The sequence below is a fragment of the Dermacentor variabilis genome, chromosome 1, assembly GCF_050947875.1.
Source record: "Dermacentor variabilis isolate Ectoservices chromosome 1, ASM5094787v1, whole genome shotgun sequence".
Classification (NCBI taxonomy): domain Eukaryota; kingdom Metazoa; phylum Arthropoda; class Arachnida; order Ixodida; family Ixodidae; genus Dermacentor; species Dermacentor variabilis.
In genome coordinates this window covers 40,332,639-40,454,534 of record NC_134568.1, presented here as the reverse complement: position 1 = coordinate 40,454,534, position 121,896 = coordinate 40,332,639, and the positions used below count along the sequence as shown (strand labels likewise).

Sequence of the window (121,896 nt, the reverse complement as noted above, 5' to 3'; positions counted from 1 at the left end):
TAAAACGCTTTAAAAATGCTGCAGACGGGAATTGCTTTCTTGAACTGGCGGTTCCTTTGTTTTCCAGTATGCTTATGAGGGTTACGGAGAACCACGAATGTTTTTGGCTGGAAATGCGGAGGAGGTTCGGATGTTTGCTGCAAGGCTGCGTAGGAAAAAAAAAAAAGGCGCGCGAGAAGAAAGAACTAGTAAACGATGCGGGCAGGTACCGGTCGATGTTCAAATAAATCCGTGCAGCTGGGCCACGTGACTTGCCTCTCTTCGCAGTCGGCCGCTGTTTTTCCAATCGTCGTCAGGAGTCGTCGTCATCACCTGCGTCATGATCTCCGCGCTACGTTAACGGAGGGGGGGGGGGCTCGGGGGGGGGGGGAGCCGCGTTCGCACCGGCGCTCCCTTTCCCCCCGCGCACCCTCTCCCCGCCGCGTTGCTCGCGTGCGCTCGTCGCTGTGGGCGATGTCGGCGTTCCTTCTGGCACATTGCGTCCACCGTGCGGCCGATATGAACGGCGGTCCGACGACGCCGGCGCGCTACGCCGCGTCCGGCGCACCGGTGGCGGCCGCTCTGCCCGCGGCCTGCGCCCTGCGTTCCCCGACCGGCCGGCAGCCCAAGTGCGCCCGCTGCCGGAACCACGGCCGCCGCCGATTGGTGCGCGGTCACAAGCGCCACTGTCCCTTTCGGGAGTGCACCTGCGAGAAGTGCGAGCTCATTGCCGAACGCCAGCGGGTCATGGCCAAGCAAGTGGCCCTGAGGAGGTGATCGCGCAGCCTCTACTCGCGCTTCTTGTTCTCTCTCGCCCGCGGACCGTGCCTATAGGCGCACGTGCCTGCAGCTGCCCTGTTTAATGGGCTGAACGGAGCACGTGTAGTGCGCGACGGAAGGAAGGAGGCCGCAGATCTTCAACTTTGCGTACAATATTGCGCCACTACGGGAGGTTGTTGCAGCAGCTGCTGCGTAAGTCGGGGCTGTGCTTTTGTGGCGACGAAATTATAGCCCGTGCCATAGCGTAAATACCGCGTACTTGCTGTGCTTGAGCGTCATTGTATTTAGAGGATCGAGGAGGCGGCGGTAAAGTTGCTTAGCTTTGACGTTCTTCGTAAGGAAACCGATATCCGATATTTGTCTATGCGGAAAGCGTGACAAAACCAACAAGGCCGAAAGCAGTCTTTGCCCGGTATGCACTCTCTACAGTGGTCCTTATATTTTCGCTGTTATAATGTTCGCATTTGCTTTGTAATTTCTTGCGTTAATTATTTCTCACGAACAATCCGGAATTATCTAAAAAAATCAGCCACGTATAATGATCGTGAAGGAACGCTTGCCCATTGTTGCAGCGGCTTCTGAATCGCAACACATTCGGGCCAGTTGGCGCATCGCTATTATAAGAGGGGTATTATATGAAATATTCACGTGGTATTACAAAGAAGGCTTCAGGAGAATGCTCCAATTCCCTTAGAATGTCTTTCGGTCGGCACGACATCATGGTCATTTCGTTTTTCCGCACGCCCCGTCTATTGATAGTTACACGGGCAGAGTTGAATTCTTGCAAACATAGCAGTTCGCTCTAACAAGTTGCAAGAAAACTGGGTTGTCCTCCATAGCTGTCTGTTCTAGCCGCCGTGTGTTGTGGCCACCGTTACTGCGACCTCGCACTAGCCGTTGTTTATATTTATTTTATCTTCTTTCTTTCATTTACACAGCATTTGCGGGACCTTTGTGCTTGAGCGTAAATGCAAATAACACATATGTTCTCCCGCACCATATTTCTTTTACGTGACGGCCAGGCCTATGCCGGTCACGGTATATGAACTGAAAATTTGTACGTTTTCACAAAAAGCACCTACACATATTGGCTAAAATTCCTGAATCAGCGAGTCACGTTGCACGCAGGTGGCCTTCAATTTCGCGCGATTGAATACTCTCAGGCTCAGAGATCGGTCGCATGAAAAAGAACGCCACATTACAAAGTTTGCTCGAAAACTTGCGAGGATGTAACCCTTAGGAGTACTTAAGTAATAGCGCTGAGCTAGTTGGAACTTAGACATTTAGGACGTTTCCAGCCACATAGCGAAAAAAAAAAAAAAAGAGATACACGCCATTAGAAGGAGACAGAAATGATGGAAAAGATTGTTCTGTCGTCGTTTCTGTGTCCATTCTAGTCGTCTGACTGTCCCGTAGCCCCTTTTGCCTCATCCTACAGTGTTTTCTCCTCCTCCGCCTGAGCGCATTGGAAGTATCTCAGAAGTGCAACCCCTGGTATATGCGCGCGCGTCCGCCCGTCTGTATATCAACGGTGCGTGTGCTTGTGCCAACAGGGCGCAAGCAGCCGCCGAATCCACGGGCCACCAGCTGATGACTGATGACGAGAACGACGCCGATCCTGCCAGCCCTGTGCTCGGCTTGCACGTTGCTCCTCCGTCGCAGTGGAATTCGGGCGACGCCGTGGCGCCTGACCCGACGTCCGCGCTCGCACAGGGAACGTCGGCCTTTGCTGCCGCAGGTGAGGGATTTGTTTGTTCGTTTCAATACCACGAATTATAGAAAATGAAAAGATAATTCTGAGGTTTTGCTTGCCAAACTCACGGTCAAATTATGAGGCACGCCGTAGTAAGGGGCTCCGAATTAATTTTGACCCCCCTGAGGTGCCTTACCGTGCACGCAAATCTAAGTGAACGAACGTGTTTGCACTTCGTTTCCTATCGAAATGCACCTGCTGCAGCCGGGATCGAACAAGTGCTGTCGACTTCGAGCTCAGAATCGCAACGCCATAGCCGCTAAGCTACCACTGTGGGTATTATGAATTATCACTGTCATTATACCACCTGCTATAGAAAAAAAAATTTAGCGCTATAAATGAAAGTGCATGTGGCAATTGAATAGTCTATTAATGACCTACCTTCTAACATTTCCTCTTGCATGGGACTACTGGCTGACGACTGCATCGTATACCGCACTATTGAAAGTCATGATGACAATTTCATCCTCTAAAAGGACCTTAACCTCGTTTATGCCTAGTGTGATAAGTGGCTTATGGCGTTGAACTTGAATAAGTACAAAGCAATTTCCTTTACTCGTAAACAGTCACTTTCTAACTTCACGTATTCTATAAACAACGTTTCACTGCCCCATGCGCTGTCATATAAGTACTTCGGCTTGCATCTTACATCTCACCTTTCATGAAAATTGCTTATCACCAACATATGTGCTAAAGCGTCACAAACGCTGGGTAACTTACGTCGAAATTTGCGTCATTGCTCTGCTCATACGCGCAAATTGGCATATTTAACCTTCGTCCGCCCACAGCTTGAATTTGCTTCGTCCATGTGGTCGCCTCATCAAGAGTACTTAATTTCAATGCTGGAAGCCGTACAAAATAGAGCCGCTCGATTAATTTCATGTACCTATAACCGCCATTCCGGTATAACAAATAAATAAATAGGTGTTCCACTCCAGACGTTAAGTATCCGTCGTTCTGTTGCTCTTTTATGCTTAATACGCAGATATATTCACAGCGTAACGCCATCCCCACTGCCACTTGAAAAACCATTACGCACATCCAGGCGCCTTCATAATCACCACAGCATCAAACCCATATTTAGTAAAACTAAAGCTTTCAATTCTTCGGCTTTGCCACAAGCCATCGCACTTTGGAACGATCTTTCAGATGACATTGTTTCAAACACTAACCGCGAACATTTGCGTGAGCGCTTATATGCACATTTTACGAACTGAGACTGTATAATGATGCATTCTTTTGGTTCTGCTTACTGTTACTTTTCTTTGTTCTTGTTCATGCTCATCATGTATTTTATTGTATAATCCCCCATCACTCAATGCTCCGACTGGAGCCTGTGATGTACCTTTAAATAAATAAATAAGAACAAGGGTGGCGATGTGGGCCTGTTGGCACATTTTGACTGAAGGTGGTTGATCGCTGGGAAACACAAGAACAAAGAAGGCACATTGGACGCTCAGGTGCTTCTCTTGTTTTCGGGTGTCCCTGCGCTCAACCCCATTTATGAAATAGCGTTTTTTTTTTTGCCTTCTCAGGTAGACTTTTCCAAGAGGCGGAAATTTCGAATGTCACTTCTCAGGTTCACTAAACAACTTATTTAATTCTTAATTATAGGGCACAGTTGCCATCTTGTGAATTCATGTCTACTTCGCAAAATGTCTAAGACACACGTACGCTGGTTTCGAGTTATCCATCCTCAATATTTCCTTAAAAAATGTCTTGGCATTTTCGATAAGATTGTCCTACATTGTTAGACAGATGCTTTTGAGAAACTGCTAACTGAAATGCCAGTGAATTTTGCAGCAACTTTTAAGGCCGGGTATATCTGGAAAGCATTCGCTAAACGCGCACATGCGGGGAATCAGACATGGGCCGAATCCTTTTCGCGCATCTTAAGTGGTCACACAGGCGGCTCCGCACGCGCTAACAACGGCATCAGGTAGCCGTGAACAATGGATGACGACATTAGCATAGAATCGGAACGAATAGCTACATTATACCGGCCATCACTTTATTACGGCGGGGCTTCAATTTTGCGATCACAGCCAGTACACTGAAGTCTTTGAATACAGCGATAGTTATTGGATCTCTCAACTTAGCTGCCTGGGCATAAAGCTTTATCGTTCAAGTGATTTCCGCTTCCTCTCTTCAGATAAGTCACCTGACGAGGACGAATGGCACTATGTGTCTTATGCGACTGCTGTTGCAACCAGGGTGTCGAACCGGAAAAAAAAAATACCGGTTCGGTTCAGGTTCGCGGGTGCAGCGCACCTCGATTTCGTTACAATTCAGTTCCGCTTTGGAGAAATACACATTTATAACGGGTCGCGAGCCGGTTCAGCAGAGTGAACTTTATCCTGGCCTATATGGCGAAATGCTGCAGAGTGTTATCGACTTGGCCGCATGGTGCATGCGTGGGCTATGTTGCCAGGATACCGAAGAAGGGGGCTTCCTGGCCCGTGGGAAAAATTTTTTTTTTATTTTTCGCAAATATCAACGGAGTGTAATCTTGCAAAGCTGCAGCAGGCACGCAGAAAAAGACAGTCGTCTTAGTGTCATCGCAAGGGTGTGCCGAGCGCGATATCAACGCGTGCTGCATCGTTCTCGCGATTCCTTTTATTGTCATCATTACTGAGTGCGGGGAAAACATAGGAAATATGTAACTGTGTTCGATTAGCGAAATCGAATACTATACTATTTGCGAGCGAGAAAAAAAAACCTACCGCTCAATATCGAATAGAATATTGAATATTTCCAATTTCTAGAAAAAGTGAGACGAAAAATTTTGTAGATCCTGTTAGGCTCCAAAGGCCAGTCTGCATCATTTGATACATGTACACAGTGATGCGGTACGACCACATCTCTTGCACGATGACATTAAAAGAAAAAGCGGGAGGGGGGGGGGGTTAGAAGAATCCCAAGTGCATGCAATGGAGTGCACAGACGCTAACTGAAAGGGAACAAAGGGCAACATTACAGCGCCGTGCATTGTTTTGAAGGAATGCACACATGAGATTGGTCAAATAACGTATTTATTTGTCTAAAGTGAAACAACGAATTCATAGGCTACCTGAGACGATACCTGCTTATGAAACGGCTCGCAACTATTGTGCATATTTAAACTCCTCCGTGTGTGTTCCATATACACAAGGACGGGCGCCACACTCCCCAGGCTACACAACACCGTGGCACAGCTTACTCATCTGATACGACGGGTGGCCAATCGCCGCAATGGCCTCAAAGAGCACGACACTTTGCAAATGGTACAAGCCCTCCTTTACAACCGCATTACATACGGAACTCCTTACCTCAACCTGAAGCCAGCCGAGAAACAAAAGCTAAACCTTCTAATAAGAAAGGCCACGAAGCTCGCCCTAGGACTACTGACAACCGCCTCCACTGACCGATTGCTTCGCATGGGAGTTCACAACTCCTGGGAAGAACACGCGGAAGCGCACCTCATCAACCAGATCGAGAGACTCAAGCTCACAACCACAGGCCGAGCAATCCTCCGACGCACAGGATACGCAACCAATCTAGAACACGATGGAGAACGCAAGGAAAAGATCACATCGAAGCTGCGAGAATGTCTACAAGTTCTTCAGATCCTTCGGAACACGCATCCAGAACACCATCAAGGCAGACGGCTTGCCAGGGTAAACGCCATCAGACACAAGCACCGTAACGACCCGCAGGCGCGCTACGTGGATGCAGCCAAGTATCCGGGCTGAAACGCCTTCGCCAGCAGCGTCACAGACTACAGGAGGACGACACTGGCGTTGGCGACAACTCTCGCCAAACGCGCGGAGACAGCTGAGGAGGCCGCTATAGCACTCGCCACCCATACAAGCGAGGATGCCATAGTGGTCTTCACCGACTCTCAAACAGCGGCACGCAACTACATGAAGGGCAGGATCTCCATCAAAGCGATCAACATACAGAAACGTGGCGATACTCCTCCCCCCTACACCTGCATCATGTGGCTTCCGGGACACGAGGGACTCGAGGGGAATGAAGCGGCACACACCGCGGCCCGCGCAAGCATCAACCGGGCTTCCCCGCACGACATTCTACACAGGTCCCACCCACCCAAATCAGAGGAGGAAAGGGAAACAATACCGTTAACTTACCAATCACTGCAACAACACTACCGGCTTGGACGCAGGGTCTACCCTCCACCACATCCAAAACTAACAAGAAACGAAGGCACCGACTACAGGCGACTCCAGAGCAATACCTTTACCCACGGAAGCTTACTGCATCATTTCCACCCGACGCTATACAGCTACATCTGTCCACACTGCAACGTGCCAGACACCCTGGCGCACCTCCTCATGCAATGCAAGAACGCCCGAGCAAGCATCACAGCTCCACAACTAATAGCAACAGATGCAGACCCAAACCTCCTCGCTGAAACGTGGGAGGCTGCGATCTCCAAGCCGGACCTGGTCGACCAGCGCGAACTCGTCGCCCGCGCCCGGAGGGCGATCCAAGCCTGAGGGTTCCTGGAATAAGGGACCCTCCCACCTCGACTGACAAATCACTACTTCAAATAAAGGTTTCTTTCTCTCTCTCTCCGTGTGTTCGTTGGGGAACTCGATCATCTGCACAGCAGCCGGCCTGCTAAACAAGAATCATACAGGCGAGTCTCCGTTTGGATAAGCCTTTTAATTAATTATGGGGCTTTACGTGCCAAAACCACCTTCTGATTATGAGGCACGCCGTAGTGGAGGACTCCGGAAATTTTGACCGCCTGGGGTACCTTAACGTGCACCTAAATCTAAGAATAAGCCTTTTGCATAAGCCCTATGCATAAGCCGTTTGCATAAGCATTGAGAGTGCTCGTTTCGTATTCGAAATTTTCAGTGTTCCTACATCTCGACTAAAGAATACTAGTATTCTGAGACATATAAGAACACGGATCCATAAGCGCAAGTTCTCATGGTCACAACCGAATTATTGTAGGTATTTTTTTTCTTTGGACATCTCGTATTGCGATCTAGGGACGCAAGATTGCAGAATGAAAAAAAAAATGTTTTGTGTGTGTGTATATATATATATATATATATATATATATATATATATATATATATATATATATATATATACACATGAGAGGCATTAGTAAGTATAATATATTAATATGTCACATGCACATGGAATACGAGCGACAACCGCGAAGTATTTGAAACAGAACAGCGCGGTTTTGACGGGGACAAGCAGGGAGAAACAGTGCGGCATGTATGATTGACTGTGAATATATGTATGTTTTTTTTTTGTTTCTACTGTTGGTTGGAGCTCTTATATATTTTTCGTTCCAAGCAATAAACTTCAGTTGCAAGTCAGCGCTCGTCCGTGTCGTTTCTCCCTGCTTGTCCCCATCAAAACCGCACTGTTTTGTTTCAAATATGGCTTACCAACTCGCCCAAACGTCCGTTTTAACGAATCTCGAAGTAAAATGCCTTGAGGATGCAACGTCGCCCCGGACGCTGATATACCAGCAACACCAACAGCAGCCGCGCTTTTCCGTGGTGGATCTTTTTTTGTTTGTCATTTCTTTTATTTGTACAGTCGTTTAGTACAAGATGCTCGTCGCTCAGACAAACGTTTCGCGTTTCGGCTATCACCGGGTTTCTAGCGAAATCGCTATTAAAAAGGCGCTATCGGCAAGCAGACGGCACCTTGATAAGAATGAGTAAGACGTTTTTTAACAACAACCTTCATTTAGCAATATATTGCACAGATGCGGAGAAATGTTTATGTACGTATCAAAGACTGAGTTAATTAGTGCGAGCGCCTGTGTCTTCTTGGGGGTGAGCTTGGCTTCCACGCCATGACAGCAGCCTAGTTGGTTAATTGTTATTTTGCGTCGAGTAATTATTACAGGACTGGTGGTGGCGCTGACTGGGACAAAGCGTCGCTTAACATTGCATTACATGGATTACAAGTCCAAACTTCTGTAGAAAAAAAACAAACAAACATAGCAAGATACATTTCGCTCAGTTTACTGCTTAAAAAGAAAATAAAAGCAGGGGAGTACATTGATGCGTCTAAAGCACGAACGGGGACAGTTGTTTTTTTTCTTTTTTTGCTAAACGCAGCCACAATATCTTTTACGCAACTTCGGGGTGTACACAGTGTTGCGCTGCCCATGCGCAGACAAAAAAATGTCCATTTCTCGCGTGGTGTGCCCCGAGAATGATTTTCAGGAATACAAGACCGGGGCTGTACTTTGCCGGTAACGTTGTAACATGCCTTAAACCGTGGCACGCAACAAGAGCCCATTTCCCGTGCCGTTTGGAGCCGTTGCTACCGTGCGCTGAGAAGGTGACGGCGTTTATTAGCAGCCGCAGTGGTTTATTCGCAGAGAACCGTGCGGATGAACTAATTGTAGTTTTCTTTTTCGTTTTCTCTTCCCGAAGTCACCGTCCCTTTTTTTATCTTGCACTATTTGTGTCTTGATGTGTGCATCTAACGGTTCATCTAATAATAATAATAGCGTAATGGTCTAACAGCCGAACTGGGAGCTTCAACAGAAACGCTGGTTCTGCGGTGCCCTTGAAACAACGCTTCGGCGGCGGAGCACAACTGGCATGGCCGAGTTCGAGAATACAAGCGCCTTTGCCGAGGTTGCCGTATATATAGTTAGGAGAACGTACCTATCGTCTGCCCCCGTTCTCCCACATGACGCAAGTCTTGGGTCGTACCGATGTTCTCGGGGGGTGCACCGACTGAAAGTAATTATTTAGAAGGATCGCTTATGTAATAATTGAGCATCCGTTTGCACCCTATATGCTAGAACCGTTTTGTGCCGAACCAGTAACCGCTATAGTTTTTTCTTTCGGCTCAGGTTGAGTTCGGGCTCAGGCACGTTCTAAAAATATCGGTTCCCGTTCGGTGGTGGTGGTGGTGGTAAACTTTATTGAAAGGGGAAAGGGGGAGGTGGCTGAGGGATCGGGCTCAAGTAAAGCCCTGGGCCTGCTTGGCCTTCTCCGCCCAGTCCACCAGTTCAAGCTGTCGGTCGACGTCCCCGGACCTGAGCCAGGCTGTCTAGTCAGTCTCGCTGCTGACCGGGGAATGAGAAAACGGGAGCGAGCTGCATTCCCACATTATGTGTGAGTGTCCCTGCTTGCGAACAGAGCCTACATAGGTCGCTTTTCTTGCCCTCTGTGATTTTGTTAATGTACTTTGGGTATGGGTACGCATTTGTCGGGAGTCGCCTAAACGGGACTGGTTGCGTTTTGTCGAGTTGCTTGGCCGGTGGTGGGTGGTTCCCGTTCGGGTTCGGTTCGACACCCTGATTGCAACTAATAAAAAAAAGATTTCACTCCCAGAAGCCATAGCAGCAATCTCTTCTTTCTTTCTTTCTTTCTTTCTTTCTTTCTTTCTTTCTTTCTTTCTTTCTTTCTTTCTTTCTTTCTTTCTTTCTTTCTTTCTTTCTTTCTTTCGTAGATACATCTACGAAAGATTAGTTGCGTTAAACACATTCAAATATATGTGTGCTAAACCGACGTGGTGGTGTAGTGGCTTTGGCGTTGCACTGCCAAGCCCGAGGTCACTGGATCGAATCACCGGCCACGGCGGCTGGTGATTCGACGGGGACGATATGCAAAACCGCCCGTGCACCGTGCATTCGGTTCACGTTAAAGATCCCCAGGTGGCCGAAATTAATCCGGAGTCCCCCGCTATGGCGTGCCTCGTAATCATATCGGGGTTTCTTGCACGCAAAACGCCACAATTTAATTTAATATAGACGTATGCTAACTCCGACTCCACGTGATGTTGCCGGTGAAAGTGAAAAACAAAACATAGCAAGTCACAGTTTTGACCAAAGTGGGATGCAGGGACAGCGATAGCTACCGCTATGATGCGCGCACTAGCATTTACAATATTTCTCGGTATATATAGCTGCGCAATACGTTGGGCAGCGGGGCGCGAACAATCTACGCATCACACTACGTCTGAACTCGGGCCTCGTGCACCACTCTGGAGAAAGAGAGACACTTTATTATAATAAAGTTGATGGAAGTAAGACAGTGAAAACCGCGAGTCCGGGGTCACGTTGACGGGTGTACTCAGGCTGAGAAAATCCGCCAGGTGTGCCGTTGGTCTGGCAGACTAGCTGCTCGAGTCGGTCATTCAGTGGCGGGGTTGCGGGCGACTTCAGCGGGGGATGAGAGCGGTATCTGTGTGTGATAGTAGCCCCAGAGGATGTGAGGGCTGTTGAGGTGGTCTTCACAATATCGACAGGGCGGGGTGTCCTCTGCGAGAAGGCCACGAAGGAGGTGCATACGTGCAGGGATCAGTAGAGTATTACTTTGTGCCTGGCGAATGAGTGCGGGCTGTGTGCGAGCGAGGCCAGGGCAAAGTTTAGGAAATTTTCTTCTCTCGTCCTGGCACGGGTGTGGCTCTGGGGGAGGGGGGGGTGATCGGTATAAGACCGCCGGAGCTTGGCGCGGGAATGTCTAGAACCTGTAATAACATCTCAGAGGCGATTATCGTTAGCTGGTTCATTCCTCTGACAGTTTGCAGTGACCAGGAACCCAGACCATTTCTGCCGGGCTGTGGGATTGCTCTTGTAACTGTTTAACAATAGATACCGGGAGTTTGCCGTGTACGACGAGCTTTCTGTATGCTGCAATGGAGTCTGAATATTAGGAATTGGAAGGTTCTCTATGGAAAATGGTATAGATCTACATCATGTTTGCGAACAATGATAAGCGCCGTCGGTATGTTCTAGGTACTATATAGCGCCGTTGTCTAGGCTCCGTCCACATTCCGCGCCCCCTTCTGTGCGGAATGCATCTTTTTTTTTCTTTAACTAAAGGGTGATACACGCAAAATTGACAAGTTGAATATGAGGCACGAGGTGGTGGAGGAGTTCGACTCAATTTCGACCACGTGGAGTTCCTTAACGTGCACACCCAATGCACGGTACACGTGCTATTTGCATTTCGCCCTCATCGAAATACGCTCCATCGAGACGGGGCTTAGCTCGCTCCGCTGCAGCTCGTCATAACGCGCTTATGTTTGACAACACTATTAACGTGGGCTTAAATACATTGGTTTTCTTGCAGCCGTTGGTGCGAATAGCAAACGAAATGTGCTACGTGCAATCTAGTCAAGCCACTTCGCTGAGACAGCCGGTGTTTACTTTCTGTCTGCGGGACGAAACGCCGTCGGATCGTTGCTCGCGATCACGCTCGTGCTCTAATACTGGGCGCTGCTTCACGTAACAGGTGCACATTCGACATGAATTTGTTCTATTATTTATTATTTTGTGGGAAATAGAGAGCAGCCGATTTGTACGCCGCCGTGAGTGGAGATGGAAGCGATCGCTGCGCCTGGATGACGGGACCGATGATGGGACATACCGACCCTATAGGCACCGAGCGGCCGTCATTAAGGCGCCAGCGGCGCGTCAGCGGCGTGCTGACGAACAGCGCCTCGAACGGCAGAAGTCAGAACACTGGCACGTGAAGCAGACGCCGGGACGAAGTCGATCGCGGTACTTCCAGTGGTTTCGCACTGCGGGTTTTGAGGCCTCACGTGCCGGAAAACGCGTTCTCGCGTGTCTGCTTTTGAGAAAGGTCGCCACTTGTACGATGCAGGCCACATTCGTGGCACCAGGTAATATATATAGTAGAAATCTAGCGCAAATTGCGATGCAAATGCACCCCGCCAACTGAACTCCCCGCGGTATAAGCTAAGACGTGGAGCTCCAGCATTTGTATTCCAGATGTTATTTTGCCGTGCGGGTTAACAGTGTCACGGAACTTAATCATGTAATTAGGGGAAGAACAAAAAAAATCTACCGGCGATGTATGAAAAATCTGCAATACACATACCACTGGTATGTGTATTGCATGTGTATCTGTATTGACCCATGGCGCCACTGGGTGCATGTCCCAGGGGCCAGCGGGCACCTGCCGCTCCTCAGGGAACCTTTCTTCACGTCAACTTGATTCCCTGCAAGTATCACAGCAACATCACACCTACACAATGACATTCACGTATTGCGATTTTTCTTGTAAATGAGGGTCGGCGTCGAGGTTGGGGTTTTTACGGCTCTCAAAAAGCGCGTTCTTGCCAAATATGACCTTAAACATCGCGTTTATGCGCTTTGAGGACTTTGCATGAGAGATATTAAGCTAAAAGGCTTTCGCTACTACCGAAGCGGTTCAAAAGACTGCTCTGGTTTTCTAGTTAATCATACAATTATGAAGTATTTGTCAGAAGGCTACAAAGATTACCAGAGTGACTCCAGTTGTTATGAGCGATAACTCGTAAACTTGTGCCTGTGTTATTCGGTTCCATTGGCGATTCCGCTGTTGCGTTAGTTTTTCTATATATATGATTGGATCGAACCCATCACTCCGCAGGGTCAACAGCACGACTGTTCAAACCGCACGCGGGGTTCCCTCCTGCCAACGTCAACTACAGTCGAGCACCTCTACAACGAACGCCACTAGAACGAAATGACCTGTATAACGAATGATTGTGGAGGCCCCAAGAACATCGTTATGAAGGCGGTCGACTGTATTAGACTTGTTTGACACGATTGGCACGCATACGTCACGTCCCACATAGCACGAGCTAGAGCGCACACAAGTGCTCTAGCTTGTGCTATGTGGGGTGTGACGTATACGTGTAAACAAGTGTAATACAGTCAACAGCCTTTATAACGATGTGATTGGGGCCTCCTAAATCCTTCCTTATACAGGTCACTTCATTGCAAAAGTCGCGAAGCGCACAGCTCACACAAGAACAGGCACAGAGTTATTCTTTCGTTATACAGGCCATTCCGTTCTAGTGTCGTTCGTTGTGGAGGTGCTCTACTGTATAGTTGGCGTCGGCATGAGCGAAGCATGGTTGCGGTTTACACAGTCGCGCTGTTGTGCTTGCGGCGTCAGGGATTCGATCCAACCATATATATGGAAACACTCGCAGCGCAAGAGCACTGCCATTGGAACTGAATGATGCAGGTGCAAGCCTACGAGTTATCGCTCCTAACTGCTGCAGTCACTGTGGTATTCTTTGTAGTATTTTCACAAATATTGATGATGAACGAGAAAATCACAACAGTCTTCGTGAACCGCTTCAGTAGCAGTGAAAGCCTTTAGCTTAATATCTCCCATGCAAGGCACTTTAAAGAAGAGCACGGACAAACGAATAGGAGAGGTACGTCTCCCTCTTTTTGTTTCTTGAGCTGCTTTGCCGATCGCACATGTGTCGGTAAGTTTCCCTTCTCTGTCTGTTGTAATTATATTTATCTATGCAATGCTTCGTCATTCTCAGTGTCTTGAAACTAGCTCAATCTTCAGTCATGGTCCACTTCACATAATTTAGCGTGTCTAGAGCCGTCGGTGGCGATAAGTGTGAACAGGCCGGCTACGGCGGCCCATCGAAATGCGGCCGCCGTAGCCGGGATTCGATCCCGCGACCTCATGCTCAGCAGCCCAACACCATAGCCACTGAGCAACCACGGCGGGTGAGTCCTCCACTACGGCGTGCCTCATAATCAGAAAGTGATTTTAGCCCGTAAAACCCTATAATTTTTTATGCTTCTTCCTTCTTATATCTCGCTTTATAAGTTCGTGTTCTAAGGCATCTTGATCTCGCTTCGAAAAGCAATGAGCTTCCTTTGGAGTTATCATAAATTGTTTCTTTCCTGATTTCGGTTTCTCCTCAGTAGTTACTCATAGTTACTCATAGCAAGTAGTTACTCATAGCAGGTTTCTTCTCCATAGCCGCCATCCATTAGATTATCTCAGCCTCACTAACTTTCCGCTTGACGTTCTTTGTTGCCATGTTGCTCACCATACAGGCCGCATACTTGCTGGTAAGCTTCCTAGTTCTTTTCCTCCACTGTGAATCAATGTTTTTCTTGTACAGATACCTGAACACTCTCCCAGCCCATTTACTTTCTTCCATATTCCTCAGCCGTTCTTCATACTCCATTTTACTGCGAGCTTCCCTCACTTCAAAACCAGTCCAGCCTATATCACCCTGCACAGCTTCATTTGTAGTTTTCCCGTGAGCGCCCAATGCGAGGCGACCCACTGACCTTTGGTTCCCGTCGAGTCCTGATTGTACCTCTGATTTAAAGCAAACAACCGCATTTCCAAAACTAAGTCCTGGAACTATCACACCTTTCCACATACCTCGGAGGACCTCGTACCTATTGTATCCCCATAGCGCTCTGTGCTTCCATTATGGCTGCATTTCTCTTCCCCTTCACTGTTATTGTTTCTTCCTGTGTTTCCATATATCTATTGCCTTCGTTTATCCATATACCAAGATATTCATATTCTGTTACCCGAGGTATTTCCTGGCCCTGTATCTCCACTGTCTCTTCACTGTTTTCATTGAATACCATAACACCTGATTTTCTAGCACTAAATTTCAAACCTAAATTGTTGCCTTCCTGCCCACAGATATTAGCCAGGCGTTGCAGATCCCTTTGCTTGTTAGCTAGCAACACAATGTCGTCCGCATAAAATAAACCTGGAAGCTGTTGCTCTACTACTGTACCCACCTGTTTGTATGAGAGATTAAACCCGATATTACTTCCCTCTAGCGCCCTTTCCATCGTCATCATATACTACATCATAAACAGCAGTGGGTATAAAGGGCACCCCTGCCTCAGTACCTTGTTGATATCAACTTTATCCTCGCTGGTCATCCCTTCCCATTCAATGCAAACGGTACGTTATATGTAAATTATGAACAGCTGGTGTCACAAATCAACGAAACCTGCCATTGCGCTTCTGAACGAGGACATGATATCATATTTCAGTGGCTTCCGGGACCTTGTGGCATCGTTGGTAATCACCTCGCCGATGACGCTGCCCGACGTGCCCAGGCTGGCCCACCGACACTCCTTATACCTTTATCGAGAGTCGACGCTGCAAGAGAGCTTCGCAGTCTCGCTCGTACCATCACGTTAGGTTACTGGCATACACCACAGAATGCTAAGTGTCGTTTATACAGCCTCGACCCATCCCTGAAACCTAAACTGCCAGCGAACCTTCCACGACGTGACGCAACACTGCTGTGTCGGCTTTGAGTAGGAGTAGCATTCACCAACTCCTACTGCTATCGTATTGGAATGGCGGATTCACCAATGTGCGCTAAGTGCAAGTGTGAAGAGACCATCAGTCACCTTCTGTGCCACTGTTATCGCTTCGATAATCAACGTGAGACTCTCCAGTGTGCCTTAAATAGACTGGATGACAGGCCATTTACGGAAGCGAAGATCTTGGGAGCCTGGCCTCACAGTTCATCAGCCCAGAAAGCAGTTCGAGCGCTTTTTCACTACCCGAGGGCAACAGACTTGAGTGCCCGACTATAGACATCCTACACCTAAGTTCTCTCTCTCTCTCTAGCTATCTCTCTCTCTCTTTCAACCCCCATTCCCCTCCCCACGTGTAGGGTAGCAAACTCGACTCAGTCTGGTTAACCTCCCTGCCTTTCCTTCTTCCCCCTCTCTCTCTTTCTCTCTCTCTCGCTCGCTCGCTCGCTCAATACACTGAGTAAGGACAAATAAGGTATCATCCAAACGGCTACCTATTCCGAAGCCATTCTGAAGTTCCCCCAAAATGCCATTATTCTCTGCCCATGCTTGTAGCTTTAATTTAATTGCCTACATTGCGAACCTGCATATTTCTGATATAACGGTCAACGGTCAATACGAGCGAATTATATCTTTCCGCCCCCTTACCTTTATGAGTTAAATTCATTCTACTTTGTCGCCATGGTATTCGTCCAACTTTTAACGTTTTTGTTCCACTGTTTTCAACAGAGCTTCCTTACTTTTTAGTCCTAGTACATTAATCACCCTAACTTGAACTTCGTCTAGCCCTGTGGGTGTGCGCTTAGGGATTTACTCTTAGGCTTTCTTACACTTGAAATTTGCCAGCACCAGTTGGCATGCTTGCGAACAGTGCCGTGAACGGCTGAAGTCAGAGCACTGTCCCGTGAAGCAGCCGACGGACGAACGCCCTCACGGTTCTTCCAGTGATTTGGCACTGCAGGTTTTAAGGCCTGACATACCGGAAAACGCATTTTCGTGTGCCTCATATTGAGAGAGGTCACCACTTATACGAGGCAGGCCACATTCATGGCATCAGGTAGTATATAAGGTAGAAAACTATAGTGCAAATCGCGATGCAAATGCACCCTGTCAATAGCAGATGTAGCAGATGCAATGCACACCGCGGTAAGCTAAGACGTGGAGCTCCAGCATTTATATTCCAGATGTTATTTTGCTGTCCGGGTTAACATTGTCACGGAACTTAATCATGTAAATAGGGAACAGCAAGAAAAAAGTTCATCGACGATGTATGAAAAATGTGTAAAACACATACCACTGGGTGCCGCTGTATGGGGGCGCTGGGTGCATGTCCCAGTGGCCATCGGGCATCTGGCAGCCTTCGATGAACCTTTTTTGACGTCAACTTGATTCACTGCGAGTATCACAGCAACATCACGCCTACACGATGGCATTCACGTAATTTTTCTTTCAAATGAGAGTCGGCGTCGACGTGGTTTTAATGGCTCTCAAAAAGCGCGCTCTTGCCAAATATGACCTTCAACATCGCGTGTGTGCTCTTTAAGGGCTTTGCGTGGGAGATGTCAAGCTAAAAGGCTTTCGCTGCTGCTGACGTAATTCATGAAAACTGTTGTGATTTTCTCGTTAGTCATGCAATGACCAAGTATTTGCTAGAAGAGTACAAAGGTTGCCAGAGTAAGTGCGGTGGTTATGACCGACAACTCGTAGGCTCGTGCGTGGGTCATTCGGCTCCATTGGCGATTCTGCGCTTCCGAGATTTTCTCGCATATATGGTTGGTTCGAACTCCTCACGCCGCAAGCACAACAACCTTACTGTTCAAACCGCACGCATGCTTCCCTCATGCCGACGCCAACTGCAGTCTAGAACCTCTACAACGAATGCCGCCAGAACGAAATGACCCGTATAACGAAGGAATAACTCTGTCCCTGTTCTTCTCTGAGCTGTGCGCTGCGCCACGTTTACAATGAAGTGACCTGTGTAACGAAGGATTTCGGAGGCCCTAAGCACTTCGTTATAATAGCGCTTGACTGTATTACACATCTTTGACACGACTGACACGTATACGCCACGTCTCACATAGCATGAGCTAGAGCACGTGTGCGCTCTAGAATTAATGACTTTCTTACTTGCGTCACGAGCGGGAGCGTGTCAGTTTGTCCCATTCTCGCCTCGTGGCAGCCAGCGCTTTGGGACGCTGTGTTAAACGCCACCCCCGCCTTTGGCGCCTGCTCTCATTCCCCAGTCCTTTCCTCGAAGCGGAACGCTACGAAGACGCTACGAGACATTGTACCGCCTTCGGGTTCGGCCCTGCTTGTACCGTTTCCGTCTGGAGTAGAAAATTCGCCGTCGATTACGATACTCCCTAATGCGAAATCTACGCGTGTTTTCATTTCGCGATATATTGGCTGGCGCGGCGAATCTGTCCCACGCGGCACGTTGCAAATACAGCGAAATGTGGCGCAAGTGCCTCGCTAATCGGGAGAGGCAGCGCGCAGGTGACGCGTAGGCGCGATTCACAGCAGCCGCCACAGACAGACCTCAGCTCATGCAGCGCTTTGTTTCCATATATGGTCTCGGTGGATGCGCTCTCCGCATACTATCGGTGAACAAACGACAGCGCGCTACTCTGGCGCCATCTCGTAGCGGTGGTCGCCACAGAACCCGTCTTGCACTGTACTACACTTCTCACGCTTTCGCCATACCCTCCTCCTCCGATTTTTTCCTCGCACTCTCTTCGGTATCGCTGTTTTTCACGCCTCGCTGCGCTCCGCGTTCACTCTTTCATCCTTCGCTGTGCTCGTTTTCTCGGTTACGCCGACGCCGACGCTCAACGTATGAACGGGCGTTAGCTGCACTTTATAATCATGGACAAAGAAGACGTACGTCTCCCGTTTTTTTTTCTTGAGTTGCTTTGCCGATTGCACATGTGTCGTTCCCGTTCTGTGTCCGTTGTAACTATATTTATTTTTGCAATGCTTCGCCATTCTTAATGTCTTAGAAAGTAGCCCACTCTTCAGTCATAGTCCATTTCACACAGCTTGCCGCGACAAAAGCCGTCGGTGACGGCAAGTGTGAACACGTCGGTGCGTTTGCGTTCACCGTCGATGCACAGCAAACAGTCATGTGCCGGACGCAGCCAGAGTTGGGAAGCGCGAGGAAAGAAAATATACCCGGAAAGGAAGACTGATGCACCGATAAGACGGCAAAATGGCAACTGCAAATCTGAGTTTTCGTCTTCGTAGCCCAAGCTCCGGAGCCGTTACAGCTGCGGAGGCGAAGACAGGCAAATCCCATGGGACACGATGCTCTTGCGTATGAACGGCTCCTTTATCAATGTTAGAACTACTAGACCATTGCAAAGCAGGACAATACTCAGCCCGCGGCTGCTACTTTCTTCCTTTTCTTTTTTTTTTTGCGTCGCAGGTGAGCTGTAGGTGATCGCCGTGGGGCCAAATACAGTCACAATGCGTCACAAGGGCTCTCGCTTTGACTGTATACCACGATGCATCAGCTCGGTGTCCTTAGCGCTTACAGTCGGTGCAAAAAGCGCCGGTGACCATGCGCTTCGAGTATTGCGTTTCAATTACTGAGCACTGTACGTTGTTGCCGTGCGCATCCAGTCTTTCCACCGTTCCATCTGGTGAAACCGCTATGAAAAATGATTGAAGTGAATGGCCTAACCAGCTTCAGTGATGTTTCAGTAACTGTTCGTGCACGCAAAAACGCAACATGTTTTATCAGATTTCGTTTCACGAGGTATTTCGGAGACGCAAACATAAATAAAAAAACGACGAAATATTTTAAATTAAGAAAGCTGGCGGCAGTCCTGGCCGTCGCATGCCATTACATTCGTGGCGCCGCCGCATGAAGGCGCCACCGGCCCAAACTCATCCCACGCCTGGTGCCTATACGGCGACGGGTACTCTGGGCTATTGACCTCGGCCGTCCGATCGCTCCAACCATCGTGCATCGATATCTGAGGAATTGGTTGTTCGTCCGGCCTCCTATCCGAACCCGCATTTTGTCAGAACACTTTAGACATAGTTTGCACGCCGGATCATGCCGCGTGCGTCCTGCTCTATACGGTTAAAGCGTCGCCTAAATCACGGTTTCATTCGCACTTGCGTGATGACCATCTCTGTACAATTCATTGGATCGTTTAGCCTCGTTGGTGACTGCACACTGTAGCTAACGCTGCTGTGACCGTGCAGCCTGCGTGTGTGAAAGTGTCCTAGGCTATCTATATCTACCCTGCTAACGTGACATTCTTTGAGGTGAATCTGCACGCACCACCTACATTCAAAGCTAATATTAATCTAGCTTTGTCACGGTACATGTGGTAAGAAATAGTCATGACACGCTGTTAACGATTCTAAGTACACTTTGTTGACTAATGCACGCCACGAAAAATCGCACAGAAGTCTTAACTGTTACGGATCGATGAGCTGGTATCGAAATACAGCTCTCGTCTTTTACAGCGGCGGCTCATAGCTTGTGACAGTTTTCATCAACAGGAAACCTTTAAAAACTTGTGCCACTTGCGTCTTTCGGCGCAACCTACAATGACGCAGCTCGTCGACATACTGCGTTTCCTTCGTTGTAAAATTGAACCGCACAAGCACCTGCAAAAACTCAGCAGCAACTGAAAAGGCATGCCGGTTCGGCGAAGGTGTGCCTTCCATGCGAAAGTGGATGGATGGATGGATGAATGGATGGATGTTATGAGCGTCCCCTTTGGAACGGGGCGGTGGGTTGCGCCACCAAGCTCTTGCTATTATACTTTCTAACGTCCTACCTAGGTTAAACAATAAAAAAGAAAAAGAAAACACTATGAACTACCACACCCAAATTTTCTGATCCTCTAGTGCGAACTATGCTTTTGTACTTCCCCGTCTTTGGTCATTTCTCTACTTTTCTTCCACCAATCCTCCAATCGCCTCTTACTAATACGTATTGCGGACATGTTTACTTTACCACTGCTCCCGCTGAACCCAAGGCCTTCAAGGAGGCCAGTGGTGCCTAAATCGACCGCTGGGTAGACGTCTTCACATTTTAATAAAACATGCTCCATAGTTTCCCTAGCTTTACTTTCCCTAGCTTTACTTTCCCTAGCAGCAAGCACATGCTTCTTCTTCCTTCTTATATCTCGCTTTATAGGTGCGTGTTCTAAGGCATCCCGATGTCGCTTCGAAAAGTAATGAGGTTCCCTTTGAGTTATCATAAATAGTTTATTTCATGATTTCTTTTTTTCCTCTTAAGTAGTTACTCATGGCAGGTTTCTTTTCCATTGCCGCCACCCATGAGATTATTTCAGCCTCTCTGACTTTCCGCTTGACCTTCTTTGTTGCTGTGTTGCCCACCCTACAGGCCACATACTTGCTGGTAAGCTTCCTAGTTCTTTTCCTCCTCTGTGAATCAATGTTTTTCCTGTACAGATACCTGAACGCTCTCCCAGCCAATTTACTTTCTTCCATATTCCTCAGCCGTTCTTCATACTCAATTTTACTCCGAGCTTCCCTGACTTCAAAACTAGTCCAGCCCATATCACCCTGCACAGCTTCATTTGTAGTCTTCCCGTGAGCGCCCAATGCGACGCGACCCACTGATCTTTGGTTCCCGTCGAGTCCTGATTGTACCCCTGATTTAAAGCAAACAACCGTATTTCCAAAAGTAAGTCCTGGAACCATTACACCTTTCCACATACCTCGGAGGACCTCGTACCTATTGTATCCCCATAGGGCTCTGTGCTTCATTATGGCTGAATTTCTCTTCCCCTTCACTGTTATTGTTTTTTCCTGTGTTTACATATATCTATTGTCTTCGTTTATCCATATACCAAGGTATTTATATTCTGTTACCCGAGGTCACTCCTGAAGTTGCTCGAAGACACTCGAAGACCCGAAGTCACTCCTGACGATAGCGCCACCGCAGCTTCGTGACGTAGTGCAGGATAGATGGTTGCTGTACAGTGTACCAGAAGGTTTTGTAGTGGGCTCACTTGCCTATCCTTCCAACGCTCTCCACTGAAGCAGCCCCTGTCTCCGGCCAGGGCGCCCGCTAGAGGCGCTGCTGCAGCTTCCTCCTGAACTCGCCAGTCGCCCGCTCCGTCTCGCATGCGGTGTTTCTTTAAGGCAAGGTTCGGACTGGTGCTGTGTAAGTCGCGGGTCGCTATTTTCGTCGCGACGATAGATTGGATTTTTTGCAAGCACTACTCCAGGAGGGCACATGCAACCGGCAAATGGAGGCCTCAGGAGAGCACCTGAGGTTATAAGAAAACAGGTTGCGCAGGATCTCCAGGGCACCGAAGGGGTAGCGGGGGGATCAAAGCTGGAAGCAGGGCAGCCCATGTATTGGGGCCTCGAAATGCACGGATACGATTGGTTGCAGTGAACACGCGGCTGAACAACAAAGGTGATAAGTTTCTACCTGACTACTCGGCTGCATTTCTTCCTGAAAGGAGTTAACGCAAAGAAGCGAGGCAACAAGGAGACAACGAAACTCCGAAAGATGAGCAAGTGCACCTTAGCTGAATATACAACGTCGGGGAGGGGCAGAGGAATGGTCGTTTTGGATGCTGCTTGGCTTCTGCACGCTGTCCTGCTATGTTTTTGCAAGATCCGCCGGACCGATGTGCTGTATTTATTACTGCAAATCTCGTCTTACTCGCCACATATTATCGAGGTTACTGAGTCCTGGTTACATGATGGTGTACATGATTCTGAAGTAACCCTCGCTTGCTTCAAAAGTGGATCGGGAAAATAAAAATTTCGGGAGAGGAGGCGGTGTTGCTCTATTTCTTTAATCTCACCTCCACTTTCTTGTACTACCCTGCCCCACCTGATACTGAGCCTTTGTGGTCTTAAATCCAGCTTTAAATTAGGTCTTTGACAACAGGGGTCATTTACCGTAAGCCTCGTTCTAAAATTGAGCATTTCCACAATCTAAGTGAATTTTCGCATAGTTACAATACTTCTTCATCCAACGTTATGTGCATGGGCGATTTTAAACGCTCCTGTTGTTTATTGGACTTCTGTGAAAGCGTGCGAATACGAAGTAGTTAACTCTCTTTGGTGCAGCAGATATCTAACAATTATCTTATGAAAATTTCTCTCAACCGCCACCCTTCCTCCCTCGTGGAAACTTGCTTCAATTTTCGCCTTATGTAAGTCTGGTGACGTTCAATTGTTATCTAACTATGGGCCCATCTCTTTGACAGCATATTCATGTAAATTACTCGAACACATTATCTTTTAGCATATTATGGAAGTTCTTGAATCTAACAAAATTTTATGTACTTTCCAGCATGGCTTTAGACGTGGTCTCAGCACTATAACACAACTGACAGAATTCGTTCACGACATCAGCAGCTCTTTAGACATAGGTGACCAGATGGATGCTATATTTATAGACTTCCTTCGACGCTGTCTCACACCCTAAACTTATGCACAAGCTGTTTGTTCTACTAAAAAATACATCCTTCGTTGTATGGGTATCGGACTTTCTTTCCCAGCGCTCGCAATATGTACGTTTCAACTCTACTAGATCACCCTTGATGCCCGTTTCATCAGGGGTTCCCCAAGGCTCAGAACTGGGTGCTCTTTTATTCCCGCTTTATATTGATGAAATCCCCCTACACACCTCAGTTAAAATACGGCTTTTTGCATACAATTGCATTTTATATCATACAATTAAATCCCCAACTGATCACGTTGACCTTAACAATTCTTTTGCTGACTTCTGTAACTGGTCCAAAGCATGGCAAATAAATATAAACTTTATAAATATAACGACGCTGATATTTATCAACCTTATAAATATCAACGACGCTCATGCCCTTCCTTCTTTGCCTATGCCTTTAATAATATTACTTTAAATAGAGTACTTGAATTCAAATATTTAGGTACTGTACTAACATACGATTTGCCATGGTCGAAACACATTGATGTCCCCTGTAACAAGGCCTTTAAAAGACTAGGTTGCTTACACCTTACGCAATCTCTTGCTCCTCAAGAAACTAAACTTCTAACATACAAAACCCTAATTGGCCATTTCCTCGAATATGGCTGCGTTGTATGAAATCCATGCAGACACTGTGACATTAAAAACTAGAATCAGTGCAAGAAAGGCAATGTGTTTTGTTCCTAGGAGATATGACAAAGACTTTTTCCGTCATCTAACTCTCTTCGCCTACTTGGTCTCGTTCTTATTGCGAAGCGTCGCAAGCTTGAATGCTCAAATTCCTTCACATGTTAATCGATTCTCCTCGTCTTTTCTATCTAGTTAACTATTTGACTTGTTCCAAACCCTCATCTATGAAGAGTCATCACGCTCTAAATATCTGAACCTTTTTTGCCCGCACTGATTCCTTTAAATACAGCTTTTTTCTATCAACAATTGAAGTCTGGAATTCGTTACCAGGCGACATCCGTTCATCATCATCAGCCTGGTTACGCCCACTGCAGGGCAAAGGCCTCTCCCATACTTCTCCAACTACCCCGGTATTGTACTAATTGTGGCCATGTTGTCCCTGCAAACGTTTTAATGTCATCCGCCTACCTAACTTTCTGCCGCCCCCTGCTACGCTTCCCTTCCCTTGGAATCCAGTCCGTAACCCTTAATGACCATCGCTTATCTTCCCTCCTCATTACATGTCCGGCCCATGCCCCCCATATCTTTTTCTTGATTTCAACTAAGATGTCATTTCCCCCGTTTGTGCCCTCACCCAATCTGCTCTTCTCTTATCCCTTAACGTTACACCCATCATTCTTCTCTCCATAGCTCGTTGCGTCGTCCTCAATTTCAGCAGAACCCTTTGCGTAAGCCTCCAGCTTTCTGCCCCCTACTTGAGTACTGGTAAGACACAGCTGTTATACACTTTTCTCTTGAGGGATAGTGGCAACCTGCTGTTCATGTTTTGAGAATATCTGCCAAACGCACCCCAGCCCATTCTTATTCTTCTGGTTATTTCAGTCTCATGATACGGATCCATGGTCATTACCTACCCTAAGTAGATGTATTCCCTTACCACTTCCAGTGCCTCGCTACCTATCGTAAACTGCTGTTCTCTTCCGAGACTGTTAAACATTACTTTAGTTTTCTGCCGATTAATTTTCAGACCCAACCTTCTGCTTTGCCTCTCCAGGTCAGTGAGCATGCATTGCAATTGGTCCCCTAAGTTACTAGGCAAGGCAATATCATCAGCGAATCGCAAGTTGCTAAGGTATTCTCCATCAACTTTTATCCCCAATTCTTCCCATTCCAGGTCTCTGAATACCTCCTGTAAACATGCTGTGAATAGCATTGGAGAGATCGTATCTCCCTGTCTGACGCCTTTCTTTATTGGGATTTTGTTGCTTTCTTTATGGAGGACTACGGTGGCTGTGGAGCCGCTACAGATATCTTCCAGTATTTTTACATATGGCTCATCTACACCCTGATTCCGTAATGCCTCCATGAATGCTGAGGTTTCGACTGAATCAAATGCTTTTTCGTAATCAATGAAAGCTATATATAAGGGTTGGTTATATTCCGCACATTTCTCTATCACCTGATTGATAGTGTGAATATGGTCTATTGTTGAGTAGCCTTTACGGAATCCTGCCTGGTAATTTGGTTGACAGAAGTCTAAGGTGTTCCTGATTCTATTTGCGATTACCTTAGTAAATACTTTGTAGGCAACGGACAGTAAGCTGATCGGTCTATAATTTTTCAAGTTTTTGGCGTCCCCTTTCTTATGGATTAGGATTGTGTTAGCGTTCTCCCAAGATTCTGGTACGTTCGAGGTCATGAGGCATTGTGTATATAGGGTGGCCAGTCTTTCTAGGACAATGTTCCCACCATCCTTCAACAAATCTGCTGTTACCTGATCCTCCCCAGCTGCCTTCCCCCTTTGCATAGCTCCCAAGGCGTTCTTTACTTCTTCCGGCGTTACTTGTGGGATTTCAAGTTCCTCTAGACTATTCTCTCTCACATTATCGTCGTGGGTGTAACTGGTACTGTATAAATCTCTATAGAACTCCTCAGCCACTTGAACTATCTCATCTATATTAGTAACGATATTGCTGGCTTTGTCTCTTAACGCATACATCTGATTCTTGCCTATTCCTAGTTTCTTCTTCACTGCTTTTAGGCTTCCTCCGTTCCTAAGAGCATGTTCAATTCTATCCATTTTATAGTTCCTTATGTCAGCTGTCTTACGCTTGTTGATTAACTTGGAAGGTTCTGACAGTTCTATTCTAGCTGTAGGGTTAGAGGCTTTCATACATTGTCGTTTCTTGATCAGATTTTTCGTCTCCTGCGATAGCTTACTGGTCTCCTGTCTAACGGAGTTACCACCGACTTCTATTGCGCACTCCTTAATGATGCCCATAAGATTATCGTTGATTGCTTCAACACTAAGGTCCTCTTCCTGAGTTAAAACCGAATACCTGTTCTGTAGCTTGATCCGGAATTCCTCTAGTTTCCCTCTTACCGCTAACTCATTGATTGGCTTCTTATGTACCAGTTTCTTCCGTTCCCTCCTCAAGTCTAGGCTAATTCGAGTTCTTAGCATCCTATGGCCACTGCAGCGCACCTTGCCGAGCACGTCTACATCTTTTATAATGCCAGGATTAGCGCAGAGTATGAAGTCGATTTAATTTCTAGTCTCACCATTCGGGCTCCTCCACGTCCACTTTGGGCTAACCCGCTTGCAGGAAAAAGGTATTCATTATCCGCATATTATTCTGTTCTGCAAACTCTATTAATAACTCTCCTCTGCTATTCCTAGAGCATATGCCATATTCCCTCGCTGACTTGTCTCCAGCCTGCTCCTTGCCTACCTTGGCATTGAAGTTGCCCATCAGTATAGTGTACTTTGTTTTGACTTTACCCATCGCCGATTCCACGTCTTCATAAAAGCTTTCGCCTTCCTGATCATCATGACTGGATGTAGGGGCGTAGACCTGTACTAACTTCAATTTGTACCTCCTATTAAGTTTCACAACAAGACCTACCACCCTCTCGTTAATGCTATAGAATTCCTGTATGTTACCAGCTATATCCTTATTAATCAGGAATCCGACTCCTAGTTCTCGTCTCTCCGCTAAGCCCCGGTAGCACCGTACGTTCCCGCTTTTTAGCACTGTATATGCTTGTTTTGACCTCCTAACCTCACTGAGCCCTATTATATCCCATTTACTACCCTCTAATTCCTCGAATAACACTGCTAGACTCGCCTCACTAGATAACGTTCTAACGTTAAACGTTGCCAGGTTCGGACATCCGTTCACTACCACTGAAACATTTCATGCAAGCTTGGTTCTAAATGTTTGTATGTTTTCTTTTCGTCTCACTTCTGCAATAGCCTAAAATAAAGATAAAGTATTTATACATGCCCTGAAAAAATTCTTCTTTGTTTCGGTGAATTTGCTCATGCTTTGTATTTTAAGGAAATGGTCTTGTAAAGGAGGGAATGTACGAGAGCCGTAGACAAACCATGTTAGATTGCATATCCATAATCACTGAACAAATTGGCCTCCGAGCCTATGGGAGTGCATGGCAAGCTTATTTTCCTGCAGTCGCGTAATGTACCACGGCAGTTTAACAATCAAAGTCGATGCGAATAAATCAAACGGCATGACGAAGGTAACGGGTCAGCCCTTTGCGTATGATTAGGCTGTGGCATTGGCATAGGCAAATTAAACTTCCCGCGGAAGCGTAATGATTGTAAGGGCAAACTGGGCAGACATTCAACATCATCGCGGGAATGACGTGAAATCTTCCTCGAGCCATCTGCAGTGGTCCGGAGAAGCGCACTTGTTTATTACTGCCAAAGTGTCGGGGTACCCTACAAATAATTTCCCGGTCGGCAGCGCAGAAACCGGCAGTCTACTTCGAAGTGATATGGTAAAAGTAACGCCGCCTGCTAGGCAGCCGCCGTGTCCCGGAGCTGCCGGAGCGAAGCTTCACGATGGATGGATGGATGTTATGAGCGTCCCCTCTGGAATAGGGCGGTGGGTCGCGCCACCAAGCTCTTGCTATTATACTACCTAATGTCCTACCTAGGTTAAACAATAAAAAAGGGAAAAAAAAACACTATGAACTTCCCCAACCAAATTTTCTGATCCCCTATTTCGAACTGTGATTTTGTACGTCTCCGTTCTTTGTCGTTTCGCTACTTTTCTTCCAGCGATCCTCCAATCACTTCTTACTAATTCCTATTGCGGACGTGTTTACTTTTCCACTGCTCCCGTTGAACCCAAGGGCTTCAAGGAGGCCAGTGGCGCCTGAATCGACCGCTGGGTAGACGTCTTCCCATTCTAATAAAACATGCTCCATAGTTTCCCTAGCTTCACCGCAGCAAGCACATGCTCCTTCTTCCTTCTTATATCTCGCTTTATCAGGCCAGGAGGAACCTCTTGCCGCGCCTCCTCTCGGCGGCAACATGCAACACATCAGGCCACGCCTTCCTCTGAGCCCACTACAAACCTTCTAGTACACTGTAGTTGCTGTGAGAGTCCCCTTTGGAACTTTTGGAACGCCTTTGAGGGTAAACTCTTGTTTACTGTGATAGGCGTATATACATCGCCTTCCAGCAATTTCGATACGGGAGGTGACCCACTTTTTCCTAGGTTGTCGATGAGACCATGCGACATATATGACTTTTATCTCTTCCAACTATTTGTACTTGTAATGTGCTGCCCTTCTCTACTGCTTCGTTATCGTCAGTGTTGGTATTTACTTTGCATTTCTAGTTGCGGGTAACTTCATTCACTTTGGCGTTAGTTTACAATTCTAAGTACTGTAGTAAGCCACGCAATGGGTGCTTTGCGAGCAATCGTTGCTCTCAGCATTTCGTATTTCACAGGTACCCAACTCCTGCGATAACCCTCTTAGGGTTGCAGTATGTATAAATAAATAAATAAATAAATAAATAAATAAATAAATAAATAAATAAATAAATAAAAATAGCGACTCTATCTTTTTGTCTTCTTGCGTTACGTTCTATAACTTGACTCATATCGGCACTACGAACTGCTTTTGTAGATAGTTTGCAAACATGAAATTACTTCCAGTAAACGAGTGCCTAATGTGAGAGAAATCGCCACAGACTGCATCGCGAGCTTGTAGTAGAGGAAAAGGAGGAAGGACGTCTACGTTTGTGATGAGCAATCGCTTTCCATAAATGCTGCATTCTTTAATTGATTTCGGTTGCGTTGATATATCGCAACTGCATGTCCCTATTACGTTCAGCTGGGGCGCATAGGAGACGGTAGTGATGCTGGTGCATATGACGCATAAGGGAGACGAGCTCAGTATGGAACTAACGCCAACACTTTGGAAACTTCTCTCTCAGCCGGCGATCAGCGTACTCTAGTAGCGGCACTACCGAGCGGGCACTTACAGCTCCCGTGTCATTGTTTCCACGCCAGTCTAGTGGCACCACAGCAGCTCATATGATAAACCCATCGTAGCATTATGCACTCGGTGCAATATCAGTTGTGCGCCGAGGAGAGCCGGCCTCGCGCCATAGCGCGTTATTGGGCGCAGTTTGTCTGGATGAAAAAAACGCCATTATTGCAAGCACAGCACGCAGCTTTGTATCCTGAGCAGCACGACGGAAAAGGACAGTTGGCGCGTCCAATATTATCAGCTGCTTCAGTACATGGTAAACGAGCTTCTTAGTTTACTTCTTTTCTAGAGACGGGTACGAAAGTCGAACATCATATCAACGCATGTAAGTGTCCATGCCTATACGTTATCACTATCGCAGACTTCCTTGTCACGTATCCATCAGGTTTCATTACAACGCGTACAAAAGCAAATCCGCCAGAACCCAGCGATACGCTAACCAAACGTGGCAGCACTAACACTAACAAGCGGCGTAAGAAAAAAAAAAAATAGGACGGACATGACTTTTAGCGCCTCGTGGCGCGATGCATGAATATTTGCACATTTGCGAACGAAAATTCAGGATACTTCCATAGTACTTGCTGAACTAAAACAGTAGAAAAAGGCTAGATGATATACGTGTCTGTCAAAATAGCCACGCAAACACATGACAGTAGCAAAAGATAGCGGAGCCAGCGCACGCCTTTCATCCGGGCTCATCAGCGGGCTGCCACTAGAGACGCACGCGATTTTCTGCAAAAGTCACTGCGATTGCCGTGGCGACAAAGCGCCGGTGAATCTGCAGCTTCACATTCGCGTTTTACGCATATATAAAAAAAAAAAACTATCTCAAATTGAGCGCAAGAACCACACTCGCGAAACTCGTGAAACAGTGTTTACTGCAGTCACGCGTAGCCGTTGACATTCCAGAGAGGAGCGAGCTTAGGTTTCCATGAACGCCATGGTGACTGGAACGCTCACGCTGAACTTATAGACCTGTATACGCAGTTGGCTGCACTGTGCCTGAGATGGAAAAGTTAGAAGTTATCTCGTCCCGTGATGCCAGTCTCCAACGGGGAGCTTGCGGCCGACCACGAATGATTCGCGTTCCTTTTGCATGAGGCATCAAAGGCCGCCAATCACACCGCGGAGATTCACCCGTTGTATGCACTTGTTTACGCCGGGTACAGAGGAACATTTCGTAGGCATTTAAGGAATGTCACGTTCACTACGAACGCGTGTCAACCGACACCGAGGAAACAGCTATACAAGGTGCGGAGAAATGTAGCGCGTTTTACATTTTGCTTATTTTACGCACGGCATATCGCCAGGCGAATGAGACATCTCATCTTGAGTTTCGCAAAGGTTGTATACGACTGGTGAAGCCGACGCGTGCAATTATTGCAAGGGCATCAATGAACGTCGTATCGGCACTTGTTATAATGTCACCTTCAGAAAAGTAGGGTTATGGGTCAGTAGCGATGTCAAAACGAGAAGCCACAGTTCTTAGTGGTAGAGTGCGAATATACCAGGCGTGTCCTTTTTTTATCTGCACCGCACTTTTAAATATCGCATGTGCCGAGTAGCACAATTCTAACCGATGAACTGAATTGTTCGATGAAATGCCCAATAATTCTACGAGAAATCAAAATGATTAGCTGAATGCCTATCATGGACTGTAACAATTACCTAATTAATTATTTACTGAATTACTTAATTATTTAATTAGGGTACATTTGCAATTTACGAATAGGAGCCGGTGAGTTTGAAAGGCGTATCCACTTGGAACAAATTCTCAAGAAGGCACTAGTTTTCTAGATACGAGGGCGAACCAGGAAGTCTTTGCCCCTATTCTTTTAGCCAAATTGCGGTTGTAAATGCGAAGTCAACATATCCATTCCCAGCGGTGGACTTCGACCGACCCGGCCTTACCTGCCGGTAGCTCCGCGGCACCGCGCTGCTGTCAGTTGTTGAATATAGCCCGTAGATAATTTGAAAGTAGCGACACTCTCGTCCCCGTGGCGCATTCCTCCTCGATTCTCCTCGCGCTTCAGTTGCGCACTCTGCGCACGGCACGCTCTTTCTCCTTGGCTCCAGCGGACGAGGCGCAGCATTCGATGGAGGCGCATGATTTTGGGCCACTTGCACGCCCCAGTGGCGCAGAAAATTTTGAAAAGAATGGTGATAACATCATCGAGAAAGCTGCAGGTAACGTTTATGAGGAGGTTCGTTTCTTCTTAAAGCGGTACGAATGGGGTATACTGATGTATAAAGAGCTTTGAGGCGAGTTATGTACTCCAGACATTTCTGTCGCATAATAAGATGCTTTACGTTCTGGATCTCATATAGTATTGCTTGTGGCACACCCCTCTGTGTTTGGCTTTTTTTCTTGCCTGTGCGCGCATGTGCACCGCAGGTATTATATTCAACTATTTTTAAGGCCCAAACAAGAGACACAGGACAGGCCTGTGTATGACCTTCCTTTAGCGCCATGTCTCTTGTTTGCGCTTCAAATATATTTGTCGAATATGCACCAACTAGGCCCACAGAAAGTTTTTCTATTATATTCAGCGTGCTTTCTTATAATTAATTAGTCGCGAGTGCATCGTCCGTCCATGTGTTTATCTTCTCAGTGTGAAAGTAGCTTTTACGCTGTGGTCTCTAAACTGAATAGGTTGGTTGCGCAATTTCAGTGTGAGTAAGTGTGCGCGATCATGTGAACATCCCCTGCACATTGCCTGTATCCGCGAGAAAACCAAATAATAATCGTCACCCACTCATGCGTGCGTGGCAGCTCAATTGAAAGCAAATTCAAGAACTGAAAAACAACGCGCAACCCTTACTGGAGTTGTCTAAGTATGCGCAAGCATACCCACGAATTTCAGTTAGCCCGCCCCAAAATTTAAGATGGATCACGTCCAAATTTCAAGTTGATTAACCCACCAAATTTAAGCTGGCCCACCCCCATATTTCAAGTTGGCCCACCGCCGAACTTCACTTGGCCAACTCAAAATTTTAGGTTCGCCCACGCACAAATTTAAGTTGGACTACGTCCAAATTGGAAGTTGGCCCAACTCCAAATCTGAAGTTGACCCACCCACGAATTTTAGTTGTCCCGCCCCTACTATTGCATTTTCTAACGAGCACTGAGTAGTCTCCATGGGTTTCTGTTTTCATTTAATTTTTTTTTGGGGGGGGGGTTAAATTGTCCCTTGTCCCTTAAGCTACCAATCATCTACATTTACACTATCATTACGATAAAATATCTTCATCGTGCAAATTACGCATTTTTGTGCAGATACAAGGCATTACACTTTTCGCATGATGGTGCCGAGGTACTCGCGAAAGAATGCTTGCGCATTAAAAACACAATGTAGACTAGGTGGCGCTCATCACCCGGAATGCCACTGGTATACTTACCTCCCTCTCCCCTCTCTCCCCAGAGTAGGGTAGCAAACCGGATCTTCCCCTCTGGATAACCTCCATGCTTTTCCCCTTTCCTCTTTCTCTCTCTCTTTGCATTGATTTTTTTCAGGGCCTGCATTAATTGTATCTAAGTGACTGACGCACACATCGAAGTAAGCTGGAAAGAAATCTTCTCTACAAGCCGCTATTTTGATTTTCAGTAAAACAGGCAGTGGATGCTAGCAATCACGAAAAGTGTGATCGAGAGGCCGTATCTTTGCACATGATTGTTCACAGCGGAAAGCAGAACCTATATTGATGCATTTTCGACTGAATAACAGTCGACAACGTGCGAGGAGATGAGTCCCAGCAGAATATTCAGCATACTGAGTACACCTCCATTTTCATGCATCGTACAAGTTGTCGCAGTAAAACGCTGATGAGCAATACGAGCAATAAGAAAGGCGCCTTATCTCGCAAACAACACTGTTCTTTGTCGGAACAAAGTTCTTTTGGGCCAACATTCTGCACCCACTGCTTCTTGCGCAAGCCGTGACGCTTTCCCTGTGGTATCACAAAAACTGCATAGCCATCTTCAGGCTTCGTGCTGCAGTTATATGCGGTACAGCACGGCATAGCGCTGGCGCAACACCGCAGGAAACGCAGTGTGCAACGTTACCTCCGCCGAACCAGCACAGCTAAGGAGAAAAATGGCGCCAACGAAAAAGTAAAACACAAGCAAAACACAAGATCCGCGAGTTTCTAAGGGCAGCGGCAAGGAGACCAATCATCGTGCAGAAAAACGGGTGCAAAACTTGTTCCCGCGGGGTGGGGGTGGGGGGGGGGACACGCAAGGGTCGAGAAGGAGGCGAGGAGGTTGCGAGGCGGCGGCAGAGCTCAAAGAGTGGCGATACTTTCAAATTATCAAGGGACTTTATTGTATAAGATAGCAGGTGTGCTTCACACGTCCACTGCGTATGATCAACAAATGTGATTCCTTTCCTATGGCGCAAGGAACGAACGTCCATTGAAATCCACAGGAAAATGCATCCCACGTATGGGGAAAGGTGTCTCGCTTTGAGACGTGTGAAATGGTGGTGTCGTGAGTTCACAAAAGGCTGCGAAGACTTACATCACAATGGGTGTTCGGAGAGGCCGCGCGCGTCGCTGACTGACGACAGGGGCATCTCAAATTTAGTGCTGTGATGGGACAAATGGGGGTCTGAATCGGTGCGGGAACTATGCGGAAAATAGTGCAATATACGTATAATAGTACGTATATTTGTAATTATTTGTATGCACCTTATTTTGCTAATAAAAATAGGGTCAAAGACTTTCTGATTCACCCTCGTATTAAGTGTCTGAAAGATACACTGCCGTTCCAGTTACTTTTGGGCATCCTTGCTTAATTGCTTAAAACAGCGCTTTAATAAATAAGTAACTGGAAGAACAGTGCATTTTTGCTGCAAGTTTCACGGCGCATATATCGGAACCGTTGCCGTCCTTAGAATTCGTTCCAAACTGATATTCCTTGCAAACTCACTAGCTACAGTTGCTGGGTTGCAATAGTTGCTGTAAATTAATGGGTAAAACACTTAGTCGATGAACTTTTGTTAATGATTGAATTACGCATTTGATTTCTTGGGGAAGTAATGTTCGCCTCAAGGAGTAATTTAGTTCAAGTGTTAGGATTGTGCTGCCTACCGCAGGCGCTTTTTAAAAATGTTGTGCAGCTAACAGCACACACACACGCTCTCTCTCTCTCTCTCTCTCTCTCTCTCTCTCTCTATATATATATATATATATATATATATATATATATATATATATATATATATATATATATATATATATATATATAAGACATAAGTGGAGGAGTGAAACACAAGAGTGTGTTGTAGGGCTAGTTGGTTTGAATTGTGATATATTTTACAGCGACGAAAACGGCACAACCAAATGAACAAGGCAAGCCCAAACAGCGCTCTTTTTTCTTGTCTGCTTTGTTGTCTGGTTCCTGCACCGAAAATTAGCACTAGCTGGCAACACGCTCTATCTGTGGGCTTATTATGACACGTATTCGGTGTGGCTTTGAAGTGCCGTGCTTTCGAAAGACAGCCCAGCAGATTCTTGTCACCCAGATTTATTTTACGGCGGCCAGGTCACTGATTTTCACTCATACACTTCCCTCGTACACGAGAAAGGTGCAAGAAAGAAATATACCACGTGATAGTGACAATACACGCACGAGTGCGCACTTTCTCTCGAATGCAGAAGTCTCCTCGAGATTGCGGAATCGCAGGCCATTTAAATGTACAAAAGAAAGTGCTGGCCAATGCACGTTAATTCTGCAAATCTCGCTGTTGGCGCCCATGGACCTGTACACGCCAAGAAAAGACATGTTTTTGATAATTTCGCCTTTCCGGTGGATCATCAAAGAGATTAAAGAGAAATTACGTGCAAGCTGTATAGTGCTGTAGCACGAGCAGTGGTGACTCAGATGGGCAGCATTATACTACGGGCCCGCATGGTGTGGCAGCACTGACACAGTTGAACCTCATTGTAGCAAGCCTCATCCAAATGCATGATAGAAGGAACATTGCTCTAAAATTTCCCAGTTACACTTCCGTTACTTGCTATGTAGTTTATAATAACATGCATGATGCATATTATGCATAATACGCTACATAACAACATACAAAATCCTTAACTCTGAAGAGTCCGTCCTAGCTCAAAATTGTGGTATAGACCACAAAGTCGTGTACTGATTATTTGATTCACGTGCTGTAAAAACGCAGTGCAACACTTGGGCTACGAGAGACGCCGTAGTGGAGGACTCTGAACGAGTCTCGATCATCCGTGCGTTCTTTAACGCGCACCTATATCTCAGCACACGAACGTTTTTGCATTTCGCCTCCATCAAAATGCGGCCGCCGCGACAAGGAAATCGAACCCCCGACGTCGTGTTCAGCAGCAATGCGCCATAGTCACTGCGCTAACGCGGCGGGTCAAGTCATTGCCGTTTCGAGCGACATGCAATAGGGAAATAACCAAGAGCAAAGCTAAAGCAAGGCCGCGCGATGGCCCGGTGTCTTGTTATCTTGCTACGCGGCGGTGGTTCAGCACGGGCGACGATCACGCGTTCCCTTCGGCACCGTCGGTAGCTTGGGCGTACGCACGTGCAGCAGTCAGGGGGAAGTGATCGAAGCCCATAAATCGTCCTCCAAATGCTAAGCAGAGGCGCCGGCGGCGGCTCTCGATACAGGTGTCGCATATTACTGCCGCGAGACTGATCACCCGGCTATGACAACTGTAGGTAGTACATTCATTGTCCCATTCATCTGTGAACGCTCAGCTTCTCTGTCGGTCACTGAGGCGCTCGATTGATGAAGTCGACGGAACTGCCTCGCACATGAGTGCACCGCGGATCGGCGCGCAAGACCAGCCGAAATATAGTGGGTGTCATTCTTCGCGGCGTGACTCGGAGTTAACAGCCGCTTAGTGCGCGAATAGGCGTCACGATACGAGGGCCAGGGCGTTTGATTTACGCCGCGTGTACCATCGATTCCGGTTGCTGTACATTGTCGGCTTCCAGGTAGAGTATACGCCACGATGATGAGGAAGCTTGGCGTGATAATGGCGCATTTGCCGTCGTCGCAAGCCTGCAGGCGTAGTGGAATACATACATACATACATACATACATACATACATACATACATACATACATACATACATACATACATACATACATACATACATACATACATACATACATACATACATACATACATACATACATACATACATACATACATACATACATACATACATGCGCAGACTACCTCTACCGCGTGACCGGCTTCCCACACTTCAGATTCACACACTTTCTTTCCACTTTGACACTCGGTGTTGACCGCGTCTGCTTCATTTACTGACTTTGCTACATCAAGTTTTTGTTGAGCAGGGCGCGTTAATGCGCGGAAATGGTTAGAACGCGGTCATTGAACCGTAAAATGATTGCCGACTTCGGCGTTATATTTAGTCTCAAAACTCAACTATTGCGAAAAGCATTTGTGAGCCCCCGACTCACCAACACATTTGCATACTACCACGCGATCTTGAGAAAAATACGAGGTATAGAAGACGGTATTGTACTGTTATGGAACCACTAGCGATGACCCCAACGTGACATTGGTGAAAAAGTTTCTGAAGTACGCGCCCGCCACTTATTCTCACCTCGGATTATGGTCAATACCATGGCCATACACCACCTACAACGCCGCCACTATCTTTCGCCACACTTCTTCCCTTAATTTGCTTCTATGCTGCCTTTTTTTTTCGGGCTGCTGCCCGTTCTACCTTGGTCAGACGATGCGAACGCTGCGGTTCATCGTACTCCGGTCGGATGAGGAGCGTCTTTCCGTGGCGGCATATTCTACGGATATAAAACAGCTAGTGCTAAGCTTTCTGATGACATTAGCATTAGGAGTATCAAAGTGTAAGAAATGTAGGTGTGCATATATATATATATATATATATATATATATATATATATATATATATATATATATGCACACCTACATTTCTACCTACGTGCACCTAAATCTAAGTACACGGGTGTTTTCGCATTTCGCATATACATACATATATATATATATATATATATATATGTGCACGTTAAAGAACCCCAGGTGGTCGAAATTTCTGGAGTCCTCCACTACGGCGTGCCTCATAATCAGAAAGTGGTTTTGGCACGTAAAACACCATAATTTTTTATAAATATATACATACATACATATACATACAGTCATATCGTAAGAAGCCATCAAACAAAGACACCAAGGATACCATAGGGGAAACTTGCTTAGGTGGGAAACGATCTCACGTCTTCGCATTACGCGTGCGACGCTCTAACCAATTGAGCTACCGCGACGCCTTTACCCACCACTTTCTTGGGCATTTATGTTTTTACTACTACAACTAACCTTGGAAGTGTTAGCCAGTGCCACCACTCACAAACCTTGGTGGCGGATGTGTAACATCCTTTATGCCGCAGGCGTAACGAGTACGTGATCTCTTTCGGGCGAAGGCAACTTGCCAATAAACCCACACATGCTGCCTGAAGACATCAATGTTGCCGGATCCCTCTGCTACTAATACTATGGAGAGAGAAATCGCTTTCTCTCTTACCATAGTACGCCCGTGAATGAGTTCCAGTCACTAGTTTATCTTTTTGGTGCGTATCGATGTCCGGCAAGTCTTTGTGCGCCTTCGCTTGCGTCAGTGGTTCTTGTCAGTGCTCGCTTTCGTCAGTGGTCGACGTGAGCCTGTGCCATTAGCAGTGCTACGAGATCGTGTATCTGGCAGCCACCCTGTACTCTGTTCTCATCCTCATTCGTCCCTTCTTCCCATTTTCCTCTTCCGCCTGTGCAGAGTAGCCGGCTAGAAAAACACACTACCTCAAGTCGACCTCTCTGTATTTACTTGAACAAAATCTCATCACTTTTACACAATTACTTGCTAATGAATATTACCGAAAGAAAGGGGGCCAGCATATTACCACAACAGGGATGAAAATCAAGAAACAGAACTTACGCGAACCAAACTAGAGGAGTGGGCTTAAACAAGAAACGAAACTGAGATCACACACACGCACCTCAGCACCACGGTACAGCGCGAGTTGCGGCCTTCCTCTCTAAGACGCTAATTCATATTCTCAAAGAGAACTCCCTGAACACATGCACGCTGGGCATTGCTTTCGTCTCCATAATTTTGCGAGCGCGCTGGCACCGCGACCTGGACACGCATGCACATTCGTCACGGGGCGGTGCGCAACGGCACCCGCGAGTGCATGGGCCACCAGGTGGCCTTCGACGCCTCAGTAAACATTTCTGCCGTGCTCACGCTATCGCATGTTCAAAGCGCCGACTCGTTCGCTCTCTCTAATGCACGACCTGCCGTAGGACAAAGGTATTGCGGTACATAACTCAAAGGACATACGGGACACACTTATCGCTGGTATTTTACGCGGCACGGTCTTGTTCCTTTTCTGACGGGTCGATATATGCAAGGCGTTGCGTTTCCTTTCCCTAAATAAGATTCGCTTGCAAATTACGGAGCATTTCGTTGATCCATCCTTGTATCCTGTCAGACGGATAAATTTAGTGCCCCCTCGTGCGAGTACTATAGTGCGCCGTTAGTGCCACTGGCACGATGTCAGAGGCAACTCAGACATCGTGCCAGATGTCAGAGTCGAGTGCGCTAATCACCGAGCTATCGTGAAAATTTTTTTTCTTTATTTAACGCATGAAAGTAAGTCGTAGAGGTGTACGAAGCTCTAAATGGGCAGGCACATAATATTCAGTCTAACAGGAGCATTGGTCCAATAAAAATGTCCACTGGGACGGCAGCTCTTGCGCCGCATACACACCTACGCACACACGCTCCAGTTTCACGGAAAAATGGCATTGTAGACCTGGAAATTTCAGCTTGCCTGCCACGCATCTGACTTTGCCAGAGACTGTGTAGTTCCAACAAGACGAAGCATGTCATGGATGGCCGTCATGGTTCTTAATTGGCTGAAAACGTATGGAATATGGTGTAATGTCTATACATTTTCTAAGAGCCATATTGGGACATCCTAAAAGAACACTTACGCCTATCGCCCAACAACAGTACTGGTCACCTGGTGCAAAGTTCTGCGTTCTCCACAGACCCTGAGAGCAGTGGCATCTGTGTATGTATCTCGGAGGCCAGAACGAGCAATACTGCAGTGGGCGAGGATTACATTATGTGTGTAGTATGGACATTGTTCTTGACAAGATGGCGGTGTGTATACGTGCGATTCTTCGTTGTCATGCTCATGAATACAGCGTCTGTGGCACGAAGCTAGGAGCGGTGTATGACAGAGATGAGAAGCCTAAAACAAGGCACATACCCACAAAAGAGGATGCACAAAGAATAAGGTGGCGTTTGGAAAGCAACGTCAAAATAATACACTTCTTTTATGCAGATATGTTCCCTGTTTTCCTGAGCGCATGTTTGTTTATGCTTCTCTGATTTTTCACTGTGTTATGCAATATGATCACTATACTGTGTTTTTTTTAACCCCCTATGTAATGCCCGTAAAGGGCCCTTAGGGTATGTGAATAAAAAAAAAATCGTCGACAACGTCAATGCGAACAGCGACTTCGCTGCGGCAAAGCTCACACAGTAGCTCACAATATTCACAAGCGCAGGTCCCCTAAATAGCAGTACTGCAAATGTACAGAGAAAATGAAATTCTTCAAATCACGTAGGTGTCATTGTGTCATTTGGCTCTTGATCAGTTGTAGTAGAAGTTCCGGCCTCAGAGTCTACTTGGAGGGCCCAGTTAGTACTTTTCAAATGCGTAATCGAGCATTAAAAGCATGAAACCTTTGCCACAGCAAGTGCCTCCACACCTGCATGCGGCCTAAATATTGATTTGCACAAAAACTGAATTAAAACAATGGTGTAAGTATACTTCAAATTTGAAGGTCATCTCAAATGCCACCCTGCAGTCACGTCGGGCAGGTAAGTGCTCAGACATTGTCCTAATGAACGTTTAGAATAAAGAAATGCGACTGTTTTACAGAAAACAAACAAACAAACATAAACATGATGTACGAAGCTTATCCGAAGAAAAGGTATTGATATACTCCATTTACCAATAGTAAAATGTTAAACCACCTTGAACAACCCGCCCCCCCCCCCGAAAAGAAAGAAAAAAATTAGCATAAGCCTTTGCCCGAACAACTTTGAATACAAAGTTATGTAAATCGATGCAGAAAAACTAAATGAATATGCCTTACTTAGGGAGAGTCTGAGAGTGCAAACGTCCGTCGATGTACGTAGTCCGAGTTCCACAACTTGCATTACTATGTCATGCAGAAAGAAAGTTGCGTATATCACAAAGAAGAAAAGTTGAGAGCTTATCTGATCCGCCGTATTTTTTACGTACTATCGCACAGTTATAATTAAATTTTAAATATTATATTAAATGTTTATTTTTTAAATTCTTTAAAATATAAGTACTTATGCGACCGCATTTAGGAAGAAGCCGACAACCAAAACAAACCCGTCAGAAGTAAGTTCGTGTAAACGCGGTCACGTCGGACTCTGTCAGCCCGGTTTCCAAACACGGGCGCCATATATGTGGATCATCATAATCATCATCATAATCATCATCATAATCATCATCATCATCATCATCATCATCATCATCATCAAATAAGATGCTGGTAGCTTCAATGGGAGATGATACTGCCGTCGCAGTGAATGAGTTTAGAGCCGAAGGAATCACTGAAGACTCCTGTCATTATTTTTTTGTGATTTTAAATGTTATAGGCGTCCCTACAACAAAATTGCCTACCTTTGTATGCTCGCTTTGGATGCAATGCTGCCGTGTCTTGGCTCATGATGAATACGGTTGTAACGAATTACTTCATTTAAGCTAAAATTCATGATAAATGCCGTTCTTTACTATAAGGCGATGTTATATTGAAAACATTACCTAAAAATTCGGGCGGCACTCATCCTCTGAGGAAGTTTTTGTCGTTAATGTGATAAGCATTCAGGTGGTGTTGCACATGTAATTTGGTGTTGGCAGGTTCATTATTGACAGAATTGGTAAATATTCGTTTAATTTTATGTTGTATCAAACTCGTGTAATTTGTAAGAGTGGTGAGAGGTAGGTGTAAGATTCATATAATATGTATTTATAAGTGATGAGGACACACGTAATTGGCGGTGAAATAATAACACTAATTTAACGTGAGAAGATTTGTAAGATTGTTTATGTTTGTAAATTATGAAACGTATATCATGATATTAATAGAGAGGCTTGAAAGAGCGACCACCGAAAGGCGTCATGCATGAGCCGTGGTATTGCAGCCAGACTCCTCTCTAGCGCTTCCGTCTAGAGACGCCGCGCGATATAGCGCCGCACGCTCGCAATCCCCCTCCTTTGGAGTGTCATCAGAGATTGCAGGGCTAACGGTGAGATTGAGTCCCCCATTGGCCAGTCCGCGATCGCGGTCGAACGGACACAGCATCGCGCTGCTGGGCTCAGAGACCTGTAGGTTCGATAGCACTCATTGCCGAAGATTTTTCAGTCCCTCTTTTTATTATAAAGACCGCTGGAGCCAAGGGAGCTAGAAAATTAATATAAACTTTAAAGTGTGTGTGTGGGGGGGGGGGGGAGTAGGATAAACCCTCGTGTCCTAAAACGTTCCTCCGGTCAGCACTCCACCCCCGACTCGAGAAAAACTGATGCCAGCGCGCGGCCCTTCGGCAGATGCCGGGAGCGGTGCTTCTGTGACACTTCTCAGTCATTCTTGAAAAGCCTACTGGCTTCTTCGGCCGAGCGTCGGCGCCGTGCTCGAGTCGGTGGGGCAGAATGAATAGCTTCGGGTTGTGAATCATTTGAGAATACGGGGCTACGAATGCCAAACGTATACTGAAAGAGAAAGGAGTGACCAGCCGAGGTTGTCCAAGCAGAAGTGGTTTTGTGCAAGTATTATGAGGTTTTTTTTTCGGAAACTATTACGTGCGCGAAACCGTGTGAGTCATTGGCTGACGCTGCTTATGCCCGCAGTACCACCGCCGATCTCTCTCCTTGCGGACAGATTCGAACACAGCCGGCCGCTTCTCCTCCTTGTCGGAGCGACTGCATGCACGCCCATTTGCGTACGCTTGCTTGCTGCTGATGGCTGTGTTTTCACGATCGAAAATGCGACCTCGCGTCTGCAAGCCTGGTAAACAGTATTGCTGTGTCGTTCACGGCCTCAGCAGCCCTCGAAGGTACGGAACTCCGAGACTCAAACAACAGAGAAGCGCGGAGTTGTGCACACAGTGAAGCATATAGCGTAGCAAGACTCTGGTGCGAGTTCGTCGGTTCATGACCTTGAAGCAAACGTTTGCCAGCACGAAGAAAACGAGAGGAAGGATGAGCAACACGAAGAAATACAATACGAGCACTGCCTGTGTTCAGCGCTCGTCTGTGTTTTTTCGTGTTCCTCGTCCTTCGTCTCGTTATCTTCACGCTGGTAAACGTCTGCTTCAAGATAGATAGGGCATAGTTTTCTTTTCTTATGACTTCTTTCCATCCATGTCACTTGGTAAGTCGAGAGGCCATTACGGGCTCTTCCAGAAAGCCTTGTAACATTCATGATGGAAAAGCGCACAGCCTAAAATGGAGACTTTGGGAGAACACAGGACAAAGCGCTTGTCCTGTGTTCTTCCAAAGTCTCCTTTTTATCAGCGCTTTTGTATTGTGAACGTTTACCTATACGCCCAACTTCATCTATTCAATTTGTAACCTTCTTTCGTACCGGCGATCCGCCGCAAATAACTTTGTGGTTGTGGCGTGGCGCAGGAATGCTCGAGGTCGCGGGTTCGATCCTGGCTGCGGCGGCCGCACTTCGTTGGAGATGAAATGCGGAAGCACTTGTTTACTTAGACTTAGGCGCATGTTAAGGACCACCAGGTGGTCAAAATTAATCTGGCGCTCACCACTGCGGCGTGCCTCATAATCGTTTAGTGGTCTTGACACGTAAACCAGCAGATTTAATTTAATTTCGTACTGGTGCCTCAGTCGCCATGGTTGTTTTAACGGCTATGGCTCTGCGCTGCTAAGCACGAAGTCGCGGGGATCAAATCCCGGCCACGGCGGCCGTATTTCGATGGGGGTGAATGCAAAGACGCCCGTATGCCGTGCACTAGAAAGATCCCTAGGTGGTCAACATATCCGGAAGTATAAGTTTCACTACGGCGTGCCTAAGTCATGTCGTGTTTTTGGCACCTAAAACTTCGTGCGCTGAATTCTGGACTTTTACAGGATGAACCGCACTGCAGGAAGAGCTGATGGAAAATATTCAATCGGGGTTACGTGCACAATGCGGTCTTTTCTCAGCGATGTAAGTGTGACAGCGAGTATTGGTGGCAAGGGAAAGGGCATGTTCATAGGTATTTTGCATTGATTTGTATACGCGTGGTCAGCGATTTGGCGGGAGACGGGTGCGTTCGGCAAGAAAAGCAGCAGAAGTACTATAAACAATTGGCGATTGTGTGCAGTTTTTCAATAAGCACCTAGTTTCGTCTGTTGCCATAAGCATTTGCAAGTATCTGCACTCGTGGCACATGACTCACCCAAAGTGTCACATATCATCGTGACGAGTATGTTGCTCCGTTGCTAAGTTGCACTAAGAGGTTTACACCAAGGCAATAAAGTCATGGTCAGAAGTACGAACGAGGTCCTGAGAGCTTTTGTTTTCCTTTTTCTTCTTTTTGACACGCTCACTAACGTTAAAATTGCACAAGTGGAATTACGCCAATGCAGTTGTCATATTTAAGTGATGGAACGTATACCGGGACGTGTCATTACCGCGTATCAAGCCTTTGAAGCTGGTGAGAAGAAAACATCGGCCAATGTTTATGTGGGAGATTAGCATAAAAACGATGCCACGATGGTCGAACAGTGAAATCACCGAATCACATCGAATGCGAATGTTCGAGAAAAACGACCGTAGAATACGGAACATTTTCTTGTTCCTGACAAATTGATGGTGGTGGTGGTGGTAAACTTTATTGAAAGGGGGAAGAGGAGTGGCTGAGGGATGGGGCTCAAGTAAGGCCTTGTGCCTGCTTGGCCTTCTGCGCCCAGTCCACCAGTTCAAGCGGTAAATATAAAGGTTGCGGGCTTATCTGCTTGTTCAAAAAAATGCGCTTATTTACGTCATTTATTACGCGTATTGTCGCTCACAAGTGGACGTGGGGGAGCTCGCACATGAGAAAGAACTGAAAAGTGATCATACGTGGTGCACCATGTTCGTTTGCGCTGTGTTGCACTTTCAAAAGGGCATAACATTTTGAGAGGCCGATTTGCGAGTGGTCTGATGCATCAGTCACTCGCAGACGCCGCCGTCGCAAGAGCACCGTTAGTGCGCTCTGTGCAAGCGTCGTCGGGTCCGTACGCGCTCATTTCTGATGTTCGTGTCCCCACATCTAGGTATCCTCGAGGAACTGCGGAAGCGCCGGTACGTTCAAGACGCCCTCGCCTGCCTCGCCAACGCTCTCGCCGTGTCCGGTGCTGAGGCGCCGCCGCTCGTTTACCTGTACGCGCTCCTGCGGGAGACAAACTTCAGCGTCGATCGTGCCTTTTCCCGGCTTCTGGAAGGTATTCTTTTCCGACTCATATTTTGCTTTGGTTTGTGTTTTCTCACTCTCTGGCCAAGCTTGCTACGTTTATTTTTCTTTTATTTTAATCCTTTTATTTGCTGCGTATTCTCCCTCCCTTCCATTCCCCATCCCGCCGCGCCCCCTTCTTCTTTTTTTTTGAACCCCACCGCCCCTGTTGATTTGTTCCGCGATGTCGAATAGTACAGTCCCGCGTGTCCGTTGCTTGGGATCATTAAGCACGCCGGGCATCGCAGCGATGATGAACGCTACTGCTTAGTGACAGTGTAGCCTGAATAATTTCATAACAGGGACTCGTTCGAGTATCGCTAAAGCTCGCGTAATTATGTTTTCGTCGCCGCTAAGGGAGTTTTTACCGTTCTTCTTATGATAGCGCGAGCGCGCGGTGTGCTAACGACTTCGCATGGACAGCGGGCAAGGATCGATCGATCAGCGAAAGAAAAGAAAGCAACTATTTGACCGGTGGGGGGAATCCGCGAGTGCTATTGCTTCTTCTCCTTGTTTTGAAGAAAAAGAAGATTTTCTATTTCCAATATAGACACGGAGACGTGTGCTGTATGACTTCAATTGTTGTTGCAAGCGCCGGTATAGGTTAGGCTGGGCAAAAAATTGTAATCTTGATTGAGACTAATGACGTCCTGGGGCTACTGATTTTGCATTATAAATCCGAGTTTGACGTCTCTATTTTGAAAGTTGGTGACAACAGAGACGGATGAAATGGCTTCCTGTTTGTGTATCCACCAGCTTACTTTGCGTCGATACGTGTATAATCGCTTACTCTTCACAGGCTAAGTGACTACGTGACCAGCCACTTTTCATGATCTCAGTCATTTCGGTGCCTGGTAACCGGAAAGAAAATAGCAATAAAAGAAAAAAACATGAAAAAGAAATCACCAGTGGCTGAAGCTTAGATTGTGCGTACGAGATAACTGTTCTTCTTGCCAATCGTTCAACTTTCATTTCCGCTCGCTGTACGCGTCTTCCATCATTTTCCAACTCAACCAGTGAGCAAAGTTCGCAGATGACTGGTACAGATATCACCTTTCATATTCCGTACATGTGCAAACGGAAAGCCTCTGCGCGTATCTGCTTGTGCTTTTTTTTTTTTTTTTGCTCCGCACCGCGCATGCGTCGTATCCATGCTACGCTGCACGCATTGCATACGCACGGAGCAGCGCGAGCGCATCGCTCGCGATATCTACAGCGTCGTCTCGTGATAGCCACCTCCGTTATTGGCGCACTTTCAAACCCTTTCACGTCGGAAATATCGGTGCACTGCACTAAAGTAATTGATTCTTCTGGTATGAAGTAATGCTGGTTCGAATAGATGGAACATACCGACCAGACTGCACACATTTACGTGCGTAATCTTATTACGTGTAGCAATTGAAATGACTAAGACTTGGTGGCACCTAAATAAGTCAAGCACGTCATTGGACCTGAATGACTGATATTCAGTGCTTGCACCTTGAAGGTGTGTCGCATCTGGGGCGTGTATTGGGGGTCACATGGCTGTTGCCTTTTGCATGAAACAATTTGCTCTATCTACCGAACCTATAGTTTTCAAAGCTTTCGTTGCCTCTTCCTTCAATTTTCCCACTGCCGCCGCCGCCGCCGCTGCTGCTGCTGTGGGCTACTGCTGTCGCGCACACCGCCTTGACGGGTGGTTCAGAGCGTGTATACATATCACAGGCGCGAGTAAGAGAGGAAAGACAACAGGAGAAACTCGTTTTCCCCCCACCGCGTCGAATTTGCACAATGCCCTCTGGAGCTCCCCGGCCGTCGCCACTTAAGCCGCTTGACAGCTGTAGTCATCCGTGACTCCCCTCAGAAGCACTGCAGAAACTGCAGTGCTTCCCTTTCTACTAACGTGCGAGGCCAGAGGGGACGCAGATAGAACTGTAGAGAGGAGAATAAGGAGAGGCAGGAGAAGGGGCAGTTCCCGTACAAGAGAGAGGGGGTGAGGTGACGTAAGAAGGCAAGGAAACCACACTACTATATACGACAACGTTTGGGGGTAAACAGGTAAGCTTAAGTTCAGGGTACAGTACAGTACGTTGCGGCTATTTCTGAAAAACAAACGCCATGCAAATATGTCAAGCGGGCAACTTACGCAGGGCGCGCAGAAGCAGAGCCGCATTAATTAAAGCGCGCCGCAGGGTCCAGGAGACACTACGGAAGCGGTCGACCGTCAAATCAACGCTTCTGTGCCCGACGCGTTAGCTTTGCGGCTCTGGCATTGCTAGATAGAGGTCGTGGATTTGATCCAAACCGCGGCAGCCGCACTTCGACGGGGGCGAAATAGAAAATGCACGTCGACTTAGATTTTAGGACATGTTAAAGAACGTCACGGTGTAAAAATTAATCCGGAGTCAGCCACTACGGCTTACCTCATAATCCGAGTGTGGTTTTGGCACGTACAGCCCCATAATCCAATTCAAGTTTAATACTTCTGCCACAATGTGATGTGCCATGTGAGGAAATGACAACGCTCAACCCTCCCAGAGGTTATAAAATATGGCGTACAACAACGCCTCAAGCAAACACCTCTCTCTGTGTGTTCTGTGTACTACGCAGACAAACAGCAGTGGTGCGCGCAAGGTAACGTTTAACATCAACTCACCACTCTCGTGTTAGCCTAAACGTTGAAGAAATGAAGCTTTATCCGTCAATATCGCCGCTGATTATGGTCAATCAAAGCATTCAGCACAGAAAGATTCGCTTACATCGATTCCTGCAGTGCTTGGGATCTGCGTAATTTTATCATTATGTCACCTACAGTGCTGAAAACTTCATCTTCACTTCAGTAAAATTTGCCCGGCATAACTCTCACAATCCCAGAGAAATCTCCAATTAGTAAAAAATTTCGATTTTTTTCAGCAATTATCTTCCCAGATGTACTGGGTGATCGCACAGACCAGCGTATAGATTTGTCTTGAAGCAACCTTATAAAACAGTTATATATGAGAGCACCTTGAAGAACTTATAAGAAGCTACAACTTAGTATGGCTGTCGACTAAGCAAGGCTCCTCCCTACTTCGTTCTTTTTTTCCCCTCTTTATTTATGTGCACACAATGCTGCTGGGGGGTTCTTTCTGATTACGTTGGGGATTTTCTTCACATCATCAACAATAATATTTTGGCGGGATAAGCAGTATTCCTTTGTTCCTGTTATTTAAGTAATTTTCTCTTGTTCATATGATGATTCAATATGCGTGTCTGGTGCGTCGCATGGCAGAACTTACAGTTATACACTTTTCAAAAAAAAAAAAAAGAGAAGAAAAGAAAACAGCTAATGCTGACCTTTACCAACTACAAAAGTACAAGTTATTCGCTTGAACAGATTGCCCAAAAAACAAGAAGAGAGAAGTCTACCTAGAGAAAGCTTAAATTTACGGGGATGCATTTCATTTACATGCCCAGCATAAATTGCGCGGCAGGTTCCAATGATTCTATTTCCAATCAATGATTATAGTTCCAATCATTTCTATTTCGATCGCGTTTACAAAGAAAAAAATAATGAAATGAAAGAGATTGTTTTGTTCTGGCAAACTTTATTTGGGGATCTTTCCTTAGGCTCAGTAAATATAAATATCAGCAAAATAAACAGTTCGAAGAGGGTTTCTTTGCCTTGAATTTATGAACTGCGCGATGTGGTGCATACAGGTGCGGAAATCCGTGACCGTAGAGTGCCAGTGGTGCTAAACAAATGTTACACACACATGTGCGTGCACAGAGGATATAAAAAATTGAGGCCTAACGTTCCTAAGTGTAACAGTCTTGACTTGGAAAATTTTAAGCGGCACGTTCTTCCAGGCCGCTATGTGATTCCAAATGGGATCACTGGGCCTGAAAGGGTCAGCAAGCATGCAGCGTGGGCGCCTGGCGACGATGACGAGCGGCCGGCGCTTCCGTCTCGTGTGGGTCGAACTGTGCGAGTCGCACAGGGGTGTTGTAGCGGCGTACCACCGCTATGATCGGACAAGGCGAGTATATGCCTTCGCCACTGAGCGGATTGCGTTCGATGGTTGCTTAGCCACTAGTGGGCTCATTATTATTGAACCTGCACGGTGTAGCTGCAACAAAACGCTCGCGCGTGGTAAGCAACCGCGAATTAGCACTGCTAATTGAAGACAAAATGAGTAGAGATAACTATGTATGTTAATGAACCTGCAGCGTGTGTTTGCTTTCTTCGCGTACTTTGTTGTTCTTTCCTCGTTACCATCTCGTAGCAATCTGCCTTTCGTATTCGAGTTATTTCAAATGAGGTAAGTATACATGTTAGTTTGGCCTTCACAGCATCTGGATGCGTGCTTCCGAGTTTTATGAACTCCATCCTCTACGCGCAGCTTCTTTGGTCGGCTGACTCGCATCCTTAGCGATGCGAGAACTGGCAGGCGGCGGTCTTTGTGTTCGCACGCTACAAGGATTGCGACATTGCTCGCCCAAAAAATAGTTGGAAAAAAACTATCGTCCTGAACCCTTCTATCTTTATGGCTTTGTGACAGAGGCATAAGAAACGAGACCTCCTGTCCTTAACAAGATGGAAGCGCCTACAGGATCAATAATTTAGTGCGGGTGCTAGCACGCATGGAGGAACGGAATGGATTAGAAAGAATCACGGCGCCAACTGATACCTTTACATTACCGAAAATGTCGTACAATTCATCGCTTCAACATTTATAAATATGTTGATCTGTGAAAATTGAGAACAAGGTCCTTTTCTGCAATTCGTAATTATTACTGTTAGAAGCCTGTATTATGGCCTATAGTGATACATGTACTACGGCATCTTGTTTTACTTAAATATGTTTAAGTCAGTCAAATTGTGGGGTTTAACGTGCCAGAACCACTTTCTGACTATGAGGCACGCCGTAGTAGAGGATTTCAGAAATTTCGACCACCTAGGGTTCTTTAGCGTGCACCTAAATCTAAGTACACGTGTGTTTTCGCAATTAGCCCCCATCGAAATGCGGCCGCCATGGCCGGGATTCGACCCCGCGACCTCGTGCTCCGCAGCCCAACACCATAGCCCCTGAGCAACCACGGCGGGTATTGCATGCGCATATAGTTTGTTTAACATGATTTCTGACCATTAACTTTGATCAGTAGGATTGTGTTTAATTGCAAACAAAGTAAAGCATTTCTTGGACCATAAATTTTGTTTTGTAGTTTCTGTTGTATAATCGTAGAATGCGCAGCGACTGTCATACTTCCGTTTGTGTCATGCGCTCTGGTCCCACTGCACTGGTTGACGAAGCTGACTAAGCGGTGGCTATCCCTGATTTTTTCTCGACACTCTCGGTTTTGTCCCTGAAACAGAGGTAAAGGTGAACTGGACTATCCATGAAGCCGCTCCCTTCGCTTTTCTCACTCCCATGCCTTAAAATGTCGGTCCAACAGGCTCTTACCAACAACTCTACGCACATTTTTCTCCCCACGCGCTTGTTCAAGTTCGATCATTTCTTGTTAAGTGAATTCATCTCACTCGTTTCGACGTGCAAGGGCGGCAAGTGCAAGTCGCTACTGCGTCGCATATTTCTTTTCGGAGGAGAGAACCGCGTGTGCCGAGCGCGACGGCGTCAAACGCTTTGATATCACGGCCTTAAGGCCGACTTTGGTGGCCTTCATTCTATCACGAGACATTCCCTCCTAGTATTTCTGTCTCTTTAAAGCCAAAATTAGTTTTATTGGGCTTTACGTGCGAAAAATACTATCCAGATTATGAAGCGTTCTACAGTTAGGGACTCCAGGTTAACTTTGAACACCTGGGGTCCTGTAACTTGCACCTATTTCAAAGTAGACGAATGATTTTACATTTCGCTCTCATCGAAATGCAGCCGCTACTGCTGGGATCGAACAGACGACCTGTTAGCAAAACGCCATAGCCGCTAGGCCACCGCGGCGGATACGGTTCTTGGGTGGATGGCAATCTGTCCCTTTTTATGGATCTAGCGGATTTGCACGGAACTGATTTGTCATGTTCATGCCTCGCTCTACGATCTGCTAGCCTCCTGGCTAGCTCAGATGGTTGGGCGACCGCCCCGCAAAGGCATTGCTACCGGGTTAGAAGCACTGAAGGGAACGTATATATATTTTTTGTTCCCTACGAATCTATCTATCTATCTATCTATCTATCTATCTATCTATCTATCTATCTATCTATCTATCTATCTATCTATCTATCTATATATATATATATATATATATATATATATATATATATATATATATATATATATATATATATATATATATATATAGTCATCATAAGAAGCCAACAAACACTGATACCAAGGACAACGTAGGGGAAATTGTGCTTACTAAATGAAATAAAGAAATCATAAATTAATGGAAATTAAAGTGCATTAAAGAACTCACGTTCCCGTGACGCCTGCGGCAAAAAGGACGTTCCACGTCCGCCGTCAAGGTATGGGAGTGGTGGCGCTGGTTAACACTCCCAGGGTTCTACTAGAACACATAAATATCCAAGTGGATGGGGAAACAGCGCCGCTGTAGCTGAATTGGTAGAGCATCTCACATGAAATGCGAAGGTTGTGGGTTCGGTTCCCACCTGCGGCAAGTTGTTTTTTCATCCACTTTAATTTCCATTAATTTATGATTTCTTTATTTCATTTATTAAGCACAAGTAATTTCCCCTATGCTGTGCTTGGTGTCAGTGTTTGTTGGCGTCTTATGATGTGACTAATAAAAATCGGGACCCTCGGTTAACCCCTCTCTTCTCGTATATATATATATATATATATATATATATATATATATATATATATATATATATATATATATAAGGACTGTGTGGGTTTGTTTTGTAGCTTCTTGCTACACTCGGATGGGCGATATCTCTTTTTCCTTTTACAGACCTTTCTGCGCCTTGCGCATTTCGGCCGAATGGAATGATCACTATATAGCCTGAAAATTATACTGCTATTTCACTCGACTTCCGCTCTTCCCGTCTCGAGTGATATGATCTGCCTAAATTTGGGCGGATCAAAACGTAGGCGTTCGTAAGATAAAGCTCGATGAAACATAATTTAAAAAAAAAAACGCTGGCTATAGATATGACCTCAATGAGGCTTCCGTATACCGGGTCTACATACTGACAGGTGACCACCATTCGCTCTTTGCCCGGCGCAGCTCGTCTCGAGGTCCAGTCGTTGGCGATTCAAGACTCATTGCAAAAGCAGCCGGCCCTGCAGATGTGGTCGAACGTGGCCTGCCCGCCGTGCTCCACCACGGCCACCACCAGTCTGCTGGCGGTGCCCACCCTGCCTTCCCTCCTGTCACCCGGGCCGCCGGCGCCGCAAGATTTTCCCGTTGCCGTCTTTGCGCGGCCGAACGCGACGGCCGTGCACAGCCGCCCTCACATCGTCGCGGCGTCCGCGCCAGAGCGGCCCGCTTCGGAGGTCCACGAGAGGCGTCGCTCAAGAAGCGGCGACTCGTCGGAAGACGACTCGCTCTTGGATGTGGAGAGCGAACACGGACACTCGGCTGGCTTCAGCTGCTCGCCCGGCGCGTCGCAAGATCGGAGCAGGCTGTGTGCTGCCGCGCGCAACTCGTAACTCCGTTGCGAACTCCGTCCTTAACGTTTCGAGCTAGGCGACGGTGTTGTAATGCGCGCTTTGAATTGCGCGGGTGCGGTACGCTGGTGTACGAGTAGCGTATACACGCCTGGCGGTGCAGTGCAAGCGTCGGGTGTCCCTCGTCGAATAGGTGGAAGCAGGCATCGAGGCAGCGCGAGCCCGTGTCAAACGCACCTTACTGCTTTGCTATAAGCACTGAGCGATTGGCGAACGCCCAGCTTTGCGAAGAGACGCACTGTTCCAGGGGGTGGAAGGGCAGAGAAAGCTACGCCGTAGAACAGAAATAATAACTATCGCTTACATTCTCTGTAATGATTAGCACCCGAGGTATGTAAGGCACAGCAGAGTAATCTGAGAGAGCATGGTTATGAGAGGTCAGAAAATGGCGCGAGCCTCACACCAAAACTGAACTTACAGCTGCCATGGGCGAGAGCACATTAATTGCACGTTCTGATAGGGACGGAAAAAAAATCACGAAATGGGAACACGGAATACACTAGGATTACAAATTAAAAGATCAGTTACTTACAGCACCAATGCTAGGGTACGAATCAAACAGCCAAATGTAGCTATGCCACTTTTAAGAAGTTGATTATAGTCCCGGTCACAAGGACCATCTTTGGTGAAGGAACAGAATGCGCTCTAGGGGCAAACAGAAGTCTATCGCGACAAGCCGTTGCAGCGAAAGCCGTTGTTGGGCGCTCTCTTCGGCATCTCGCTAAAGATGATGACGACGGCGACCTAAACAGCATGTCGGATATTCACTAAGGATGATGAACCGAGAATCGAGCCATGTAGACAAAATGTTTTATCAAAGCTGAATAAAGGATGACACGAAAAAGCGTGTGCCTTGCTGACCAGACATCTTTATTTGTTGCAGTCACATCGAAAAACATCAACGACGACAACAATAATCATAATAATGAAGAAGACAGCCATTCCACTCTGCGAAAATAGATTGGTAGCGAAAGCTGACGACAGTCAGAGCTCTCAAACGAAAAGCAAAGTGCTTGCGCTGCCATTCCATCTTCACAGAGTGGAATGGTTGCCCAGGCTCGCGATTATCGTTTTCATTCAGCATCGGGGGAACGTTCTTCGTCGGTGGTCGTTTCGCGCCGGCGCCGTTTACATACTGGCTGCTGTTCCCTCCCGCGATCTTGGTACGCATGTTGTTCTTCGGGTGTACAAACTATACGTGTCCGCCCCATCTATAAGGCAGCTGTTCTTAGCGCCGATGCCTCTCCTGCATATATACTGCGATAACCTTGACGTTCTCTTGCTTGCCCTTGTTTCATTCTCGTTGAGCAAGTGCTTGAGGAGGTTCCAGCTACCTCCATGTTTGAGTGTACTGTTTCGGATCGCGACACTGGAGCGATCGGATGGGAACTCGGCGCTGACGCCCGTGGTTGTACCTGGGTCGCAAGCCCCAAGGGTAGCGTTGGCCTGGCGGCCTGGGGTACAACTCGAAGCATCCGAAGGTCCCGGCAAAGCATGAGTCGACTGGTAACAACGAAACAACTTGTTTATTTTAACATCGCAAAGAGTTGGCGGTCAGGTTGACCGAAGTAGAGAGACGGGAGAGCACTTCACTCAACAGAAGAAATCGGAGCCCTCCTCTTTGGCGTCCGGGGGCAGCTGTTTTTATACTCTCGCAGTTGAGGGCAAGAAGGAACCCCTCAAAAGACGAGCACGTGAATGTACAATGGGCTAATGGTGACGCACACTGTCGTGGCGCTGCGCACGATCTCGTAGCACCCTGTCGTGGCGCTGCGCACGATCTCGTAGCACCCTGTCGTGGCGCTGCCGGTCGGACACAATGACTGGAACGAGATCCCTGCTTTGGCATCGCCTGTTTCGGGCCCAATAACTGGAATGAGATCCCTGCTTTGGCATCGCCTGTTTCGGGCACAATGACTGGAACGAGATCCCTAGGCGGTCGCATCGCCGCAGACGCGCCTGGAAACACCTGGCGATGAGTGTTGCGGCGACGACGATCGGGCCAAAATGTCTGCCGCCCCGCCGCAGTCGCGCCGGCAAAACCACGTGTCGCAGGCGAAACGCAACAGACCGCCCCGCCGGGGGAAGGAGATCCCGATGGACAGGGGACTGCATCCGCTGTCCGGAGGGATGTCGCTCGATGATGCTCATAACCGAAGTCGGGCGTCCCTTGACGTTTCTTGAGCGCAGCGCACAGAGAAGGCCTCGTTCTCTCGTTCAGGTTCGCACGGGACACTGCAAAGTGACTTCGGGAGAGTTCACATTTTTGTTCTCGTTCCCGGCAAGCGTTAGAACTACGCTGAAAACTCAACCGCTCAGTCAGCAAGCACGGCACAACCCTCACTAAGCCCTGCCAGGCTCTTTCCCCTTTTTATACCACTGCCTAGTTCCTTACAGTAGTCTAGCATCACTCAGAACGCGTCCACAAATTGAAAAATTGCACTAGAAAGCATATCATCACTTTGAAACACTAAACAAAAGCAATATGTTAAAAAAAATCCTGCCTCAGGAAGAAAACATCAGTAACAAACAATTTTGAGGCTGATTCCTACGTTAGGGGCTTCGACTTAAGCCATCGGCGTTACCGTTGAGACTCCCCTTTTTGTAACGCACCTCAAAGGAATATTGTTGTAAAGCGAGGCTCCAGCGCAGGAGGCGGCCATTTTTGGGAGAGATGGTCTGCAGCCATTGGAGAGGGCAGTGATCCGTCTCAATGATAAACCTCGAGCCGGCTAGATAGCATGACAATTTCTGAACGGCCCACACGAGACACGCACACTCTTTCTCGGTGGCGCTATACGCCTGCTCACGACTGGTCAGCTTACGACTAGCATACAGGACGGGGTGTTCTACTTCTCCATTTTCCCGTTGGCACAGTACAACGCCCATGCCTCGCTCACTAGCATCGCACTGAACAATGAACCCTTTTGTATAGTCTGGCGATCGTAGCACAGGCTGGCTTGTTAGGGCACTCTTTAGGGCGCTAAAAGCTCTTTCCTTGGTCTCGTCCCAGACGACTGTTTGAGGCTCTGTTTTTCTTAGAGCATCCGTCAGGGGAGCCGCGATATCAGAGTACCTAGGGATGTACCTCTGATAGTAGCCGGCGACACCCAAGAACGACCGAATATCGGTCTTTGTGCGCGGTTGCGGAAAGTCTCGCACAGCGGCCACTTTTATTTCAGAGGGGCGGCGACGACCCTGACCAATCATGTGACCGAGGTAGACAACCTCGGCCTGTGCTAACTGGCACTTAGGAGCCTTGACTGTCAAGCCCGCTTCGCGCAGGCGGGTTAGCACTGCCCGCAAGTGTGCCATATGCTCAGACCAGGATGCGGAGAATATCGCTACGTCGTCTAGATACGGTAAAGCGAATTCTTGCTGTCCCCGCAACACTTTATCCATGAGGCTTGAAAAACAGTATGGCGCGTTCTTCAAACCAAAACTCAACACTTTAGGACGGAATGTTCCCATTGGTGAAATGAACGCCGCATACCTACTAGCCTCTTCTGTAAGTGGAACCTGCCAATAACCCCTGACAAGATCTAGGGTGGAAATAAACTGAGCGCTACTAACTTTCTCAAGGCGCTCCTCGATGTTAGGGATCGGATAAATTTGATCCTTAGTGATGGAATTAAGCCTGCGGTAGTCGACGCAAGGACGAGGTTCCTTGCCCGGTACCTCAACTAAAATCAAAGGGGAGGTATAATCACTCTCACCTGCCTCAATAACACCGAGCTGTAGCATTTTCTTTACCTCAGCCTCCATAATATCGCTCTGGCGGGGTGACACCCGATACGCCTTGGATCGTACTGGCTCTGGGGAGGTAAGTTCTATATCATGAGTAAGTACAGAAGTCCTACCAGGCCTCTCAGAGAACAGACCTTGAAACTCTTGTAATAGCTGGTGTAGTTCGGTTTTCTGCTCAGGCGACAGCGGTGCTTTACTGATAAGGTCACTAATGACTTGACCGGTGTCTTCCCTGTTCGTCACTGAGCCTAGTCCCGGAAGCTCGACTGGAAGCTCTTCGGGAACGTTTACCATCATGCACACCACTGCTTCCCTTTGTCTATAAGGTTTGAGCAGATTACAGTGGTAAACTTGCTGTGCTTTCCGCTTTCCTGGCAGACTTACCACGTAGTTAACGTCCGACAGTTTCTGAACAATTCGTGCTGGGCCCTCCCACTGCACGTCTAGTTTGTTGTTTAGCGATGTGCGCAATATCATGACCTCATCGCCAACCTCAAAACGACGGGCCCTGGCTGTCCGATCATAATAAACCTTGGCCCTCTGCTGGGCCTTTGCCATTGCTTCACCTGACAACTCCTGTGCCCTTCTTAAGCGTTCGAGGAGCTTAAGTACGTACTCCACCACGACTGGGTCGTCGCCCCTACCTTCCCATGATTCTCGAAGCATGCGAAGCGGAGATCGAAGCGAGCGACCGTACACCAGTTCAGCTGGCGAAAACCCCGTAGCCGCATGCGGCGCGGTCCTTAAAGCAAACATCACCCCAGGCAGACACAGCTCCCAGTCAGTTTGATGTTCAAAACACAAGGCTCTCAACACGCGCTTCATGACGGAGTGGAGCTTCTCAACGGAATTCGACTGTGGGTGGTACACTGAGCTGTGTAACAGCTTTACCCCACACCTTTCGAGAAAAGTTGTCGTCAAAGCGCTAGTAAACACTGTGCCCTGATCTGATTGGATTTCCGCAGGAAAACCAACTCGCGCAAATATGGACAGTAGTGCATTAACTATCTCAACTGAGCTGAGTTCTTTAAGCGGCACTGCTTCAGGGAACTTTGTCGCTGGGCAGATCACAGTCAAAATGTGTCTGTACCCCGTGGCTGTTACCGGCAGAGGTCCCACAGTATCAATAACGAGCCGTCTAAAAGGCTCCGTAATGATAGGTACCAATTTCAACGGCGCCCTCGATTTGTCCCCTGGTTTGCCCACCCGCTGACAAGTGTCACATGTCCTCACGAAATGGTCTGCGTCCCGAAAACACCCTGGCCAATAGTACTCTTGCAAGAGACGGTCCTTAGTTTTCTTAACTCCTAGGTGTCCGGACCACGAACCCCCGTGTGACAAGCGCAACAGATCCTGACGATAGCATTGAGGCACGACCAGCTGATCGAACTCCACTCCTCTTCGGTCTAGATACTTCCGGTACAGGACTCCACCTCTTTCCACAAAACGCGCAGTTTTCCTGGCGATACCTTCTTTGACATTGCAGCGCACGTTTTCCAGGCTGCCATCCTTTTTTTGCTCGGCTATCAAAGCCGTCCGGCTGACTTTTAGCAACCTATCAAGTCCGTCTGACGTAGGCGCGATGAGCAAATCAGTAGATAGCTCTTCTAACTTTCCCGCGTCGGGCGTTTCCTCTCCAGTATCTGGCGCCTTTAACGTTACAGACTCAAGTTTATTCAGTTCGGGCGTGCTCGGAATATCAGCTTGCTGCGCCTCTGACCCTTTTTCGTTGTTTGATAACGTCGGCCCCGCAACTACCGCCTTCGCAGCGAGCTCCCGAACCTTCGATCTGGTTAAGGCCTGAACACTAGCTTCACCAAACAAAAGCCCCTTCTCGCGCAGGAGGTGATCGGACCTGTTTGAAAATAGGTACGGGTACTGGGGTGGCAGCATAGATGACACTGCGGCCTCCGTCTCAAGCGCTCCGAAAGGTCCTTCAATAAGCACTTTTGCTACCGGCAGACACACGCTATGAGCTTCCACGGCTTGCTTGATCCATGCGCACTCGCCCGTGAACATATGGGGTTCTACGTAAGATGGGTGAACTACATCCATCGTAGCTGCGGAATCGCGAAGCACTCGGCACTCTTTCCCGTTCACGAGGAGGTCTCGCATGTAAGGCTCGAGAAGCTTCATGTTCTCGTCCGTGCTGCCTATTGAAAAAAACACAACTTTTGGTGTTGTTTCCGGACACTGCGCCGAAAAGTGACCCGGCTTCTGGCACGTATAACAAACGCCCGCTCGCCTCATCTCGAACCGCTTTCTGCGTTTGGCTGCCGCCGTCTCTTTACGTTTGGTCGGACTGCTTTCACTCGCATCCGCACTACGCGTGTCCCCCTTTAATCTCATGGGCGTGAACTTCGGCCTCTCAAACTTCGAGCCAAATTCACCCTTTTGACCGTCCTTAGCTCCGCGAGCTCGACGCGTCACAAACTCCTCGGCTAGCTCAGCGGCTCTAGCCACCGTACTCACGTCTGGCCTATCCAAGACCCAGTATCGCACGTTCTCCGGTAACCGACTATAAAACTGTTCTAGCCCGAAGCACTGCAGAACTTTATCGTGGTCACCAAACGCTTTCTCTTCTTTGAGCCACTCCTGCATGTTCGACATAAGCCTATACGCAAACTCTGTATATGACTCACTTTTGCCTTTCTCATTTTCCCGAAACTTCCGACGGAACGCCTCCGCAGACAGCCGGTACTTTTTTAGCAGACTCGATTTTACTTTGTCGAAATCCTCTGCTTCCTCTCTATCCAAGCGAGCGACTACGTCGGCCGCCTCGCCGGGTAACAAAGTGAGCAAGCGCTGTGGCCACGTTTCCCGAGAGAACCCCTGCTTCTCGCACGTTCGCTCAAAGTTAACCAGGAACAAACCAATGTCCTCTCCAAGCTTAAACGGCCGCATCAGGTCAGTCATTTTGAACAATACTCGTTCTCCTGCACCGTGTGCCTGACTTCCATTACGAGCGCGTTCCATCTCTATCTCGAGACGCTTCATTTCCAAAGCGTGTTGACGGTCACGCTCTTCTTTTTTCTCTTGTTGCTCTCGCTCTTTCTGTTCTTTACGTTCGCGCTCTTCTTTTTCTTTTTGCTCTTTAAGTTCGCGCTCCTGTCTTTTTGCAGTCTCTCTCTCTTCAATGGTCTCAAGGCATTCCGACAGCTCGTCATCCTCAGCCTCTAACTCAAGAATAGCCTTTATCAGTTCTGGTTTTCTTAGTTTGTCTGAGACATCCAGACCCAACTCTCTTGCAAGCTCCAACAATTTCGGTTTGCGCAACGACTTCAAATCCATGGCTGCTCTGAATGCTGCTTTCTCTACTGCTTACTATTGTCTTGCCGCAAACTAACCCGGCAGCAACGACAACCACAATTACCAGCTCTGTTTCTGACACTAACAAAAAGCCTGGCAAAGCTCAGAAGAAGAAAGTCCCGCACTCACCAAACCTCGCAGGCAGGAATTCCGCGCAGTCGTTCCGCTGCAGGCAACCAGTCGTCACACAGGGCTCGTTGCACTGCTCCCGGATCGTCGTTGAGCTGCTCAGCATACAGTCAACTGCATCTCTTTGCTGCTGGCCTCCGTTGTCGCGATCTCGCCGCTGGCAGACAGTTGTTTGAAGTCGTAGGCGATCTCACCGCTGGCAACCAGATGTTTGGATCGGACTGCTGGTATGATCTGTTGGGAACTCGGCGCTGACGCCCGTGGTTGTACCTGGGTCGCAAGCCCCAAGGGTAGCGTTGGCCTGGCGGCCTGGGGTACAACTCGAAGCATCCGAAGGTCCCGGCAAAGCATGAGTCGACTGGTAACAACGAAACAACTTGTTTATTTTAACATCGCAAAGAGTTGGCGGTCAGGTTGACCGAAGTAGAGAGACGGGAGAGCACTTCACTCAACAGAAGAAATCGGAGCCCTCCTCTTTGGCGTCCGGGGGCAGCTGTTTTTATACTCTCGCAGTTGAGGGCAAGAAGGAACCCCTCAAAAGACGAGCACGTGAATGTACAATGGGCTAATGGTGACGCACACTGTCGTGGCGCTGCGCACGATCTCGTAGCACCCTGTCGTGGCGCTGCGCACGATCTCGTAGCACCCTGTCGTGGCGCTGCCGGTCGGACACAATGACTGGAACGAGATCCCTGCTTTGGCATCGCCTGTTTCGGGCCCAATAACTGGAATGAGATCCCTGCTTTGGCATCGCCTGTTTCGGGCACAATGACTGGAACGAGATCCCTAGGCGGTCGCATCGCCGCAGACGCGCCTGGAAACACCTGGCGATGAGTGTTGCGGCGACGACGATCGGGCCAAAATGTCTGCCGCCCCGCCGCAGTCGCGCCGGCAAAACCACGTGTCGCAGGCGAAACGCAACAGTACCATCAGCCGAATTACAGATCTCATCCCACTGTTGCTTCACGAGGGTCCTCGAGTGATCATCAATTTCTCTGTTTAATTGCGCTATTTTTCCTTAGCCTTCTGTTAAGTCTCTACGTTTTCCATCTCTGTAATATAGACTGTTTGGCCTCAATCAGATGCGCCAGCCTGCTGTCCATAGCCTCAATATTTTACTCTGTCCTGATTTCTTTAGTGGCCTCTTTGACGTCCTCTCTGAGCTGGATGACCCACGTCTGAATGGTATCCTGCCCGGCATCTAGAGGCCCCACTTTCCTTCTGTTCGCCCTGATTTTTCTGAACTGATCCCAATCAGTGAATTTGAAGATGTTCAATCTGAAAAGAAGAAAGAACATTAGAAAAGAAAACAGGGGGTATATATGTATAGACTGCAGCCAAAATGGAAATGAGCGTATTGTGGCTCTGACCACGGCGCGGCGTCACCATATGGGAGAACCGCATGGTGTCGCTATGTTACGTCAAGCGGTTCTCCCATGGTAATGGTGAATTGCATGACGATGCGTTCTGCATGTCGAATCCATTCCCGTTGTTGCCCCCTGCGACAAGTGTCCATGTGTCCCCTGCGACAAATGCAGCCGTCTACGAGGATGCAGAGACACTGCAACGTGAAATATAAGCGTATAAGCTTGAGCTGAAGTTCTGCCTTCGTAGTTATATCTGCGAGACCAGCGTCCGTACCGCGATGTGAGCCTAAAAGGAAAGGACGAGGAGCGAAGGAAAAGTACACCGTCGAAAATAAGGATCGTGCGTAGCCTTAAAAAGGGACAAGGTGGATCGGGTTTTCAGTGTTCGGTGTGCAACGGATAACAGAGCGAAAGAAGCGAGTGCATATGAAAACAGCACTAAGTCAAATACAGTTTCTTTGTCGTGCGCAGCCGGTCCTGCAACAGTGGATTTCTTTTTTTTCAATATTCGCTTGTCGAATAATAAAACAAAACAAATAAATCAGTATAGTTTGATACTTGTTAGGTTTCTACAGCAGCAGCAGCAGTTTCCTTGCCAGCGGCGACGGCCCACTAACGTATCACTTTTTCGCATCCGCAGGTATAGTAACGACTTGTGGAAACAATTGCTCGTATGTTAAGCTGACAAGTCAATAGCGTTACACCAGTGGCCGCTGTAGCAACGAAGTCGCCTGTGCGATAGGATAAACATGCCGGACAGGAACTCACTCTTTGCGGCGTCGTGGCTTGCTCGAATCTGATCTACCTGGCCTTAGTTGATTCTTTGATCGCATATGTGGCTAGCCTGTTGATTGAGAGTTTTGTGGTCTCTACACTTAATTGAACGAGAAGTGCTTACAGTTAAAAGCACGACTGTAAAATCACATCCTCCGTGTTTAACACTAACGCGCTTTAGTTTGGACCGTGTTCGAAATACAGAATATTCCTGCAGCATTATCCAATTATGACATCTTTTTTTAATACTGCAATTGCTCTGTCGTATACAGCCTGCGGAAGCAGTGCCGGAGCTGTTTTGTCCACTTTACGCGGTATGAACGTGACAAAACGTTTGCGACGCGCAGTTCGAAACTGTAGAAAATGTATAGTGTAAATTGTACTTCGCATTTGGTGCTGCGGAACCCACGTTTGAGAGCATGTGCCATTTTTTTTAGCATACTAAGCGTTTCGCGAATGATTGCTGGTGATTTTTCTCTGAGGGCGATGCATCTGGTTCGTATGTGGCACTTCTTAGAAAACTAGTGTGCTTTCAACTGCCCCCGAGTACAGGGCGTAGAGAAGACGTACTCAGCTCTGCACGAATATATAGGATGGCCTGTCAAAGTTACATTTTTATTTCCGAGTCATCATCAGAGGCCACCTAGTCATTTATCCATGTGCTTACACGTGTACGAATTTCTAGTTAGAAAAAGATAACAGTAAGTTTTCTTGTTGACGAAAAAAAAACAACAACAATAAGCTGACTGATCTCGCCGTTGTGGTAAAGACCTCTGGTGTTTTTATTGCGATAGCATTAGGGCGAATTGTTTAAGGACACTCTTTGATATTCTCGACAATAACAACTGAAAGTTAGAGAGAGGCGGAGGTGCCACGTGTGACCTTTCTAGGAGGCAACGATGGATAGTGAATCGATGGACTGATGGATGAATGAATATTGCAGGCATTCTCTTTCAAATGGAGTGGCGGCTTGTGGCAGCAAGCTCGTTATTTTCACCTTTCTTGTGAGCTTACTATCGGCCTTTAGAACCCATGCTTTGTGTTAACGAACCATCGAAACCAATTGAACATATTGCAAAAAATGTGTATTTTCTTTTTGGATATTCTTTTAGGCATTCACAGAAATGCGAAGCACGAAACAACGTACAGTCGACGTGGGGCAACAGTGCGAGCGCAATAAATAAGTTGCTGAAAATCACTTTCAAGGAAGGATACATACTTTACAGGACACATCCATCGGATAGTACTGACAACTAATAGTTTGCCATTTGTGAACCGTAGTTGGTTGGCGCTTTTGGCATTTTACAGCGATCATTTATTTTTTACTGGCCAGTTTCCTGGTTATTTTTCTTCACAACGAGTCGACGTTTTCCCTTTATAGACCGTTTCATTGGGCGAGGAGGATAGGGCGCGCGGAGAGCCTTTCCTCCTCTCTGGCTTGGGCGATCCGGCGCGGCGCAGCTTGAAAGTATTGCTGTCGCGTGCTGCGGAACGATTTCTTGATGTTTTAGATCGTACTCTGTGAAATTTACGCCGTGTCCGTTCATATAAGGTCGTCAGGGAAGCCTTTCGGTGCATCGGTAACTACACTAGGCGGAAATATCTTTTGGGGGCGCGAAAATGTGACGCGTTTTATCAGCCGCGGTGTACGCACATTATCAGTCGCGGTGTGTGTATGTGTTGTGAACTATTTTGCTTATATCGGTTTTAACTCAGCAAAGAAAACCGGTGTCTCTTTATTAGCAGCATGAAATGGTAAATCTGCTCAATATCTGATCGCTTGGCGTAGGGAGTAAAACATAAAGCATAAGAGCGCATGCTCGTGCACGGCCAACCTAAGGCAACCACGAAACATCTAAGCGGCAGGCGCAATCAAATATTTGTGATGCACCGGCATCGTTCTCGCGCATTTCAAGTCTAGTAGGCTTGAAATTACCATATGTCTACGCTAGCCTTCCTGCATGAGGCCGATGGCGCTGCTCAACACAGCGATCACTGCGGTTGGTGATCCAGTACGGTACATACGTAAGCTGTGCGCTTTGGCATTGCCTTTTTGGCCTGCATACAGCCACAATATATGAGGGATCGCATAAAAAGAATGCGATGCCTATTTTTGAGGACAAAATTTCTGTAATACGTGTGAGTGCGTCGTAGAGAACGGAACGAACACAACCGAAAAAGAAATTCGATTATCATCCTCTTTCTAGAAAACGCAAGAGAAAACGGGCTAACACCGCAACAGGGCCTCGCATAGTCACGCCGCACAACGTTTATAAATATATAACCGCTGAGGCGGTATGCTTGGACCAAGAGGTATATAGAACAAAGATATATGTAATCCAGCACCTACCACTGCTTAGGACGCTCGCGCAGTTTGTAAACAGTCCCTTTGCTGGACAAGCGTAATTCAGACTGTAAGGTATGCTGCTATCACTTGTCAAAACTATTTTATTCAGGGGCGGAAACCTCATCCATAATAATAATAATATTTGGGGTTTTACGTGCCAAAACCACTTTCTGATTATGAGGCACGCCGTAGTGGAGGACTCCGGAAATTTTGACCACCTGGGGTTCTTTAACGTGCACCTAAATCTAAGCACACGGGTGTTTTCGCATTTCGCCCCCATCGAAATGCGGCCGCCGTGGCCGGGATTCGATCCCGCGACCTCGTGCTCAGCAGCCCAACACCATAGCCACTGAGCAACCACGGCGGGTAACCTCATCCATCGTACCAAGTAGTCACGCAATGTAACCTGCAGCGAAGAGTTTGAACGCTTGTCAAAGTATAACTTCACAGCTCCTATCGTAGCAGAACGGTACCCACGCTCACGCTGTTACGATCGTCGCGTATGTTTCATGGCTCCTAAACCGCAGCTTAGAAATAGAGGATAATACTGCAATAAGGTCACATTAGTGACTGGAACATTCAGGAATACACAATTCATCTCCGAGGCTGATTGTAGACTCGAATATGCGCGCACACATCGCGCTGCGTGTTCCGTCCACCTCAACGCCAGCAGAAATTCCGGCCATGACGCCTTAAACCACTTCAGCACGTCTCACAGAACCGTTTACCACGTAGAAGACACACGTAATACTAAACAGGCCGCACGACGGCGAAAACAAACGCCAGAACCTGCCGCCGAGCGTATACCTGCCATGCAAAAGACCGCTTTCACCCAAGCCAGTATGGCGCTGCTCATAGGCGGCGCCACTGCGCTCACAATATGGCGGCGCCTACGAAAAAACGGTCTATACATAGCAGTATGTAAAAAGGGAAACGACAGCAATACAAAAAAAAAAGCTCTTAGCAGCCTATCTATTTTCCATCATACTCCTGAGACATTTTTCGAAACTTATTTTGCTCTGGGGTTCCGGTACGTCGAAGTACTCCCAACCCATGTCTCCGTTTACGGGTTCTTTGTAGTTCTTTTCCGTGCCTAACTATAGATAGCCTTTCAACAGCCTTTTGAAAAACCTCTAGTCCAGTCGTCATGCCAATGTAGAAGTGAGGCCCCCTTTGGTTGGTAGAAGCGAAGAGAAAGAGATGGAGGTCAAGGGGAGAGGAGGAGTGCGGCGCTGGAGAGAAGGAGGCAGGTACCGGTGATTACTAATACCCGTGTCACACGGGCGTTTGGAAGGCCTTCCAACCGATAGTCAGTTGACTCAAAGGTCAAGTTAGAGCTGCTACACGGGCGGATTCGACGGCCGCCGAGTCAATAGTCTATCGAGTCAACGGAGCGCCTTACAACTCTATCGAAATCTCGATGGCCTTTGAGCAACGGAAACGGAAACAGCGCGAACATGCCCTCTCGCTCACAGTGTGCTCTAACTCATGGTTAGAAAGAACAAATCAAACCGAAATGCTCTAAAAATACTATATATGAGTGTTATTAATTATTCAATAAAGTATTTTTGCCACTTGATATGCGCGAACTGCACATACTCTCTTCAACAGCGACGTGCAGCGACGCAAACGTTGCCGCAGTTTCGCTACTCAACAACTTAAAAACTAAGCATATATGTATGGCAATGTATAAACAATTCTTTAATGTATAAACAAACATAAAAGGAATTATAGCGCTTTTAAGTGGTTTTAATGTTGTTTAAATTTTTGTGACATGAAAACGAAAATAAAGATCCGCAGCGCCACGCAATATGGCCAGAAACGACAGAACCACTCAGCGGCCTTTCAAAAGTGCCGTTTAGCAGCACGACAACTCCTTTGTGTCGATAGAGTTGTGGCGCTCTGAAGGCCGTCGACTGGAAGGCCTTCCAAATGTGCCCGTGTAACACAGGTACAAGTCAGCGTGATGCGACACCGCTGCCCTCGTAAACGGAAAGGAGGGCCCTGCTCGAAAAGGAAGTAGCCGCGGCTGCGGCAAAGGGACGGTGTGGACAGGGAGAAAGGGGAGCGGAAACGGGTCGTGCGTCCGAAACACCCGAGTAACGCTCCGCTTGCTCGAAAGTCCGACATGCGTGGTTTGGAAAAGGAGATGGCGGAAGAGCGCCAAGGTACTCGCAGTACCGTGGCCTATATATGCTTAGAGGGAGCCGCGTCAACGCGTCATCCCGGAGCAGTGCGCAAACATTCACACTATGGGAATGTTAGGAATGTAAAGGTAGATTGCCATCCTGTCTGTTAATAGGTCTGTAAATTACGCAATAGTTCACACATAGTCGTTTACTGGAAGATATGTTGCTGGGCAAATCATTAATATGAATAAAAAGGTGAGAGTGCCGGGTACGCTACCTAGGGTACGCCCGATGTTACGCATGATAGAGGGGAATTGAAGTTATTCACGGCAGTAAACTGCTGGGGGGGGGGGGCTATGATACAAGAAATTACGAAGCCAAGTTAATGTGAAAGAGCCAAGCCTAAGACTGGTCACTTTAGCTATTAGGCGGCAATGAGCTACCCGGTCGAAGGCTTTTGAATACTCAAGAAAGATGCAGTCAACGTGTTTGTTATTATTCATGCTACAGGGTAACTGAGACGTGAATTGTATAGCTGAGTATCACAAAAAACCTTTACCTGAAATCATGTTGGCTATTAAAAAAGAAGGTATTTGTCTCAAGATAATTGCATATATGGGAGGCAAGTGATGTGCTCAAGAAGCTTGCAACAGATGCATGTTAATCAAATGGGGCGGAAGTTTTCTAGTACAATGCCAGTTACCATATTTAAATATAGGGATTAACTTGGATAACATTTAGTCAGTGGCATGTAGATCGGTTGACAAAAACTGCTGAAAAATGGGGTACAAAATTTGACTGGACGAAGCTGACGGGCTATTTAATATCTTAGAATTGATGTTATCAATACGCGATGTGTGGACTACTTTAGATGTTGTATAAGTTTTAATACACCTTAAAGGCTGATATTGTTTGAAGACATGAAGAGACGCTGGAGGTCGAAAACGTAGGCCACATTAGAGCAGCGTTCATTAGAAAAACAGAAGAAAAAAAAACGGAGTTAAATGTTGACGCACACTCCGATGCAGAAACAGGCACATTATCAACATCACGCGATGTAATAAGATTATTGCCGTGGTCTGGAGTAATGGTTTGCCAAAGCGTTTTCGGGGTTGCTATGTAACAGCGAAAACAAGTCACTGGAAAAATATTTTTGTTCGGCTGCAGCTATAGCAAGTCAGTAACATTTCCGGCATTCTTTATTTTTGGACAACGAAGAAGCGCTAGATACCCGCTTAGCAGACGCATACAGGCGTTTCGTTTTATTTCGGAGCGACCTAAGTAATTTATTAAACCATGAAGTTGATTTATCATTAGCTATTGCTATTATTGGGACGCGCTTATCTATTAGTATCGCCAGAACGTCTCTAAGCAACTTCCAGTTTTCTTCGACAGACCGGCAAGAAAATGAGGGAAGAAATGTTTCGTCCAAGAGGACGTCTAGCTAGTTCCCTGTTCATTCGATGGTAAATTTCTCTGTTACAATATCTGATTACTTCACGTTCAACACCCGAAAATTTTATTGAACATTAATCGAAAACCGCGGCAGGGGTCACAAAACCATCAATTTGTATGACAGGAATTTTGCGATGTTGAACTGTTGTCAGCATAAGACACAAAATATTCGATGCGCGAGTGGGCTCCAAGGCTATCTGGGCAAGGTTTAAGTCTAAACAAAGGTCGATAAAGTCATGTGCGCTGTATGTAAAAGAGAAGGGGGACCTTTCAATGTCTGGATAATTGAAATCTCCAAATAGAGAGACTTTGTTAGTAGAAAAGTGATCTAGAGCCCTGGGGATGCTTTTATGAAGTCCCTTCACGAAAAACAAAGACAGCCGGAATTGGGATGTCGAGAACGCGCGCCCATCAGCAGCTTCCCAGATAAGCTGCAACAGGCGATCCGGAATACTTCTCGGCCGCTATCTTGTACACGTTGGGAAAGCCGACGTTCGATTTCGCCTCGCGCGATTGCCCAGGCTGCGCCGATATGGCGGCCTAGACCAATCTAGTCCATTCGCGTGAGGCGAAATCGAACGTCGGCTTTCCCAACGTGTACAAGATAGTGACCCAAGTGTCGAGTTAGAGTCAACAAGGAAATACGGTACCGTTTTTTTTTTCTGATAGCCAGTAACACGCCGACACCTTTTTAGAGCGCACCTCTTGGGCGCCCGTACCTGCGGCGAGCGTCGGCGTTGTCCATCGTACCGTGCGAACGAGCACAGCGAAGGATGAAAGCGAACGCGGAGCGCAGCGGGAGATGAAAAGCGGCGATAGCGAGGAAAGCACGAGGAGGAAAGCGGAGGAGGAGGGTGTGGCGAAAGCATGAGAAGAAAAGCATAGTGCCGCGCAGGACAGGCTTTGCGCCAGTCGCGCCTCATTGCGCTCCGTTTGCAACATGCCGCACGAGACAGATCGTCCGCGCCAGCCAATATAACGCGAAATGAAAACACGTATGCAGTGGCGCTCATAATAATAATAATAATATTTGGGGTTTTACGTGCCAAAACCACTTTCTGATTATGAGGCACGCCGTAGTGGAGGACTCCGGAAATTTTGACCACCTGGGGTTCTTTAACGTGCACCTAAATCTAAGCACACGGGTGTTTTCGCATTTCGCCCCCATCGAAATGCGGCCGCCGTGGCCGGGATTCGATCCCGCGGCCTCGTGCTCAGCAGCCCAACACCATAGCCACTGAGCAACCACGGCGGGTGCAGTGGCGCTCAAATTTAGCATTATGGATCATCGTAATTGCCGGGTAATGTTTTTTTAAGTGCACGATCATGGCGATATATGACATACTGATTAAAATTATGATATATCATCATCATCATCATCATCAGCCTAGTTACGCCCACTGCAGGGGAAAGGCCTCTCCCATACTTCTCCAACTACCCCGGTCATGTACTAATTGTGGCCATGTTGTCCCTGCAAACGTCTTAATGTCATCCGCCCACCTAACTTTCTGCCGCCCCCTGCTACGCATCCCTTCCCTTGGAATCCAGTCCGTAACCCTTAGTGACCATCGGTTATCTTCCCTCCTCATTACATGTCCGGCCCATGCCCATTTCTTTTTCTTGATTTCAACTAAGATGTCGTTTACCCGCGTTTGTTGCCTCACCCAATCTGCTCTTTTCTTATCCCTTAACGTTACACCCATCATTCTTCTTTCCATAGCTCGTTGCGTCGTCCTCGATTTCAGCAGAACCCTTTTCGTAAGCCTCCAGGTTTCCGCCCCATATGTGAGTACTGGTAACAGCTGTTATACACTTTCCTTTTGAGGGATAGTGGCAACCTGCTGTTCATGATTTGAGAATGCCTGCCAAACGCACCCCAGCCCATTCTTATTCTTCTGGAAATTTCAGTCTCATGATCCGGATCCGTGGTCACTACCTGCCCTAAGTAGATGTATTCCCTTACCACTTCCAGTGCTTCGCTACCTATTGTAAACTGCTGTTCTCTTCCGAGACTGTTAAACAATACTTTAGTTTTCTGCAGATTAATTTTCAGACCCACCCTTCTGCTTTGCCTCTCCAGGTCAGTGAGCATGCATTGCAATTGGTCTCCTGAGTTACTAAGCAAGGCAATATCAATATAACTCAGAGTCAATTACACCGGAGTGTAGCCATGTCTCGGTTAGTGCAAGAACAACGGAGTTACTATCAAGATATAATTCGAGCTTGTCGCGCTTTGACGACAGACTGCGGATGTTAGTAAACGATACGGAAAGGCAAGGTGCTTACGAAGTTGATGACCAATAGATAATAACACAGTGTTTATCACCAGCCAGCTCTCAAGCAGATTGGACTAGAGTATTAGAAGAACTGTCGTAAATGTAAATGCTATTATTGATGCGAAGTTAATCCGCAGTGAGTCTGAAAGGTAGGTTCCACTAAAGATAGCCAATTCTATAAATTTTCTGTGTGCTTGTCACGTCTCTAGTAAAAAATCCCCTCTTATAAAGAAAACATTATCGTTCAACCTATATGCACGCCAGCTAAAATTGCTTGTGCATGTTTGAAGAACATCAGCTTAGTAATTATCGGCCTACATTTACCTGAAGCGTGCACGCTCGACCAGCCGGCGTACTGCACGCTAAAACTCAAACTAGGAACTGGTCGTTGTAATTCCCAACTTATCAGTACACAAAGCAATCACCTTGTTTTATGATGTGGCCTAACTTTCTTTTTGTTCGTCCGGAATTACAAAGAACAACAAGCTACACCGCCGCATTCAGCTATCAGCTTCGTCACACCTTGATAGCACTGTTTGCAGTTGATCGGCGATGAAAGCGATTGCACTGTCATAAAAATTTGATACTGGCAAAGGAAATGAATGAAGCTTCGTTTCCAAATTAACCACCATCTTCGTCAAACTGTTGATTTCCTGGCAGGTAGCATCTTGCTTGCCTTTCAGCCGCTTAATTTCGCCAAGTGTCGTTTCCTGACTTGCATACAGCTTACCCAGTTTCCAGAACGGCTGCAAGTGCTTGCTCGACACTAGCGCCAAGAATTGATTCGAAATCGCCCGAAAGCAAGAGCAATATGCAAAGAGCAGTCGAACGCGCGTGTAGGCAAATATATTTTACTTTTGCTTCAGCTGATTATATGTCCATACGCAGCAAAAAATTATTTTGTCTCCTATTATTGCTTTATTTCAAAGTGCACGAAGGAATTATCTCTATGACACTCTGGCATTCGTACTAATTATTGTATTACCAATTTGCATATTACGCTTCTTTATCGCAGTATTAAATGAACAAACGAATTAAGCAAATACAATTGGTATAATTTTCTTTAAACGAAAGTAAGAACAGAGCCTACCAACTTTTCTAAAACTTTCTTGCAACAAACTTTCTTCGCACAAAAGTAAAAACACAGCCTACCAACTTTTTAAAAACTTTCTTCAAACAAAAGTAAAAACAGAGCCTACCAACTTTTTTAAAACTTTCTTTCAACAAACTTTCTTCAAACGAAAGTAAGAACAGAGTCTTCCAACTTCCCTTAAACTTTCTTTTAACAAACTTTCTTCAAACGAAAGTAAATACAAAGCCTACCAACTTCCTTTAAACTTTCTTTAAACAAACTTTCTTCATACAAAAGTAAATACAAAGCCTACCAACTTCCTTTAAACTTTCTTTTAACAAACTTTCTTCAAACTAAAGTAAATACAAATCCTACCAACTTTCTTGTAACAAGCGTTAATAGGAAGTAAAAGTACATAGGATGTTAATAAAGTTGATAGAAAGTTGGAAAAAAGTCTAAAGAAAGTAAGTATGCGTTTTTGTATGGGGCAAACACGAAAAAGCCAACAATGCACGGCTCATGATGTCACACACAGATATTGCTTTTTAAGTTTCTCAAGTGATGTTATGAGAAGTCCATGAATTTAAAAAAAATATTTTCTGACTTCTCCAGGTACATTCAAACAAGGCTATCGCAAAAACAGATCTCATATTTGTAGCATTCAAATGGTTTCTTAAGAAGTACGTGTTTTGCTCCCTCATAGGTCGGCGCTAAAAACAAAATGGTGTTTAGGATTGAATACAATACGGTGTGTTTTCCTTCGAACACTAAAAAAAAAGAAAAACAATCACCGACCATTACAATACTTCCTAATGCGAAATTTGAGCACAGCTCTATACCGTATACACTTGTGCATAATCCGCACTTCTTTTCATCACATTTTCACAGGTGCGGGTTATACACGAATCAGGCCTACAGCTACACATTAACACACTGTAGTGCCATCGCGACTACTCTGTCAGATAATTAAAAAAAAACTGGTGACAGAATTCAACATTGCATGTCGCTATTTATCGCCGCTTTTAAGCTGATCACTCTCGGACGTGCTCAGCTCATCGGCACCCTCACAGTCGGACGAGCTCGCCTCATCGGCGCGCTCCCAAAGATGGTCGTCCTCTGTGCCGTCCGAGACGTTTAATATCCCCGTCACTCTAAGGCTCTTGCGATGGTGTCCACTGACGTGGAACGCCACGTGTCCAGAATCCAACCGCACTCTTGCTGAAGAGACGCTCGCTTCAGTCGCCCTGTCGGAGTTGTTTTGTGGGTGCCCGCGGCCATCCACTCGGTGTAGCACCGCCGAAATTCAGGCTTCAATGACCGGTTTACGCAAGCATCGAGTGGTTGCAGCACGCTTGTCAAGCCACCAGGAATCACGGCCAAGTCCGTTCGGCAGTCGGCCAACCGAGCCTTCACTCAGTCTGTTAGGTCGACGCACAACGATGATGATAATGGTATGCGGTGAGTGGAAAGAACTAACTGGCGCCATCTTGTAGCACTTTGTGGGAGTAAACAATTGTTGGCGCGCCTTTTTTTCATATTTTTGCGTCCGAAAGTGGGGCTGCGGGCTATACACGGGGACGGCGTATACACGAGTATATACAGTACGCGTTTTCATTTCAATATGTATTGGCTAGCGCGGACAATCTGTCTCGTGCGGCATGTTGCAAACGGAGTGAAGTGTGGCGCTGCGCGACTTCCTCGCTAATCTGGAGATCGCGAGAGGCAGTGAGCGGGTGACGCGTGAGCGCGATTCACAGCAGGCGCCGCAACAGGCCTCCGAGACGACGCGCGCTACTCTGGCGCCACCTCGTAGTCATCGTCGCCGCACTACGCTTTTGTTCTCCCTCTTTCGTCATACCCTCTTCCTCTACTTTCATTCTCGCATCTTCCAAGCCACGCTGCGCTCCGCATTCGCTCTTCCATCTTTCACTGTGCTCGTTCGCTCGGTTACGCCGACGTTGACACTCGGCGCAGGAACGGGCGCCTAACAGCTGGGCTCTAAAAAAAAAACGCCTACAACCTTTACTTCAATGACATCACTACATATGAATGATCTGCGCAGGTGGACATCATGTGTAAAAAAAGAAAGCAATGCAGTCGTTTTACAAATAAAGTAAGTACATTATTTGACTTCTTATTCACAGAAATTGACGGCGAGTGTGTATATTAGAAAGCCGAAGGGAATCCTCATCAAGGTCCAGTTACAGGTTTCCGCATAAAAAATAGCTATGTAGGCCGAAACAACTGTAACGTCAAATTGCTAGTTCAATTTACCTGATTACGCATGCGGCACCGCTAAGTATGGCACTCCGCCCAACCCTTAGTTGTGACATAAAAGTGTGGCGTAAAAAGAAGCTGCCGTCGTACTTAGCTCATCTCACGAGCCGGTCCCGATTGGCGCAAAGGGCAACTCGCTGTTGCCCGCATAGTCACTTCAATGCGATAGTCCGTTTTATTGCGTTGTATGGCCAAGCTTAATTTTACACCGCTATACTGCGTCTTAAGTGGGTTGCACCACGAGCGGCGCTTGGTGTTGCCGCGTGTGCAATCACGTAACCTTAGCGAATAATGGGACGCCTCTTACCTGGGCCTACACGGCCATATTGAAATGTAGAAACATGGAAACAAACCGCAACATTGTAATATAAAAATGTGCCGTCAATTCCGTAACTAAGAAGAAGTTAATTGTTGTCAATAATTAGAGAATGGATTGTTTTTTCTTTTTCTTGCAAATAATCTCCGCCTGAGCACAAAAGCCCAGCAGGACATATTAATTCATCTGTAGTAATTCATATAGGCACCGGGCGGGCGTCGTAAGGTGCCAGCGGCCCGGCGCGTCAGCAACGAGCTGGCGAACAACAGCGCCGCGAGCGGCAGAAGTCATAGAGCACTGGCACGTAAAGCTGACGACGGGACGAAGACGTTCACGGTGCTTCCAGTTATTTCGCACTGTAGGTTTTGGTGCCTGATGTAGACGAAAATGCATTTTCGTATGTCTGCTTTCGAGAAAGGTCACCACTTGCAAGAGGCAGGCCCCACTCATGGCACCAGGTAATATATAAAGTAGAAAACGAGTGCAAATTACGATGCAAATGCACCCCGCCAACAGAGCTCGCCGCGGTAAACTAAGAAGTGGAGCTTCAGCGTTTATATCCCAGATGTTATTTTGCTGTTCACGTTAACATTGTCGCGTACCTAATTATGTAAACAGGGGAAGAGCTTGAAAAAAATTCACCGGCGATGTATGAAAAATATGTAAAATACATTCCACTGGGTGTGTCCCACTGCGTGCATGCCCCAGGAGCCAGCGGGCACCTGCCGCTCTTCAATGAACCTTTTTTGACGTCAACTTGAGTCACTGCAAGGATCACAGCAACAGCACACCTACACGGTGACGTTCACGTAATGCGATTTTTATTGCAAATGAGGGTCGGCGTCCACGTTGGGGTTTTTGTGGCTCTCAAAAAACGCGTTCTTGCCAAATATGACCTTCAACATCGCGTTTGTGGTCTTAATGGCTTTGCATTGGAGATATCAAGCTAAAAGGCTTTTGCTGCTACCGAAGCAATTCACGAAGCCTGTTGTGATTTTCACATTCATCATACAACAAAGAAGTATCTGTCAGAAGACTGTACATATATTGCCAGAGTAACTGCTGTGGTTACGAGCGATAACTCGTAGGCCCGTGCGTGCGTTATATCGGCTCCAATGGCAATGCTGCTTGGCGTACGCTGCGTTCCTACACAGGATGTTTCAACTAACTTAAGCCAGAGTTTAAAAATTTGCCGATGCACTCAAAGACGACGCGACGAAATGCATGTTGCTATATGATTGGATCGCACCCCTGACGCCGCAGGCACAGCAGCGCAATTATTCAAATTGCACGCATGCTTCTCTCATACCGACGTCAACTACAGTCGAGTACCTATACAACGAACGCCACTAGAATGTCTAACATGACTAACACGCATACGTCGCGTCCTACATAGCACGAGCTAGAGCACTTGTGTGCGGCTGTAGCTTCCATTCAGCTGCTAGAATTGACGGCTTTCTCCTTTGAGTCACGAGCGGAAGCGGGTCAGCTTGTACCATTCTCGCCTCGTGGCAGCTAACGCTTTGGGACGCTGTGTTAAACTGCAACCGCGCCTTCGGGGTCGGCTCTCATGCCCCAGCCCTTTCCTCGTAGTGGAATGCTACGAAGACGCTGAGAGACACTGTACCATTTTCGGGTTCAGCCTCAGGTTGTACAGTTTCTTTCTGGAATAAAAAGATCACCGTCGATTACGATGCTCCCTAATGCGAAATCTACGCGCGTTTTCATTTCGCGATATACTGGCTGGCGCGGAAAATCTCTCTTCTGCACATTGCAAATGGAGCGAAGTGTGGCGCGACTGCCTCGCTAATTGGGAGATCGCGAGAGGCAGCGCGTGGGTGACGCGTGGACGCGATTCACAGCAGCCGGCGCAGACAGACCTCCGCTTGTGCAGCGCTTTGTTTCCATATATGGTATCGCTGGGCGCGCTCTTGGTAAACAGGCGACAGCGCGCTACTCTGGCGCCATATGGTAGTGGTCGTCGCCGCAGCGCCCGTCTTGCGCGGTACTATTCTTTTCTTCTCACGCTTTCGCTATACCCTCCTCCTCCGCTTTCTGCCTCAACCACAGTTGAGAAGCGCGAAGAAGGAAAATATACCGTAAAAGGAAGACTGGTGCACTGATAAGACGACAAAATGGCGACTGCAAATCTGAATGTTCGCCTTCGTAGCCCAAGCTCCGGAGCCGTTACAGCTGCGGAGGCGAAGATAGGCAATTCCCATGGAACACGAAGCTCTTGCGTATTAACGGCACCTTTATTAATGTTAGAACTACTATACCATAGCAAACCAGCGTCGGAAATGTACAGTGGTCAGCGATTGAAACGCAATACTCAAATCGCGCGGCTGCCACAGTCTCCTTTATTTAGCTCTAGGTGATTGCCGTGGGACCAAATGCAGTCACAGTGCGTAACAGAGGTTCTCTCTTTCACTGTATACTGCGATGCATCAGCTCGGTTTCCCCATCGCTTAAGGCGCCAATACACTCCGACGTAACGCGCGCGCGCGCGCGCGCTCGTCATGGCGACGTTACGTTGGCGAAAACACGACCCTCTACAGTCCGGCGGCATCTGGCGCCGACGCGACCGGCGGCATTCGGCGCGCTCGGACGTCGTCCGGCGCCGAATGCAACCGACTGCATTTCGCGCCGACCGCGCCGAGCAAGTTAGCGCCTAGCGCCCTCTCTCGTCGAGGTAGAGACTCACTACTCGGCAGGCTGAGCCAGAACGAGATGGCCTCTTCGCAAGCAAGCGTGCCCGACCTGTGCGGCTCCAGAATCGAAAGGTTTCTGGACGTCGTCCAGCAACACCCGTGTGTCTACGACACCAAAAGAATGAACTGCTGGGATGCGGAGCGGGAAAACAAAGCGCGGGAGCAGATACGCATGTACTCTGGCCTCTCAACAGGAGCGTCAATGCTACGCACGTGTATGTATACGTCTCCTGATATGCTATTCATTCAGCGCCTGTTTGTTTGTCTTGTTTTCCCTGTTTCAGTCGAAGAGTGCCTGAAACTATGGAAGCGGTGAGGGACCGCTATGCTCGTGAACTGAAAGCTGTTGAAGCGACGAAAAGGAGTGGCAGCGGCTACGTGTCTGTGTTATGTATAGAGACCTGTTCCTCTTGCGACGCAGACCACGCGACACACGGTCCGATTCGGTATCCGATCCGGCGTCCGACGCACCGGAACGGCAGCCGGAATCGAGGTGTTTTGCCGTGCCGAAGCGCCGGAGATCGGACGTCCGGCGTGCGGAAAACCGGGCAGGCGGGATTTTCGTCGTCCAACGCGTCCGACAACCGCACCGTCGTTTGGCCGCTGCCAATCACAGCGTGGCTGGCATGTGACGTTTTCTGACGTTCCCTCCACGGGGGCGGCGCTGGCTGGCCGGTTTCTCGCGGCTTTTTTTTTTTTTCCTTGCCTGCTGCAGTTTGTTTCCGACACGAAATAGTTACCAGTTCAGTAAAATTATTTCGAACGTGTGCCTGTTATGCAAAGCAGCGCCTAATACACTAGCACCAAGCTACTGGCGAGATCGGGAGCCGTGACGCGAGGGCATTTCACGGGCAGACAGCACACACCGACCGTCTGAGCGAGGCTGCTCGCTTCGCTTGCACGTTTGGCCTTCGCAATGACTGCGTCTAGTAAACCATTGTATTTAATTACGGGTGACCTAAATGTAAAGTTGTAATTGTTTTGGCAAAAATAAGCGCTCTTTGACGAGCTCGCGTTGGATCGCCAGCGCCGTCGGCCGCAGCGTCCGCCTAGCTAGGCCTACCGGCCCTATCACTGGTTGTTGGCGGAGCCGTCAGTAGACAACGCGCCGTCCTGAAGTGTTCCATCACTCGCAGGGGCATAATTTTATTGACTGTATTCGTGTAAAGCGAAGCAGTGTTGTGCAGAGTTGTTTGTATTGTGTTTCTCGATGTGGATATGAAGTGAAGCTGGCGGGCTGTATCTGGGCGGAGCTTACGCGCCGCTGAATCTTTCGGATGCACGCACCGTGTGCCCCGAATCGTAGTATGCCGCATGCCGGAGCATGTGGCGCCGCACGTCGGATTGGACGCCGAATCGTACCGTGTGTCTCCTGCTTAATTTCGTCTTGCGGAATGTGTCTGCATGCGTGCCATCGTCGAGCAACAGTCCGGTCCGCGGTCGCTACCGACGGAGAAAGCGCGCGAAAGATTTGTTTGGATGTTCCACGACAGGCGGCACGGAGCGGCGCGGTGTTCTGCGCATGCGCTACCCCAGCTGCGGCAGGCGCGCGGCGTTGTACTGTAGGGGGACGGATTTACGCCTGACGCGGCGTAGCCGACCTGGCGTGACGTAGCGCAACCACCGCGCGCGCGCGCGCTCGTCATGGCGACGTTACGTTGGCGAAAACACGACCCTCTACAGTCCGGCGGCATTCGGCGCGCTCGGACGTCGTCCGGCGCCGAATGCAACCGACTGCATTTCGCGCCGACCGCGCCGAGCAAGTTAGCGCCTAGCGCCCTCTCTCGTCGAGGTAGAGACTCACTACTCGGCAGGCTGAGCCAGAACGAGATGGCCTCTTCGCAAGAAAGCGTGCCCGACCTGTGCGGCTCCAGAATCGAAAGGTTTCTGGACGTCGTCCAGCAACACCCGTGTGTCTACGACACAAAGAATGGACTAATGGGATTCGGAGCGGGAAAAAACGCGCGGGAGCAGATACGCATGTACTCTGGCCTCTCAACAGGAGCGTCAATGCTACGCACGTGTGTGTATACGTCTCCGGATATGCTATTCATTCAGCGCCTGTTTGTTTGTCTTGTTTTCCCTGTTTCAGTCGAAGAGTGCCTGAAACTATGGAAGCGGCTGAGGGACCGCTATGCTCGTGAACTGAAAGCTGTTGAAGCGACGAAAAGGACTGGCAGCGGCTACGTGTCTGTGTTATGTAGAGAGACCTGTTCCTCTTGCGACGTAGACCACGCGACACACGGTCCAATTCGGTATCTGATCCGGCGTCCGACGCGTCCGACAACCGCACCGTCGTTTGGCCGCAGCCAATGACAGCGTGGCTGGCATGTGACATTCTCTGACGTTCCCTCCACGGAGGCGGCGCTGGCTGGCCGGTTTCTCGCAGTCTTTTTCTTTTTTTTTCTTGCCTGCTGCAGCTTGTTTCCGACAGGAAATAGTTACCAGTTCAGTAAAATTATCTCGAACGTGTGCCTGTTATGCAAAGCAGCGCCTAATACACTAGCACCAAGCTACTGGCGAGATCGGGAGCCGTGACGCGAGGGCATTTCACGGGCAGACAGCACACACCGACCGTCTGAGCAGTGGCGTAGCTATGTCCTCTGGCAACCGGGGCGCATAGGTCTCCTGTCACCTATGCGCCTATCACCTATCAAAGAAGACGTGTTCGAAGTAGCGCGCGCACACACACACACATACACACTCTCTTCTCTCTCTCTCTCTCTCTGTATATATGAACAATGGAAGCCTGGAAGGGGATCGGACAATATACCTACCTATATATGGTGCAGATATTCCATTGCTAGGGCTTCCTACGTACGGTGGCGTCACGAACATTATTAAAGGATGAGTGCAAGCCAATAGCCAAGTGCTGCCTATTGTGTAATGATCGGTTAAACAGAAACATTGTTAAACATTTTAAAACCAGAACTTCTTCAGCTAGCGGGCGTTTATTACGTGACAAGTGGGCTTAGTGATAACTGATGCCGCTGAAAGACCTGGTGCTTTTCATGAACCACCGTTGCTTGAGATTTTCCCACCAATCTCGCAAGCCGCCAACAGTTACCCCAGCCACGGCTTTCCGCTTCCACCTCATCTCGAGTAGCACTTCCTTACGGAAGTGTAAATGAACCAGACCACTAGTTGGAAGACGTTGATGCCTGCTAGACACATAAGGAGCGTCGCGTAAGTTCCACTGCTGTCACGCATGAAACCTGAAAAATAAAGGGAAAAAAAGGTAACGATGTATTAGCGTATTAGAGATAAGCTCTGTCTCGTTGCATACGGCATCAAAAAGCCAAATGTTCGCGGCACAAAGAAAGGTAAAGAATTTGTTTGTTACCAGTCGACTACCAGCTGTGTATCTGATACGAGTACATTTTATCGGGTAAAACTAAATCACTAAGATAACTTACTTTTCGAATCAAATCCGAGTCTTTCGATTTCTTGAGACCAGCTTTCGTGCCATGCATATTTTTTAAACGAGGACAATGAACCAGAAACAGAAGTGCGGAAGCCCTGGTTGTAAGGTATTTCTTTTATTACTGAACCTACTCTACTCCCCCCCCCCCCCGCTCAAAAAAAAAAAAAAAAAGAAATCTCTACGCAAAGCTTTCCGCCAGAAGCATTTCGTCCGCGTTTTGAAAGCGGTTATTAGGGGTTGAGGAATTTCTTCTTCAACGGGCATCTTGAATGCAGACACCTTAAGAATCCGTGGCAGTAATGAAGCCATCAGCATACGGTGCTCCCAGATGGCCTCCCTTCCAGGATGTGAGCTTTAGCAGAATGCTTCTTAACTCCACTGATCTGATTAGACCCGACCTAATCAGCATGGCACTGGCGATGGCCTCTGAAGCGTCTTCCTCTCAATGCTGTCTAAAGCTTTCTATAACCGAAGCGTAATTCTCTAATCGTTGCTGAGCTATTTTAACTTAGTAAATGTTAGTGAGTTAGCAAACGCAATGAGAAGCTACTAGAGACTCAAATGCACAACTTGTAGCGAAATATTGTTGGTTTAGTCAGTTGAGTCACATGTTTTATTTTAACTAAAAAAAATGCGGTAGCGAGCATATCTCATAGTCATAACATAACATTCGCATACATACACTTGTGTGCTGCACTGCCTCACAGAAGTTCATATTAAATTGATTTTTCTGTTGCTTATGTGTGAGCCCAATGGGCAAAATTCTCAAGGCTTATTTTTTTCGCATACTAGCATTTGATATGTCGTAGTAAAGCTTTAGCAAACACTAAACGAAAATTAGATATTTATTTTTATGGCACCTTAAATTCCAAACACCGCATGGCAAGAAGAAAAGGAAGGGAAAGAAAGAGGAGGAGGAAGCGGAGAGAAAGAGGTAGACGTTTTAGTGGAGACCCAATTAATTTCGACCACCTGACACTCTTTAACGTGCACTAGTAAGCCGCATGTCGAGACAAAATTCTTATTGATTTGGTTCAAACACTTCGTTAGGAAGAAAAAAAAACTTGAAAAAGAAAACAGATTGAACCAGTTGCGCTTTCTCACGGTTAAATAGTCTTTTTTTTTGCCCATCAGTTTATTAACACGCATGGCGACCGTATGAATACAAAAAAGCAAAATGCTTGTGCAGAATATACGCTGGAAGATATACGGACCACGAAGCCTGTTAGAAAACTATAATTTAGCACCCTGGGCCATTTACATCTTGGTTATACTATAAACAGGAGGCCAACCATTTCATAGGAAATGACAGCTATCAAGTAACTTCGCTATGAAATTCCACTAATCAGCACCCGCCGAGGTGGCTTAGTGGCTATGGTGTTGCACTGCTAAGCACGAGGTCACGGCATCGAATCCCGGCCGCGGCGGCCGCATTTCAATGGGGGCGGAAAGCAAAAAACGCCCGTGTCCGGTGCATTGGGTGCACGTTAAAGACCCCCAGGTGGTCAAAAATTAATCCGCTGTCTCCCACTACGGAATCATATGTCGCCTGATAATGAAATCGTGCCTGTGGCACATAAAACCCCAGAATTGATTATTTCATCCCCCTAATAAGCATTTCAACTGTTTGGAACTAACGCGATTTAAAGCCAGTTATTCTTCAAGTCTACTCGGTTTTGTAAAGCGTCGTTGACCTTGAACTCCTCTACACTGAAGCTAAAGCCAACGTACAGTAGGGTGCTAGAAATGTGTTTTGTGTGAGACATGCGCGTTACATAATCTAAGGGTGCTCGGGCACTTGCACATTCGTAGCAAATAAAAAGCCATACGTGTTTATTCCCCAGCAGCTTGCACCAAGTCATTGTTTGAGCACGCCATATGGTAACTGCATATATTCGCTATGGATGCCATTCTGCTATATGTATATGGCCTCCCCGGTGGTGAAGGAAGAGACCGAGTTGTTTCTTTTATTTCCCATCCTGCCTTTCGCTTTTTAGCACTGGCTACGTCTAAACTGTTTAAGCTTAGATGCTGTTTTATAAATCAGATGCCAAGCGTCAGCGAATCATAGCGCGTCAGCCAATCGTAGTTCTTCCGGCGCATCTTCTTTCTGGTGTAGCATCGGTGCCAGCGTATCATTAGGCGCAGTAAGTATTGCAGTGTTTCATGCAGTGTCAGTTAGTTGGAATAAATCACACCGTGGTGGCGTAGTGGCTATGGCATTGCGCTACTCGCATTTTGATTGGGAGGGAAATTCAAAAATGCCCGTGTACCGCGCATTGGATGCACGTTAAAGAAACTCAGGTGGGCGAAATTATTCCGGAGTCCCTCACTGCAGTGTGCCTCGTAATCAAATCGTGGCTTTGGCTCGTAAAACCCCTGAAGTGACCTATTTTTAGTTGGAGTAAGCATTCGCAGATACGCGCGGAGCAATCTACAACCGATAAAAATTCATTTATTGCAGAGATGGCGCGCCTCTGTCGTAAAGTGTGGAAACACAATTATTTAAGCCTGCTGTGTCCTTCCTGCCTTTCAGATCTTACTGCTGGCTTCGCTTAAATCATTTCAGACTGGTGCTGGTTTGTAGATTAACTGAAGAGCGTGGCGTCAACCTGTCATAGAACTTGCATGTTACAGGGCACTATTTAGCCTCTGTGTTGTTCTATGTGGTAGCGTACGTCGGCGGTGTGCCAGAGAGGTAACAATTCCGACTGGCAGTTTGCAGGCCGGCATTTGGAATCCTGGTGGAGGGCTGCTCGTCTTTTTTCTTTTTCTTTCTCTTTTTTTCATAAATGTCTCGGAAAGCACTTCGATGTTACTTCAGCGGGATATCCGAGAGACTACGGTCGTATAATAAAATATGTCGCTGGAAAAAGGAAACGTAGCGTGCATTTCGGCAAGACAAGCATTAAAGGAAAGGGCGCAACTCCAAAAAGATCACTCATTCATATTGGTGTATTCGTTCGCTCAGACATTCATTTCTACGGGTGTAAGGGCGTGAGTGATGGACACAAGAGAACACCCTTAAGGGGACAAGTTTCCTTAGTGTACTCCTTTCGTAGTCCGAATCCCTTGTTTGAACGGCCTCCTCCACACCTTCTAGAGGCTGACGACTGCCACGAGCTCTCATTCTCTTGTCAGGATATCGAAAAGCAACTTTTTTTTGTTTAAATGTAATTCTCCAACGCATCCTAGAACTTTACTGGCTGAAGTCCTCAAATATTTTTGGAACGTATGTGCCACGTTGCTGGAGAGGAAAATGTCATGTGCAAATAGCAGGTTGCTGCGATATTCCCGGTTTATTGTTATCCTTACAATATTCCCCAATCGAGAATTTCGAATACTACTTGGAAGCGTGCATTGGAACCCGGCGTAAAGGGTAACCAAAAACGTAAGGGACCCTTAAAGTGCACTTGGCAATTGGAGCCAGTAAATAACACTTCGCGACCGTTTGAGCAACCCCTTCCGCGAAGCACGTCGTGCTCACGAATAAAGGTCGGGGATGTTTCATCTGTACAAGACGACGTCAAGTGTAGCACGTGTAACTAAAATTTAGTGCGCATTGCACGGCTACCGAAAAGCTCTGTATATGTTAACAAAGGTTGGTTAGGGCTTTCTGCGCAGCCGCTCGATCATCTCAAGTTTATTGTGAATCGCCTCTCCTAGCCTGCAAAAAATTTGTTGACAGCTGTTTTCTTTGTGAACACGGGCTACGTGATATTCGCGAAGTACTGAAGAAAAAAAAAGCTTATGGCAAGCTTAAGCAATGACTGCCTTCCTTCGGCAATGTAATGGCGCCGTGTTTGGCACGTCGCTGTAGGAGATGGGCTGAAAACAAGGTTGTCTGGCGTTTAGAGATCGTTCGAGATAAAGCTCCGCGCAGGCTTTTGCGTAGTAGTAGTTGTAGCAATTGGTTGTTCACTTCAAATAACGGGATAAATAAAGAAAAAGCAATGGAAGAAAAAAATTGCTACGGACCGCAGTAACTCTTTAGCGCAGTCTGCTGACACCTGAACTGAGTTCAGCAGTGGAGGAGGGAGGGGGGAAATAAAGGGCAGTGACCTAATGATCGATGACGTAATGTCGAACCTTACGATCTCAAAACAGAGGTCGTATGTGGTCCTGGTTCTACGCGTTCATGTGCGTGTAATGCATGCGCAAACTTTAAATGGCTAACAGCAGCTACGTTGACCGCGAGTCGCCTAAATAGGCCAAAACTCACAAATGCCCCCCCTCCCCCCCCGAAAAAAAAAATAGCGCCTGTGAAAAGGCTACCTGCGCAAACATGGGTCATTACCTAGATCGGTCTGCTGAGAATGTTAAAACATTTTTTAAAACACCCAAAAGGATGCACGCAAATGTTATCCCCATTTTTCATACCGCACCTAGTTTTCCATAGGCCATCGAAATTTTGAAGGGGCTTACGGCGAAGACAATTTTTCACCAAAAACATTTTGGAAGTTAGCTTTAAGAAAAACTGATATTCGAGCAACGCGTATGCTACGCTTGACATCATTTGACCCCAAAAGCAACGCGCTAGACCAAGGTTGATCGTGTCTTAGACCACATCTTTGGTGACTATATCCTCAAAATCTTTCGCTACAGTAATGATAAGTTGTTTTACTGTTCTAGTGATGGCTTTGAGAGTGCCATTGCTTCTGTTACTGGGTAAATTCAGCGTAAAAAGTAGGGTGTTAGACTTCCCTAAATCATTGCCTCTTCAAAAGAGCCTCCAGTTGCTAGACGTTACCTAGTCTTTTTGAACTACCATGTGTGTTGGCAATGCTGTCCGTGGTCTTCGAAACCATTGCTCAACTTTTCATCCAAGCATTTTAATGTTGTAAAGAATGGAATAGCTATGTCCTGCCTTCACAAAGTCTTGTGGACAAGATGACCATCAGCTTAAGTGTGCAGGTCACGTGTTTATTATAAAAGCAGCTTCGTGTTTCGACAGGCACTGTCTCGGAACGCTTGAAAATGCACATCACGTGTTCCAGTTCGCACACGCTTGCAGAAAGCACAGACAGTATGACCGTGGCTATACCTTACATCCATCCCCTCGCACACCGACGTAAGAAAGTAACTAGTCGATACGGTGTCAGCGTTGTGTTTACGGCTGGCAGTAAGTTAGAAAATGTAGGCGCCGCCGCGCAGATTAAGAAAGAGCAGCTGAACGAAAAAAACAACAACCTGTCAAGTGTTATGTAAAGCATGCTAACAAGTTTCATATAGCTTCGGTCACTTTTATGGGTAAGGCAGACAGACCGCTGCATCAGTCAGGTATTAATTGAACATAAATGACCATTGACTGGCGGAACGTCTTCTCTTTCGTTGCACTGTTTCAATTGAGAGTGCACTTTGCAGTGAGTAAAGTTCTTCCGAGACATAAGAATGAAATGGTCTTATAGTCAAGCTGTGGCATATCATTAATAGCGGTAGCACATGCCTAAGTGAGCCCTCGGTTATCTTGCCTAGAGAGGAGTTGCCATGACCAAACAGTTATCTCAGTGGCGCTGCGAGCAGCCGTCCCGATCAGACGCACGTTCGCATCGCTCCGACGTTTTTGAAGCTTCGGGCCCGGAAGTTTTGGGGCTATGCTCCCAAAGATGGATGGGCCGCCACCTTCATGTTCTTCGACACCCCAGGGTAACGGTTCGAACGTTTCCACGTCAACGACTGGTCCATAAAACCAGTTGGAATCATCGGACACGCCCGCCGCCGGTGCGAACATGGCTTCCGAGCAGCTGCAGCAAGACGCGACGGCAGCATCGCTTCAAAGCGGCGGCACAGATAACGCGACGGAATCTTCCGAAGTGCTTGACGCTGATGCAAGCATGACGCATGCGGATGACGAATCCAGCCAAGTGGTTGCGGCGATACCTGTCTCCAATCCCTTTTCTGTTCTTGCCACGGAAAACGCGCCTGGAAAGAGCCGTTCTCAGGTAGGATCTTGCACTTTTCCATCTGCGAAATTTGCCAAGAAATCAAGGGGGCCGTTCGGCGCTCCCCAGATAATTCAACACAACGAACGCCTCGCGAGTAAACAGCACGGCGGGCAACTTAGCAGCTCCTACGCAGCTAACAACGCCCGCAACGCGGATGCGCTTTTCCGAGTGCAGGGCTGTGCGTCAGCTTCCACGGCCACTTTGTCAGGCAGGCTAGGTCACTTTGCTGATAATGACCAAACCGAAGAGGATGATTGGCAATATGTCCGGCGAAAGAACAAAACTACATCCGCCGATCTAATGAGTGTTAAACACACTGTGATAATTAAGCTCACCTCGCCTGGTCTACTAGGCACTTTACCAGCCCACTGGCTGCATGGAGCCATTGCTGATGAGCTACAGCCAATTCATTTAATAATAATAATATTTGGGGTTTTACGTGCCAAAACCACTTTCTGATTATGAGGCACGCCGTAGTGGAGGACTCCGGAAATTTTGACCACCTGGGGTTCTTTAACGTGCGACAATTCATTTTCACTCAGGCTTTCAAGTACGCCCTCTTGAACGAAGCAATCAGTTTGCGGTTGACGTTTCGCACACTCATGCTAGGGACCGTTTTCTCGGACTTCAGTCTCTCATAATTTCTGGAAGGGAAACACCAATACAGGCTTATGAAACCATTCGCCCGGGCCAGATCCGCGGCGTCATCTATCGTGCCAATGGGCTTACAAGCGAACAGCTTATGGCCAACCTCAAGTGCTACTCGTGCAGGGTAGTGAGTGCCAGGCCCATGGGTAAGAACGGAGCAGCTCTTATCACGTTTGAGAGCTCTAAACTGCCACGCAAAATCCACCTATACAGCACTCTCCTACTGGTAATGCCTTACCATCCTAAAGCTGCCATTTGTGAGACCTGTCACAAACTCGGGCACCAAAAAAATTCGTGCCCGGTAGTCGACCAATGTCGATGCTCGGTCTGCGGTCGCCCTGCACATGACAACCTCGAGATCTGTCCGGCAGAACCCCTATGCCGCAACTGTGGAGGTCAACATGTAGCCACAGACCCGAAGTGCCCTGCTCAGCAACTCGCTACGAAAACCCTTAGGAACGGCATTCTGGGCCGTATCCGACTGTCCCGACGAAAGGAGCGTCAGCAACGAGCCGAGCTTTGTCGAGGCAACCAAACGTTTACGCAGGCTGCGCAAAAGAGCCCTGCCAGTACACAGCCGTCATCCTCGGGGCAATATGTGTTTGCTCCAAAGGACTTCCCTCCGATACAAAACCAGCCACTGCCGAAGACAACAGATAGTAGGCGTAAACCTAAGAGGCAAGACCCTCGCAAACGATCCACCGAACCTTATAGCTTTCATCAAACGAATGCCACTCCTTCATCTTCAGAAACAACACCCTTTGAACAACAGGTGACGGTACCCAAGCCCGCACGCGTACATAGGGCCTATGCTGAAGCCCTCTGCAATACACGACAAGGTGCAGAAGTGCATCCTGATGCTGACCACTCACCCACCGTACGCTTAGACAGTGACCAGCTTAGGCAAATAGTCTAACTAGTTACCACCGAGGTTATCATGCGCATGCTTCCACTCCTGGGTACGCCGCAGATTTCTCCAAGACAAGAGATCGGACTTGGGCACTCATTAGCTTCAATTTCGCGGACCTCCCAGTTTAACAATGGCGGGTACTAGTGCGAAAACTCCTGACATTTTTGCTCCGGATTCTATTGTTTGGTTCTTACAATGGAACTTCCGAGGAATCCGGCGTAAACTAGCAGAACTCCAGAGGAGACTGTCCATCACGCGTACACTTCCGATAGCTATCTTACTTCTGGAGACTAGTACTAATAGCCCTAATCTAATAGGGTACAAACCTTATTGCACTCCTTCCATTCAACCCAGACGTCCTGGACCAGGATCGCGAAGGGCGCCTGTAGTAGCCAATGGGCAAGCATGCGTCCTTGTCCTCTCACACGCGGCCCACACAGAGCTTGATACTTCCGCGTGGTGCACGCAGACGCAGGAGGTAGCGGGAGTGCGCCTCACTCTAGACGGTGACCAACAAGCCTTGGTGTTTTCGGTTTATGCCAGGTCGTTCGGCACTACAACATATCGAGTGGATCTATCTTTTGTGGCACATTACTTAAGAATATACCCACAGGATCGCCTTATAGTTGGGGGCGATTTCAACGCCATGCACACATGCTGGGGCTACCACCGGTCAGATGCTCGGGGAAGACACCTATGGCCAAATTAACCATCGTCAACAAATTAACGTTACCCACTCGCCTTGGTCAACATGGAGACCAGCAAGATACTTCTCCAGACCTGACACTAGTTTCTCATCCCCAAGAAATTGTATGGACGCGGGCTGAAGATGTCATGGGCAGCGACCATTACCCAGTGGTGGTGTCATGGACGCCTCGAGGGCGGCAATCTCGGGAACTTCAACAGCGCCATCGCATAGAGGAGCACGTTTCATGGGATGAATTCCGGCAAGCTCTCGGTGAAGATCATGCTCCCGCCCATTTAGATAAGATCATCAGTCAAATTAAAGACGCTAAGAAAAAAGCTACAACAAAGCTTTCAGTTACATTTGATGCCCCGAAGCCGGACTCCCATCTTTCGAGCCTGTGGAATCGAAGGCTCCGTGCTCTCAAGGCGTATCGTCGATCTGGTCGCACAGCTTGTGGTAGGCGCGCGCTTTCTCGCATTACTCAGGAGATTGAGAGGTGTACTGCGCAACTCGATCTCAGAGATTGGCAGCTGCTGTGCCACTCGCTTAATGGCGCAGGTAACTTATCGAAGGCCTGACGCATATTTCGCGCTATCCTCGGATGCAAGCGACCAAATTCACCCCCCCAAAGCATAGCTCTGAAACTGAACGTCTCCCCGGCTGAGCTAGCTATTCAAGCAGGGAAGGTCCTTTTTCCCCAACCAGAAAATGTGGGTGCCCTGCCTGCGGACCCCTCATCAGACAAATCCCACGAATACGACGTCCCCTTCACGTTGGACGAACTAGAGGCAGCACTGTATGACTCCAACCACAATAGCGCCCCGGGGCCGGATGGAGTACGTTATTCAACGCTTCTGAACCTTCCGAAATCGTATAAACTGGCCCTGTTGAAAGTGATCAATGAACATTGGATCAACGGTGATCTTCCCCCTGCCTGGAAGAAATCAGTGGTAATACCGATTCCAAAATCTGGCAGGCCAAGTCGGTCATTACAAGACCTCAGGCCAATTTCCTTAACGTCTAACGTTTGTAAGGTGATGGAACGCATGGCTTTACGTAGACTTGAATGGTACTTGGACAAACATAACATTCTGTCCCCTATGCAAGTAGGATTTTGCCGTGGGCTCTGCGCGCAAGATATTCTCAGAAGGCTTCATAGGGACGTTCTCGCATACCCTAGCAGCGCACAGCTCCGCGTAATGGTTGGCGTCGACGTAAAAAGGCGTTTGATTCCGTGCCCCACACTACCATACTTATTTATTTATTTATTTATTTACAAAATACTGCAGACCGGATCGGTCCAAGCAGGAGAGGGTACATAGATTTGTTAGTAAGCACTATGCCTTAGGATCAGCAACAATGGTGAAGTTACAATGTACATCCAGAAAATATAACAAAACTAAACAAGGTTACAAAGCAAATACAATTTGTGAGAGTACGTGCCCCAAACACAAGTACATAGACAAAGAAGCACACTATGCACAGTTAATAAATAATCATCATTTGTAACCATACATATACATACTTATATACAGGCTTTCAAGAAGTTGAGAGGTGAGGTGAGTCATGAGGCAAGGAATTCCAGTCGGATATTGTTTTAGGGAAAAATGAATGTTTGAAGAAATTCGTGCGGGCAAATATTGGCTTGATGCTATGAGTATGTTTATGTCGTGAGGGTCTGGTTGTGTCCCTTTCGAAGTAGTCCTGTGACTGAATGCCTAGTTTTTGAAAATACAAAGAATGAAAAAAAGCGCAGCCGGGCAGCCTTTCTTCTTTCAGCCAATGGCTCAAGGGCTGCCTGATGTAACATGGCGGACGGAGAGTCCCTTCGCTTATACCGGTTATATATAAACCTTACTGCTAATCTCTGGATTTCTTCTAGTTTATCTATGTTGATTGTGGTGTGTGGGTCCCATACTATGCTGGCGTATTCAAGAGTAGGTCTAACAATGAATTTGTAAGCTTGAAGTCTAAGCACGCTTGAAGAATTGCGTAATTTATGTTTTAAGAAATCTAGCTTTTTCCTTGCAGAGGAGCAGATGTTGGAGATAAGGGATGACCATTTAAGATCAGATGTTAAAGTCACGCCCAGGTATCTGTATTCTTCCACTTGACTAATTATGTTGTCCCCAATGCCATACGTAAATGTCATTTGGTTGATCTTATTCGTAGCACATAAATAAACGGTTTTGTCGTAATTAATTGTCATATCCCACTTGTTACACCAGTCTGCAAGGAGCTGCAAGTTCGAATTTAGGACAAGTTGATCGGATACAGAATTAATGCTTTTCAAGATAATGCAGTCATCGGCGAATAACCTGGCCGAAGTGCTTAGTTCCAGAATACCTAACAAGTCATTAATATAAATATTAAAATAAAACAGGCCCCAAGACTGAGCCCTGAGGAACACCAGAGTGAACATCTATGAAGCGGGAGCAGTTGCCATCAATTTCCACATATTGTTTTCTATTTTGTAAATATGACATAACCCATGCGATGATACAGGAAGGGATACCTATTTCTTTCATTTTGGTTATAATTTGGAGTGAGGAACCCAATCAAACGCCTTGGAGAAATCCATAAAAATTATATCTACCTGACCGCCACTGTAGAGAGTTTTTGTTAAGATTATGTACGGTATCAATTAGTTGTGTAGTAGTGGAAAAACGTTGCCGGAAGCCATGTTGCCTGTTGCTAATTATTTTATTCGTGTCTAAAAAGCTGCTAAGGTATTTGAGTATAATATGCTCTATTAGTTTGCAAGGAATAGAGGTGAGAGATATTGGGCGGTAATTATTGATTTCTCATGGATTTCCTTTCTTTAATACGGGTACAACGCGCGCAACACGCCAGTCATGGGGTACGATGCCTGACTCTACAGATTTTTGAAAGATTACGACGAGAAATCTGGCCAGAATTTCTGCATACCTTTTTAAGAATGCTGCGGGAATGTTATCAGGGCCGGCTGATTTTTTTAGATCCAAGCGCAATAGAAGTTCGGTAGCACCTTCCAAAGAGATGGTAATGTTGCTTGCGCTATCACTAACTGACACGTTATCAACCCTTGCATCAGGCCTGGGAAATAGGCTTTGAAAATGGAGGTTGAACCTGTCTGCCATTTCCTTTTTGTCCGTGACAACTTCCCCGTCAACCGTTACTTGGTCTAACTTTTTATTGTCCTCATTCGAAAGGTACTGCCAGAATTTTCGAGGATTTTCCGTTGTAAAACGACCAAGTGTCTCCGAAAAATACCTGTCTCTTGCTTTTTGCAGTCCATGCTTGAGGGAGGCGCTTAATTCTGTAATTACTGACGCATCTTTATTCTTTTTCTTCCTGCAGCGCTTGATTTTCCGTTTTAATTGTATTAGTTCTCGGTTTAACCAAGGGTTTGTTCTCCCTAGTTTCTTTACTTTTTCCGGTACAAAGTTTCGTATGCAGTAATCGCATAGGTATTTAAACCTCGCCCACAACGCATTTACGTCGTTCTCAGAAAATGATAAGAGGGCATCTTGCAGAAAATGCATAATGCATGGGTTGTCTGCCGCGTCAAAATGCTTCACAGTTTGTAATTTTGGCGTGGACGTTCCCAGTTGGCGTGGGAGCATGCAGGTAAAATAGACTAGTCTGGGATCAGAAATGCCCTCGTAAACTTCAGTAATGCAATTTTTTATGCCTGCGGAACATAAAATGAGGTCTAAAATTGAAGAAGCTGAATTAGTCACGCGCGTAGGAGAGTGTACAGTCTGGACTAGATTATATGCCAACAATATATCAAATAATACTTCTGAACTATGCGCATCGGGGGGACTAAACTTCATGGTGCCCCAATCAATGTGGGGAAGATTAAAGTCACCTGCAATTATAATATTTTGATTTAAATACTTTTCTAAGTAATCATATAATTCAAGTAGATATACTGGTCCCGCCCCAGGAGGCCTATAGATACCAACAATAGTTATTTGGTTACTTGAGAACATGAGCCTACACGAAACGCTTTCATTAAAGATGGAAACATCGGGGAAGAGGACAGAAGACAATCCAGCCTTAACGAGAATCGCTTCATCACCGACTTCAGGCAGTGGGGATAGGTGGGAACATTTACCGTTCCGTGAAAGCATTTCTTGCGGACAGAACATTCGCAGTGATGATTGGGGGTACGCTTGGTGAATGGCAACATAATGAAATCGGAGTCCCTCAAGGTGCTGTCATATCTCCCGCTCTTTTTAACATTGCCATGTCAGGCCTCCCACCTTTGCTGACATCGATACCTGGTCTTAATTATGCTGTGTATGCGGACGATATAACCCTGTGGACCAACTCGGGGTCCCCTGGGGAGCAAGAACTAGCCCTGCAGGCAGGCCTCAATGCCGTCAACGACTACATTAAGAAGTGTGGCATGCAAACCTCACCGCAGAAAACCCAGTACGTGGCTGTCATTAATGGACCGCGGCTGCGAGCCGAGGCCGAACGCAACCTTACCTTCCTTCGTTTAGGGGACGCTGTCATATGCTGGAAACAAAAAAATCAGCATACTCGGCGTGCTAATTGACGAGGACGGAGGAGCCAAAAGCTGGCTTCGAGGCACAGTTCTTAGTTGCCATCAGGCCTTACACCTTATGCGCCGCGTCTCTGCCCGTGGGTGGGGAATTACAGAAGTTGGGCTCTGTCAAATACCGCTAGCTCTCGTCGCATCAAAAGTACTATACGCATATCCTTACATGCGACTTAACGCGACCCAATGCCTTCAGCTTGAGCGCATCAACCGCAAGGCGATGCGCCTGGCTACCGGCTTACCACAGTACTGCAATATTGCCGACCTACACGCATGTAGCAGAATCAATGCCCTGCGGGATCTGGCCGAACAGCAATTGCACGCCCAGCGTGTCCGTCTATCCACAACGGCGGCTGGCCGTCAGATCCTACGGACATTAGGCTACAATGTCGATTATCTAGAGCCGCTCTCATCTCCTGCCCCACCATGGGAGCTTATCGATCTTGTAGATGGCATGCCACTACCAAAAACATGAGTTACGCTAATCCACAAAGGCGTAAAGCTGCCGCAAAACGCCACGCGAAGATGTCATGCGAGCTAGCCCTAGATGGGGCCATTCAACTTAACACAGACGCCGCTCAGTCTCCAAATGGTGCTGGCGTGGCTTGTCATGATTCTGAGTCAGATACCACTGCAGTCCAACGGCTTCCCGAGGAACATACTGTCACTAATCTTGAACGCATAGCCATACGCCTTGCCATCACCCGCATAGTAGAACGACAGGATCCTGCTCCTTGCACCTATTATGTTTATACTGACTCGCAAGCAGCCTACACCGCCTGTCGCTCAGGGGGAGCAGACTATGCCGTTCTTAAGGCCATTCGTGCTGAAGTCCGTTGCCTGCGAGGGGAAGGCTACACCACAATTGTCAAATGGATTCCTGCACATGAAGGAATCACTGGAAACGAAAAGGCACACCAGGCCGCGCGTGCTGCAGCTCTTTCCGCACCTTTGCCTGGACACACTGTCGTTTCCGCTTCCTGGGCCCCTGCCGCCTTTACACACCCGACGTCGCCCCTTATGGATAGGACCGGGACATGGCACCGCGCACAGTGCTACAGCCGCAACATTCTCCAGCATTTGGCCAACCCTGAGAAACTATATCGCTGCCCACCCAGCACATTTCGCAGAATAGAGGCGATTCTTCTTCGCCGAGCCCAGACCGGCCAGCTTCTGTCACCAGCAAGGCTACACATCATCAACCCGCACTCGTAACCGAGCCCTAACTGCCCAGCATGCCCGGCCAAAGGTACGGCCGAACATCTTCTGTGGAGCTGCTCTGCCTTTGACACGGTCCGAGAAAGGACACTACACTCCCTGGGCGGGAACCGACCTGGCACCCTGCAGGAGTGGCTCGACCCGCCATCGCACATCGGGCTCAAGGACTCAGTCCAACTTTGGAGTGCTTTTTTGGACTTTTTCAGGGACAAGGAAGGGCCTGGCCGCCTCTTTGCAGAGCCGACCTCGGGACCACTCCACCTGGAGGAAAAAAAGAGCACCGGTCCCCCTCCCCGTCCCCCATAGAGCACCCCTTTTCTGCCACAAGGCTTCGTCTATTAAACGCAGAAATAAAGACGTATTTAAAATAAAAAATAAAAAAAAAATAGTTATCTCTCGCGAGAGCCCGCTCGTGTCCACCATTACGGGTTGACGCTGCAGATAGGTTTTGTGCGCTCCTTCATTTTTCCATCCCTGTGCGACCTTTCAGGCATGCGTTAGTTGATAGTAGACCTTTTGTGCTCTCCTCGTGTCCACTTGTGTCCACGTTAGCATGCCCGCCTTTCCGAACGAGGTAATGAACTGGGCGTACATTAGAGGGTCCAAGGCATCATCTATTCGCAGCAGAGGATGCACGTCATTTTCGTGGCTCTGTTAATTAGGGCGCAGATACACGATCTGTTCGATTTGGCTGCACTTTCTGCACTAGTTCCGTTGCAATACAGTGGGAGTGCAGTCGAGTGCAGGGCCAGTTTTGAAAGTTCAAGTGCAGTGCCTGCACCAGCACTGCACGTTTATTTCAAAAATGAATATAGAAGTGTAAGCTTTGTTGTCTGTTCGGTGCATTTCGCGCGTTTGACGCATTGTGGAACAGCGTCTGCTCTTGTCACGCACCAAAGCGTGCTGCGGGGCGTGTCGTAGCACCTGCTGTTGTCGCGACATCGTCATACCTGAGCACTTTTTTGAGTCAGCGCTGTTTCTCCCGGTTCGAAAAATGGTTTTCTTACAAGTATGTCCTGCAAAATGTTTGACTCCTGCGCGGATATGCTTCTGCAATCTGGCAGCACCTCCCCTCAGCTGAGTGCAGGTCTGTCGTGTATCTATTCGTCAAATTTGCATGTAGCAAAAGGGAGTTGATTTTCTTTTCGTTGTCGCAACAATTGCTTTAGTGGTAGTACTACGTCATCAGAACGGAAAGGTGGGTACGGATGCGTTTTTTTTTGTAAGATAACGCGTTCCAAAGGAAACACATCAGATCGCAAGCACTTTAACGCGTCACATGAGTTGGCATGATATTACTAAGCTGCCCTCGCAATCATTTAGGCACCGAACTTGTGTTTCACATTTTGATGCCAGCTTTAGAAACTGTTGTAACCAAAGTGGGACATGTTTACCTTCGCGCACCATTGTTTAACGAACACTGTACCTAGTCCACCGATGGTTGTTTGCAGGTTGCCTGCACTTCCAAAGCCGCTAGTGCAGGATAACGTTGAGCTCCTGGAAAACTTGCCTTGCACGAAGTCATATCGAAGAGCATGGCGCAGGCGGAGCGCACTACAGTGTAAAACCGAGGAGAAAAGTTCTGCACTCCCTGAACTTGTGCAGACAGTGCAGCCAAATCACAGAGCTCAATGGTTCGACGTATCCAGCGCGCCAGGAAGCGGCCAACGAACTCGGATACGTCACGCCGGCGACTCCAGGAGCGCCGAAAACTTGTCCCCCGTGCTGATCAGCTCTTTCGTGCCGCAGCTCATGCACACAAGTGTACAACGATGGGCGATTTTTACAGCGAAGCTGTTTACCTCTATCCCTGTATGCATCCCCCACATGCTTTCCCAGAGGGGGTACCCTGGCCGGCTTGCACCTGTATAGGCTACAGGAACGTGTGCGCCGATCCTGGAGATAGTGCGATACCGGACATGAGTTCCCAGTGGGGGAGGAGGGAGAGTTGAGGTACCTTGGCCGGCTTACGTCCGTATCAAGGCACGTGGACAGGAATGCGTGGACCGATCCCGGATATAGTGCAATACCGGGCCGACCCACGGTGGAGAGGAAGCAGGCTTCAAGCACTGCGCTAACTTCCGAAATTAAGTTTAATATCGTGGGTACAAATGGAACCGCATAAACTCGGCTATATATATGTATATATATATATATATATATATATATATATATATATATATATATATATATATATATATATATATATATGTATATATATAAACGTGTACTCAGTGTAGCGAGTTGGCCTTCATGCGCTTTGTTTTAATTCCTGTTTGACGAATGATGAGAGGGAGAGAGTGTGGCGACGGCGCCCCTGCATGTTGCCTGAGCTTCTGTGGTTATAACGTCGCGCGCGTCAATTGTGCCGGCACGGTTGCCGCAGCGGTTGCGGCATATGCATGGGAAGGGCAGTGGCAGTGGCCGTGGCGGTGCTTGTGTCGGTGTAGTGTGGTGCCGTATTGAAGAGACGAATGATTTCATAATGTGGTGCAGCCCGAGTATGCAGCCTAAACAGCTTCTCTGGTAATCCGTCCCCATATGAATGTTGCGGCCCCACGAATTTTTTTATTGTTGTTTCACGTACGCACAAATGGGCGCGAACGCAGTGCGATATCTGCACTGCACCCAAACTGTACAATGCCTTTCGCCGCTGCTGCTGCCGACCGACTGTGTTGGCGCCCGGTGCGTACTAGTCGAGCGGCTCCGGTGTGAGATAGGGCCTGTTCTATACCATAGAATTTCATACAATAATTGCTACAATAATTAATAGAGGAAACTTTCGCACTAGTGTCTACAATATCTGCAGGCGGAGTGGTTAAGTCAACATAGGATTGATGGGTAGTACATGGATTTGCCATAAACTACGTCCTTCTGTCTTCAAACAGCCTTGGGACTTTGTAAACTCGTCATTCTCAACAAAGTACTGTGTAACACATAAAGAAACGTTGTTAAGGTTTTCCGACGGCCGTATTCGAACACAGAGCCTTTAGCACAGATGTTCGATATGGAAACCACTACGCCGCAGATGCATGCATCGACAAGCGGCATAGAACACCCATACGTATTCTCGCGGGCAAGATAACGCGTTCAGACACTTGGCTCATTTCCATTTGGCCCCTCTCGACATGGCTGAACCGCTGCATTTAGTAGCCATTGTGCGCGTTTGCAGTCTTCTGCACATAGAATAGATTTTTTTCTGAATTTTAGGACAATGAAGGCAGACGAAGCGTAATGCACGAAGCCGTAAGAACGTCTGAATTCACACGCGCGAAGATCAGACAAATCCCGATACGGCTGTACCGTGACCGTGTACCGCGGTACCCGTGAACCGCGCTGGCTGTAGGGCTGTACCGTGACGTTAAACTATGGTTAAGCTGTAAGGAATGCACTTTTCGCAGACGTAGCGTAAACGCGACGCACGTCGGCGCACGCAACGACCATTTGTTATGAAGGTTAAGATCGAAATCAGATAGGCAAAATGGCAGATAGCGATAGATGTTGTCAAACCTGTCTATATTAAGCTGGCTAAGGGATTATTTGTGCCCTTCCTGTTTAAAAAGGGGTGCCAATACTACTACTACTACTACTACTACTACTACTACTACTACTACTACTACTACTACTACTACTACTACTACTACAATTATTATTATTATTATTATTATTATTAATAATCATCATCACAACCAGTCGCATCACTATGTTTTTAGTTCAAATGTGGTTTCCGCTTAAGATGGAGGCTCCAATGTGTGTGTTTGTGGCAGCCACCTACTATATCCCTAGCTGCCTTCTCTGTAAGAATATAATAATATTTCACGGGATGGTGTATTTTTAAGTTTTTACGAGGCTACACTGATGAAGTGAAATGTGAAATTTCCTTTGTCATGCGTAGCTTGGGCCAACGCTCCGACCGTCCGACTGACCTTCGGCAATGGATTCACGATCTTTTGTATCGGCCGCTCCTGCACTTCATCCAGGAAACAGGCTTTAGATTTTAAGCTATGCTGCAGGATGTTTGCGCAGCAATAATAATAATAATAATAATAATAATAATAATAATAATAATAATAATAATAATAATAATAATAATAATAATAATAATAATAATAATAATAGTAATTAATAATGATGATGATGATGATGATGATGATGCCCGCATGATACTGAAGCTGCTTACATCACAGGTACGGCGACTATAGAAGACATATATTTTATGTTGGGGCTGAATAAAAAATATTATATAGGATGGGTACAGTCATAATGAAAACAAACGCGATCGCAGCGGCGCACGACCACTTCAACCTTGTGAGCGATTTGTAATACGCTAGCAAAAGTAATGGCGAAATTCAAGATTGGTTTTTAACTGCTATGACTGTTGCACGTGAACAAAAGCTACACGCTTGCGTGCCGCCCATGAACATTGAGCATAAAAGTATGCATTTAGGTGAGCTGTCGCACTTCGCAGTGATTGTCGAAGTCACCAACAGTGAGCGAGCAAGGGGAGCCTCAGTCTGGGACCCTTGTTTTAAGGCTTCCCTTGTTAGGCCATTGTCCATCGCTTTGTCTCCATCTCCCTGTGAACAATTTGGCTCGCCTTAACTTCACGGTATGTTTCGCCGTAGCCATGCGGTACAGCCTCAGCTGCATTTGCGTTTAAGGCACTTGGATATTTCAGCAGCTTCTACATTCGTTACACAGCCAATGATTTTCGACTGCAGGCAAGCTGTGACGACTCTCGATATGAGAAACACAAAGGCATCATCGCTTATCGCGCGCTTGGCGAGGCGATGACAGGCGGAATACAAGCGTTTCTGTAACAAAACACGGCCATGATATCTCTCTTAGCAGGCAATATACAGGGGCGCACCGATGACCGGAGTCCTGAGGAACAGAGCGGCGCTGCAGGCGGCGTTCATGATGGACAGGGCGGCAGGAAGGTCGTCCAGTGAGCAGCGGTCCGAGATCAGAACGGGAAACAGGAAGCAGCGGACACCGCGCCCGACGCCCCCCAGAAATGCGCACAGCGCGAGCACCGGGAAGGACCTCCACACGCTCGAGGCGATTAGGGCGCAAGTCTGGACGACGCAGCTCAGCATCATGGCAGAGTACCTGCAAGCGCAAGCACGCGAAGGCGTTCTGCGCGTTGCGTACACCAAGATGCAGACGAGAGCAGTTTAGGCTTGTTGACACATAACGACAGAGTGATTGCGCAATAACGGGACGCGGACAGAGGAGGCGAGACACTATAGATGTTAGATCCGGCGAGTCCGCTAGATGCTTAAATGATCGCCTCAGAGAGCCCACCAAAAATTAAATTTAAAAAAAAATACATTTTATTTTGCGTTTTGCGTGCCAAAACCACGGTCGGATTATAAGCACACCGTAGTCAGGGACTCGGAATTAATTTTGACCATTTGGGGTTTTAACGTGCACCTAGTGCAAGGTACGCGGGCGTCTCTGCCTTTCGGCCACCATCGAAATGCGACTGCCGCGGCCGGGATTCGATCCCGCATCCTCCGGCTTACTAATAGAGCACAGCGGTAGAGTTCAGAACGCATGGATGGTCTTCTTGCTACTCATTGTAGCATTTGCGGATATCAGTCACAGTTTCAAGAAGCTGGCGTAATTTGTAAGGATAAAAACAGACTAGTAAGAGAGATTATTGCTGCCGAAATGATGGACAGGCTGGGCACACGATGCCGTCAAGTCGCGAACTTTCCAATTATATAAAAAAGCACTTGCATTCTTTCGGGCCCAGTTCAAATAGTGCTTAAAGCCATGGCTGCGTGTCCTGCACGCTTTCTGTGAAATTCATATATTTTCTATTCCGTTTCCAATAAATATTTTGTTGAAATTTAGCTCTTGTTCGTGTAGCCTCCTCTGTCTAGGTCTTGTTTTTCCGCTATTACTCTGTCAAGATGCCGTTGATTTCTAACAGCGTGAAAAAAAAGGGCGATCGTTCTCTTTAGTGGGTTACCGCAGGCCGACTGCGATGTTACGATGTTAGAGGTTACGCTGTCGCTGCGTGGCTGGTTGTGGAGCCTCATCATTAGAAGGCTGGACCGCTGGGCTAGATTTCTGGTGGTTTGAAGCGGTAAATTAAGACACGCGAAGACCGAGCGCGTCACGGTCTTCTTGTGCCCTCGTTGAAGAGTTGAAACAGCGCGATTCACACAGGACTGGGAGAATAGAACGAGAGACACGTGTCTCGTTTCATTCGTCTGTTCTGTTCCTGTTTGTATGACGCTATTTCAACGTTTTAATGATGAATCGATCAACTGTCCAAAACATCTACTCTTCTGGTGTATCTTTGATTTCGCTCCAAACCATGGATAACTGCATCTTTAATTGCGGCCTCAGCGAGTGGCCGTGCAGGATGAGAGAGAGAGAGAGTGAGAGAGAGAAAGAGAGAAAGAGAAACAGAAGACAGAAAAGGCAGGGACGTTAACCAGATGCACGTCTGATTTGCTACCCTGCGCTGGGGGAAGGGAATATGGGGATGACGAGAAAGAGATAGGAGAGAGAGAGAGAGAACACAGTTTTGCGCACAATTGAAGGTTCGCACCGAGTCTACACACGGTTCCCAAGACTTGTTGACTTGAGGTATTTCAAGAGCGCTTTCGTGGCTTTCTGTGCCATCGACGCGTACGGCCAGGGTCCAAGGATCTTCATTACGGAAAATGGTCTAGAGCCCAGCCCGTTCAGTGCTGTCCGCAGAACTTCGAGCTCGACGTCGTATTGGGGACAGATACATAGGATGTGTTAAATCATTTCTGTGGTTCCGCAAGCGTCGCCCATGGACGTATCCCCCATTCCAATGCGGAACGAGTACGCCTTCGTAAATGCCACCCCGAACCAGAGGTGGCACAATACTGTCTCCTCAGAGCGGGAAATATTTGATGGTACTTGTAGATTTAAGGATGGATCCAGCCTATGAAAATGACGCATAAATGACAACTCTGTGACTTTACAACCTAGAAACCTTTTCTGCAGCGCGTAGGTCATAGCGCTATATTGGCTGTTGCTGTGATATAGTCGTTTTTTGCCGTCGGAAACACACTTGACCTATATTTACAGCATCGTGCAGTAGCAACGCGCTTTTCATACAGATAACTTAGCAACGTTAACCAAGTGAAGTCGACCTTTGATAAATGAAAAACTTCGATATTCTCGACCATTCATCGCTATAGTTTTCCGGTGTTCGTTAGTGTTAACTGATTAGCCCACGTCGCATAAAGCTATCGCGAGCAAAACGAAGAAATGCGGCAATGCTCCCGGCAAGCAGCCGTACTGTCGCGCAAACATTTTTCTCTAAGCGTCCGCACATTTGTGCAGTTATAGGCAGCAACGCGTTTTCTTTTCTTTTGCCGGGAAGCTGTTATTGCGACTAGAACCGCACGGCAGCGTAAACACTCAAACTTCGACAGAAGTTTACATCTGAAAATCCCCAGGACTCTTCCAGTTAACAACCAAGAGTCGAAGCATACTATAAATTGGAGCTGATGTGGCGTGTGGCAAAAGTTGATATCAAAGCTACAAGTGGGGATGTTAATTAACTACGCCGAGACGAACTGTTAATATTGTTGATTGCTTTCCCGAGCCGTTTTCGGTATGCATACCACGCGGTCCATTTACATAGGTCGCAGAGACGGGGCCGAAATGGGGTCTGAAACCTATCATCGATGGCATCAATAGTTTATTTGCGACTAGAGCGTGACTACATCTCGCGGGGCCGAACACAAGTTCACGAAAAGTGTGCATACGTTACGCCACCCATGAAAATATTTTGGAATGACAAACAATGCCAACAGGATTAAAAAGTTTGATGTCCTGTGCTATTCGCTTCTGTGCCCAAACAATAGTGGGTGCAAGACTGCGTCTGCTTTGAGCAGCGGTACGCGCTAAGATGCTATTACCATATTTTACAGTGGGATTTCGCCCAAAGTCTATTTTATATTGCCACTAATAATAGCTTATAATGCTTCATTAATAGTTTATAATAAATTTATCAATAGTTTTATTTAAGAAAAAACCGGCTTCTCTAATATTTGGCTGAAGTGTATGGTTAGTAAAAAAAACACATACAGGTGGCGTGGGTGCGAGTTATAGATGGTGCCGAGGTACCCCATAAGCCATCATCAGAAGGCATGTGGCATTCTACGGATCTTTCTCTACCATGATGCATCAACCTTGAATGTACTCGACGTATCTGGTTCCACTAATAAATGGAAGGACTAGCTGATTTGAAGAGCAGGGTGGCAATTTTTTTAACACTTCGGAGCCAATGACGGAGACACCAAAAATATCACGTTTATAGAAACTGGGGCGCACCTCATTTATAGACAAAAAACACTTGCTGCGAAAGAACTACTGGGTGTGTAGGGCTGAAATCTAGTTAAATGAGATAATTAAATTTCGAAGTCGTCCAGAAGCTATTGGAGCCACGAAAACGTACTTTTGTGACTTCCAATCTTAAAATTGCCCTTTCCAGAGTAACGTGCATACATTTCGAGATAAAACTTTCTACACATCGGTTTTCTACACATTGAAACACGCATTTGGGTCTCGAAAGTCTAATATGACAGTGTTAATCATAACGTGCGCGCTTTCAAGGTTCATGGCCCCGTAGCAGCGGTTGCGGCGTGTCGAGGGATAATGACGTGCTCCACCATCGTAGGGGGAGTCTCGGCAAACATCTCGACGCAGAAAATAACGTCACCACTCGGAAATTACGCTGCTACTATCGCTGCTGCTGCTGCTGATGATGATCGACGTAATAGTTCTGCAGAAACCCCCAATGTGGATAGAAGTAATTAATAAAGGGAAAATGAGACATCCACCACCTGAGCTAACAATCCACCATCGTTAGCACAAATGGTAGAGTGGCTGCCCCGGAAAGGCGGTGGTCCCGGGTTCGAGTTCCGGACCGGGACAAATTTTTCTTCAACTGCGAAGCTTTTCTTTCGAGGAACCCGCGTGGGTTTCCTTCCTAGCAATTGCTATGATTGGGTGGATGTCTCATTTTCCCCTTTATTAATTAATTCTCTCCACCTTGCGGGTTTCCGCTGAACTCAAACTCTTGCCTTTGCTTTGAGTTATTGATAAACTCGATGGCGCCCTGCCATCTGCTACCGGCTTGTTAGCTAAGATGCTAGAGCGGCTGCTCCGTAAAGGCGGTGGTCTGGTGTTCGAGTCCCGGAGCGGGGCGATTTTTTTTTCAACTGCGACACTTTTCTTTCGAGGAACCCGTATGGTAAAAGACGTTTTTTTGCCCCAAGTTAAAACACACACAAAAAGAAGACACATAGAAGACCCGTATGGGTTTCCTTTTTAGCAAGTGCTACGATGGAGTGGATGTCTCATTTTCCCTTTATTAATTAGGATGATGATCTATTGGCATCCCATTTGAAACGGGGCAGTGACGAATAGTCACCTAGTCTGCCTGAGTTAAACAATTATGCTTTACTAGCTTTTCATTTTAGAATGTTCGTATACATCTCATTCACCTCCTTCATGTTGTTTCTCTTCCTTAAAACATATATCTGCGTTGTACCGCTATTTATACCTTTAACGGAACCGGTAGTATTAATCACTTCCCCGCTTTTTTTCCACCAATGCTCTAAATGTCTCTTGCTTATCGTTACTGCTCAGCGGTTGGTGCTTCCGTCCACGTAAAATCCAAGTGCTTCTCGAAGGTGCGCCTTATCTACGGTTCTCACTGGGTGAGTACCTTCGCATTTCGTTAGGATGTGCTGAGTGGTCTCCAGATTTTTGCTGCAGCAGGCGCACGCCTCAACCTATGGCGACTATTTGCTCCGGTATGTTTTCGTCCTTAGGCAACCAGCTTGAGGCTCAAACAGTGAGGCACTGCGCTTTATATTATCGTACAGGGTTCCCCGTCTAATTTACCTCTTCCCATTCTTTAAAACTCCAGGGTCTTTTTTGTTTTCGTTCCTTGCATCCGATACACTGTACCCGTTTCTCTCACTTTTCTTATTGATGAGTCCTGGTTGTCTATTTACCCTGTTTATTAGCCTATACTTGGTTGCCAACTTTCCTGACCTCTTCCCCACTTCTGTGTCGGCCATATTTAGGTACAGATATTTGAGCACTTTAGCCGCCAATTTATTTTGATCCATTTTCCTTAGTCTTTTTTCAAAACTGATTTTGCTCTGCACTTCTCTGACGTCAAAAGAGGCCCAACCTATCTCACCCTGCACTGACTCATTTGCGGTTTACCGAGGGCTCCAAACGCCAACCGGCGCCTACCGATCTTTGATTAACTTCGAACCCCAACAAGATATCAAATTTAACTTCCAACTCATTTCCAGATTCAACGCATCCCCTCATAGTTATTGTACTCCGCTTCGCCTTTATTTTCAGATTATCCTGGTGGGTGCTTGAATAAGTCTTTCCTTCGTTTAAGTGCGAGGTGCTTATATTGATTGACTGAGTGATTGCTTGATGCGAGCAGCAATGGCAAGGCTGCTACCCCACTGCGGCGCTGGAATGACGCTATTGGGGGATAGTTTGGGTGGTAAAACTCGCCGCTGAAGGAAACGCCATGAGAGAAATAAACGGTGTTATCAGGTTGGCACTTTGTATGAGAGTAGAGACTGCACATTGAAGAACATGTTGGGGAAATTTTGAAGTCTCAGGTTACTTGGAGGAGGCCGTAGGGGTTTCCTATAGTGGAAAAGATGCCTGGTGTCCAAAGTGGTTCAGGGGAAAGGACAGGGGGCTGGGGTGAATTCGCACTCTCTTGGCGATTGGATTATGATTCTGAAAGGTTACGTAAGCCTGCCGGATTCCTGTCCGTTCGTATCGTAGGCTCGATGGAGCGCCAATAGAGTAATCTGTAGTTGAAATTGATACTAGACAGACCGCGCAACGCAGTCTCCGAGAGAGCCTGCACCACCAGCAGTTAACCTGCGATAGGGCTCTGAAGCAATTGTACTGAGTGGATTTTTGCATTCCATGTAGACTATTACAGGGCTAAAGGGATGTCACCTAGTGCGGCCTGTTCTGTCCAGAAATTGAGCTCATCCTCCGAGCTGTCACATTATATGTTACCACTCGCGTTGCCTTAGCTGGTCGGTCTACGTTCTCACTTGGAGACCCATGAGCGGTCAACGGCGGGTCCCGTCGTCAGGGTCGCCACGAGACAGCCCAGAGAGAAGAGCGCCGGCAGCAGGGCGGCCCTCTGGCCCAGCACTCCACTCTCGTGCGCGTAGTCCACGATCACCAGGCCGAACGTGTAGGACGAGAAGTTAGACGCCCCTTTGGACATGCACACCATCCAGATGTACCCGGTGGAGACCGCCCGAAGCTTGTGCACGAACCCGAAGGTACCCGCCGCGGCGCCTTTGCTGCTGTCTTGGTCACCGCCGTCCCTCTCGGGCGAGAGTTCGTGGCTTTCTTCGATCTCTAGAGACTCGGAGGCTTTATCGAGTTGAACGCCTTCTTTGTCGGGCTTGAGGCCGGCGATCTCGACGCTGCCGCTGACTGCACTTTCGTTGAATTTTTTGTAGAGCTTGAGCGAGGAGACTCTCTTAACCATGTCGGCCTTGGCGAGCATAGTCTTAGCCGGCGGTTCTTCGATGTTGCGCGCGTCGTCGTCGCCGTGGCGATTCTGTGACGGCCGTACGTGGACCATGGCAAGGGATACCGTATTCCTGAGCCACGCTCGCACATCTCCCCGGCTGGGCTGCCACATGGGAATTGCCGCGCCACCCTCTCCAAGGGAGTGGTCTCCGCGACCACTGGCAGGCTCTTTGGGATCGAGAAGCTCAGCCACCGAAGTTGCCTCATCCGATGTCTTGCCGCTTTCGCCTTCCATGCACTCACCAGCCGCGGTCTCCCCGGTGCCTTCGTCCGCCTCCTTTCCCGGCCGCTTCAGAAAGATGCAGGCTATGAATAGGTTGAGAGAGAGGCCACCCAGCAGAAGGAGGCAGCCCGAGAAGCCGTACTTGTCGATGAAGAGCTGAACTAGCGACGGAGTCATCATGCCGGAGACATCGACCGAACCGCTGACGAGGGCCAATGCTGTTGCTCGGTACTTGTCGAAGTGATGGACCATCAGTACAGTTGGGACAATTGACGTGGACGCCACGCCCATACCTGCACATAAAGAACACTGCATCATCAGCATCTATTATCATTAATAACAACAATAATAATATTACTTATATTTTATTGTTATACATAAATAGGCACGCACGCATGCTTGGAATATACTATAAAAATATTTGCATTCTTGAATGTGCTGGCTTGTCCCATGGCTAACACCCTTATCCTTAAAGCAATAACAAAGTTAATTATGGACGACAGCAAGCTCAGACTACACTTGCGATGAAGGCAGGCATATAGCTGAAAAAAAATGCGCAATAACTCTGACCACCTCATCCGCACCTAAATATCGGGCACAAGACTTCGACAGCGACCATTATTAAAGTTTATTTCGTGAATTTATCATGTCGCCTGTCGCAGCCATTGTTTCGAATCAAACTGGCACTGAACCTAACACCGGAACTGAACCATTGTCTTCAGCCGAACCAGAACCGAACCGAACCGATAGGTTTTCCGCCATCTTGAAGCTGAACCCGAACCGGAAGTTGGAGGAATAAATCCGAATCGGTGCGATCCCAAGTTCAGCCCAGGATTGTTTTTACTGAAATTCTACGACCACGCAGGCCACTGCGCTGACGAGAGTTGACGATGCCTCTTGTGTCACTTGTCGCAGTGCAAGGAGTGTTACCTTTATAACAGTCATGTGACTTGCCATAGTGATCTCATCGGCTGACTCAGCTGTAGGCGTTGTCGTTGCGTACTGTGTAAACATATTTCACACCTCAGAATTGGTTTTACATTTCGTCGCTCCTGGTTTTACATTTGCCATCCTTGCATCTTATGCGCAGCTTCGTGCTCCGCTCGAACCAGTGCTCAACGAAATTAAATTACGCACAACTCACATCATGCACTCATTTGTGATCATTATAGTGGTGATTTCGATGCGAAGCGCTAACTGTGGGGGCCCAGTTGACACATGATCACAATTCGCATTCGCTGATGATACCGTAGTACCCAATAATCCTAGATCCCAACGTACATTGCAATCGAACGTTGCTCACAGCTGGATGGATGTCACGTTAGCATCTCTTGCTCTCGCCTCGTAAGTCTACGACTAGTACGTTAGCGATTTCGATATTTTGACCATCAAAACATTCAATTCTCCTTTCTCTCTTTATTTTTTAACTAAATGCAAGATGTTGGTGCCTGCTGGACGGCGCCGGCTACTTCTCTTATTTCACAAATGAGCTAATGGAAGTGTCAAGCAAAGAATAAAGAAAATGCTATAGTGAGGACAGTTATCATGATCATACACACTACAGAAACGTTTGTTTCGGAGCAATTCACAAGCGTTCGAGTGTTCATGATGACGAACCTATGGCGATCCTCGTTGGTGGAAAAACACAGCGCACGCAAACACGCACAGAATAACCACAGGGACACAATAGTAAGAGTGAATTCGGGAAATACGTATATGTGAAAATATATATGAAAAGTGAATGACTCCGACAAATACAGCGTCGTGATTAAAGCTGCAATACTAAAATTTAGTAATCCTTAGATATTCCAAATTCTACCCTCTCTGTCAAAACAAATCTAAACTAAAATGCCTTAAAAATTTTGAACACAAACATTCTGGAATCGTTCTCCAATTCTTTATTTGCTTCCAATTAATTAAACAAATTTCCATTCATATACAGAAGCGCCAGAATTTGTTACCAATAAAGTCATTTTCAAACGTTTGCGCAGCACTCATTTACGACCAATTATTACTTGACCAGGCGGGAGCAATTCCTGTTCGACGCCATATTTGACGATTGAACGTAAAACTATCAGGGCAATGGCGTGTAGGCATTTTCGAATAACAACAGGAGCCCGACTCGGGGACTTTGACAGATCTCAATACTGTGACACTTTTGGCACTTATAAAGTGCACATTGATCTTGCTAAAACATCCTCCCCCAAGCAGCTATATACATAGTTAAAAAAGCGAATTATATTAGGCCTCCCATTGCAAATTTCAGCCGGAAAAAATAGCTCGCCACGCAACAACTTCCATCGCTTCCACTTCCGGGTGGTGGTTTCACACAAAGTGACTCCACTAAGTTGTTAACCCCTGAAGTTTCTGTAATTGATCTGCCCAGTGACGATGATTATTGCACCCGGTTCCAACAATCATTGGCTACACTTTATCACAATCAGACTAACCAAGTGCCTTTCACCATTCAATAAAACACTCATTCTGCCAAGGGGCGAGAAGGGATCACTCTTCCCATGTTTACTTTTTTTTTCATGTATACCCGATATTTACCCTTTTTATATTTACTTCTCGTATAAAACTAATGCAGTTACCCATTTGTCGGTGAAAATGTTACGTTACTTTTGCACAAAACCTAACCGACCACACAATTGACTCATCATACCGGCCTAATGTAATGAATTCCTTCTTTGGCAAAATTTTAGAACGCCTTTGAAATTTCCGTTGATATTATTTCCTGTACTCTAATAATTTTATCACTATCATCATCATCATCATCATCATCATCATCATCGTAATCGTCATCGTCGTCGTCGTCATCATCAGCATCATCACGGCTACGCCCAGTGCAGGGCAAAGGCCTCTCTCATACTTCTCCAACTACCGCGGTCACGTGATAATTGTGGCCATGTTGTCCCTGCAAATTTCTTGATCTCATCCGTCCACCTAACTTTCTGCCGCCCCGTGCTACGCTTCCTTTCTCTTGGAATCCAGTCCGTTCTAAGAAGGGGGCTAAGAATCTAATAATTTACTCGATCATAAATAATTTCCTGTTACACATGGGAAGAGTGCGCCTCGCCTGACAGGCGCTCCGTAAAACATTCAGTGAAATTAAAGCTAGAAAGGTGTACACGCTTTACTCGTCTCTCGTGATTTCAGATATGCTTTCGAAAGTGTTTGGCACCCCACAGTGTTACAGTGCCTCCGATTTTATAACTGCCCTAACAACGTTTGCTAATTAATAAAATATTTTCTTTAACATCAAACTGGCATTTATTGCCCTAGCGCCTGCGAGGTGTGAGCCACACCTTCGATTAGAAGTTCTGAGGTCTCACCAATAAGCCCTTTACTATGGAATATCATTATTCCTAAACTTGTAAACCTTCCCTTCCCGCCCAGGCAGTGTGTCAACACTGCTGTCCGCCGATGATAGGTGGTGGTCATTTGCGCGACCAACCGCTCGGATCAAGAAGCAAGGGCACGCGAGGCACTCATGTCATCTCCGGCTGGGCGCGTCGTGCATAACTCACCATCAACACGGAAAAACCACGCTTCCTACGCTTACTCAAAAGTCATGCCAGTACTTCTACCGGAATTCTCAACCCGCTGTCCGTTTACATGGTACCGTCCTCAAATACGATCATAAAATAAAAATAATCGTCGTCGTTATTTTTCATTCGAACTTAACCTATACTGAGAATGTGAAGTACCCCCGAAAAAAAAAAAGAAGAGGTTATTTTCTCCCGTTTACTTCCATTTTCCAAAAGTCATTACTCTTCATCTCCCGTTGTCAGCCGCGTTTCACGACATCTGCATCACCCGTTTGATGGCCAACATTTCCGATCACTCAGTTCGCTTCAAAACTCGATCACCTCCATAAACGGCACAAATTTACTCACCATCAGAGGCGCATTACGCACAACTATAGAGCGGAGTGCAGCTCTAGTTATGAGTCGAGCCCCTGTCCACTCACCTCTCTCGCCCGGTCTTGTTTTCGTGCTTGGTTTTTAGTTATGAACATGTACAAAGTTGTCCAGCAGCCTGTTTTACTGTAATATTACATGTTCTCGTAAACTATGTCTCTTATTTCAATAAAGTAAACTGCACAAGTAATACATGGGTAGTTAACATTGAGCATTGTACTTCATTTCGCACATAGGCAACGGGCAACTTCAAAAATACGATGAAGGAGAAAATTTGGGGAAGGGATATCGCTGTAAAACAGCGATATCCCTTCCCTTCGTGTTGTCCTGTGCACGAGCGCACAGGACATTACGAAGCTCACTGAATTCCGACCCCTATATATACAACTTGTGCATGGCGCATATTTCTCCAAAAGCATCACGCGTTTTTGAATCGGAGGCATGCGAATGTGTTTTTTTCTTCGAACACGTTTGAACGCAAATGAACCGGTTCAGATGGCTACAAACTGGTTCAAACCGTTATTAGTTTACCTCCAGAGCTGAACCTGAACTAAACCGAAAAGCGAAAAGCCCGAACGCGAACCGAACCCGAAAAAATTTCGTTTCGACACCCTGGTCGCAGCAATCACAAAAAAAAAAAAAATGTTAGTGAAAGATTATCGCACTTGTCGCCATCGACAATTCCACCTTACCCCTCATGGGTGAAGGTGTTAGCAGTGGGACAAATGAAGCAGCCTTTAAACGCCCATATACACGGTGTCCCACATAATTTGAGCCAAGAATTTAAAAATGAAAGGCGCGTCGGAAGCGAATTGAACAGAACGCATGCTATTCGCTATAGCCTGTAGTAACTCAGACAATTTTTTGTTTTCCCCGTAACTCACTAACTAATTAAGTTTAATTACCCAACTTTTTAATTATCGGCTGAGGACCCCAAGTATGATATGCATATTTGTAGAGAACCTTCAGAAACCACGAATAGAGTTAGTTCATGTACGACACGTCTCACGTAGTCCTTCTTTCCGGGTTGCAAAGAAAGCCCGCGAAATATGAAAAAAAGAAAAGCTACGTGACGGAGGGTTTACGCAGTGGTGTGCTGCTCTCAAGCGTATGTTTGGTGAACAAGGTCGGGTGCATCGTGACTGGCGACGAGGAAGCGGCAGGGCATTCTTTATCTCATCGACAGCGCTCTGCCAGTAGCATGTATTTTCGCCGTCATCCGACTGGAGCCGACATTGTTCACCGAACGCACGCTTGAGAGCACCACGATACCACTGCGCGGGCTCTTTCGCGGGCTCTCTTTGCTCCGTCACGTGGCTTTTCTCATGTTTCGCGGACTTTCTTTGCATTCCGGAAAAAAGGACTTCGGGAGACGTATCGTAAACAACTCGATCGGTGGTTTCTGAAGGTGCTCTACAAATCTGCATGTAATACTGGGGGTTGTCGGCCAGTAATAAAAGTTGGGTTTTAAACTCAATTAATTAGGGAGTTATGGAGAAACAAAAAATGCCTGAGTTACTATAGGATATTGCGAATAGTATGCGTTCGGTTCAATTCGCTTCCGACGCGCCTTTTATTTTTAAATTCTGGGCTGAAGTTATGTGGGACACCCTGTATACCTGTGTTGAAATGTCTAGCGTGGGTGACGTTTTTTTTTCTGTTCTGTTATGGAACAATTATATGCTTCCGCGAGTCCGCATGGGAATCCACTCACCGTACACAACGCCTAGCAGCACGACGAGTTCTAGAATGTCGTGCGTGAAGGAGCTGACGACCAGGGATCCGGCGCACAGAACAGCAGCTAGGATCAGCAAAGACCGTTCCGTGAACCACTCCAACGAAACAGCATACAGGATGCCTGCGAAAAGCGTGACCTCTCAGTGGGCATTAAATGTATGCGTGGTAAAATTCACCGGACTGACGCACTAGTTGTTTCAAAAAATAATTAAACGTTTTCTAAACGCCGCGACGAGCGTATACTTGTGCTCGTTTGTAACATCGTGGTTTATAATGAACGCGTAACAGGCATTTACCGAAATGTCCACAATATGGAAAATGCGCGCATAAGCTTAGTCTTCTGAAACACGCGTTGATGCGTTCATAACGCATATACAGGTTCATTCCCTAATGCTTTCTTCCTCAACTGTCATTCCGTGAAAGCTTGCACGAAATTGCGAGCGAGAAGCGACACGTATGGCCACTTGATCAGTAAGACTAGGCAATAGCTTATTTATGACCACGACTAGGACAGCCTAGCAGAGGTTGTCAAGAGAAAATTTGCTCATGGTGTTTGACATCTTAGCTACCGAGCTTGTAAAATATATTGAGTTTCAAGAATTACAGACGGTCACTGACGAAACAATTGTAAAGGTCGAGTTTGTCGTGGGCTTGAGGGTGTTTTGTGACTGTCGAGGAGCGGACTTGAAGAATATGCATGGGAAAGGCCGCGAACACCATCGTCTTGCGTCAAAAGCAGCCCTCGACGCAAAAAGTATATAGTAGGACCGCTGTTAGTTATTTTATAGTAAGAACAATTGGCTCTGCAAATGAGCAGGCCCCACTGCCCACACTTTCTAAGTTTTTTTTTTCTTTTAAAACAAATGTCCATGCATTGATTGGCGTAATATTGCCACGATTCGCAGATTGGAAACGGCAAAAGTTTCTATGTTATGCTATAACCTTCCTCTGAGCTCACACGGGTGTACCACCATGAATTACAGGCGAAGCTGGTCGCTGTGCCAAAAAATAGTTTCAAAATAACAGATGCCTCTCTGGTACGTTACATGTCCTGGACGGTTTCTGCTGTGCTTTGATATAGATTCGTGCTTACAGCCGCTTTAGTGACCCGCCACGCTAGCCTAGTGGATATGGCTTTACGCTGCTGAACTTGAGGTCGTGGGACCGATCCTCACCGCGACGGCCGATTTTCGAAGGGGGTGAAAAGCAAGAACGCTCGTATGCTGCGCTCGTGTAATTCGATTTAGGTGCGCGTTAAAGAAACCTAAGTCGTCGAAATTATTCTGAAGTTCCCCGCCAAGACGTGGCTCATAATCAGACCGTGGTTTAGGCACATAGAGCCCAAGAATTTAGTTTAAAGTACTTCTTCTTGGGCAAGTTGGTGCTTAGATTTCCTAGGTATACTTTGTGGCGCAAAATACATTTCTTGAAAAGGGACGGAAGACAGTGAAGCGCCAAACTACCAACTGTTTAATGACAGCCTGAACAAACGTATAGAAGAAAATACAACTTCCGCTCATGCGCAGGGAGCCAAGGTGTGACAGAACAACATGGTCATGATAACATACTTTGGATGAAGCACATTTCTGCGGAATATAATACGATAGGTATATCGCTGACACAATGTTCAGGCTGTCATAAAAGAGTTGGTAGTTTTGCGCTTCACTGTCTTCCTTTCTTCTGTCACTTTTCAAGAAATGTATTTTGCGCCACCAAGTATACCTAGGAAATTTAGTTTAAACTTTAACCGCTTCAGTGACTAGACAGTTTTTACGTATTGCGCTATAACTGAACATGTGTCAGCATTATGTGTCGTAGGCAACATGTGAAGACATAACACTTCAAAGAAACGAAGAAGAGGGAGAAAATATTAGGCGGAAAATAATTAGGTGAAAAAAAAGGGCAAAAGAGTATGGGAACGGGAAACTGGTGTCACCCGTTCCCATAATCTTCTGTCCTTTTTTTTTTCACTGTTTGCCTTATTATGTTGCTATACGAACAACCCCGGCTAACAACCAACATGTGAACGTTGCTTACACAAACTGATGTCGTATTCATAGATTTGTAGATCACTCTATCGGTGGTTACATTGAAATCAGTAATTCTGAGAAAAAATAAAGAAATTAATAGAAGCAGAAGCGGCACGATTTAAGCATACAGCATATCAAGACGATCAGATCCTAAAGCACGTGCCGCTCTATTTCTGGAAGCCTCATTGTAATCCCGTAACCTTGCGGCCAGCGTACGTGAGACTGACACACACTTAGAGAGAATCAGTGCAGCTGCTAGAAAGAAACGCATTACTCTTGGAGTCCTTAGCACTTACTCAACAAAGAGCCACAAATAAACCTAAACCAAGCAAGAGCAAGCAAGATGCTCACTGACCTGGAGAGGCAAAGCAGAAGGGTGGGCCTAAAAATTTATCTGCAGAAAACTAAAGTAATGTTTAACTGTCTCGGGAAGAGAACAGCAGTTTACGATAGGTAGCGAGGCACTGGAAGTGGCAAGGGAATACATCTACTTAGGGCAGGTAGTTACCGCGGATCCGGATCATGAGACTGAAATAATCAGAAGAATAAGAATGGGCTGGGATGCTTTTGGCAGGCCTTCTCAGATCATGAACAGCAGGCTGCCATTATCCCTCAAGAGAAAAGTGTATAACAGCTGTGTCTTACCAGTACTCACGTACGGGGCAGAAACATGGAGGCTTACGAAAGGGGTTCTACTTAAACTGAGGACGACGCAACGAGCTATGGAAAGACGAATGATAGGTGTAACGTTAAGGGATAAGAAAAGAGCAGATTGGGTGAAGGAACAAACGCCAGTTAATGATATCTTAGTTGAAATCAAGAAAAAGAAATGGGCATGGGCAGGACATGTAAGGAGGAGGGATGATAACCGACGGTCATTCAGAGTTACGGACTGGATTCCAAGGGAAGGGAAACGTAGCAGGGGGCGGCAGAAAGTTAGGTGGGCGGATGAGATTAAGAAGTTTGCAGGGACAACATGACCACAATTAGTACATGACCGGGCTAGTTGGAGAAGTATGGGAGAGGCCTTTGCCCTGCAGTGGGCGTAACCAGGCTGATGATGATGAAGCAAGAGGAGGCCAGCGGAAAACATGAATGGGAACAAAACAAGACGAAAAAAAAAGACGCGTGACAATGCGCTGGTTAGTTACTGCGTTCAAACGCCAGTCGCCTCGCAACGTGCAGACTTAAATAGGCCACATAGAAACCATTCCCAAACGTAACGAAGAATAGCGTCCTTCGCGAGCAAGGCGCCTTTTAACAATTTTCATCCGCGAATGCCACGCTAGCTTGCCTCCGACATTGATAACGACGAGCATGATGGTGAACGGCCACGAGGCGTCTCTGCGTGCCACCTCCGGGTACTGGTCCATGTATCCAGCGTACAGCACGGACGAACACACGACGGGCAGCCAGGTGAAGAACGAGTAGCCTGAGCACGCGGCCGCCGCCAGCCATGCGCGTGCCGTGTCGACCCGGGGCGATGTCGAGCGCGGCCTCTCCTCGCTGCTGCTTCGGCTGCTCCTGCTGGCCGCCAGTGCTTCCATGGAGCTGCCGGACATTCGGAACAGGTCGGCACCGAGCGGTCCTCTTCTCACGCCTGTTTCAGCTCGACAAAATGGCGGAGCGAAGGGTCATAACTCGTGGGCGTGATCGCCCGTTAGCCTATATGACACGGGCCCAGTGCCGGTAGTCGCGCTTCCAATTTTTGTAAGACTGCTTCGTGATATTCCAGTGCGCGTGATGCGGCGACTCAAACTTGGAATATCAGGAAGCGGTAGCTAAGACACCAGCCCAAATAGGAAATGCGGTTACGCGACAGAAGTTTGTAAGTCTGGCGGTGACAGAAATACGCACTTTTTCGAAGAAAACATTTTGGTTGGCCTCAGTCTTTACCGCAGTCTCGCACTCTCTTGGCTGGCACAAATTCTTGCGAGCGTCTTTTATGTAACAGCGGCTGGCCCGACTCCTAATTTCTGCAACGCGATGACCACTGACCATGAATTATAGCGCCCAACATGACTGGCTGAGCAGATACACTGTAGATTGAGAGAGAGCATTGGGGAGGAACCAGAAGGTGTTTTCCTACCTACCCTTGATTGTTTCGTGAGATTAGCTTGCACACCTTCTGCCGCAGCGTAAATATGGAACGCTTCATAGCAACACCGACAACACTAGAGGACGTGCGCGCACACATCTTTGGATAAGGGCTTTAGGTGGCTGTTGTCGAAGGTTTTAACCCCCCTATAAGCCATAATCAGTACACAGCTTTCAGCGTTGAACAAGGTTAAGAGGACCCCAGAAGCAAAATGTAAGAGCGCGACGTAAACTCTTTCTTTCCCGTAGAGGAAGGATGCTCACAGGAGGATAATTGCAAAGCCTTACCGCTACGTTTCAGTATCATTGGCCTCTGCAGTGACCGCAGCGGCGTGCAATTTGGTCAAAACGCCCGCGGCATCATGCAGAGAGACCGTACCGCCAACCAGTCACCGAACCTAGGAGCAGCAGTCTTCGTCTTTGTCTTTCATTACCCTGCATATAAAATTCTTGTTCATTTCCCTTTACTGATGACACATGCTGTCTACGGGGCTGTGGTCGAAATTCGGATGGAATTAGAAGAAAGCATTTAGTTCTGACAACAAAACAGCGCAAACATTTGGGATTGGGGGCAAGCCAGCATCTGCTCGTGCTGTCAGCCATGAGGCGGATTCACCGCTTGGGGAACTTCCGGTATATCATGATAGTATTTGCTTCTCCGTCTTTACCATAATTCGTCAAAGTGGCGGACGTGAGACACCTTTTTCGCTGTAGTATCGGGGCCTCTACAGCGCCAAAAGCACCTCAATATAGGCCTTGTGTGGAAACGACGTGACCCGCCAGCGTTGCGCTGGAAGACATGACCTCGCCGACTATGACGCAGCTTCCTTAAAATATTCCAAATGTTCCGGCTCTCACAAAATGACGTCAAAGGATTGCCTGAAGTTGAAGCAACAAGCTCGTAACCTTGGAAGAATGGCAAGGGAGAATATTCTTCTCTGCAGAGGCTGATTAATTTGGTCGCCGAAGTAGACGACACTCGGGAAAGAAGCGCCAGTGAGGCACTGCCAAACGTTTACTTATCGGGGCACAGCCGAGCCGATTACTTCTGCCTTTGTCTGTCTAACCAGTGCTAACATGAGCATTCTAAGCCAATTGGCTTGACACCATGCCTTAGCGGTCTTCTGCACGTCAAAAACCGAAAGATCCAGCCGATAAAGCCGCCGACCTCCAGGCAAGCAATGAGATCAAAATAGTGACGACGAAAGGAGATAAATGCTGAAATATCTGCTGTAATCGATTCACGTGATCATCTGTGGTCTCCAGTCACCAGCCACTAAAAGCACTGCGCACGTGCTCGCCCTACTTAAGCCACTTATCGCCACCCTAACCAAATTGCAATTCCCAGTTTGGCTCCTGTTGCTCACGCACGAAAAGTGCGGGCACCAGCCTTTTCATGATACTGAAGTACTAAAGCGCCAAACAGGCGACACAAGAAGAGACGAGTAGCCGTCTGTTTGGCGCTTTAGTGCTTCAGTAACATGCACCAACTAGCGCAACAAAAAATTCTGCTTGAATATTTTTCATGATGCCTTGAAGTTTCATTTGAATCAGGGGTCTCAGCCAAGATATGGGAACACTGTGCTAACTGGGTGATGTTTTTGTGTGACATCCTTGTACTTTTTCGATGACCACCGAAATACTGAACGGGCCTCTACCGTTGTGTAGACCTCTTCTACGTCATTATAATCACTCATAACTCTTTTGCATCCGCTTTTTCCCTCGCTCAATACATAATAAGAGGCTATAGAGCACGCTGCTCAGGCTGACCTCTCTGCCTTCCTTCAACTAAATGTGACCGGCCGCATTTCGATGGGGGCGAAATGCGAAAACGCCCGTGTACTTAGATTTAGGTGCACGTTAAAGAACCCCAGGTGGTCGAAATTTCCGGAGTCCTCCACTACGGCGTGCCTCATAATCAGAAAGTGGTTTTGGCACGTTAAATCCCATAATTTAAATTTAAACTAAATGTTCTCTCTCTAACATCATGACTGGCTGGCAGCAGGGGGAAGGGACAAAACAGACACGTGCCCTCCCTGAAATGCTTGTGTGCCAAGGATACCTAGCATAGAATGACGTGTGACAACACCCACCTGGCATGCCCTCCTCCTCCAACCCCCCCCCCCCCAAAAAAAAACGCGTGCCCCCCCTCATTCCCCATTCTCTGAAAAACATTCCTGGTTACGCCACGGGATGGCAGCCGTTCTTATGAACAGTTCTAGCGAAGTAATTTTTGTGGGGAAATACGGGCTGTTTCCGAGTAAGAGATGTGTAGATATACAGTGGAGCGAACGGAAGCGCAGTAATAGGTGCGAAATTTTGCATAACTTGTCCTTACGGCAAGATGACGTCAAGGGCCATCAAATCTAAAAAGGATGATTGACCTGACGATCGCGAATTTTAGGCAAGAAGGACAAAGTGCAGCCTTTATCCTGACCTTTTTAACAGACCTTTCACTCTGCATTCAGGTCGACCTCTCTGTTTTCCCTATCGATAAGATATAGCTTTCTCCTTTAACTGCACCCTTGCACTAAGCATCAGTGCAGGCCACCACTCTCATGGGTGATCGATCGCGCCCGCAGTCATGGATATACTGCGTCAACGACACTTACCTTCGTTGGGTTCATCCCAAAAAGGCACTGTCGTAGCGCTAGGGCCGAGGCATTAATTTGTATCGAAGTGGGGTTCACGAGAGAGAAGGAGCGAGAGAGCGAAAAGGAAGTTTTCCGTCACCATAGGATTACTTGTGCGGAACGCAAGAAAAACACGCGGAGTCACTGAGGAGAAACTTTTTCGCGCATCAAAAATGTTATTGAGAAGTCGGCTGCACATTACTCATAGCGTGAGGCATAACTCCTATACAGACACGCTTATATTACCTGAGGGAAATCTGCCCCTAGTACTCATGTGCGGAGACAGTGTAATGGGTAGGCGGGAATGGGAATGGTGGGTATACAGATGGATTTGTCAGAACTTTGCGTTTCTGGGCTCCAACGCTTTTATGGCTTCTTACAGGTATAACGAACCTTCTCAGGATGATTTCATGTCGCAAAATTGAGCTACGACAATGGTTATATTTTCCTAGATGTTAATTGCTGATATAGCAGAAATTATGCATATAGCCAGGATATTAATACATAAAATAGTTGTCGGGACAGTAAAACAAGAAGGATTGATTAAGGCATAAAGAAAACATTAAGTCACTCGTAATTAAGAAAATGTTGCCGTTAGAAAACTGTACCAGACAAGATCGAGCGATGAAGCAACCAAGAAGCATCTCATTCTGGATTGCAAGGCACAAGATACGACACGCAAAAGACACCTTCAGCTGGAAGAGATCACGATGCTACGAGTGGATTCGACCGGTGGGTGATCAAGAAGACTATCGCTCGACTACGACTGTCTTGGTTTTTGCCAGGGAGTCGGGCCTATTGCACCGGCTGTAGATACCGGTCATGGCAGCAGGCTCTCCCTCTTCAACGATATACCCCATTCCCTTTTACCCTCCAAGCAACAGACCAAAGCGCCATTACTTCCGAATGAATGTTGTGCCAGCATGTGTTTTCAAGGCTTATTTGTTATGAACTGGCCACGAGCTGCTTACGTCCAATTGATGTTGGAGGGGGGAGGAGGAGGCACGACCCCGACGACCACGTTGCACTCTGACGACCTAAGTGCTGTCGCAGTTAAATGGTGCGCGTGGCGTCGCTATCCTCTTAATAAATAAACGATGCGTGGATCACGGCACAGCGACGCACGCCTCATCGTAGCGGAACGGATGCACGGGTATATCAAAGCCGGTCTCAAGATCTTTACTGCTTTCACAGTAAAGCGTTGTCAAGCAAGAACCCAAGTGAGCGTCGAAAAATAAATCGTGAGCCATTCCACGCTGTGCGGGTGGTTGACCAGCGAAGCTGTTTAGGACATGACCCGGAGGCGACAAATAATTGTGAACAAAGGTACGAACTCATTTATTGTTTTGATGGGGGGTCATCGTAACGACAGGTACGCACACTCATTTATTGTCTTAATCTGAGGTGATTATTTCACTCGCAACTGCAACCACATTCTTTGATAATGTCAAATCGATGCACGTATACGCCGCTGGGTGGTCGGTTGGGCAGGATCGGTGTGGCATCGCAAGGGATGTGTCTGCAACATGGAACGCGTAAACTGCTCCTTTTTCGCTACCGACTCATTCAAATTATAATCACCGAAAACGACAACAGGGTTAGTGTCATCGCAGCTAATTCACGTAAAGGGAGTAGCCATGAACCTTACAGGACTATCAGTCCAGCACAATGCGTTGGCGGGCTAGTTGGTGCGAATCCATAATTACTTTGCATAGCGCAAAACAAAGTAATTATAGACTATGAGTCATTGCATTTCTTTTCTTGCTTACGGGGGTATGAGCCATTGCTCACGGGGTTACGAGCCATTGAGGCCACATGCTGTTCTGTATGTTTTATGCGTGATTAAAAACAATTTTAGCACTCTTTGCTTCTCTTTGCTGAGTGCTTGTAGCCTCTGCCTTACAGGGCTATATGAGCCATTGCATTTTTCACTTGCTTAGGGGGTACGAGCCATTGATGATGATAGTTTTGTTCCCTGAGAACAAAAATGCACGGAAGCCAAGCCACATACAGCTTCGCCATCAAAAGAAACGGCAGTGAATTTTCCAAACCTACCGTGCTAAATGCGTTCGGTGCCTTTGATTCATAACGTAGTAAGGCAATTTGTGGCGTCGGATTTTGCTCTAGACGTCCTAGTGTGAAACGTGGGTGTTGACCTGATTATTGATAACTGAGCATAAGAGAATTGACTGAAAAAAAATCTATGAGCTTGCCAGGCCTCAGTAACAGCACCTGCTGACTGCGCGATATCGACAGACGGCTATTCCCATTGCAGAAGCAAATTCATGCATGAGGCGCCGGCACTGATCACCATCGTTGAACAGAGGAGCCTAAATAATTGAGCGATGATCTGAGAATGAATGTTGATATATTGACATAATTTTGGATTGCGAGAGAGGAGCTCAAGCTGAAAGAGGAGCTGAGAGAGTAACTCAGAGCACACCAGCGAAAAGGCGGTTGAGCAACATACTTTCATCATTTCGGCCCTGTGCGACTGGTATTCTTGCTCGTCCCGACTCTAGTATAGCGTACGTTTTAATAGTTATCTTCCTTCTTTCCCATATATCTCTTATTACACATTTCCTACTTTTTTCGGAGCAGTTGGTGCGACTATAGGCTGTGTGGGAGGCGTACGGCCGCACTTGTTCATTTATGTTCTCTCACTTTCAATTTTAGATGACCTTTACGGTTGAGTTGCCCTCCCATGCCTGTTTGCATTGTGATACCGTGATAACTCTAGTTTTTTTATAGCGAAGCTGTATATGGACTCAGATCAGTGGTTTCGTGGCGTCTGTGTGTAGAAACTATCATCACAAGGGTCAATCCTGGTGATCGTGCAAAAAGGGTCCAAGCTCAATTGCACATACCCCTTTCAGCTTGAGGACCTGTAACGTGCCCTTCAACTACCCTTGCCCCCACCTAGGACCCAAAGAGGTCCCAGGCACAAGGGTAAGAACAGATGTTTTAGAAAAAAAAATGTTTTGTACAACTTTTTCGAAAAGGACTGTTAAAAGTTATCGGCGCCAACAGCACGAACGCGCTCGTGCCACTACACGCGCGTTTGTCGTCTTCTACAGCTGGCTTTGTTGTCCAAAAAACTATCAGCATCAGCAATGGCCTCGAGCGTCGTCGTCTTCTTCCACAGTTGTCTCGTTGGCGCAGCTCGTGCCACTGCTCGTGCGCCCTTCGTCGTCGTCTTCTTTCACAGTTGTGTCCGTTGCCGCTCATCATTCCAGCGTAGAATTTCACTTCTGTAGTCGTAATGTTGAGGCCGCGTTTACGAGGGTATTGAGCCATTGCTTAAGGGAGTATGAGCCATTCATTGTCTTACGTGCCGGACACATTTAATAACAGAGGTGATACGCGAATGTGTGTACTTACCTATATCGCCACGATGACCGCAGATCAGGACAATATACATGTTCGTATTCTGTTCAAAATTCTGGGTCGCCTCTGTGTCGTGCTCTAAACAGCTTCGTTGGTTATCCACCTTCACAGAGGGGAATGGCTCATGAAAATTTTCTCCTCGCTTGTTGTAGTTTTAATTCTTTGAAGCGTTAAGCTCTGCAAAACTCCGCTTTGGTCACCCTTCTATGGCCTTGGCTGTTCTGGTTGCGCTGAATCATAGAACCTAACCTCTTGGCACTGGAAGAGCGATATGTAGGCGGCTATTCTGAAGTCATTGGGTGGTTACTATCCAAAGTGTGAAACATTAAAAACGCGTTTGAATGGTCTCGAGCCTCGGGGAAATTGGTTGTTGGCAACGACGTAAACCGCCAAGGCTCTTGTCAGCCGGTCGTTGGCCGATCCCAAATAACAAGTGAATCAGGGGTGATGCAGGTTCGCATGTATGCATCTGCGTTAATCACACCTAACTGACTTATTCATCACAACTTCTTGTAAGTTTACGGAAATCATTAATAAACGCTGCACAAAACCGGAAGTATGTGGGCACCACGCACTTTGCAGATGGCCGTGCGAATCACCAAATCGCCTAGAAGCCCCGTTGACACCTGTCTCTCGATGTTAGAGCGACATGAGATGGCCGTGTGAACAATGGGAGGCACGCAGCTGCGTGATGACTCGCGTGAGCATTATAGTCAAAGCCTTGCCCCAATCCACGTCGGCCCATGAAAGCGAAAACGACGCTCTTCCTCCCTGATACCATGGATATTC

General features: G+C 47.2%; 1 protein-coding gene and 1 pseudogene across 1 annotated transcript; one reads left to right on the top strand and one right to left on the bottom strand.

Moving 5' to 3' along the window:
• The first annotated feature begins 400 nt into the window (after positions 1-400).
• Positions 401-53,041, top strand: LOC142576643 (uncharacterized). The gene is made up of 4 exons (XM_075686867.1): positions 401-752; positions 2,313-2,497; positions 44,391-44,558; positions 51,734-53,041. Exons 1-4 carry the CDS (start codon positions 454-456, stop codon positions 52,156-52,158), a joined length of 1,077 nt encoding a protein of 358 aa, XP_075542982.1. The 5' UTR covers positions 401-453; the 3' UTR covers positions 52,159-53,041.
• Positions 53,042-95,466: 42,425 nt separating this feature from the next.
• Positions 95,467-95,641, bottom strand: LOC142568159 (U2 spliceosomal RNA; annotated as a pseudogene).
• Between the last annotated feature and the right edge of the window lie 26,255 nt (positions 95,642-121,896).

What these genes read in the sequence shown, in the direction of transcription:
- LOC142576643 (XM_075686867.1), top strand. Translation starts at nt 454, where the DNA reads ATGTCGGCGTTCCTTCTGGCACATTGCGTCCACCGTGCGGCCGATATG. An exon ending in AAGCAAGTGGCCCTGAGGAG is followed by an intron (nt 753 to 2,312) that starts GTGATCGCGCAG and finishes TTGTGCCAACAG; the next exon opens with GGCGCAAGCAGCCGCCGAAT. An exon ending in GTCGGCCTTTGCTGCCGCAG is followed by an intron (nt 2,498 to 44,390) that starts GTGAGGGATTTG and finishes CCCCACATCTAG; the next exon opens with GTATCCTCGAGGAACTGCGG.